Consider the following 132,339-nt stretch of genomic DNA (forward strand, 5'->3'; position numbering starts at 1 on the left):
AGATATGCTTTAGGGTCTGGAAAAATTCAGTCCATGTAGAGTTCTCTATGTGGTAGAATCATTAGTGATTTTTATTCTTTTTTGTTGTTCTAATTTTTTTTCTAATAAACATGGGAAGAAGCAAGGGTTACATACAAAATCTGTATGAAGGGTTTCTGCCCTTTATATCTTCCTCAACCAGAATAGTTCAACTTTTCTGTTTTATTTTTTAACTTTCATAGTAAGATGTTAACAAAAGACTCCTTGGCAAAAACAAACAGAACTTTTAAAATCACTTGTACACTAAACATGTCACTTAATTCTCAAAAACAACCCAGCAAGGGTGATCAATCATTTCTTAAAATTCTACTTGAGTGATAAGGGTATGGAAAGCAACAACTATTGACTGACTGAGCCTCCTTTATACAGCTGGTTAGCTTTCTATCTGGGCCTAGAATTCAAAGTCAGAAGTAATTACGGTGTAAATTGTTTGGGAGCTCAAGGTGGTCGTTTCTTGTGGTTACCAAAGTGTGAGCCCAAAATTAGATTTTTAATATTCATTCACCACACTCATATCTTTCCCTGATCCTGCTGGACTCACCAATACCAAATTACCCCAGCTGAGGATTAATCGTTCCAACCCCGATGCTTCGGTGATCATTTTTCTAAATTAAACACTGGGATTTGTAATCTAGCAAAAGAGCTTTTATTGAAACGCGTGAATTAATTTACAGAGAAAATCTTCCAGAGACATAAAAGTTAAAATCCAATAAAGGAATGACCTTTGTTATGAAAAAAAAAATCAGGTCTTTTCTGGAAAATCTGGGACATTGAGTCATTAGGCGTAATGTGCTTCCCCCTGGGGACATAGGTCACTTTCAATATTTGCCAAAGCATTAGATCATTTCTAAGCTTTAATAACTGAGCTGTTTCAATGTATTTTGGTAAAAGTTTAAAACCTCCCTGGCCCCATTTTATCAAACATATACCTTTGACAATATAACATCTCTTCCTTAGGGTATCAGTGAGAGAATAACCATCTACTTAATTTTTATTGTGCCTGTAGTAGAGCTCTGGAAGAGGATTTGGAGCAATAGGAGGAATTTGTAACCCGAATAGGAAAGGGCTTAATTATTCAACTGACTAAAAGTGTGTCAATCTCTGCTTCTCAAATAAACTGAAAATCAGGGGTAAACTTTAGATCAAAAACAGAACTCAGAGATCAAATAAGAAGACAGGTATAAAAAAGAGTTGAAACAAATTTGTTGTGGAAAAATCAGAAAATACAGATACTTAAAAAAAAGAATAAAAACTACCTGAAATTCTACTAGCCAGGGATAAGAATTATTAAAATTTTACAATATATCCTTCCACACCTTATATGCATATATGCATATGTACAATAAAAAGCTATACATTCTGTTTTATAACCTGCTTTTTAAAATTCATCAATATATCATAAACATGTTTTTATGTCAAATGAGAAGATAAAATGTCATGTTAGTTACTACACAGAATTTTATTAACTTGTCAAAATTGATATAGAAAATATTTGGTTTGTTTCTGAATTTTGACATTTAATGAACATTAAAATGATAGACTTTTTAAATATGATTTTATTTATTTATTTTTAGATAGAGGGGAAGGAAGGGAGAAAGAGAGGGAGAGAAACGTGAATGTGTGGTTGCCTCTAGCACTCCCTGCACCGTGGAACCTGGCCTGCAACCCAGGACGTGCCCTGACTGGGAATCGGACCAGCGACCCTCTGCTTCGCAGTCTGGCGCTCAAGTCCACTGAGAGACACCAGCCAATGCAAAATGATAGACATTCTTATAATCAAAATCTTTGGAATTCTTTGTTTATCCCTGAAGACAAACTCTGGGAAGTGGAATTGTAAGGTGTATTTGTTCAAATTCTTTGGCTACAAGCCACAGAAACCCAACTAGAACTAGCTTAAGGAAAAAGGGCTTTATTGACTTACATTCATTCAAGAATTTAAAAAAAATGATTAGAGCTTTCTTTCAGCTTTCGGCTTAGAGGAGGTGAAGGTGCAACTTTCTTTGGTGATCCTGAATCGGGGTTCATCCGACACCAGCCGCCTTCACCATGCCTCCGAAGTCCACCCCAGCGAGATCAAGTCCTGTACCTGACATGCACCAGCAGGGAAGTCGGTGCCACGTCTGCCCGGGCTCCAAGATGGACCCTCTGGGTCTGTCTCCAAAAACGGTTGGTGACGACATCGCCAAAACAACCAGTGATTGGAAGGGCCTGAGGATTACAGTGCAACTGACCATACAGAACAGACAGACCCAGACTGGGGACTACCTTCTGACTCTGCCCTGAGCATCAAAGCCTTCAAAGAACAACCAGGAAACATAAGGAAGCAAAAAAACATTGAGCACAGTGGAAATAATCACTTTTGATGAGATCGTTAACATGACCTGACAGATGCGGCACCTATCTTTAGCTAGAGAACCTTCTGGAACCATTAAAGAGATCCTGCGGACTGCCCAGTCTATGGGCTGCAAAGTTGTTGGCTGCCACCCTCATGACATCATGAATGACATCAGCAGTGGCGAAGCGGGATGCTCGGCCAGTGAAGAAGTATGAAGAAAAATATTTCAATTAAAGGTCATTTGACAACCACAAAATTTAAAAAATAAAAATGATTAAAGATTTTACACGTTGACAACTATAAAGATATGTTTATTTCCAAGGTTGAACCACAGATATACTCAAAGTTATGCTTGTTTGTTTTTTTACATTTCCCACCGCAAATAGTTCCCCTTTTATACACTCTGATCAATACTCAGCTAAACGATTAAAGGGAACCGTCTGCAGATTCCCAGAGTACTCTCTGTGGGCCACAATCTCTCTGGTGTGCTGCCTTGTCCTTCCATGACCCCGCCTCCATCATCTCAACTTGGGGACATTATGAGGTTCTTCCTGGGTTCCCCTTTTGCTGTACAATATGGAAACTATCTCCTGACAGTAAGATGGAGTAATGAAGTAGTTTCGGTTTGTATTCTCTCTCTCAGGAATCCTACTGTTCTGTCTGATGTCCAGTGTCTAAATATAACTGTGTGCTTTTTTAATTGTTTCGGGAGGGAGGGTAAATGTGGCCCCTGTCATTACATTTTGGTACAAAATGAAGTCTCTGTTTCAACAATTATTTTGGGAGTGTCTATCATGTGCCAAGCACTTGGGATCCCTGTTTTTGTAGAGCCCTTGACCAAACTACAGAAAGGTTAGAAGTTGAATGGTTCCAGGGACAGCAGGATTCAGGGATATAAATGCTACCAGATTTCAAGGTCTCTGTGTCTCCCTGGAAATTGATCTTAGACAAAGGGAGGCACCTCCCTCAAGGTTATGCCTCTTCCCTGGGAGCAATCTGCATCCAAATCCAGATCAATGAATGATACCAGGGCCTCCCCTCTTGCCTTGATTCAAAACACATGGGAGGGGGCCATCTCAGCCTTATGAGTGGAACCCATGGGATCTGTTGAGGAGTCTGAGGAACTTGAGAAGGTCTGGCTCTTGACAGATCTGAAGAAAAGGGTTGAATTTATTTTTAAATTCTGAATAGATAAGGAAGAAATGGAGAAAAGTAAATATGAAGTGAAATCACAAGACTGTTTCAGTTAAGAAAGACCAACCCCCTGGCCCTGGGGCCTCTCTCTAGGACTGCAGGTCTTCATCAAATGCTTGAGTGCAGGGAGGGTTTTTTTTGTGAAAGCAGTGAAGAGACCGAGCTTCACTCCTGGGCTGGCCTAGGATGATGGAATGGAACTGTAGACCACAGGTCTACTTAGGTGTTAAGAGACATAGTCTGAAGCAGGAAGTTCTAGAACTTTCCAGTAACAGTGATAGGGCTATAAACTCTAAAGGTTATCAGGTTTAACTAGTGAATATCTGGATGCATCTGTCAGCAGCAAATAATTTATATTTTATTCTCCAAACATTTGAGGCACTAACAGTAAAATTAATAAATGCCCCCCAAAAGTCATAGCACAATAAAATAAAGGTAAAATGGTCTGGGAATACCAAGGTCCTGAACAACTAATTGGTATATTAAAAAACATAGATTTTTATGTCATTGCTGAGCTTTGTAATGTGTAGAAAAACTGAGGGAAGAATTAGATGGGCCTAAAGTTACAATAAAGAAATGAGACAGCAAGAAAAAATGAAACATTTTCTAAGGAAAATTTAAGAAATACATTATGTCAACAATAAAAATAAATAAATTATGTTCACCCATCTATAATAACAGATAAAAATAATCAAAATTCTAGGCTCCAATAAAAACATTTCCAAAAGTGGTCCCTTATGTTGTATTAATTAGAAAATAAACCAACAAACAAAAAAAACACCCTCCTCTCCTTAACTATCCATGTAAAAAGTACTTCTGCAAATGACTTTACAAATATTGATTGCAAATCCTACCAGAAGACAGACAAATGAATTACATAATTATTGAAGAGCCATTTCTAACCTGTTACTGGGACTTTTTGATGGTGTGACCAACCTGAGGCTTAAAAGCACAAATCTGAACTGAAAATAAATTAAGAGAGCCATCTACTGGCAGTTAATTGAAATCAGTTTTATTCATTTGATTTCTATGCCAAAGATACTTCCATAATATTACTGTGATCAACTTTCTGGATAAATGTAATCTGACCAACCTTCATGCTATATTTTGTATGAAAGAAGACCTCTTGAACTGCAGATGACCATGTTTAGGAATTGTTCTTTGAAATTTGGCCAACTTGACTACTACACTAAGAATGATGATGACAAGATGTACGATGTTTAGTAAAGTAAACATAATAGGAGCAGACAGTATATGTTCAGCACTGGTTCATGTACTTACACTAATTTTTTGTAGTCTTCACAATGAGACTGAAAGGTAGGCACTATTATTATTCTTATTTTGCAGATGAGCCCAGAGAAATTAGACATTTTGCCCCAAAGTCAGGCAACTAATTTGTCAGAACTTGGATTCTGACTCAAGTAATTTGACTGCAGAGTCTATACTCTTAACCATTACCAGAAAAAAAAAAAATCTATTGAATTCATATTATGTAATCAGCATTGTTATAGCTTATAGAGATACTAAGACAAATTTGAGAAAGTTACAGTTAGTTAGGATGAAAATGCACACATAGATACATTTTAGTATTAATAATGTGCTAAGTTAATTAACACATACAAAGGGTGCTGTGAGGCCACCATGGAGAGGCACTTAGTTCAGCCTAATGAGGAAAGACGGGTATAGTGTCTTAGCTTGTTCGCCTAGTCATAACACCTCCAACCACACTAAAATATAATTGCCTGTTTACTTTTCTAGATTGCAAGTCAGGGGCTATGCCTGCTTGCTCACTCCCCCAACTCCTGTCCTCATCCCATATTGGACATTAATAATTATTTTTTTAATGAATAAATGTAATTCACTATTGAGAAAAAAATCTGAGATACAGTGATGAGAGATCAGCTTGGGGGCATTGCCAAGCCAGGCCCAGAGAGCTTGACATGCTATATTAAGGAGCTATTCTGTTGAACTTTTCTAATATTCCTACATGATCTCACATTTTCCATGGATTCAGAACTCACACAACTTTCGATTTTTCTCCAGAACTGTAGTAAAGTAATTCCAAATGCCTGCTTGGAGTGTCTAATTGGGATATCCTGGAGGTACCTAAGACTTAAGATGTTAACATATTCAAAGGGAATTCATTTTCTTCTCCATCACCAAATCTGTTCTTTTACCTGGTTTTGTTTATTAAAAAAAATTGAGATATAATTTACATATTATTAAATTCACTCGTTTGAAGTGTACAATACAGTGTTTTAGTATATTTACTAAATATATAATATATGTACAAAATAAGTAGTACAGTAATATTTGTTAAATAAAAATTTGGAAACAACTTAAATAGTTTATACAGGGGAATAGCTAAGTAAGTTATAACATGTCAATGGAATACAAGGCAATCAACTAAAGAAGCAGAGTTATTAACTGGAAAATGTCCAAAGCAAATTACCGAATCAAAATAAGCTATAATGTTTTATTATGTTTGTCATAAAGTACATTATATATGTATGCACATTTGCTATACATAGGGCATACACATATGCTATATATATATGTATATATATGAAGGATGTATACACAAATATTAACAAAAGTTTACCACTTGGTAACCAGTTTATGATTTTTAGTTTAGATTTTCCTTGGGATTTTCTGGTTTTGATTTTTGCATTGAGTAGAATAGCAATTTTTCTGATCTATTTTCAAGTGTATTAATTCTACTTTCAACTGTCTAGTCCACTCTTTAAGCTTGTCATTGAGTTTTTATTTAATTGATTACATTTTTTATTTCCATTTTATTGTTTTTTGTTATAGCCTTTCTTGATGGTGTGAAATAATATCTCATTATAGTTTTGATTTGCATTTCCATAATGACTAATGATGTGAACATATTTTCATGGGCTTATTGATCACTGGAATATCTTTTTTGAAAAGTATCTATTTCTATTTTATATATTTATTTATTATACTTTATTGATTACACTATTATAATTGGTCTAATTTTTTCCCCTTTCCTCCCCTCCACCCAGCAGCCCCCACCCCCTCAGGCAATCCCCACACCTTTGTTCCTGTCCTTGGGTCATGCATGTAAGTTCTTCGGCTTCTCCATTTCCTATACTCTACTTAAATCCCCATGACTATTCGATAACTACTAATTTGTTTCTTAATCCCAACACCTTTTCATCTATTCCCCCAATATTGCCTCTCATCTGGCAGCTATCAAACCATCCTGTGTATCTATGATTCTGTTTCCATTCTTCATGTTCATGTATTTATTTTTTTTAGGTTCAATTGTTGATATATATGTACTTAGTACTATTTTATTGTTCATAGTTTTGATCTTCTTTTTCTTAAATAAGTCCCTTTAACATTTCATATAATAATGGTTTGGTGATGATGAACTCCATTAGCTTTTTCTTGTCTGAGAAGCTCTTTATCTGCCCTTCCACTCTAAATGATAGCTTGGCTGGATAGAGTAATCTAGGTTGTAGGTCCCTGCTTTTCATCACTTTGAATTTTTCTTCCCAATCCCTCTAGTCTGCAAAGTTTCTTTTGAGAAATCAGCTGACAGTTTTATGGGAACTCCCCTGAAGGCAACTACCTGCTTTCCTCTTGCTACTGTTAAGATTCTCTATCTTTAACGTTTGGCATTTTAATTATGATGTGTCTGCGTGTGGTCCTCTTTGCATCCATCTTGTTTGGGGTTCTCTGTGCTTCCTGGTCTTGCATGTTTATTTCCTTCACCAAATTAAGGAAGATTTCTTTCATTATTTTTTCAAATAGATTTCCAATTTCTTGCTCTTCCTCTTCTCTTTCTGGGATTCTTATGATGCAAATGTTGTTACACGTGAATTTGTCCCAGAGGCTCCTTATACTATCCTCATTTTTGGGGGGATTCTTTTTTCTTCTTGCTGTTCTGATTGGTTGTTTTTTGCTTCCTTATATTCCAAATCATTGATTTGATTCTCAGTTTCATCCACTCTACTGTTGATTCCCTGTAAGTTGTTCTTTATTTCAATTAGTGCATCCTTCATTTCCGACTGGATCTTTTTTATGCTCTTGAGTTCCTCGCTAAGTTCCTTGAGCATCCTTATAATAGTGTTTTGAACTCTGCATCTGAAAGATTGCTTATTTCCATTTTGTTTAGTTGTTTCTCTAGAGTTTTGTTCTGTTCTTTCATTCGGGCCATATTTGTCTCCTCATTTGGGCAGCCTCCCTGTGTTTGTTCCTATGTATTAGGTAGAGCTGCTATAACTCGCTTTCTTAGTAGTGTGGCCTAATGTAGTAGGTGTCCTGTAGGGTCCAGTGGCACAGCAACCCCAATCACCCAAGCTGGGTACTTGAGTCGTGCCCTCTGTGTGGGCTGAGTACACCCTCTTCTTATAGTTGAGACTTGATTGCTGTTGGAAGGTCAATGGGAGGGATTTACCTAGGCCAGTCAGCTGCAAGGACTTTGACCACTGACCACCAACCTCTGCCCTCTGCGGAGCATCAGCTGTGTAGAAGTGTAATCCACAGAGCAGGCTTACTTCAGCAGGGCTCTGGTGCCCACTTTTGTTCTGTGTGGGGCCGCTTGGCCAAAGCTATAAAGCAATTTGCAGCAGTTGCTTCTTGTGCTGGTCTTGGAGGTGCCCTAGAGGGGACAGGCTGTGAAGGAAGGCCAGCTGCTATTTGGCCTGGGGCCCTTTAGCAAGGTATGGTGACTCACTAAGGCCAGCTGCTGCTTGTTTGAGAGGATTTAGAAAGATCAGAAGCATGAGCCAACGCAAGTCATTCGTATGGAAAAGGCACTGTTTGCTACTTGGGTGGGCCCATAAGTTGGTGGAGCAGAGTCTCAGGGAATCACCAGGGAGGGCTCAGAAGAGGAGCAATGGCCTCTGCCATCAGTTCTGTCTGGGAGAAAACCGTCCCCCAGCTCTTGCAGTGATGCCAGACACTTCAGTTCCTCCCTGTATGCCACTGGTGCCCTTCAGGCTGCTGCCTTCAGGCTGGTGCTGGAGCTCAGGAGTGAGCCTGATAAGTCCATGTGCAGACCCTTTAAGAGGAACTGCCTGGGGATCCAGAAGTTTCTTCCCTTGACTCAATCTCCAAAGATTTTTACACGAGAAGCCACAGGGATTTATCTTCTTGGCATTGGAATCCCGGGCTGGCGGGCCTGGTGTAGGACTGGGACCCCTCACTCCCAAGACATTCCTCCTGATTTTTATCTACCACATGTGGGTGTGGGACCAACCGGTTCCACGTCTCTGTGTCTCCACCCTCCTACACAGTCTGGATGGGTGTTGTTTCATTAATTCCATGGTTGTAGGACCTCTATTTGACTCGATTTCTGCCAGATCTGAGTGGTGGTTGTTGTATAGTTTAGTTGAAATTTTGATGTGGTGTGTGAGGAGGTGAGCCATGTTTACCTAAGCTGCCATCTTGGAGCCACAGTTCTACCTTTTTTATTTCTAGAAGTTCTGTTTGGTCTTCAAATCTATCTGCCTTTTTAAAACAATATGATTTTTCTCCTTTCTTTTATTTTTAAAAATCACTTAAAACACTCTTATTTCATAGGCCCTATCAAATAATACATTTCCAAATATTCATGGGTTTCTAAGTACTTGTGTTTTCTATTTCACTCATGATAAATTGTTCTGTGTTTTTTTTTAACTGGATTGTGATCACATCTTAAACAGAATAGGAATTTTGTGTTGGCCTCATGTTAGGGTATAAGTGTTTCAGGAAAGTGTGATAATTGCAGTCGATTCCCATTATCTGCAGATTCCATATTTGCAAATTTGCCTACTTGCTATAATTTGTTTATGATCCCAAAATCCACAGTCATGGCCCTTTCTCTGTCATTGGTGGACATACTCGTGCATGGAACTGTGAAAAGTAGGAGTTCCCTGCCCACATTCCCAGCTGAGGTCAAAAAAGGTGACACTTTGCCTTCTTGTTTCAGCTCTCACATGGTAAACAAGTGTCCCTTTCATGGTATGTTTATTGCTATGTTTTCATTTTTCACATTCTTGGGCTTTTTGTTGGCTCTTTTGTTCTCTGAAATGGCCTGCAAGCTGGTGTTAAAGTGCTGTACCTAGTGCTACTAAGTGCTACAGGCTGTGATGTGCCTTACAGAGAAAATACCTGTGTTAAAAAAGCTTCATTCAAGGCATAAGTTATAGTATGTTGACCACGGGTTCAATGTTAATAAATCAATAATACATATCATATAATGTCTTTAAACCGAGATACACATAATACAAGGTTATATAGACAATGAAATGGTAAAGTCATATTAATGCAGAGTAAGTGGTATGTGGGGGGAGGGACAGGGTAGGTAGTTTCAGTGTTACTGTCCAAGCTGCGGGGTGGAAGGAGATGTTTCGGTTCTTTGATTCACTTTATATCAATTACTCAACTTGAAGATCCCTACCATGCATGGAGTCTAACTCCAGGCCTCAAATGACAAAATCCGAAATCTGTAAAATCCACCTCAACCTGTTTTTATTTTCTACCAACATTCCCGAATAAGATAGCAAGATAGCTACATTTACCTCTGGCTTGCCTTCCTTCCTTCCTTCTTCCTCTCTCTTTTTCTTCCTTTCTTCCTTCCTTCCTTCCTTCCTTCCTTCCTTCCTTCCTTCCTTCCTTCCTTCCTTTCTCCCTCCCTCCCTCCCTCTCTCTCTCTCTCTTTCCTTCTTTCTTTCTTTCTTTCTTCCTTTCTTTCTTCCTTCCTTCCTTCCTTCCTTCCTTCCTTCCTTCCTTCCTTCCTTCCTTCCTTCCTTCCTTCCTTCCTTCCTTCCTTTTCTTTCTCTCTTTCTTTCTTTCTTTCTTTCTTTCTTTCTTTCTTTCTTTCTTTCTTTCTTTTTCTTAAAAAGAGGGAGAGAAACATCAATGTGTGGTTGCCTCTCAAGTGCCCCCACCCTGGCCCACAACCCAGGCATGTGCCCTGAATGGGAACTGAACCTGTGACACTTTGGTTCACATGTCAGCACTCAATCCACTGAGCCACACCAGCCAGGGCTCTTTCTTTCACTTTTCACTCAATATATGTTTTCCATATACTTTGTATTGAGAGAGTTTGGAGCTTTTCTTGTTCAAAATATTACCTTTGTTACATTTTTTTCAATTATAGTTGATATTCAATAGGGTTTTATATCAGTTTCAGGTGTACACCTCTGTTACTTTTATAACTAGGAAAACAAATCTTTAAGAATCCCTATATACCCTTGATCACCCAGCTGAGGAGAGATTTGCAATAAATACTTTAAGTACTATAGTTTGCAAAATAGAATATAAACATTGTTACGTAAGGAATATAAAGTAGAAGGAGAGCCTGGGGATTTAGATTTAGACAATTTTAGATGCAAATTCTACTTCTCTCCCTTATACCTATGGGATCCTGAGAAAATCAGTGAACTTCCCTCTGTTTCGCTCAGCTCTACAGTGAGGACAGATGACATATAGAGCTGAGACTAGAATATATCAGGTATTCGCTAAGATGTAATTGACTAAGAGTTTAAAGCAATAGCTTTCAAAACGTGGTCTGCAGACTTCTGGGGTTTCCAAGACCTTTTCAAGAAGTCTGCAATCAATACTTTTTAAAATAATAATTCCAACACTATCTGTCTTTTTCATTACGTTGACATTTGCACTGAAGTACTGGGACTTAATAAACATGATCTTTGTCAGCTTTTGTGTTCTGGAGAGAAATAAAGAATAAATAACAAGAGGAATTTTCTTCCGGGTACCCTTTTATTTTAAAATATATGCATCTGATGTTTTTATAATTTTATTTAAAGTTTTGTGATATCAAGTTTTAATATTAATATCAACTTAATATTAAGTGAGTAGCCTTTTTCTAAACCTTCCTCCAATTGCAAGTTTGAGATTTTGCTTTTAGGTCAAGTGACAAACTGCCACTATTAAGCCTCTTTTCCTCTTCCTCCAAGATTGCTGAATTCTTGAGTCTCCAAACACCCAAAATAGTTAATTTTTTATTGTGCAAGAGAGAAAGCAAGAGAGCAAGACAGACTGACTGACTGACAGGAAGAGAGAGAGAGAGAGAGAGAGAGAGGAGAGAGAGAGAGGAGAGAGAGAGAGAGAGAGAGAGAGAGAGAGAGAGAGAGAGAGAGAGAGAGACTATTTTTAGGTTCAGGAGAATCTGAAATTGGGCCAGGCCGAAATTTAGACTAACAGATGCAATGTTTATGAGCAGTATTTAACTTGCTGTCTTTCCTTGGAAAGACTGTAGGGCAGAACAAGAGAATGGTTTAAACAAGAGAATGGTTTAAAAAAAGGTTTAGAAATAGTTCATAATAACATGGAAATGTGCTTTATGTTTTAATGGCAAGTGAAAAGATCTGGATTAACAATTATGCTGGTAAAATAATCACAACCTTGTCAAACAGACAAATAAAAGTACACTTAGAAAAAGGTATCAAAACATACAGATCAAATGTGACAATGGCTGCCTTTAGGTAGTTTGAACCATTGTTTTGTTTTGTTTTTTCTTACTGCTTTTCTCCCTTGACTACATCAGTTCTGCCACCAGCCAAGTAAGACGAACCACTGTTTTATGTCCCTGTGCCTTAGAGGCCACGCATAAACATACCCACATAAATGATACTAAAAACACAACAGTATCTTTCTCAATTCTCAACCTGACTCTCAGCACTCATCCAGTGCAACCCCTCTCCCTAAACATCTGTTCTCGTGACTAACACTGTTCAGGCCCCAGGGAAATGCTTTTCCACATTCCTTGCCCCACAAAAGGCAACTGTGTTCAAATGCCGTAATGCTGGTGGCAACATCAAAGATAAACACTGCTTCAGGGCCTGGAGAGGATTTGAGTGGAAAATGTTTGGATGGGAGAAAAGACTTTATCAAATCTGTTTTCTCACTATTTATGTATGCATTGGATTCTTACGTAGCAAAGAATCACTTTGCAGTACAGCTAGGCATTCACTGTCTTGCTTTCATTCTTATTCCAATTTGTGGTTGCAAGATACTTACTAATTAGCATGGTATTTGCAGCCATTGTGTGTGGTGACTGTGGTAGATATTTCTAAAACGGCCTCCAACGATTCCCACCTATTTGAATGTATGCCCTTGTGTAATCATCTCCCCTCGAGTGTGAGCTAGACTTAGCGAATTGTTTCTAATAAGTGCAGTACGGCAAAAGGAATGGGATGTTAATTTCATGACTGGATTTTAAGACTGACTTCCTTCTTGCTAGCAGACTTTCTCTATTGCTTTCTTGGCTTACTTGCTCGGAGGAAAGAAGCTTGCTATTGTTGAACAGGCCCATGGGGCAAAGAACTGAGAGTGGCTATGGCCAAGAGCCAGGAAGAAACTAAGGCCCCTCAGTCCAACAACCTACAGAGAACTGAATCCTGCCAACAACCACTGGATGAACTTGAAAGCACATTGTTCCCCAGTCTTGCCTTCAGATGCCATGCCCAACCAACACCTTGGTGGCAGCCTTGTCCGAGACCAGGAGACAGACAACCCAACTATGTCAATGCCCAGATTCCTGACCCACAAAAACTGTAAGGTCAAAAATGTTGCTTTTTAAAACCACTACAAGCTGGGTAGTTTGTTATACAAAATACATAATACAGTGGCCGAGAAACGTTTTGCAATTTTAAATATTATACTCTTTAATGTATAAAATCCAGGTCTAAACATACAAAAATATTAGTTATTATAAAAATGTGATTAGTGATGTTGAACATCTATTCATGTACTTATTGGCCATCTGTATGTATCCTTTGGAGAGATGTCTATTCAAGTCCTTTGTCCATCTTTTCCTTGGGTTGTTGTCTTTCTGTTATTGAGCTCTAAGTTCATTATATGTTCTGAGTAGCAGACCCTTTGCAGGTATATAATTTGCAAATATTTTTCCCATTCTGTAGATTGTCCTTTCATTTCCTTCATCATGTCCTTTGATGCATAAAAGTTTTTAATTTTGAAGTTCAATTTATCTATGTTTTCTTTTTTGCCTATATTTTTGGTGTCCTATCTGAGAAGCCATTGCCAAGTCTAGGGCATGGAGATTTACTTATATGGTTTCTTCTAAGAGTTTATCATTTAAAATTTTATATTTAAATCTTTGGTACCTTTTTAGTTAATTTTTGAATACAGTATGAGGTAGGAATCCAATTTTATTTTTTTGCGTGTTGAAGAGACTTTTTTTTTTTTTGCCATTAGTTGGTCTTGGCATGCACTGCTTTTTTTCTAGTTTTCTTTTTATTGTGGGAAAATACACATAACATAAAACTTACTATTTTAACTGTACAGTTTTAAAGCATTTGGTACATTCATACTGTTGTGCAACAATTACCACCACCCATCTCCAGAACTTATTTCATCTAACAAAACTGAAACTCTGTTCCTATCAGAAGGTAACTCCCCATTCCTCTGTACCCAGCCCCCGGGCAACCCCCATTCTGCAGTGTGTCTCTGTGAATGTGACTACTCTAGGGACCTCATGTAAGTGGAATCATATAGTATTTGTCTTTTTGTGACTGGCTTATTTCACCCAAGACATATCCTTGAGATTCACCCATGATGTAGCATGTGTCAGAATTTCTTATTTTTTAAAGGCTGATGATATTCCATTGTATCAATAGACCATATTTTGCATAACTTTTCATCTGTGGATGACACTTGGGCTTCTTCCACCTTTTAGCTATTGCGAATAATGCTGCTTATGACTTGGGTGTACAGCACTCACTGTTTTTTACTTTGGAGAAAAACTTTTCCCAGCAGCTCCCCAGCAGATTTGCCCGTACATCTTACTGCTTAGAATTATGTCACATGTTCATGCCTAAACCAAGAAAGTGGCCACAAGAAAGGTTGGGGAGCTCTGTTGGCTAGAGCACTGTCCCCGTATGTCAAGGTTTCAGGTCTGATCCCCGGTCAGGGCACATACAAGAATCAGCCAATGAATGCATAAATAAGAGGAACAACAAATCGTTGTTTCTCTCTCTCAAATTAATAAATAAAAAATTATTAGAAAAAGGAAGTAGCCACAATGTTTGATTTGGAGTCTAAACTTTAGATAAATCATGATTTATGTCTTAAAAGGGCTTGGGAAAATATCCCTCCCCTGAAGCTCCTGGCTTTGAGGAGGAGGGTGCCTTCCATTACAAGGGAAGAATGTGAGTGTTGTACGCAAGTCAGTTACCCTCTCTGCTGTCAAGACTAGTGAGAGCTACGCACACACAGGGTTAGGGTCAACCACAGATTTACATGATTTCTGTTTTGAAACCTTGAGGCTAGCGAATACTATCTCATACTCCTGTCATCTTTCATCATCTTTCTTTTTGTATTCTCACCTGTGCTTCCCTTCCCATGGCTCAATCTCCCACTGCTTTTCTCCTGCAAAATAGTTCCATACTTTCTGATGCTCTTATTTTCTACATCCTTATTCTCCTTACAGAATTCTTGCTTTAATTCCTGGTCTTAAGGAATACTGACTCTTCTCTGAAGATTCTATCCCCCTGTAACTTTCTTGAATTCTTGCTTTTGTTTTTTTGTTGGTCTCATTTATTCATGAACACCGCACCCAGAAATGAGTTCAGCTTTCTCTTCATTATTTAGTGTCATATAATTCAGTAGTCCTTTGCTTTAATGTAAAAATCCTGTTCCCTAAAGAATTTCATGACATGTGCATACTCATTCTCCGCCTTACCTCATCTCTGTCACATTTTGGCTGGCTGGTTACTAGCTCAGATTCTCATCCACTTAGTTCACAATCTTGTCTGTGCCCGTGGTTTCAACTGTCACCTAAGACTGATGACACCTCACACTAAACAGGCAGCTCAAATCTTCTTTTAAAGCACCAAATCTAATTGCCTCCTGGTCATTGCTATCTGACAGCTCCAAAGCTTTCCCAAGTCAACTGAACGTGGAAAGTTGAGAAACAGGAACCTGGGAATGTCTCTTCATTCCTTCTCTCCCTCATATCTTCATTCTATTATCCTAATATTTCTGTCCATTTTTCTCTTTCCTTATCACTATTTCAGATATCTTTTTTTAAAATCTGAAATATAAAAACAATCTCCCAGCTGGTCTTTCCAGTCAAAGCCATTCTCCATACTACTGCAACCAGCAGCCTAAAATGCAATCTAAGTATGTCATTTCTTCAGTAGTTCCTTTTATAACTAGGTGAAAGTCCAAGATTCTTATCGTAGTATGCAAGGCCCCTCTATGAAATGGCTTCAGTCTGTCTTTCCAGCCTTGTATCGTACCACTCCCCCACTCTCCTGCTCTAGCTGTAATGAACTTGTGGGTCATCCTCAACTGGTTGAACTTCCTTCTTCTGAAGCTAGTTAATAATTATTTTTGTCATTTAAGTGATCTCAGTATTTCCTCCTCTAGGATCCCTCAATTTGAGAGTAACTGACACTCCTTTTTGTCATAATGCTTTGTCCATACTTCTGTCATAACATTTATCTGAATTCTCTTCACATTGCCAGGATTTAGCACAGTGCTCAGTGTTTAATAAACAGTAGCTGTGAATCGATCCTGGGCTGCATTTCAAGGTTAAGGTTTACTTTGTAGCACCTGTGAAGTGGGACTATGAACGGAAAAGAGGATAGAATAACATTGCACTTACGAGGGAAGCTGAGTCCACTGAAGAGGCTTTCAGAATTATGGGGACCCTATGCATGTTTGTAGGTCAGGTAAAGGGGGCAGTGGAGAGAGAGAGGTGGAAGATACAGGTGAGGTGACAGACATAAAGTTACTTGGAAAGGAGGAAAGGTTTCACCAAATTTTGCCTAAAATAATTTTTTATACTTTCAAAGTCTACAAAGTATTCACCTCATCAAGGCTGAGTTCAGTTCATTTTATCTCAAAATAATATCCTTGATCACACATTCACTGTACACATTTACGTATTAAACAGAACCTTCACTTTCCCCTAAGTCTGGGAGGGGATGGATAAGAAGTATACTAGGTGGAAGTCAAGGATTAAAAGTTCACAAACAAAAACCTGAAGCTCTATCACACTTTATGCTTCTAGAGTGGCCAACATGCTTTCAAAGTATACCCATGGGCTATGACGACATTTTAGAAAAGGCTTGATGTTTGAAATAAATGTGTTACATAGATGTATATACATAGCAGTAAATTGCTGTCTTTATTTTTATTTATTTTTTAAAATATATTTTGATTATGCTATTACAGTTGTCCCATTTCCCCCCCTTTATTCCCTTCCACCCTGCGCACCCCCCTCCCACCCGCATTCCCCCCCTTTATTTAGTTCATGTCCATGGCTCATACATATAAGTTCTTTGGCTTCTACATTTCCTATACTATTCTTCACCTCCCCCTGTCTATCTTCTACCTACCATTTATGCTACTTTTTCTCTGTACCTTTTCCCCCTCCCTCCCCACCCACTTCCCTGCTGCTAACCTTCCATGTGATCTCCATTTCTGTGATTCTGTTCCTGTTCTAGTTGTTTGCTTAGTTTGTTTTTGTTTTTGTTTTACATTCGGTTGTTAATAACTGTGAGTTTGTTGTCATTTTACTGTTCGTATTTTTAATCTTCTTTTTCTTAGATAAATCCCTTTAACATTTCATATAATAAGGGCTTGGTGATGATGAACTCCTTTAACTTGACCTTATCTGAGAAGCCCTTTATCTGCCCTTCCATTCTAAATGATAGCTTTGCTGGATGGAGTAGTCCTGGATGTAGGGCACACGCCTAGGTTGCAGGTTCCATCCTCATTCTGGGCATATATGGGAGGCAACCTATTGATGTTGCTCATTCACATCAATGTTTCTCTCCCTCTCTCTAAAAAAACCAAAAGTTCATGTTACAATACTTTATTTTCCATTCTAATAAAGCTCATATCGGCTTTTCACTTCCCTTGAAATCTTCCCTAATTATCACAACGGTGCTTCAGAAAGACCGCAGTGCTTCGGCGGAGTGCTTTGCCCCAGCAGCACTCATGGAATATTTGGTGAACTGAAATGAACATCTTGTCCAATTTTACCTCTTGCGTGATTGGCAATTGGCTGAATTGGAAAGCCAAAGACACATTCAGAGGAGAGAATACTGCTAAGCACCGCAGCTGCAAGAATCTCTTCTAAAAACCTAAATTCTGTTACATAAATTACGTATTCTTTATACTCTCTTCCACTTTCATTCATCCAATTGAGCACTGAAACTGCTTTAGAAATATGGGCATCAAATATTTAGCATATTTTTAAAGCTTTCTTAATAATATCCCTAATAAATGGATGCAATTATGTATTTACTACAAACACTTATGAATAGCAGATAACCTAATTATAGTTTATCATTACTTCTGAATCATTCCAAAGGAAATGTTTTCTCTCTGTGTATTGTTGTTTTGGTGCATGAGTATGGAAAGCAGCAGACTGTTTTCCATGATCATAGATTTTAAATATTTACTTGCTAGTGCTGCATAATTTAGCACACGGGAGTGGAAAAGCAGTTTGTATGGTAGCTGATGCCATGTCAGTGTCAGCGAATGTAATTTCCCTCTGTGACTTACATGTGAAGTTGTAAAAATGAAAACTGTTCTAGTCTGTTTTCTTACCAATTAACATTTATTTTGCTATAAATCCATAGAACACCAGTGTTTGTGGTACACACACTTTTATTTTGTATAATGATTATGTAGTTTATTATGACAATCCAAGCGTTGTTTCTCATGGCCTGTTAATGCACAATATCAAAAATGAAACATATTCATTCTCCTAATCCAAGTGTTAATGAAAGTAACAAAAAGGTAGCCGCACAGCTTGTTTGATTCATGTTATCAGCCCTAAGAAATCTAAACAGAGTTCTGTGTTTTAAAATATGAAACCACAAGCTATATCTAATCAGGCAAGAAGGCAGTAATTTTGTTTGCTCAATCTAATAAATTTGTGATTTTGGCACATTCTTTGAGTGATCAGTTACTTGGTTGTCCTACTACATAAAAGAAAATAAATATTCTAGTTCCCTGTTTTTGTGAGAATAATGAAAAATTATTTCAAACCATTTTACACATTAAAAATTAAAAAACATTTCAAATTTAATTTTGAACTTTTGAACTCTGCATCCTGAAAAGTTTTCTTCCCCATGTGGTTTCATAGTCAGGTAGTACAGCCTGTTAATTTTTTTGCTTTTAACTCTTACTACAATTTTCCACGCAACTCAGGAGCATATCTGTCCTGTTCCAACAGGATCTTGCAGTACTACTACAAAATGACATGATTACACTGTGCAATAATTTAGTATTTCTCTGAACATCCCATATGAATGAGCAGAAAAATTTTCATTTCATAAAATGCCCTTGCAGACTGTCGTGTGTTTAAACCCTTGAAAATTAGCTGAAAATAAAAAACGAGTACACACATTCCATGACATTTTAAAAAGTATTTACCTATAGTCCCAACTATAGTTTCATTTCGAGTACCTTCGCAATAGGTGAAGGAAGGAATACTACTATTTTTACCAAACCGGTGCTCGGCAGGAAGGTCTACATTAGTCTGAGGGGTTTAATGGGTCCTCTGAAATTGCACTTGGCGTCTCCAGGCATCAGGAACAGAGTGAAGAATGAGGGGTGCAGTGCACACTGGATCTTGTAGTTCCTGCGACAGAGAGGGGGTGGTGTTGGATGGCATGGTGGGAGTTGAAGTCCAATTGTTCAACAGGAACTCGGGGCAGGTCGACTGTGGTTTGTCTATTGGAAACACTGTTTACAGATAGATACTTTCCTTTGGTTCTGTGCTTGCTTTGTTGGCAATCTTAGCGGCTGGGGTGGCCAGGGGAACAAGGAACGGATGGAGTCAGCGGAGCAGGAATTCGTGGGCGGCTGTTATTGCTGCGGCCAATCGAAGCAAGCTAGTGCTCCGGAAGTGGCTGATCTACTGGGTTTTATAAGAAGGCTGTCCCTTTTACTACGGTGGCCGGGGATCTGGAGGTGGCTGTGGCCGGGGAGCTGAGGTTGGAGCGTCTGCGTGTGTGCAGGCTGTTTCTGCGGCGGCTTGCGCTAGAGCTGCAACGTTTCCCGGGTTGGTGGCTCCTGCATATTTTTGACACTTCTCCCGTTCTGTTTCGGTGAGGGGATCGACTTGAGGCTAGGGGAGTCAGGAAAAGGTTGGGAGTTAGTGTGTTGGTTCCCTAATGACCGGGTTTCTTGGGGTTCTTGGGGGGTGCCCTGCCCTCAGTGGAGACCCTGTGGCCAGCAGTTTGAACTCTGAGGGTTTTGGTTCCTCCTTCACTTCTTTCTAGTGTCATTTGTCTTCTGACTTGCCCTTTCTGGGCTCAGAGCTAACCGTAAGCCTTCCTGTGGGCAGCTGTTCCTCCTCCTCCTCCTGTGGCTCTCCTTAGGCGTCCCAGGCACGACCTCTTGTTTCCTGCGCTATCCATCCATTTAACTCCTTTCCCAAGTCTTCCTACTGAAGAAGACAAAAGGGGGAAAAAAAACCCCCCTCGCCCCGCCCCCTGCCCAAACCAGATTCCTGAGATCGCAGTTTTCTCATTCCTAACTTTCTCCTCTATTTGGCCTATGTTACTGCTTCAGACCTTTAATGCTTTTCCATCTAGACTAACTTTCAGGCGCTTCATTTGCTTCTTGCTTCACCCTCAACTTTTCCACCTCCATCCACACGCAAGGGCTTTTTAGGTTTAGCTTTTTACATTCTTAAGATTGGTAAAGAGGAAAGACATGAGTGGTCAACTCAGCATGTCTACTTACCGGGTTTATATTTCGTAAGGGTTTTTTGGCTTAGTTTTGTATTGATTATTTTCCCACATGGAGTCACTTTTTACCCTATAAGTTAGAGGTGAGTATGTGGCCTCACATCTATTTGTATTAATTAGATAGGATTTTTTTTTTTTCATTTGCAGACCTGGAACATACATCCCCTGTGGAATTTTGCAATGGTTTTGTGACAGTTGATATCATATAGACTAAAAAGAATACTCTTTCCTCCTTGGTTGCTAGTGATCTGTAATTATTGGGTTGGCCAAAAAGTTTGTGACTTTTTTTCCCATGAAATAGAAGACACACTTTTCATTTTCACCAATAGCTTTATTGATTTGGATATTTTGAGTATGTCGGCTATCTCCCACAATAGGCTTCTAGTGGGTGGAGGCCAGGGGTGCTGCTAAATATTTTCCAGTGCATAAGACAGCCCCACAGCAAAAAATTATTTAGCCAGAATTTCGGTAGTACCAAGAAACTTTGCAAACCACTTTTGACACATTCATCAGTCACGGCACCTTCTCCGTACACTGCACAAATCTTTTTTTGCATTTCAGTTGTGTTTTCACTTTTCTTGAAGTAATAAAGCATGATATGCTGAAAATGTTGCATATTTTCTTCCATCTTCAATATTTAAAAAAATCACCAATTTTGATGTTTTTTTTTAAATGCATGCTGATATGATAGCTGTCACAATACAATTTAAAAAAATTGTTTCCAATGAAATTTAAGACATCTAAGCAGTACTAGTGCCATCACACAGAAAAAACTAAATGGACTTGTTGGCCAACATAATAGATTATGAGTCACTGAAAGTACCCAGAGGGATTGGGAAAGTGTTGAATGGTAAAGACTGTATATGGTCCAATTTACACGTCAATAAAGCTTCTTCCCTGGACAAGGAAGTGTTTGTAATTAGCCCAATAATCTGTTGCTATGTTGAATTTTCAGTTCATTTGCTGTAAAATTTTGGGAATAGTTTGAAGTTAAAAAGTAGCCAGTATACAGAATTTTGTAGTTTAGTAAAAAGTTAAAAAAACTCCATTTAACTGATGTTCTTTTCCTGTAAAATGAATGCAAATACATTAAATATTTGTTGGTTGAAGTTGTTTTTGAGGTATTTCTGTATATTTTGACATCTGGTGAAACAGCATTGTATATTATTCACTGATGTTTTGTAGACAAATTATTATAGTTCCTGGCCTTTTGGAGACCATGTAACCCAAATAAGTTTGCAGCTTTTCTATTCTGATTACTGCACTATAGAAATTCTAATAATGAAATTATTGTTTTTCTTTAAGCAGTAAAATATAATCTATATGTGTTAATAAAATATAAATATTAACACCTGTATTCTGTCAAATTAGGATTATTTCTAATTAATCAGAAATTGTTTTAGCCATGTAATATTTGGGGCTAAGTATAAATATTTCATAATTAATTCATTCATGGAATTCTTTTTTTTTTAATCCTCACCTGAGGACATGCTTATTGATTTTTGAAAGGGAAGAAGGGAGGGAGACAGAGGTATAGAGAAACATCAATTGGTTGCCTCTTGTATACACACTGACTGGGGACAGAACACACAACCTAGGCATGTGCCTTTACCCGGACTCAAACCTGTAACCAACTGAGCCACACTGGCCAGGGCCACTCCTGGAATTCTATAGTGAATAACTGGTAAGAGGCTTAGTGTTATGCAAACTTTTTATATTTTTCCTGAGATTTTATCATTCAGTAGGCATTTATTGAGTACTTTTTACTATTTAACTATTAACACAAAATCATCAAAATGTTTATTGAGAGCACCTCTTGTCTTCAGTCTGCACTAGGTGCTATTAAAGCATTATTGCATTTAATCGTTATAACAATTCAGTGAACTACTGAATGTTATTTACACTTAGCAGAGGAAGAAACTGAAGCTCAAAGAGTTTGAGTTATTTAGTCTAGTTCTTTACTTTCTCCACGGTGAAGACTGGTTCACACAGTTTTAAATACTTGTTCTCTACTCTGGAATATAGAAAGAGCGTTAATTCAATAAATAGTTGGTGAGCAGCTGTTACATACCCAGATACTCTTCTCGGTGCTGGAGATAAAACAGTGAACAAAACAGATAAAAGCCCTGCTGTTAGGGAGCTTATACTCTGACAGAATGTGTGAGATGTAAACCTTCATCTCAAGCCTTCAAGAAGCAGAAAATAAATACAGCCCATACCCATTTCGATTTTATGTGATTTAGAATGTTAAAGTTGAAAAGAGGTTAACTAGGGGAGATTTCATGAAGGAGATGAGATTTGATCTGGAACTTAAGTAGCGAGTAGGGTTTCGGTAGGTAGAAATTGGAAGGAAAGTAATTCCAGCTAGAAGCATAGAATGAACAAAATTCTGAAGTGTAGTGGAGCGGAGATAGAAGGAGGGACAGGTAACTGGACTGCTTTGTATTTTCCGTTTGTTGCACATAGAAGGTGCAGTGTTGAATTCGAAACAAATTTTTAAACGAATGACGCTAGAACAAGAGCTCAGCTATGAGGCGATGAGGAATTAGGTAAGGTATATTCAGTGTAAATGTGGTAGGAATGGAAGAAAAGGATGGATTTGACAGCTCGTGGGTGAAGGAACCACTAGGCTCTGTTAATTATTGGGTGCTTGGAGTAGGATGGTGGCCAAAGGAGAAGGGAGGCTAGGTTACCAGGTTTCAACTGAGTACTGTAGATTTTCCTATTTGATCAAATCATGAGATTTTAAAAATAATTCCAAGATACATCACTATTTTATGAGCTCCTATGGAAAAAATATTGTCAATTAAAGATTGTCAACGCTAAGATGTATGCAATTTCAGAGTTACAATGTAAAATGATGAAATAAGGTACTCCTTATGATGGTTAGTTTTTGGACTATTTTGGACCAGTTTTTTTGATTTTTTATACATAAATTTGTGACCTTTGACATGCATTCAGTCATTTAGCATTTATTTATTAACTAGGCACTCTTCTAGGCCACAGTGATATAATGTCAGTAAATACAATTTCTACCCACATAGACCTTCTGGTGTAGCAGGGGAGGCAGACATAAATCAAATATTCCATCAAAGAAATTTAAAGTTGCATCTATTGTAAGTGCTATGGAAAAGAACTTGGTATAATACAGAAGAAAAACTGATTACAGAGGGGATGAGAGCGTGGATGGGAGCAGCCAGATGACAGCTAATATAATACCTAAGACAAAGTGGTGGTGAAGATACATAGAAATGGATGGATTTTAGAGATGTTTAGGAGGTAGAACTGGGTTGATAGACCGTTTATAAGAAAGGAGGGGGAGGGAAGGGCCATCGCCACCACTAGCTTTTTGGCTTATGTAACTGGATGGGTTGTGGTATAATTCACTAAGATAGAGAACGTTGTAAGATGACCAGGTTTGGCGGGACAGGCTTTGTTTGTTAATGTTTTCTTTTTATTGTGGCATCAGTATTCGAGGTTAATTTCTTATTATTCTTTTCCCTTTAGGTCATTGTTTCAATTAAGTATATCTGAGGAATGGTGTACCTGAAATAAGTTCAGTTTTTTTTTTTTTTTTCTTGAGTGAGCAGGGATAAAGTTCTAGGTGAAAGCATTTAGAAATATGTTGGTATTTGTTTTGAATTTTGTATGTAACATTCAACCATATATATGAATAGTTAACTGAGTAACAGTTATATATCACGTTTATTTTCACTTGAGACTTGGCAGTAAATTCAGCATCTAGTTAAAGTTTAACTTTATTCAGTTGGTGCATATGTAAATATAAATGTGTACTGGGGAAAAAAGACATGCTTTTAAATTTTCTTCGGAATGTCCCCTTTGTATAATTTTTGACAGACATTGAATCAATACCATCAGTTTATTATTTAAAATTTACATTTCCTAGTAATGCAGTGGAGTGTGCAGAGCAAAGAGCATGGGCTTTGGAGTGGGACTGCCTGGGCTGAGGGCGTGTTTTGCTCTTTACTAGCAGTGCGGCCTTGCAGAAGTTATTTTGTTGTTTTAAGCCTTTTTTTAATCTATAAAACGAGGATGATAATAGTACGTGTCTTACAGAGTTGTTGTGAGGATTAAATGAGATGATACATATTCATAAGTTAACAAAACTTCTGGTGCAGAGTTTGTGTTTATTAGTATTATTAGAGTGAAATGGTGATCTGAGATCACCATTTCTGTGACAATGTTTTAATTGTACAGTTCCTTATAGCTAATAGATCTCAATTGGAAAAAAGTCGATTTGAAGAAAATATATAAGATGCTTTGCTTATTCACAATCATACTGGAAGAGTCATCATATGTCATCTTTCACAGATTCTTATCAGAGGTTATGTTTAATCTACCGCTATTATGGGAAATTCATGTTAGATTGGTTTGTTTATTACTTCGTATTTAAGATTATTGCTTTTATTTTTAACTAGCCTTTCTGAACTTTGTATTGTACTTGCTTTTCTATCTCATGGATAGAGTGAAGAAGTAGTTAGGATTTATCAAGGCTCATCAGCTGCTCTGAAGTCAGCTTTATTTCCACTCTTCCACTTTCCCTCACCTTCCTTTCATTTGTTTCAGACCTATATGAAGTTGAGGGAGGAGTACAACAATATTGTAAATGCCTCCGATTTACTGGTAGTTAACAATATGCCTCACTTTCTCTCTTTAGATATGTACATACACACAAACACACTTGCACTCTTTTTCTTCTTGCCCAACCATTTGAAAGTAAGGTGGAAGCATCGTGACACTTCACTCCTAACTACGTCATCATGCATCTCCTACGAACTAGGTAGGACACTCACCTCCATAACTATCATGTCATTAGCATACCCAAATAATTTAACCTTGGTATGATAATATTATCTAATGTACTGGCCATATTCAAAATTCAAATCCCCCTAAATGTTCTAGTAATGTCCTTATAGCTTAAAAGAAAATTGAATCTGATCAGAGATTATGAATTGTATTTAGTTGTCATGTCTGTTTTCTGTTATGTAGAACAATCTCCACCTTTCTTTTTCCTCCTTTCTCCTTTTCTTTTTTTTGGTCTTTTAAGGTGTTGACTTTTATATATATTATATAAATATATATATATATATAATATATGTTTGTTTATTTATTTGTTTTTAGAGAGAGGGGAAGGGAGGGAGAAAGGGAGAGAAACGTTGATGTGAGAGAAACATGGAGAGTCAGTTGCTTCTCGCACACCCCTGAACAGGAACCTGGCCTGCAAACTAGGCATGTGCCCTGACTGGGAATCGAACCAGTGACACTTCAGTGTGTGGGACGATGCCCAGCCCACTGAGCCAACACCAGCCAGGGCAAGATTGACATTTTAAAGAGTCCAGGACAGTTGTTTTGTAGAATGCCTCTCAAAATGAATTTGTGTGATTGTTTCCTCAGTTTCAGATTAAATAGTATTTTTTTTCAAGACTGTTAATTACATGGGAGATATTGTAAACTTTCCATAGCCTCACATCAGGAGTAGTATAAGGATGGTTTGTCCCATTATTGGTGACGTTAAATTCCATCACTTGGGCTAGCCAGATTTGTATATTTAAAACGTATCTTTTTCCTTTGTACTTAATAGTTAATCTACAAGGGTGATACTTTGAGATCATTGTACATTTTGTTTTCCAACAATTTATTTTTCTATTTAGTGGTTTTAGTAGCTGTTGATGGGCCTTGCCTGAGTCAAGCATTGCATTGGTGGTTGCCAAATAGGCGTTTTCCAATTCTCTCAATCCTTCTATGTTTGCTAGCTGTCTTCTTGAAAGAAGAGGTATTTCTCCTTTCTTTTTTTATTTTGGTATCACTATGTACATAAGGATTCTTTTAAAAATTTTATCTAATGTGTTATAACCTGTTATAACAATTCTTCTTGATGATTGAATTGTCTCTCATTTGGTTAGTCCCTTCAACCTGGTTCCCCTGGCCTTTATATGTCCACATTGGTGTCTGAGCACATTCTCAGTTTTTATACAATGAGATGTTCCAGGCTCACCTTGTATACTCCCTGCTTGAGACCTAGAACCAACCATTTTACCATGGAGCCCTCGTTCAGTTTAGTGGGAAGGGGTACTTAGAAACCAGAACTTGGGCAGTGACTGTACAGGTAAGCCTTGAGCAATGCAGGGGTTAAGGGTGCTGACCTCTGTGCAGTTGAAAATGCACGTATAACTTTTGACTTCCCCAAAACTTAACCGCTTGTAGCTTACTGTTGACTAGAAGCCCTAATGAAAACATAAACAGTCAATGAACAAATATTTTGTGTGTTATATGTATTATATACTCACAATAAACTAGAGAAAATGTTATTAAGAAAATCATAACAAAAAGCACATTTAAAATATTCATTGAAAAACTTCATGTACAAGTGGACCAATGCAGTTCAAACCCGTGTTGTTTAAGGGCCACTGTTCTCATGGCTCCTGGAGTATTGTTGTTTCCAGGCCTTGCAAATGGGGGGACACACATGCACACACTGAATTTTGAAGCAGTCATGAGTTTATGGGGTACCGTCAGTTCAAATTCAAAACCACAGAGTTCATCTTCACCTTCTCTTAGTTCATGTTGTGTTTCCCTTTTTTTACAGGGAGAGTTCTGATTCTCAACCACATCTTATTTTCACTCATCTAATCTGCCCTACAACACACATACGTTAGTTTTGGAATTACTCTGCTGAAACTGCCTCCACTAACAGATTTACCAAGTAAAGATTTCTTTGCCATTTTATGTCCTTCGAATACATCCCACTAAATATGTGTAGTCAAAGTAGGTGTTCAAAGTTATTTGAACTGTATTTTTCTACGTAATTATGTATGTCATCAACATAAAATGTTATTTGAGAATATTATGCTACCTGATATAAGTCAGTCAAAAAAAGCTAAGAACCATGTGATTTCCCACATGTGGGATATAAAACTGAAACTCATAGGCACAGACAACAGTACGGTGGGTACCGGGGGGTGGGGGAGTGGGGGGTGGGTAGTGAAGGTTAAAGGGGCCGAGTGTGTGGTGACTGTGGGAGGTGGGCACACAGTGTGGTACACAGACGATGTCGTAGAGGTGCACACTTGCAACTTGTATGATCTTGTTAACCAATGACTCCCCAGTACATTTCATTGAGGATAAATAAATAAAATATAGTTAAGTTCCTACTAAACTACTTTTTAATAGACTTTTTATAAAATCAGTTATCTGTAAAACTCCTAAAGTAGGCACACTGTGTTAAAACTTTTATCATATATGTAGTTATAGGGAGCTCCAGATAGAGAGTACGCAGTTGTTATCTTTGTAAGGCTTTAAACTCGTAGCTCTGTTCTCACACTGATAGAATATTATTTAACATTACAAATGATTAGAAAAAATGACATCAACCAATGCCATCTGAAAGCCAAAACAATTGTGTTTGTGAACATTTTAAACAATGCTCTTCTTTTGACTGATGATACAATTCAAGCATTAATCTTTAACAATAGACATAATTGTTTAGGGTACTTTAACTCATTCCTAAGAAATGTGGCTAGTGTTTTTCTGTATTTACACCCAGAATAGAATGATTTATGTTATTTGTAAGCCTTATTCTTTGTATTTGGAGCATGCCAGCTGTGTTACTCCGTAACACATACAGTCACACATATTTTTCATGTGTAAATATTTTCATTGGGGAGGGGAAGTATTTCTCTTACAAATTGTAACACTTTATTTCTATTGTGAGACATAAGCACATAGAGTCTGGAGTTCTGGTTAGTTACAAGCATCTTCTTATTAGAATGGAAGGTTAATGAGCACACGGGAGCTGGGTTTCATAATTCATTGTATCTCTCATAGTGCCTTACTCAAGTAACCAAATACTTGAATAAATAAATGTGATTTTTTTATATTTAAATGACATGTAATTACTAGTCTCAATAAAATGGACATACGTTTTTCTTGGCAAAAGTAGTTAATGGAATGGGACTTGGAAAAGAGCTTATCATATTTACTTGTTACAGACCTCAAAACTCATTGCGTCTCACACTGAATTCCCCATCTTCTCCTTAACCTTCTCCTCTTGGGTTCTCTGTTTCTGTTAATGGCAACATTATCCTCCTAGCCATCAGACCTGAAATCTCTGTATGTGGACATATAAATATTCAGATATTTGTATAATGTTGCTAGTTCTACCATCTCAGCTCGTTGCTTATATCTCCTTATTTCTTATCCCCTTACCAAAACTCTGATTAAGACCCTCATTACCACTCATGTAACAGTTGTCTGACTAAGTGAAGGAGTTGAGAATATTAATATGGAAAAGAGACAGTGAAGATGGGGTGGAGTAGGAGGTGTGTCTTTAAATATCGGTTAGGCTATCAACTAGAACAGGGATTAGGTTAGAGGGCACAACCAGGACCAGTTAATGGAAATTAAAGGACACCTTTTGGTTCCATGTCTTTCAAGCAAGTGTGGTTATTTAAAATTAACCAATATCATGTAGATATATGGATACTCTAGAACAGTGACATTAATAGAGAACAAATAGTTTCAAGTAGTATCAAGCTTGTAAACTTATAGCTATATTTTCAGCTCAGTATAAAGCTCTTTAAGTACTGAGCTCCCTGTTCTGGAATTGTTCACACCGAGGCTGGGTGAACACTCAAGTGTGTTTGTAAAGCAGATCTAACCTACTATATTAAATGTGAAACCTGATTAGTGATTAGTGTGTCTGAACCAGACAGCAGATCAGGTTCCTGGGGATGGGAGTAATATTTTTTCTATCTTTCAAATTTACACATTTTCTTTTGCTGCTCCTCAGGAAGCCCAAGCACTGTAGGTTAGGAGCATTTACTGATAGATTGAATATATAGTGTGGGAAATACTTTGTAAGCTCCCTTTCAATTCTGAGATTCTGACATCCTTCAATTCTCGTAAAGTTTAAGTGATTTGACTCAATGTTACTTTTTATATGTAGACTGCATATTTAATAATTTTCAAAGTTGCATTTTAAAATATGGAGGTTGCAAACATTCATAGTTACCTTGGACTCATCAGAGGTTTACCACGGTCCTGACATAATTAAAATAGTTTATCAAACTATAGTAGATATTATGTCCCTGTTAGAGGTAACACTTAAGACAAGAAATGCTTAAGGCAGCCCAGATATCATTAACAATTCTTACCGTAGTCTTCAAGTGAGTGGTTGAAGTCTTTTAAACTCTATCCCGTGTAGTTGGTTACGAGGACGACTTTACAGCCTGTGAGCGTATAATGCCCAGTGCTGCACCAGTGCTGAGTTTTGCCTGCTGGGACTTGGTCCAAGTCATGTGCGAGGATAAACGACTGTCTGCTCAGTGTGTAGTTAGTTTCTTCCACACATGTTTTTACTTTTTCAGTGTAAGAGGACACATAAATAGTACATTTGATTTACGTCATCATTGTAAATTAGCTGTGCAGTGAGTGTTTCTAAGTGGAGGATGTGATCCTGAGGAGGTCTAACAATGTTTATAAGATGTTCCCTCGAGGTAAAACTACCTTATTAGTCCTTTCGTTAGCAGCTCTTTATTCTTTTTATCATATCAGGTTTCCGAACATGTGTGTCCTGACTTATGTTGCTGTTCCTTTTCTTAGTCTTTTTGTCTTTATCTCTTACTAATTCTTAGCTCTGGAAGGGGACAGTCCAAATAAATGCAGTGTTACAGTGTCCTCCTTTTCTTTGTATTACCACTTAAAAAAATAACCATGCTTGATTTATACACTGAACACAAAACCCAGTGCCTGAGGATGGATGACGGGCAAGTACAGGTAAAGAGAGGGAAAAGAAATGGATACAGTATTTGATGTTTCTGTCAACAAAGAACTGAGATGGGGAGACGAAGTAAGAGCAGAGATGACAGATCAGCAAGTTGAAAGACATTGAAGGTCAGACAAGGGGTTGATAATTTGTTACTAAAAATGCAAGCAGGTAGAAAAGTTTGCAGTAGATGAAAAACTTAGAGCGGATCTCACAGTTCATTATATTTTATTGTGTAGCTAAAAGTACATCAAAAATTCTAAGTCAATATCTGTACTTCATCTTGCTGCAGAATTATTTGGGGAAGATGCTCAAGCATTGCACATGCTGGAAGTCTGCAGTGTTTTTATTTTTCATACTGTGTTACTGAGATGTGTTCTGTAGAATCCCCCCTTTAAGTTCTGTCTGCCAGGCGCTTTTACTTGGCTTTAATTGTCAGTGGATAAAATATTCTATCTACTGCCATATGGGAGAGGCTGATTACCTTCATCTGCCCTTCAAGGACATCGATTTGAGTACCCATTTACATTTATCAGTTTATAATTTATTGACTGTCTAATGCGTGGTTCTGGTTAGAAAAGTGACTCTCTAAAAATGACATCTGGGTCTCAATCGGTGATTTTCATACCACATGTGGTAGCTCTGCCTCCCAAAAGGGCTCTGCTTAGTTTTCACTCTGCTTTTCACCTCTTTTACAATAAAGTTTAGTAATAAGCCTCATCTGGTAGCTTTATCTGTGTTTACTGAGATCAAATAAAAGAGTTTTCTCCTTTTTAATGCTATCGTCTTTTAATTAAAAATGGATTTGTCCCAATGTAATAGCAAACAGAAATGTGGAAATGGTGGATGGAATGATTTGTTCTAGTATGCATTAGTGAAGAAAATTTACTCGAAAAATTTACTAATTTTCCTAAAGTTTTAAGAAATAAACTATAAACCCACTCTAAAAAGTGTTTGGAAATTGTGAAGAATGTTATTTTGATGATTTTCCAGGCTGAGGCCCTGACAGCACTACATAAAATAAACAACAATTTTGGCATATGAGTTTGATCACTGGGCCAGTCACACCGAGTATTTTAGGTGCCTTAGGAGATTAAAGTATGCTGGATAATGCGTAAATTATCACTTCACTTTATACTTGATAAGCAGTGAATTTTAACTTGTTTTTTATTTTTAAAACCATCGTAAAAGCTTTGGGAAAGGGACATTGTGGGTGAGGGTGGTTTAGAATGTTGCATTGAGACTCCTACAGTTCAGTGTGGTTTCTTCATTTGTGTTTTTTGTTCATTTGTGGTTACACTAAATACTGTTTGTCTTGCCTCTCCTTGGCTTATCTCACACAAATGTAAATAAGATTTTAATGGACTGAATAGACTCAAGTATTCATTTATTCTTTTTCCTCTGTGCAAATCTTACCACACTTATTTTTAGGAGAAACAACAGTTACGAATTAAGAGCTGTCTGCCATTTTATTCATTCAAAGTTGCCCTGGGGAGTTACACTGAGGAAGTTAAAGTTTCCTACATGACTAAACAGCTGAATGCAATGTCTTTAAGAACCACAAGAATCAAATTGTTTATCTTAAAAAGGAAAAAGCCCTTTGTCTCAGCATTTTTATCTTTCTTAAGTTGTTTAGGCATTTTGTAATAGACTGTCCTCACTGCAAATTTGTTAGTCAAGCAGTTTTTGTTGTTTTGTTAGAATTTAATATAACCTGGACACATTTGTAATTTTATGTACTTAATTTTTCATTTGAGTAATTTATTTTTGAATAATGTTATTTTAAGAGGCTTAATGTAAGCAATTTAAATAATAAAGAAAGTAGAAATGGTGCTTCATCTCAGAGATTCCACTTTCAACAGTATGGATGTCTAGACATTGCTTTATGCATGTATTTATGTGGGGGGGGCAGAGGTATGTACATACGAAATACATATGCATTTGGACGCATAAATCGTACTCCTGCTGTTCTTTTTCTCTGTGCCCTGGTACCTCTTTTTAAACATCATTGGTAAACTTCTTTATTTTTAGAGCAATTTTAGATTCACAGCAAAATGGAAAGTATACAGAGTTCCCACATACCTCCTGCCTTCCAATGTACACAACTTCCTCCACCGCCCACATCACTGTCAGCAAATGGTTCATTTGTTACAGTCAGGGAACCTACAATGACACGTTCTCCCCCAAAGGCCATAGTTTACATTAGGGTTCACTTTTGATGCTGTACGTTTTACGGGTTTGGATAAATGTCCGACATGTATCCACAATTACAGTATCATACACAGTTTCACTATTCTAAAACTCCTGTGTTCTGCCCACTCATCCTCTTCCCATACTCCGATCCCCTGCCCTGCCCCCTGTCAAACCCTGCAACCACTGATCATTTTACTGTTTCCATGATTTTGCTTTTTCCAGATTATCATACAGTTGGAATCATACAGTATGTAGCTTTTTAAAATTGGCTTCTTTCACTTAGAATTATGCGTTTGGCTTTTCTTGATATCTTTTCATGGCTTGATAATTCCTTTTTAGTGCTGAATAATATTCCATTGTGTGGATATACCACACTTTATCCATTCACCTACTGAAGTACATGTGACTGTTTCCAGGTTTTTGCAGTGTGAATAAAACTGCTATAAACATCTGTATGCAGGTTTTTGGGTAGATGTAAGTTTTCATTTCATTTGGGTAAATTCCAAGAGCACAACTGCTAGATCATATCATGAGTATGTTTAGTTTTGTAAGAAGCTGCCAAACTGTCTTACAAAGTAGCTGTACCTCAAATTGCAAATAATATCTACCAGCAGTGAGAGAGAGTCTGCAAGCTTGTCAGCATTTGGTGTTGTCAGTGGTTTGGACTTCGGCCATTCTAATAGCTCGTAGTGGTATCTCACTATTGCTTGACGTCCCTGCTTCCATGTTGTGGAGCATATAGTCATATGCTTACTTGGTATCCGTGTATCTTCTTTGGTGAGGTTGTTGGCTCATTTTTAAATTGGGTTGTTGGGTTTTTTATTTTTGAGTTTTAAAAGTTCTTTGTATATTTTGGGAAACTGTCCTTTATTATTAAATGTGCCTTGTGCGAAAGTTTTCTCCCAGCCTGTAGCTTGTCTTCATTTTCTTGACGTTGTCTTTCTCAGAGCAGAAGTTTTTAATTTTAATGTAGCCCAGCTTGTCAAGTGTTTCTTTCAGGGAGTTGCGTTTGGTGTGGAATCTACGCAGTCATTGCTGTGTTCAAGATCATTTAGGTCTCCTGGGACTTTGTGCTTCACGTTTAGGAATATAATCCATTTGGTGTTAATTTGTGTGAAGAGTGTGTGATCCGTGTCTAGATTAATTTTTTTTGCATGTGGATGCCCTATTTTTCCAGCATCATTTGTTGAAAAGACTATGCTTTATTATACTGCCTTCACTCTTCTGTCACAGACCGGTCGATTATATTTATGTGGGTCTGTTTCTGTGCTGTCTTCTATTCCATTGATCTGTTTACCTGTTGTTTTGCTGAAACCACATTGTTGTGATTACCATAGTTTCATAGGAAGCCCTGAGGTTAGGTAGGGTCAGTGTTCCGCCTTTGCTCTTCCCCTTCCCCTGTTGGCTATTCCGGGTCTTTCCCCTCTGTGTGTAAATTTTACGATCAGTTTGTCAATATCCACAAAATAAGTAGCTGGGACTTCACTGAGATTGTATTGAATCTTCAGATTAAGTTGGGAAGAACATCTTGACAATATTGAGTCTTCCTATCCATGAATGTAGGGTATCTTTTTATTTTAGTTCTTTGTTGATCTCTCTCAGAGTTTTGTAGTCCTCCTCATACAGATCATATACATATTATTTTTTTTCAAAGAACCAGATTTTGGTTTTGTTGATTTTCTCTATTGATTCCATTCTTTTGGTCCTAGTTTTTATTGTTATTTTTTTCCTGCTTACTTTAGATTTAATTTACTCTTCTTTTTCTAGTTTCCTGAGGTGGACGTTTAGATTATTGATTCTAAGCCTTTTTTTTTTTTCTCTAATACATACATTCAAAGCTATAAATTTCCCTGCAAGGCTACTTTTGTTGCATCCCACACATTTTGATGTTAGATTTTCATTTCCATTTAGTTCAAAATACTTTAAAATTTCTCTTGAGATTTGTATGATTTAGAGTATGTTGTTTAATCTCAAAATGTTTAGGGATTTTCCAGCTATCTTTTCATTTCTGACTTTTAGTTTAGTTTCATTGTGGTAAGAGCAGACAGTGTATGATTTCTAATTTCTGCTCTTTAATTTGCTTAGGGGTGTTTTATGGCCCAGAATGTGGTCTATGTTGGTGAATATTCTCTGTGAAATTGAGGAAAATGTGTGATCTGTCCCTGGGTGAGGAGTGTGTAGATGCCAATTACACCCAGTTGATCGGTGGCGCTGTTGAGTTCAACTATGTCTTCACCGACTTTCTGCCTGCCGCGTGTGCCCATTTCTGATGGAGGGGTGTTAGTCTCCAACTATCATAGTGGATTTAGGTATTTCTTCTCGCAGTTTTATCGATGTGGCCTCATATATTTTGATGTTCCCTGGATAGATTTTTATGGTGATAAATATATGTAGATGTACATATGTTCCTATGTAGATGTACATAGGAACCTGGCTGGGTGTATCTTTGGCATATCCCTGTTTCTCACCTTCCACATCCATTTTATCCCCAAGACTTAACTGAATTTTTGACGTGTTTCCTCATGTCTGTATCTCTCCATCTCCACTGCTCCAGTCCAAGCTACAATCAGTTTTCTTACTCTTGCACCATCTATTCTTGTCCCTCTTCAGTTTATTCTCTCTGCTGCTTCATAGAATCTGATTCTGATATTTCTGTTTGAAACCAGTTGCTCTTAGGATAAAGAACAAAATTCTTAACATGGTCTACAGTGCTCTGTGTCCTCTGACCCCCGTCTGGCCCTGTAGTTACATCTGGTGCCACTTTTTTGGACATTCTGGGCTCCAGTCACATCGGTTTTTACATTCTTCCAGTGGACCATGCTTTCTCCTGCCTCAACTGTAGTGTATAATTAGTTACTTTTAATATTGGGTTGGCCAAAAAGCCTGTTACATTTTTTCCATACTACAATGGTTCTGGTAGGGCTTAGTTGTCTTGAACTTCATTTGAAACAATTTTGTTAGATTGTATTGTGATAGCTATCATATCAGCGTGCATTAAAAAAAAAACTTACCAAAACTGGTTAATTTTTGTGCAACCAACCATTTTAATACTGTAGATGGAAGAAGATACGCAATATTCTTAGCTTATTATACTTCATTATTTCAAGAAAGGTAAAATGCAACTGAAATGCAAAGAAAAAGATTTGTGCAGTGTATGGAAGTGCTGTGACTGAGCGAATGTGCCAAGAATGGTTTGTGAAGTTTCTTGGTACTATTGAAATTTTGGCCAAATAATTCTTTGCTGTCGGGCTCTCTTAGGCATTGGAAGATGTTTAGCAGCATCCCTGGCTTCTACCCACTAGAAACCAATAGTGGGAGATAGCTGACATGCTCAAAATATCCAAATCAATAAAGTTATTAGTGAAAATATGTCTTTTATTTTACAGAAAAAAACACATGTACTTTTTGGCCAACCCAATACATACTGTAAAATGGAATGTCTATTGTTAGGGAAGGGGATGCATCAGTACTTTTGAGTAGATATTTGTAACCCTGAAATGGTGATGTTCCGTGCAGCATTCTTTTCTTGAAAAGTAAACTGTCTGTGAATTATTGCATATAAGCTCAAGCATCTTCAGTTATAATTTATTCTTCTTTCAGATTATATCACACATCTCTGTTTTCCCTCAAGTTAGTTATAAGACAAACAGTTATGAGCTACATTTATTCTTATTTCAAAGTAAGAAAACATTTTCTGTTGTAAATTCAAGCCATTCCGCTTAAATGCTGCAGTATTAGGAACTACCTCAATTTAAACATTAAAACAAAATATTTAGGCTTTATATTAAAGTAGTGACTTAAACCATATGAGTGGAAGCCTCCATTCTGAAGATCTTCATCATTTGAAATAAGACTTGAAATCAACCTTCTCTAATTACAAATAAAACAAACCTTGAATAGTCTCACAAGTGCCAAAGTTGAGCTTTGTTACTGTTTTTAATTATGAATACCTGAGGGAGGTTATTGTTCAGTTGTTTTTAATTGATTTGGGTGGCGGGAGAGAGAGATTGACTTGGTGGTGCTCCGCTTAGTCACGTGCTCGCTGGCCGATTCTTGCGCTTGCCCAGACCAGGGTCCCACCTGCCTCCTTGGCTGTCAGGACGACACCCTAACCCGGTGGTCTGCTCGCCTGTTGGCTCGTTTTGTGTGAAAATGTACACTTTTTATATTTGGTAGTAGATGGTCTGCTTATTTAAAATACTTATCGAATATATTATAGTCTCTTCTGTAGAATGAGAAATTGGTTTGCTCATTTCAAGTGCAAATTTTATTTAATCACTTAAAGAACTTTAGCAGGTATTGTACCATTTCATATGGACTTGTTTTTCTTTAATTTTTTCCTTTCAGTCAGTATAAAAGATTAAACTCTACAGAAGAATGCAATCGAGTGATGGCTTTTTCTTTAGAATTTGAATATGGAGGCCACAGGAACAGAGGAAGTTGACAAGCTAAAAACTAAATTTATATCTGCTTGGAACAACATGAAATATAGTAAGTATTGTGATTTTAAAATTGTATAAATCCAAAGCCATACATGAAGATGTGTATCATCCTGCTTATTAAGTCACTGACAGTTGCTTAAGTTTACATAAATGAAATATTTATGTAAAGACTAGAGATAAGAATATATCTCCTGAGAAACAGCCAAATACCATCATAAACAATGCTTAGAAACTCAAGCAAATTATGTGGTCTTTTTAAAAAAAATACATATTCCAAACAGAATTTATTCAGGAGATGGTAATACCTCCATTTTTAGACTAAATTTCAGACAACCTCATGTATGACTAGGAAGCAAGCAAAATAGGCCCCTGCACGCTCCGAGAAGTACCCTCAGATCCTCATTTTAAGCCTAGTTACTCTTGGTTTGCAAACAAATCCAGTAAGGATCATGTAGTGGTTTTTTTTTTTTATCACTTTTTATTTATTTATAATTTAAATTTTTTTCCTTATAGCTGACTTTCAACATTATATTATTTTCAGGTGTACAGCATAGTGGTTATATAACTTATCACCCAGCTGGCACATAACATAGCTATGACAATATTATTGACTGTGTTCTTTATGCTGTACTTTACGTCCGTGTGACTGTTTTGTAACTGCCAATTTGTACTTCCTAATGCCTTTACCTTTCACCCAGTCTCCCAACCCCCTGCCATCTGGCAACAGGTCATGTGGTAGTTTTGAAGCCCATTTCAGAGTAGAAACAAGAGATAAAGAAACCTCAAGAATGGAGAAATAGCAGAACTAGTTTCAACAGCAGGAAGTTCATATCCATAATATAAAAATGATCAAATTTAGTAAAATTCCTTGGTATTGCAAATTCAGGTAAAACATGTTGGCAGTTGACTCTTGGTTCACTGGAAGTCATTGCCAGCTAGTTATTTAGACAGTTATAATTTCATAATAATAGCATGACATTGCATTTTGAAAATTATGAACATTAATTTTTAAAGTTGAGATGCAATTTATGTACTATGCAATGCTGTCTTTTAAGGTATATGAGCTGGTGGTTTTTAGTATATTCATAAGGTTTTGCAACCATCATCACTATCTAATTCTAGAATACATTTTTTCCTTTTTATTAAATTTATTGGGGTATAACATTGGTTAACAAAGTTATACAGGTTGCCCGTGTACAATTCTACCACACATCATCAGTACACTGTGTCGTGCATTTACCACCCCAAGTCGAATCTCCATCCATCACTATTTTCCTCCCTATACCACCTCTGCCGCCCCCTGCTCCCCAGAACATTTATATCATCCCACAAAGCAACCCCATGCTCATTAGCAGCCACTCCCTGCTCCTCCCCAGCTACTTGCAGCCACTGTCAACCACCAGTCTATTTTCTCTCTCTCTGGATTTCCCTGTCTGGACATGAAACAACTTGTGGTTTTTTGTGTCTGACTCTTTTCACTTAACATAATGTTTTCAACGTTCGCCCATGTTGTAGCATGTGTATATCCGTGCTTCATTTTTTTACATGGCTGAATAGTATTTCTTTGTATAGTTACACATTCTCTTTACTCAGTCATCAGTTGATGGATTTTCAGATTGTTTCTACTTTTGGCTAATATTAATAGTGCTGCTATGAACATTGCATACAAGTTTTTGTGTGAATATATGTTTCCAGTTGTCTTGGGTATATATCTGGGTGTAGAGTTGCTGGATCACGTTAACTCCAAGTTTAACTTCTGAGGAACTGCCAGACTGTTTTCCAAAGTGGCTGCACCATTTTACATTCCCACCCTCAATGTTTGAGGGCTTGAATTACTCCACATCCTCACCAACACTTGTTATTGTCCATCTTTTTTGGTTGCTTGTGTTTTTGATGTCTTATTTAAGAAATTGCTGCTTAAATCACAATCATGAAGATGTATGCCTATGTTTATTTTGAAGAGTTTTATCATTTTAGTTCTCATATTTAGGCCTTTGATTCATTTTGAGTTCAATTTTACAGTAATATGAGGTACAGGTCCACCTTCATTTAAAAATTTTTATTATTATTTATCTTTTAATCCTCACCCAAGGATTTGTTTTACTGGTTTTAGAGAGGGAGAGGAAGGGGAGGTGGAGAGAAATAGAGAGAGAAACAGTGATGAGAGAGAAACATCCATCCATTGCCTTCCATACACACCCCGACTAGGGATTGAACCTGCAGCCTAGATATGTGCTGTCACCCAGAATCAAACCTGCAACATTTTGGTGTGTGGGACGATGCTCCAGCCAACTGAGCCACCTGGCCAGGGATAACTTGACTTCCTTTTTAAAATATAAATAAGTAAATCATGCCTATGCTTTTTGACTTGTTTGCATCTTTTAAAGCCTTATTTGTGATTTTCAAATCAGTGACTTAATGGACTATTGATTTTCTGGTAACATTCTTTTTATGTAGATAGTCTCCGAAGATGGTCCTCAGTGAATCACATCTGTGTTGTCTCGTTTTCTAAGTGAATCTGGGCTGGCTTGTGCCGTACATTAGCTGATAGAATGAGATAGAGTTGTATTCATTCTAGGCCTAGTCCTTGCAAGGCACCTTGTACTTGCTCTGTTTCGGAGCTCTGATCTGTCACATAACTGATTTAGATGCCCTGCAGGAGAAACCATGTGGAAAGGCCACAGGAAGAAGAAAGGCCCTGGGACTGTGTAAGAGAGACGACTCTGTCTCAGCCGAGCTTCTCCATCTGCTTTTCACTACATTAAAAACTCTGAGCAAGACCAGCAGGAGAGCTGCTCAGATGAGCCCTGCCAACCCACAGAACTCCCACATAAGACTAAGAGTTTTTACTTCAAGTGACTAAGCTTTGGAGTCATTTGTTAAATAGGAACAGATAACCGAAACACGGCCTTAGTTCATCTCTTAAATGTTTTTTGTAATTCAGGGAAGGTTAACATAAAGTAAAATGAACAAATCTTAAACATACAATTTGGAAAGTGTGACACATATATACTCCTGTGAAACTAACAGTCTAATCAATATATTTCAACTTTCTTTCACCCCATAAAGTTTTCCTCCTCTTCCTTCTGGTCAGTACTCACCCCTCATAGACAATCACTGCTCTGGGTCAGTTTATTGAATGGCTCGTTTTCCAGACTTACTTGGTTTTCTTAACTTACTCAGTTTTATTTAATTAGTTTCATTTAGAAATCATAACAACATTTAGTTTGTCTCTGTCCCACCTCTGTGCTGCTATAGATTGAGATTTAGAGGTAAAAAGCAGAAGAGATTGAGGAACAGAAGAATGCCAATGACAATGTTCTTTTCAATACATGTAGGAATGTATTCACGGCTCTTTCCTGTTTATGCCCAGACTGAGTTATCCCATGCCTCCATGGATTTTATCTTTTATCTTTCCCTGTCTCTGCACCCTAGTTTTCTGGTTCAGTGTCAAGAAGCTGAGGCAGAGATAGTGGTACATTTCTTTCTTTCTCTCTCTTTTTTTTTTTAAAGATTTTATTTATTTCTTCTTACAGAGGGGAAGGGAGGGAGAAAGAGAGGGAGAGAAACATCAATGTGTGGTTGCCTCTCATGTACCCCCAACCGGACAGAGACCTGGCCTGCAGCCCAGGCATGTACCCCGACTGGGAATTGAACCAGTGACCCTTCGGTTTGCAAGCCAGCACTCAATCCACTGAGCCACACCAGCCAAGGCTAGTGGTACATTTGTTATAATCTTTTATAAATCTAAAATGAAAACTGGCCAACTATAAGTAAATAATTAAAACAGAACATTCTGTAAATTGAGATGAGGATGTCTGGAAGCTTTATATACGACTTTCAGAGATCCTCATTTGGCCAACGCGATGGGGTTATAATAGATTTCCCCAGGACACTTTAGAGGTACACTTTTATCATAAACACAACTGTACTGCCTGATCTTTCTTCTAAATAACTTCCTTAGAATATTCAAATAGTTTAAATCTTTTAATTAACTAAGATGGAAGGAAATATAAGACATGGGTAACACTTGTTGCCTTTGGGAAAACAGGTTGGTATCAAGGAAACTGAAGTAGAATTTGTGCATTTAAATTTTATACTGTAAGAACATCGTTACCTGTTTAAAAGTAAATTAAAATTCAAGTTTTTTTCCTCTCATTTTTTTAAGTGGATAGAATATGGTTAAACTACTTAACTGTATTTTAAAGTAGCATAAATGGCCTCTATTTTCAGTTCATTGCTGAAATATTTTGCTACTCTTGCAAAAAATTGCACATCTGTAGCTGAGAATTGCTTATTTGAAATTAAATAAAAGAAAATGTTGCTAGCCTTTTAGTGTTTAATCCTTTAATTGCAAAAGAGTTTTTCTCTTTTCTTGTTTAGGTTGGGTGTTGAAAACAAAGACATATTTTAGTAGAAATTCCCCTGTATTATTGCTCGGAAAATGTTACCATTTTAAATGTGAAGGTAAGTGCTAGATTTGTAACTCATTTAAAAATCTTTGTAGAAATTCATTGTGTAACTGTTTTCACAATTTTTTTTCTAGGTTAATCTATTTTTGGCACATTTGTTTTTACTTTAATTTTTAAAAATTGTGGTAAAGTACACATAACATAAAATTTACCAGCTGAGTCATTTTTAAGTGTAAGCTCAGTGGTGTTAATGCATTCTTCAGGTGGTGATGCCGTCGCCACCACTCATCGCCAGCACCTTTCATCTTGTAAAACCGAAACTCTGTTCCCGTTACACAGTGACTCTCAGTCCTCCTTTACCTCCGCCCCTAACAACCGCCATTCTACTTATAGGCCTGTGCTTTGGCACACTTCTTTTAAGAACCTATATTTTAGATAAGACATGATATATTGTCTATGGTTTGGGTTCTTGTGAACTACTTGAGGATGTGGATCATGCCATCTTTTGTTGTATTCCTCACAGTTTTGGACTTACTGTATGAGTGCTAGGTAGATATTATTTAAATTGGTAGCTTCATATTCTTTATCAGGTTCTCTGATAACTTTCAAGCAGTACCTTAGTTAACCTAAAAATGATAGATTTTCACGTGTTAAGGATGCTCCACTTTCTGAAGTTACTGACTTTATTTGTTGTTTCTGAAGGTCCTTATATGCCCATTCTTCAATGATGATCATATGTTGTCTTTTAATAATTTATGCCACTTGTCGATAGCCTGCTCCACTTCAGGCGTCATGGCAGGCCCTTTGGGAAATGTCTTTACTTCTCACCGCAAGCCTGCAAGGGAGATTCAGGTATCCCTGTTTTATGGGAGTGGAAGCTTAGAGAAGTTAAATAATTTGTCCAGAGTCACACAGGTATTAAATGGCAGAGCTGAAACATAAGCCAAGACTACGTCTCACTTTACTTATTTTTTAATTTTTAATTAAAATAGTTGACATACAACACTGTGTTAGTTTCAGATATAAAATATAGTGATTTGACATTCTTTATGATGTGATCCCCACAGTAAGTCTACTAACCATCTGTCACCACACAAAGTTATGACAATAATATTGACTATTGTTCTGACCAGAGGTTTGTACCCCTTACTCCCCTTCTAGCCAGAGGTTTGTACCCGTCCCTCTACTCTCCTCCCCTCTGGCAATCATCAGTTTGTTCTCCGTATATATGAGTCTGTTTCTGTTTTGTTTTATTTGTTCATTTTTTTTTAAAGATTATATATGTTTTTGGAAGAATACCTTGAACAGATCTTTGTAGTGGGCAACTGGGTGGTGGGGTCCTCAACTCAAGAGACAAAAAGTAAATAATATAGGAGATATGAATGAGACAAATAGAAGATTGTTTTGTTTTGAGTTAGGAGTGGGGATATAAGGAAGGAGAAGGATGTGGGAAGGAGGGAGAAATGAGAGAGAGGCAGAAAGATGATGTTAGACTGTGTGTCCATGGCGAAGGTTCCTCGTTGACACACCTTGATCTTCAGTAAAGTCAGTTCATGAAATGCTTGAGGTAAAAGGAGTTCTTTTGGAAAGGGGACGAATTTGTCATCTGGAATGAAAAAGACAACTCATCATTGCATGAGCTAGAAGTAGGGGGGAATGTGAAAGCTTCGGCTATGGAGAATTAGCAGAAATCTTGGGGCTTGCTTTGGATTTCTAAATGTTACAGAATTTTAGGTTCAAGCAAGTTTTCTAAGTTTTCAGAGAGATGGGGGTGGGTTACCCAGCTGGCTTCTTAACTACAATGATTACTCCTATTGAAAAACAAAATTCCAGGTTTCATTTAATTATTTTCAGTGATCACGTATCAAGTACATGCTGGCTGGGACATTGGTCTTGCCCAGGCGGAGCACATGGTAATCATAACTAAACGTATGCTGTAGAAAGATAACTGAGGGCTGTGCAGAAGAACAATTGGAAGTCAGTTAACAAGTGAGCTATGATGACTCTGATACAGGGCAGTGGGAATGGAAAGGAGAAGATGGAATTAAGATATTTTAAAGTAGAGCCAGTAGCATCTGAGAATTGATTGGATTTGGGATCTTGAGAGGCAGAGAGGAGATAAATTTAAAGACTGCTATCTTGGATGATGGGTAATGTTAGTAACCAAATGTGGTATCCTAGAGGAAGCATGGGTTTTGGAGGCATGTGTAGTGTTTGAAGAAGCCTGTTTAGAAATGAAGCAGGCTGTTCAGAATTGATTTGTTACTTATTTTCAAAGAAGTGACATTTGAGGCCAGTGGATAAGGTCATGTTGCTGGAAAGTATAGGTGGACAGTGTGCATCTTTAAGGATATACTTGTGCTTTGGTGAATGAAACTGAGACACATTAGGCAGTGTAAAGGACAAAATCCACAATAGCATATTATCATAAAGACCGAAGGAAAGAGATTTTTAGGAAGAAAGGGTTGGACAAAGTGCCTAATCCTCAAAAGAGGTTGAGCAGGAAATAGCCTGAGAAGAGGCTAGGATTTGTGAGTGTGAAATGCTCATGACTTTGAGAGAACAGTTTCGTTAGAGTGGTAGGGATAGAAAAGTAAAATTAACAGCGGCTAGCCTACATTTACTGAGAGTGGTCTGTGTTAGGCACCAAAGCCAAACTGTACTTTTTTAAAGCATTAGTGGTTATGATGTTGGGGTAGAGAGGAGTTTTTTATGTAGAACATAAAAACACAGCCTATCCAGGAAAATATGGATCAATTTGACCAAATAAAAATTTAAAATACCTACATGACAAAAGGCACCATGAACAAAGTCTACAAGGAAGTCAGAGAGAGAAGGTCTTTGCACGTGCTCCCTCTCATTCTCCGCCATCATCGGCCTGTGTGTGTGTGTGCAGGAGGATCTCCTTATCCATCTGCCACCTCTCCAGCTACATCTCAGACCAAAGATTAGTCTCCAAAATGATAAAGAACTACAGATTACTATGTAAAATACAAACAACCCAAGGAAAAAATGAGCCAAGAGAATGAACAGGTACTTTTTAAGTAGAAACTTAAATAGCAAACATAAGAAAATGCTCACCGTAGTAATAAAGGGAGTGAAAATTAAAATGAGGTAAAGATACTATTTCTTAGTCATCAGATTTGCAAGCTTTTAAATTTATCTCACTACCTTTTCTGAGCTACAAACTCTTCTCCTTATATTATGTAATTTTCTCTCCCAATGTACAATATAATGCTAGGCATTATATGAAGGTTTGTAGTATGTAAATCCAAATAGTCCTCCCAGGTAGTATTGTCTTGACCACCTATCAAACTTAAAAACTTTTTTTTTCAGGGTACCTGTGATAGAAACTAAGGATTTTACCTTATTTTAAGTAAGCCTCATTTTTCCACAGATACCCTGCCCCCATCTGGCCATGGGGATTTTCTAGATTTTCTTTCAGATGGCTCAGGACATGATGGGTCCAGAGGTCATTAAGGAAAAACTGTAATTTGGGGTTATCTCTAGTATATCAGTTCTATTTAGGAACCAAACTGTTTTAACACGGACAGAGATAAGGCTCTCTCCTTCCCAATTTGGGGCTGAAGGACATCCATAGACAGCCTAGCCTAGGAACAAAAATAGTACATGGAAAAAAGGGAAATAAAAACTTTTCAAGAAGTAAAGCGTGTAGCCCAGAGGCTAGAAAATAATAAAAGCTTGTTTTCTGACCTGAAGCCAGCCCGGGGTTGGAGCTCTGCCTGGGGCTCTCCGTGTAGGACAGAAGGAAGGGCATGAGAATAATACAGCAAGGGGTCCTGCTGTATGTGCTCTTGCTTCCTGTGCTGGCCGCCATCTCTGCTGTTTTCAGGATCTGTGTTGCTCCAGAACTTGCCAAGATTATGGCCAAATGTTGTGGAACTAAGATCCCAGAATTTGGAATTTTTTGAAATATGGTTTTTGACGTTTACTAAAAAGTGACAAGTAGAAAGCAGTAAGGTATTTAGAAGTGTATTACTTAATTTTAAAAAATTTGGACATTTCTAGGTTTTGCTCTATTACTGATTTTTAATTTAATTCCACTGTAGTCAGAGAACATACTTTCAGTCTTTAATCTCTTTGAAGTTATTGAGACTTGCTTTATGGTCTAAATATAGTATAACTTGGTAGATGTTCTTTGCATTCTTGAAGAAAATATATCTTCTATTGTTGAGTGTTATATAGGGATTACTAGTCAAGTTAATTGATGTTCTGTTCAAGTCTTCTCTATCCTTACTCTTAATCCTACTTGTTCTACCAATTATTGTGAGAGATAATGAAATCTTTGACTATAATTGTGGATTTGTCTATTTCTCCTTGCAATTCTACCAGTTCTTGCTTCATTGATTTTTAAAAATATTTTTATATATTTATTTTTTTAGAGAGAGAGGAAGGGAGGGAGAAAGAGAGGGAGAGAAACTTCAATCAATTGTCTCTTACACGCCCCCAGTGGGGGACCTGGCCTGCAACCCAGGCATGTCCCCTGGCTGGGAATTGAACTGGCATCCTTTTGGTTTGAAGGCCGGTACTCAATCCTCTGATCCACACCAGCCAGGGGCTGCTTCATTGTTTTTGAAGCTCTGTTATTGGGTACATAAACATAGAATTTTTATGGTCTGTTAATTAATAGATCCCTTTGTAATGATAAAAAATTGTGGTGATATTCTTTGGTCTTAAATCTGTGTGTGATATTAATGATATATAGCTTCCTTTTGCTTAGGGTTACATGGCATATATTTTTAAATTCTTTACACTTTATTTGTATCTTTATATTTAAATTGTGTTTTTTTTGTTTTATAGAAAGTAGATAGTTGGATTTTGCATTTTTATCCAGTCTGACAATCTCTGCCTTTTAAACTATTGTTTAGACTATTCACATTTATTGTGATTGTTAATGTGCTTATGTTGAAATCTATCATCCAACTATTTGCTTTCTATTTGTTACATCTGCTCTTTGTTTTCTTTTCCTCTTTTTCTGACTTCTTTCAGATTGAGAATTTGTTGATTCCATTTTATCTCTTTGTTGGCTTATTAGCTATAACTTTTCTTTTATATGTAGGTTTCTGGTATACAATTCTACAATACATCGTTTGTATACAACTTTTTATTGCGTTATTTTAGTGGTTACTTTAAGGTTTTAGTATCCATCTTTGACTTATCACAGCTTATCTGTAAGTGATACTATACCAGTTCACACAGAGTATGAGAACCTTGTACAGCATACACAGTGTTCTCCACTTCCCCTGCCCCCGTTTGGATGCTGCTGGTGTCACACATGGTACTTATTTGTATGTTAGACACCCCACAATACATTGCTCTCATTTTTGTTTAAATAGTCAAATGTCCTTTAAAGAGATTAAGTATAAAGAAAAAAATTATGTATTTGCTTAAGCAGTTATCACTTCTGTGTTCTGCATTCCTTTGTGTGAATCCACATCTCCATGTGTTACTACTTTCCTTCTGCCGGAAGGACTTCCTTTCACATTTCTTACAGTGCAGGTGATGTATTTTACTAGTTTGTTTGACTTTGAAAAAGTCAATATTTTACTTTCATTTTTGAAAGATATTTTTGCTAGGTATAGAATTCTGGGTCAATGGTTTTTTTTTTTTTTTTTCTTTCAGTAGCTTTGAGAATGTTGCCCCATTATCATCTTGCCTGTTTTATTTACAATGAGAAATCTGATGTCACACTTATCTTTCTATGTACATAATGTCCTTTTTTTTTCTTTCTTTCTTGATTGCTTTAAAAATTTTTTTATCACTAGTTTGGACCAATTTGATTATGTAGTGCATTAGTGTAGTTTTATTCATTTTTCTTGTGCTTTGGTTTTGTTGAACTTCTTGAACCTTTTGGTTTATAGGTTTCATCAAATTTGAAAGCTTTTTAGACATGTTGTCTTAAAATACCTTTTCTGTTTCTCCCTCTATTCTCTCTCCTGGGTCTCCAATTACACCTACAGGGTGGGGAAAAAGTAGGTTTACAGTTGGTCATATGAAAAATAATACAATAAATAATAATATAAAAATAAACTTCATATACTCACAATTGTAAACCTACTCTTGCCCACACCTGTGTGTGTGTATGTACATATATATATATGTGTGTGTGTGTGTGTGTGTATATATATATATAATTACATTTAATATATCTATGAAACTAAAACCTGAGTTGGAAAAATTCTGTCCACAATGAAATTAGCTTGAAAACTTGTTCGTTAAGACTGGTATGATGCATTTTCCCCCTATTTGGGGATAGGAAGGAGAAGTGAATTTTTATACAAAAGTAATGCAGGACAAAAGTTTACGGTGGAGTAAATCTGACAAAATACAATTAAATTTAAATGTAGATACACTCTAATGTCGGTAGGGGATGAGCTTTTACTTCTTCCAAGAATAACTTCCAAAGTAGTATGCATTGTTTCAGGCCTATCTCCCTCTCTCTCTCTCTCCACCTCCTCTCTCTCCCCCTCCCTCTTTTCTAACCTTATCTGAGAAATGCTTATTGATTTTTGAGAGAGGGGAAGAAAAGGAGAGAGACAGGGAGAGAGACATTGTTCAGGCACCTCTTATATATGCCCCGACCAGGACTGAACCCACAACCCAGGCATGTGCCCCAACCGGGAATCGAACCCGTGACCTTTCAGTTCACAGAATGGCGCTACAACCAACTAAGCCACGCCAGCCAGATCAGGCCTTTATCTCATAAAAATATACTTTTTTTCCTAGAAACATTCAATAAAAGTGCCTCTCCATTATGTTCAACAATGTCTTATCAACCGAAATTCAGCAAATGAAGATAAATACTTTTTTCTGGGATTTCTTCTTTGCTAACTGACTTTCTGTTTATCTATCTACTCTAAGATTAAAATGGAAGTTAAAAATTCACATTTAGGTCCCTGAAATTAATATATAACTGACACCAGTTTATTAACCTGATCACTGAAAAGGCGAGTCAAATGACTGAAATTATGTATGACTAGAATGCTTTTAGCAGAACGGGGTCTGTCACTCACCCCTTGGCACCCCAGTTGTACTCACCACTGGACTGTGGTTCTCAGGTTAGGCTGCTGACTGTGTATCATCTAGAAATATTGTTGAGCATGAGCTATACTTTTTAGTAAGGCTCCCAGGAGATACATGAAGGGGAAGGGAAATAGAAGAAAATGTCACAGTAAGTTAAATCTATAAAAGTGTAGTTTTTCCTTAGTTAAAATGTCAATTGATTAAGCATTATAATTTTTCTTATGTTCCGTGAACTGCTTGAGTGTGATATCATATTAGATACTCTAACTTCCATAGGTGAGATCTGAGGAGTGGGTTATAGAATGCTGTCCTTGATATAGTACCTATAATCAAACCTGGCAGGCACCTGTTATAAATCTCCTTTATCATAATGTAAAAAGTTTAGAATAAGATTTCAGTGTTTTATTTTCTTAAGCAATAAAAAGCAGCTGAGATCTTCTATTTCTACTATTCATTTACTATAATAAAATGTAATGCCTTATATAATATTGAAGGAAGAGCATTTTATTGTGATGAATGAAAGCCAGTGATAAATACTTGTTCAGGAGACAGTGTGACCAAACAGATGTGTTTGAGTCAGAGGAGTGATTTGTGCCAGGGCTGCCCATTCACTGACAAGGGGTGGGTGGGGTGGGCGAAAGGTCTCTCTGGGTCTCAGTATCCTCATCTGGAGAATAAAAGAGTTTTGTTGTAAGATTCTCTCATATCCAAAAAACAAATAACACATCTTCAACACTTTAACTCTCATTGCATGTTTAAATAAGATTAGCATTTCATTACTCAAGGGAGAACCTCAGAGAATACTTTCTATTTATTTCTAAATGTTATTAATTTTGTTCTTTACGTTATTTGACACTCATCGCCACCCAGTCTCATTCACGCTGCTCTCTCTGCCTATAGAACCTTTGTCTGTACCTTCCTCTTTGTCTTAGCAAGCTTAACTCTGGCCCCCAAGCCCTAATTTACCTCCAGGATATCTTTGCCAGCAGCCATGTTACAAAGCTTGTCCCTTTTTGTACAGTCACATGGCTGAGTTACCACTTGTTACAAGGTATCAGTTGCTCACAGGGTATCCCCCTCATAAAAAGTAAGATTCTCCAGTGAAGGGAGGGCTCTCACTTCTCTCCTACTTCCAGCTGCTGAGCACAGCAGCTGGGACAAAGTAGGTGTTCAGTGAGTGTTTGACAGATTTTTAAAAATAACTTAGAACTGGAAGATAAATCTCACTACAGAGATTTATTTGGTACAGAGACAAGTTCAAATTTATCTGCAGTCATACTGGCATGATGATAGTCTTTTGAGATCCCTTAGAGCAGTAATTTTCAATTGCTGTGCTGCAAGAATTTTTAAAACATGCACTACCGGACTATTTAGTCAGGGGCATAGACCATTTTTTCCTTAGATTGTCAAATAAAAAAATGACAACAGTGGACACAGTAATTGTCATCCAGTATGAATTCCCTGTCTTGAACCATGAACATACAGGCCATATAATAGAGTTGCATCTCATTGGTCTCATCACATAATATGATTGTGTCTAATTGGTTAATTCTTATACCAGAAATGTTAATATATAGCTATATATTATATATTGATATATTATATCATGTTAATATATAGCTATAGGCACATGATTTTTTCAAAAAGTCACTTTGGACCAAAAAGTGTCGGTATTGTGATTACTATTATTATGTATTTTTGTAAATCAATAAAAATTATACCTATTTTTTTGGTAGGTCACAGAATTTTCGGTAGGTCACAGAATTTTATGTTTGCCATGAGATGAAAACAGTTGAAAATTGCTGCTGTAGAGAATACACTATCTTTAACCACGTTAGCAATATCCATTTATTTTTGAAGTATTCATTGATTTGTAAAGAGCCCAACAATATAGCAATATCAAATATTGAAATAGCTTAAACTGTGTTAGGACAATTCTCTTCCTTAAATAAGGCCAATAACTACCATATTTTGCCATATATAATGTGTTCCTATGTATAATGTGCACCCACGTTTGTGGCCCAAACTTCTAGGAAAAAAAAAACCTTTCATTTTAATTTTTTAATTAATTAATTAATATTTAGATACTCGTTTTTTTTGTATTATAAAGGAATTCTGGCATTTATTTTTGAACATACTATGGTACAAGAAATTTTATGTAACAAATAATGATAAAACACAAGAACAGATACGACGTATTTCATGTACTCCCATGTATATAATGTGCACCCTTATTTTTCCCTCAAAGTTTGGGCAAAAAAGTGTTCATTATACATGGCAAAATATGGTAATCCCAGTCACTGTAAGTAATTGAAAGAAGCAGTGGCGATTTTTGAATATCAGAAAACACCAATAATTTTAATATGCTTGGTTTTGTTGTACTGTTTTTACTGTTTACTTATTGATTTTAGAGAGGGAGAGAGGAAGGGAGAGAGAACAGACATCCATGTGTTGTTCCATCGCTTGCTTCCTTTATGCGCCTTGACCCAAGATTGAACCCGCAACCTTCGTGTAGCAGGACAACACTCTAACCAATTGAGCCACCTGGCCAGGTTGGTTTTGTTGTATTTTTAAAAGTAATTCAGATGAGCCTTCCTTCTTTATATTAATGTAAATTATTTTTCATCATGCTGTCACACTTTCCTGTCAATAGCTGCCCCCAAATACACAAACAATGGAGAGGGAGAAAATTTACTTGATGCCTTTAAAAATACATAGCATTTAAAATATTGCCAGTAGCCAGTAATCAGATATACCTGTGTATTTACACAGGGGTGGATGAGAGTAGGGTTATAGTTGTGAATACATGCAACAGTTTATTTTTGTATTATTATTTACTTTTGTATTACATATTTTTCCATATGAACAACTGTAAACCTACTTTTGCCTACCCCTGTATAAAACATTGTTTTGCATTTTTTAGATATTTTACTGCAAAGGCACTTACTAAACAAAAGTTCTAGAGGGTATATTTTTGAAAAGTGTTACTATTTGGAGGAATAAATTCTCCTTTGTTAGAAATGTTTTAACTGTACCTAAAACTGTGATATGTTCTTTAAGCTATGTCGTAAACATGCAATTTAATTTGGGGATCTCAAAAAACAAGTACAGAATAAAAATGAAAATTCAGTCAAATACTTTTATCCTAAACGGAAATTATATTTTTTATTTGTAACACAAGGAAAGTACTCAGTGTAATAATTACAAAAGCACAGCATGAGTAGTGAGTGCCAGGACAGCCTGGCACTTCCATAGTGTCCCTGCTGCTGTAAATGGGATCTGCGTGTCCAGGAGGAAGTGACGGACACCAGGAAGTCCACAGAAAGCAGGTAGTTTCAATGCCCAAGGTGCCCTGTGTATGTGGGCAGGGACATACCACAAAGCGCAATGGACAGGCCTTCCGATGCCACATCTCAGCGTCCAGTGGAACTGAAAGCGCTTCGCCTCTCAGGACAGGAATGCTTCGTCTCCGGGTCCCTGGAAGGTGGGAGTGTAGAAGTGACCCTTACAATGAATAATCAAAGCCCCTGTCTACCGTTCCCAACTCCCAACCCCTCAGAAGGTCACACGGAGAAATATATGCAGCGTGTTTACAGAATAGAGCGGGTTTGTAGAAAGAATTGCTCTCAGATGCACTTTCTCTGCTCCCTAAAAAGCTTAGCAAAGTATTGAATCTATGGGAAGAAGAAATTATGCATTACACGAGCATTTCAATTGTCACTCTATCAGGGGAAGGGACAGTAGAAATACACGTTCTCACTTGATGCCTCAGTCAACACTTTGGTCAGGTTTTGTAAGAGACCCGTCCTGGGACGTGACAACAACAAAGTGGTGGAGCGATCAGGTGATGAATGTTGTTCCTGAGTTAAAATTTGCTTAAGAGAACAAACTTCAGTACACTCGAATTTGTCTTTTCACTGCAGTGTCTTATGTATCACCAAAAGAGTAACTACTGTAAAATTAAAATTAGGGCTTACCAAAAAAATAAATAAATAAGACTTTTTTTCTAGTCCTAGCACTAATGAACAAATGCTAAGTACAGACAGTTGCAATTCTACTCGAAAGGTCAAATGTGGGCAGGTCATGCTAAGCCCCAGACATACCTATTGAGCTTGTAGCCAGGCGGGCATTGGCTCAAGTGACCGCCCTCCAGTGGGAGATGGGCAGCTATAGGGAACGATTAGCAAGAGCATGGAACAAGAACTATGGACAACCAGAAAACCAGCTAGTTCCAAAGTTGCCCAGTTCATGCGCATTGGAAGATTTTGATACAATTAAAAGTTTACTTGGCCAATATATAGATGGCAAATCACAAAAGTCATATCTGATGCAAATGGGTATTTCTGAGAAGTCTCTAATGAACAGTGCTGTGATTTTGCTTTTTGAAGATGTAATAACGTTCTGACTTCTGGCCAAGATGGAGGCATAGATATACACTTTGCTTCCTCGTACAACCAAAAGAAGGACAACAACAAATTTAAAAACAAAAAACATCTAGAATTGCCAGGAAAATCGAACTGTATGGAAGTCTGACAACCAAGGAGTTAAAGAAGAGACATCCATCCAGATTGGTAGAAGGGACGGAGATGGGCAGCCAGGGTGGAGAGGAAGTGCGGCAAGGCTGTAGACAGGGCAGGCAAGGTGGCAGCTGGCCGACTGGGCGGTCTGACATTCACATGTGGATAAGCCGGGAGGAACAAATGTGGAGCCAGACAGGCCACGCAATCCAGGGTTCCAGCGTGGGGAACTAAAGCCTCAAAACCTCTGGCTGTAAAAGTCTGTGGGGGTTGAGGCAGCAGGAGAAACTCCCAGCCTCATAGGAGAGTTCGTTGGAGAGACCTACTGGGGTCTTAGAACATGCTCAAACCTACCCACCTGGGAATCAGCAGCAGAAGGGCCCAATTCGCCTGTGCATAGCTGGGGAAGTTACTGAAAGCTGGCCAAGAGCCAAGCAAGCTGTGTTGTTTCCTCTTGGATCCCTCCCCCACATACAGTGCCACAGTGCAGTGAAGGGGGTTGCCCTGCCCTGGCAAATAGCTAAGACTCTGCCACTTACTATGTAACAGGTGTGCTGAGACAGAAATGTGGCCCAAATGAAAGAACAGATCAACCCTCCAAAAATAGAACTAAGCAATGAAGAGATAGCCAACCTATCAGATGTACAGTTCAAAACACTGGTAATCAGGATACTCACAGAAATGATTGAGGATGGACACAAAATAGAGGAAGAAGAGAAGGCTATGCAAAATGAAATAAAAGTATACAGGGAACCAATATTGAAGGGAAGGAAACCAAGACTCAAATCGACAGTTTGGATCTGAGAAAGAAATACACATTCTGGAACAGAATGAAGAAAGAAGAATTTTTAAAAATAAGGAGAGGCTTAGGAACCTCTGGGACAACTTTAAATGTTCCAACATCCAAATCATAGGGGTGCCAGAAGGAGAAGAGGAAGAGCAAGAAATTGAAAACTTATTTGAAAAAATAATGAAGGAAAACTTCCTCAATTTGGTGAAGGAAATAGAATGCCAGGAAGTCCAGGAAGCTCAGAGAGTCCCAAAGAAGTTGGACCCAAGGAAGCACACACCAAGGCACATCATAATTACCTTACCCAAGATTAAAGATGAGGAGAGAATTTTAAAAGCAGCAAGAGAAAAGGAGACAGTTACCTACAAAGGAGTGCGCATCAGACTTTCAGCTGATTTCTCAAGAGAAACCTTGCAGGCAAGAAGGGGCTGGAAAAAAGTATTCCAAGTCATGAGAGGCAAGGACCTACATCCAAGATTACTCTATCCAGCAAAGCTATCATTTAGAATGGAAGGGCAGATAAAGTGCTTCCCAGATAAGGTCAAGTTAAAGGAGTTCATCATCACCAAGCCCTTATTATATGAAATGTTAAAGGGACTTATTTAAGAAAAAGAAGGTCAAAACTATGAACTGTAAAATGACAACAAACTCACAACTATCAACAGCCGAACCTAAAAAACAGAAAAAAACTAAGCAAACAACTAGAACAGGAACAGAACCACAGAAATGGAGATCACATGGAGGGGAGGGGGTACAATGGGGAAAAAGGTATAGGGAATAAGAAGCATAATTAGTAGACACAAAATAGACAGGGGGAGGTTAAGAATAGTATGGGAAATGGAGAAGCCAAAGAACTTATATGCATGACCCATGTCCATGAACTAAGGGGTGGGGGGATGGTGGTGAGAGGGGGTTGTAGGGTAGAGGGGGATAAAGGGGAGAAAAAAATGGGACAACTGTAATAGCATAATCAATAAAATATACTTAAAAAGATGTAATATGTTCTATGAAAAAGTTATCTCACTTTATATTTTTAAAGATTTTATTTATTTATTTTTAGAGGGGAAGGGAGGGAGGACGAGAGGGAAACATCAATGTGTGGTTGCTTCTCGCGTGCCCGCTACTGGGGACCTGGCCTGCAATCCAGGCATATTCCCTAGACTGGGAATCGAACCGGTGACCCTTTGATTCGCAGGCCAGCACTCAATACACTGAGCCACACTAGCCAGGGCTCACTTTAAAACTGACCTCTTTAGAAGAGGGAAATAGAAAGCACTGTCCCTGTGACACTGTCATCCTATCACCAAGGCCAAGGGACAAGCTGGGCTCCACACTGTGCTTCCTGCCCAGGGGCTGCAGAGGCTTCTCAAGCCCTTAGCCCAGAGAGGTCAGCGGAGTCAGGGTTCAGACTGGCTTCCTCCTGCATCTGCTCTGCAGTTCGGTACGGGGAGAAGATGGATCCACGTTTAAACTTCAGTCCCTTAGGTGGAATTTAGGATGTATATTGTTTTCTTCTTTTCTTTCCCAGTGAGCACTGCAGTAATGCTTGTTGCGCCCTGATGGTAAAACAGAGCTCGGGGTTTACATTGGCCTGACAAAGAAATCCTGCCGATCCAAGTCAGCTCACAGCATCACCTCGACTCATCTTCATGGGCTGCTGTGATATGTCATAAATAATACATTTCATTTATAGGCTGTGGCGAACTTTCTCTTTTGGGTTAGGACAGAACAGTGCACTTGGTTATGTTACCAAAGTAGCCTACCTTTAAAAGTCTGTGTGATCTCTCCGAGCGCAGTGAATACGCTCCGGTGATCACAGCACTTCCACAAAGCAGACAGGAGGGAGTGCACCTGTGGTTGGACACGGTGGCATGTGCGGCATTCCCTTGGATTCACGGCTGAGGCTGAGGCTGGGGTTCTCCCTCAGTGAGCCAGAGCACTGCACTCAGAACCCGCGCTCGTCCTTGACTGCCATGCTGCTTCCACCGAAGACTTTCCAATGGCGTTAAAGTATCTTTGCAGCTTTAAATGAGGTTAAATTAGCTAGGCATCCCAAAGTGGGAAGTATTTTTAGAGCACTGTGGAGACAAGAGTGGTAGAGAACAGTCTGGCATCTACCGAAAGCCATTCCGGCGCCCTCTGCGTCCCTGCTTTCCATGCGTGCGTTGATGTGACTGGCAGTTCACAGGGCCAGAACGGTAGTGGGAAGGAAGTTCTAGCATAAGTATCAGCCCAGATATAACAGTCACAGATATGCATTCAAAATGGGGTATTTTCAGGAAACAGGGCCTACTGGCTGGGGTCATGGGGCTCCCAGCTTGGTCTCATAACTGGTCTTCTAGAAAGAACCAAGGACATGTATTAAAGGTCGGTCTCATCACAGGCAGGGTTGTTCATGTTCTTTAGAACTTTCCTTACCAGTTTTTCTGGGTCTTTCAAGGATCTCTGTATTTCCTTCAGAGATTTCTTTATCTTCTTGTTATCCTGTCTTAATTCTTGGACTTCATCCTTCATCAAATATAATGAACAAAAATTTGTAAGAGCCAAAATAATGCTTTGTTTAAAAAATACCCATAAACTTACCATTATTATTAGTTGCTTTGCTTTTACTTTTAGAAGAAAGCTCTAACAGTGTATAGTTTATGTCCTGGTTTGTTACTGATAAGTGAGCTCTACCCCACGGGAGCATATTTACTGCTTAATGGATACATAATGGCAAGTCAGGTGTCATTTTTATACTTCACTTAGCCACTCCCCTATTGGGGTTTAGGTACTTATGAAGTTCTATTCTTACACTACTGTAAAGAAAATCTTTATGTATATACTGTTTCTTAACAAAATTTTGAATCGCTGTAGGAAAGATCTTCAAAAGGAGATGACTAAACAAAAGGGTTAGGTCATTTTCATGGCGCGATATGTAATACTAAGTTGCTTTCTAAGGAAAGGTGGGATCATAATAGTGCATAATGCTATCAGTCATACCAGCTCTAACTTCTACCCCAGCCTTGCATACTTGAGAAACAATTTCGTAGTGGCGTCCCATCAGGAACCTCATGTGTCTGTAATTTGAATTTGATTACACAGTTTGAACGCAGTTAAAAGTGAGTGCTATTTCTACTTCGGTGACTTGCCTATCATTTGTATATATTGCACATATTGTACCCACTAGAAACCTAATGTTCTCAAACATTAGGCTTTCATAAAATTTTTGTTCATAGTCTACAATAATTTTATGTATAACTTGCACTTTTTGCTAATGACAAATACTTCATCGCTCTTATAGAGTGGATTTAAGCAGCATAAGTCAAAAACATTGATTTCAACACATTGTTTTCAGTACATTCCAATTAAATAGAAATGTCAACAGTTTCTAGGCCAACAGCTGGGCACCTGTTTACTTAAGGCTTCCTGCATTTACTGAACTGCTTGCTCTACCGTTCCTATACTGTATGTTGCATTTACAGTACATTGTAGTAGTTTTATAGCCCATAACACAAAATTTAGAGCCCAACCACTACCATATACACTAGGGATTTTATCTCTCTGAGTCTACTTCCCACACAGTCAGGTAATTCCTATGCAACGGCCTTGAGCTGGCCGCCTCGTCAGACAGCACAAAGTACACTCCCGTGTCCCCCTGTCTATGGCTCCTTGAACCTGCTTTCTGCTCTGTTAGCTTCCGACAGTCCTAACTCTGGCTTCCAAACCACTTCGGTAGCTGCTTCGGCCTTGGTTCTGAGCCTTGCCTTGTTTTATTCCTCAATCCATGTTTTAGTGACTGTGACTAAGGGGTGACATTTATGTAGTGAAGCACACGTTTCTTTATGTGTTTCTAAAAAGTACTTGGCTCAGTGTCCATGTCTAGTTACAGTTTACTTCAGTTTTACTTCACATTATACAATGTTACTGTTTTAACCCTGAAGTTTACTTACTTTAATACACTAAAAGAAAACGGGAGTGAGAAAAAAGGTAGTATCCTCAAAGCTGATCACATGATGCCTCATTGTGTAAGTTCTATTCCTGTGTGCTGTGTGTCTGGACTTTACATTTCTGCTCTATCAAGTTTCATTTTTCAAGTTCGAACAGCTTGGTTTATACCACTCATAGACTGTCTTCTCACATGTAAAACATGTAATTCCTTACCTACCTAATTCAAAACATTTTGAGGATGAAATGAAATGCAAGACCAATCTTTATACTATACGTAAAGCACCACAAAATGACAAACAGAACTTTCACAAATTAACTCAAAAGCAGAATCTGAACACTTAGCATTGTATTGGAAATAATACGAAATGTCCATTTATTACCAATTCCCAAACATCATCTTGAGTAAATATGTGTTTTGGCTCCAGTAAAGGAAAAGGATAATAATTACACAATTAGCAAAAAGTTCTACCAGTGCAATTAAAAAAAAAAAAAAGCAAATACACATTTCTCTCTTTTTAGAATTAACATCATTTCTCTGCATGTAATCCTTCGATGGTTTTCCACTGCATCTAGACTAAAATTCTTATTTTTTTCATCTAGGGCCACGAGGCATGTAAGGTCTTAATCCACCCTATTCCTTCCGACATCCCTTTCACTCTGCTGCAGCATCCCTGTGTCCTTCTGTCCTTTGCCTTCATTCACCGTATTTTTCGGAGGGAGTCTGCTTGGAAGCCTTTCCTGCCAGATCCTCACGAGGCTCCCGCTCATTTCTAGGACTGCTCAGTGTTACCTGGAGAAGCTGTCTGTAGCCAACCTGACTTTCTTGATTGTTCACGTGTTGTCTGCCCCCAGGCTCCTCTAGAATGGAAGGCCCTGAGTTAAGGTAGGGGCTTTGTCTTGTATAGCACGAGTTTGTCCTGCATCTGGAATGGTGCCCAATAAACCTCTAACTGTTTTAGAGGTTTAGACCCCAGATCAGTTAAGATTCTTCCAATTTTCCTATATCTTTTAAGATTCCATCTAACGATATCTTTTGATTTGTCATCTAAGATCAGCATTGCTTTCAGATCTTAGAGTAGTTATTCCAAATTAAAGACACGAGAACCACAAAAGCTTAGAAGAGGAGTTGCAATGTCCAGTGAGAAACCAATGGTAAGTTGGATTTGCGATAAGAATGTTTAATGTTAAAATATTTTAACTACAAAATGACATCCTGATTGGGTTCTAAGAAAGTATACCACCTGAATTCTACAGGGAGCTGCAATGCATCCATTTTTATCTGTGTCCCCAGAATAAAGCATTATCATGGGATTGTGTACAGTTTCACTGTAAAAGAAGGCCGACCATAAAGGGCGGGTAAATGAGTGATGCTCCAACCGTTTGACGGTGCACCGAGCGGTTTTAGAGTCATGCTCAGCGCTCCGCGCAGTCGCGTGCAAATAAGTCCTGGGGCGCTCTCTAAATGTCAAGCGCAGCTTCAGAAGTTTTATGTCATTACCTCCCTTTATAACAAAACATTACAAAGCGGCCATAAAGAGTGGCCTCCTTTTTGTAAAATAAACATAATGTTTTCTTTATATGCATACAAAAATTCAGGAAGAATCAACACCAAAATATTAATAAGAGTTCTGGATATTCTGAGCATAACTGGATGACTTTTCTGTATTTTCTAAATCTTTTCCATCAAATGGTTATTAATATTGTCACCAGAAAAGAGGGTTTAAGATAGCTAATGGAAACAGGAAAGATCTGTTGCTCAGAGATTTTTGTACATAATATTGGCAGGTCCTTCCCTACTCATTCCTCAGGGGGAGCAGGGGAAAGGGGTTACTTGAGAGAGCACCTTTAGCCAGAGAAGTAGGAAGGCTCCTGCGGTCACAACGTAAAAGGCTGTGTGAAACGCTGACGAGCGATAATAAAATTGGATAACAGGACGTTACTGTCTTCATCACGTCACTGATGCTGCCATCAGTTATATTAGATGTATTGACAAAGGCAAGGTAGTAGAAAACTTCTTTTTAGTTTATCTGAAATCTATACTAGGTTCTAAGGAATAGCTTTTTGAAATGACTTAAAAGAAATGTACTCTTTCAGAAGAACAAGGCAGAGCGTCATTCATACATGATTTTGTGTAACCAAATAATTCAATTCTCCATTGTGGAAAAGCTGAAATGTTTTACATGTAAAATAAAGACATTATTTACATCCGAATAATGTAAAGACGTTACTTACATCTGAAATAAAGACATTAAAAGCAAACTTTCAATGTGCTTGTACTTTACATTTTAGTATTATGGCCTTGTTTCTATGGAAACTTGATAATAGGCAAATGCTGAAATAGAGATTTCTCCTACCACTTTATTGAATGCGCCCCCCAAATTAAAAACAAATTGAAATGAAATTTTTACTATCATGTTGAACATAAAAAGTTAAATTCTGTAATCACAAACTCTTATTTATTAATTAACTATTCTGATTTAACACTTTTTATCATGGTCTTGGGCTTAATCCTTGTTACCTTAACTACTTTTGTACCAGCCTGTCCTGAAGCTCCTCTGTCCAGGGCATTCTCACCTTCAATTTAGAGTCGCCAGAACAAACTCTTTAAAGTATGTCAACTTGTTTACCTGGTAAATTCATGCTATTTCATTTCTTCTACTTTTCTTCTTACAGATTATAATGAATTTATAGACATAGAATTGAGAGGTAGGTGTTGCTTCTGAGTTGTGTAAAGTAATTTTGAATGGAAATAATAAAAACTGGAGTAAGTTAAGATAGGCCTACTTTATGGAAAAATTATAAAATATGATTTGCATTCTAAAGAGTTTTTCCAGCACCACAAGAACTGGATTTGGCATCTCTGTCACCTCCATGTCAGCCTCTTCTGTTCAGTGGCTGTGTTACACAGTCATTTCGGATTGCTCAATCTCATTTTTTGGTTTTTTTCCATCAGCAATGGAAGGAGAATATACATGGGACCTATTTGCAGTTAGAAGGGCCCAATGAGATATACATGAAAGTGAGTTGTACATCTTAAAAGAATTATATAAAGGTTCCATTTTGGTTTCTAACACTATTATTTACACATTGGTTTGTAAAATCACTCAGAGGCTTACCACACAGGATCAAGCAGAGCAGAAGTTTTTACAGATTATTTGCTTTTTGCCTAAAGGCACACTTAATTAATTCACATAATTTATTCATTTTTTTCAAAATACTTCAATGTTCTGAAAAAAGAGTACGTCCCAGTTACGGAGCCACATCTACAATCTTGTTGAATCTGCAGACTTAATTAATCTAACTTTTAATGAAATTAAGAGCTTAACCAAAGTTTAAATAGAATAAAGGCTACAAGACCTCCATGAAATAATGAAATAATCTCTGGCATTTAAATGAAACAAATGAGGCTTTAACATATTTATGATAGAATGTTTTCTACTCCAAAGAACACAGTCTTCGTTAGCCACTTTGCTGCCCAGAATTATTTTCATCAAACATTTCCTCTTTCCTTCTCTCTCCCCAGCTCCACCCGCCCCGCGGCCATTTGGACTTCAGAACCTTTACCTCAGCATTCTTGAAGTCAGCAGGGTCCCATTGGCAGGAGGGGAGGTGGGGGGGCAGCCATGGAGGCAAACATTCTTGTGCAGGATCTGGCATCTTAACACCCAGAACTTTCTGTTACAAATTAAAACCTGAATTTGTTTTTTTCCTCTTTTGAAACTTTTGACCAACAGTCTCATGAACCAAAGCACCTCTGTTTTAGAATAAGCAATGTAAAGGGGAAGTCTGTTAAGTCACTGAAGTGAGATTATAGATATGTTACCATAAAAATAGAAATTTTAAAGTAATCAAGACTCTATGGGTTCTCCTTTGGGTAAACAAACAAACAAAAAAAACCCCTATTTTCTGCAATGCTGGCAGTAACAGTTCACATCGTTTAGTTATTTTATGTGTTCTTTCCCACACTTTTCTTTCCTTCTGTGTTCAAATTATAGTTGGAAGGAATAAGGCAGCTTCTATGCATGAAACTGAAAACAGCTAACCTGGTTCCTTCACTTAGGTACCACGTGGATAGGTAAGAATGGATAGATAAAAATGGATACTCTAATGTTGGGGGCATTAAAGTTTTCATAGAGAAAGGAAGGATATATACCCCAAAATCTTCATAAAGTCTCATGAGACATTAAATAGAACTATAAACAGAAATGGCAGAGGACTGGAGGGTCTCAGGCAGGTTTGGAAAATGAAAATAAAGGAGAAAGAACTGGGCTTTTAGGTAGTAAAGAGAGGAAGAAACTGGCTAGACACGATGGGGAAAACATAAGGGGCGGGGATGCCAGACCTAGCCAGCATTGGTTCCTGGTGTCCAGCCCTGGGAAAGCTGGTCCAGGCAAGAAGGAGCCTGAGGTGGTGTCTCCCTCCCAGGGGACAACAGAGGTAAGAGGTACACGTGAGAGCTGCCGCTACTTACCTTACCTTCTGGCACCTCTAGGTCATTGATGTGCTTGCTGCAGGTGTTCTTGCTTTCTGGTTTCTTGGGAAGCGCACTGGGCGTTTGTTAAAGCAAGCCAACCAGTTTTGTTAGCAGCTCAGTTTCAGCGGGTCTGACAGCTGACTTGTTTGATGTAATTCCCATCAAGCTTAGTTATACCCTAATTGTTGACTGTTTTTGCAACTAAATGCTCCTCCTCTCTGCTTTCCAGAAAGTGTTAATTTTCACTTGCATTTTGACCACAGCAACCCCTGGGGCCTTGGTCCTTCTATGACGGTGTGTCTAAAATGAAATTCAAGGACATGTCACCCTTCCACTTCCTCATCGGCAAAATTGACCAAACTCCCAGGTTGGAAGTGCAGGGATTCACCAATTTGCATTTCTCGCCCCTGTTTCTCTCTTCCATGGCAGGAGTTTCCATATTTTCCTTTTTTTCACAAACAACAATGCACAGTTTTTCTCACACACAATTGAGAACCACAAAGTGGGGTACCTCTACTCTGATTTGATAAAGATGGTGATAAGGATGGTTGACATTTGGCAAGCATTTACTATGCCCCAGTCTTGTTTCAAGTGGGATATTCATTTAACCATCCAAAACAATCCTCATTTTGTAGATTTTGTATTTATAATGCACAGTGAGAACTTTCCCTACTGTGTCTGATAAATGTTGTCCAGGTTCCATTACCAAGAATGTGTTATCCGAAATGCCTGCTTAGTGTTTAAGGATGGAACACCACGCTTGGTTTTAAGTATGTATGGGGTGTTATGACAGGACATAGCAGTAGTGGTGGTCAGACGAATGGAAATGGGGTAGGAACACAACATTATACATGTGAAATAAACTAGGTAATTTAATAAAGTAAAAACATGTATTGCCACTAGAGTATATTAGGAGTCATTGAATCCATGGGTATAGGAGTGATTGCTTTGAGAAAATACAGGATGGGGCAAAAGTAGGTTTACAGTTATGAGTACATGAAAAGAAAGTGCATTGTATTATTGCACTTGTATTATTATTTATTAATTATTGTGTTATTTTCCATACAAACCACTGTAAACCTACATTTGCCCACCCCTGTATATTAGCATGGATCAAATTGTGCTCAGTTCACTGAAGCTCTTTTATTTAAAAAAATTTCTTTTCTTCCCTCTGTTTTATGTTGGACAGTTCCTATTACTATGTCCTCAAGTTCACCAATCTTTCATTCTCCTCCTCAGCAGTGTCTAATCTGCCATGAATCCTGGTCAGTGTATTTTTCCTCTTGGCGAGTGCAGTTTGTGTGTCTGCGGAAGTTCCATTGTTTAAATCTTCCTTGTCTCTACTTATCTTTTTGAACGTATGTTAAATAGTTGTAGAAACTTTTAATGTCCTTGTTTGTTAATTTTAGCATTTGTGTCTGTTCCGAGTCAGTTTTGATTGATTATTCTCATTTTGGCTAGTGTTTTCTGGCCTCTTTGCATGCTCAGTAATTCTTAATTGATTGCCAGACACTATGCGATTCACCTTGTTTGGCGGTGGATGTTTTTGTGTTCCTCTGACTGTTGTGTTGTGCGCACGTGCCACACTTTATGTTCCCACTTTACTCTTGGTGGACATTTGGATAGTTTTCAATTTTGGGCACAAGAGTCTGGATGGTGATTATTCTAGAACGTGCTTTGGTGGACAAATGTGTGTGGATTTTGTTCGGGACATAGACCGAGGAATGTAACGGCTGGGTCATAGGGTAGGCATATATTCAGCCTCAGTATACACTACTGTTTTACAAAGTAGTTTTTCCAGTTTATATTCCTTCAGGTGTGTATGAGAATTCTGTGTGCTCTTACCTCACCAACCCTTGATATTTTCCCCTTCTGATTAGAGCTGTGTTTTATTTTGCATTTCCCTGATCACTGATGCAATTGAGTATATTTTCATAATTATTTTTCCATTTGAATATGTCTTCTGCTGGTTATCTGTCTTGTTCTAACTGATTACTAGGTTTTCTTTATATGTTCTAGATATGAGTCCTTTTGATGTATCTATAGGAAATGTCTTCTCCTGTTCTGTTACTTTTTTACCCCTTTAATGTTCTCTTTTGAAGAACATAGTTCTTAATTATAACATAGCCTAGTTAATTTTTTGTATCCTTAAAATGGTTAGTGCTTTTTGTGTTCTGTTTAATAAATTTTTGCCTACTTTAGGACATAAAGATGTCTTCTCTATTATTTTGAATATGTAATTCTTTGTTTCTTCTCTCTGGTTGTTAAGGTCACCTCTTTCTCTTTGGTGTATATTTCATTTTATTCTACTTGGAATTCATATCTTAAAATCTGAAGAAATTTCAACCACTTCTAATTATAGCTGCTCCCCATTCTTCTTATTCCCTTCTCCTGTATCTCTAATAAATCTTTCTGTTAGATTTTTTCTCCATGCCTCTGAAATCTTTGGTCCTATTTTCTATTACTTTGTCTTTCAGTACTGTGTTCTGAGTAATTTCTTTAGTTCTTACTTCTGGTTTCTTAATTGTCTCCTCAGCTCTGTGTAATTTTTCTGTTTAATCCCACACTGAATTCCTGTTTTTAGTTATAGTTTTCGTTTCCAGTAGTTCCATTTGGTTTCCTTTCCTACGTACCTGGTTAGTTTGAATAGTCTCTTTTCTGTTATTTGCCCAACTTTCAATTCCCTTCTCTTTTTTAAGCATATGCTTACTTAATTTATCCCACATCTGCTAAATAGCTGTACTCTTGAGGTTTAGTTCTGTAATTTGCTTAACTTCTTATTATTTCTCATATTAGCTTGCCTAATTGTGATTTCTGATTTTGATAGTCAGCCTTGACTAAGCCCTCAATACTACTAGCAAATCTCTTCTATTTCCTTTATCAGCTTTCTTTTCCATTCTTTGTAGTGGTTTTTTCAGATATTCCCATTCTTCATAAAGCCTTCAAGTGTCTTCTGTCACACAAAAAAACAAAGCAAAACAAAACAAAAAAAACCCCACCTTTCTCCTTTGATTCCATTTATCTTATGTTCATCTTACAAATGTTTATTGCACGTCTGTAGACTCAGCTCTGTGGTAAGTGCTGAAGATTCAGGGAAGCACACGATGAACATATTCCTTCTCCTCTAGTGTACTGGAAATCTGGAGGGAAATTTGGAGATTTAAAAAACATTATACAGTTATGTCCCGCATAATGACGTTTCAGTCAATGACAGGCCACATATACATGGTGGTTCCATAGGATGAAAATGGAGCTGAAGCATTCCTGTTGCATAGCGACATCATAGCCATAGTAACGGCGTAGCGCAGTGCATCGCTCGTGTGTCTCTGGTGGTGATGTGGTAAACCAATCTGGTGCGCTGCCAGTTGTATTAAAATACAGCAATGCAATTATGTACAGGACATAATACTTGATAACGATAGTAAATGACTATATTCCTGGGTTACGTATTTACTATACTAAACTTTTAATTATTTTAGAGGGTACTCTTTCTACTTATGAAAAAAGTTGGCTGTAAAACAGTATGCCGTATGAAGCTGCCAGAAGCCTCATACATCTTGTGTTAACTGTATCTCTTGATGACACCATTTTCTCTTATGCTTGATTTAACCTTGTAGGTTTGTACAGTGACATGCTGTGCAGGTTTGCAGCCTAGGAGCAATAGGCCGTACCATTCAGCCTAGGCGTGTCCTGGGCTGTAGCACCTAGGTTTAAGTAAGTGCACTCTGTGATGTTTGTACAACTACAGAATCACCTAGCAATGCATTTCTAAGAATGTATTCCTGTCAGGCAGTAGATACAGTCAATTAGGGTTGTGACAAAGCAGAGTCCGTCAGATGGTGGAATACTAGGAGCGGTATTATAGTGGAAAGTCAACCGGACAACCGTTCATTTAGTATGAGCAGTTTCCCAGTAATATTTAGGGCAAGTATTAAAAGGAGTCTAGATCTTAAGAGGATAAGGAATAAATTACTTCTAGTTGGGAGATCAGGAACTATTGTGTTTGGCAAGCCACAGGGTGAGGTGTGAGAGTAGGCACTATTGTATAAAGTTTTAAACAAGTTTGAATGTCTCTAAAGTGGAAATTTTGGACATATTTTTAGTGCCATGTTCAATTTCCAGGCATTTTTACTTTTAATTAACTTTAAACTCTAACATTGATGATATTAATTGATAATGGGGGTCGGCATTCATTCTCTTCACTATTATTGAAACTATATGCTACAACTTAGCTCCATTAATCTGAATATATATTCATATACAAATATACATGTATGCACATATACATAATGTTTAGGTGATGGTGGTTTTTCAGCACGGCTTGAAGAGGTATGGGCGTGTGAAGGGTGAGGAATAAAAGCGTGGTGAAACTACCTGAACATCTTCTCCAAGGGTATCAGACATTGAACTCTTCAGAACTGAGAGTTGCAAGCAGATTTGTCTACCTCCCGTCCACCCACCCAAACCAACCAGCATTCATTAGGGTCTGCCTGTGCTACTGGGCATTGTGCTGCATGCGGAGGTTGTAAAGATTATCAAGACCCTCTCTCTGGGAATAACCAAGGAGTGTTAGTTCATTTTTAGCACTAGTGTTTTATAGATTGTTGGGCAAACTGGACCGTAGTTTTCACAAAGAAATTGTATTAGAGGCAATCAGTTTGAAAAAGCCTTTAAAAAGGATATATGTGGGTTGCAGCAATTTTAAAAAAATTATATTTCCATATAAAGGATAACTATATATTTAATAATGTTATATTTTTGTTCCTTAGCTTGTTGGTTTTGATGTCATAATTTGACTCAAATATTCAAGACACTGAATACAGTGGCCCATTTTATTTGATTTTAACAACTAGTTTAAACACATTTTTACTTATTGGCAATCATGATCTGTTTATTGCAGATCTTATTTTCGAGAGCACTGATATCTATATCCTGAGTCAAATGAGGCAAGAAGAAAAGATATTTTTATATTATCCCCTCATAAAAGGATCGATTATATTCGAACTATAGGATACTGTTATTAACAACAGTATTACTGATAATATATTAGTGCCAGAGTGTACAAAACATTCAGCATGCTTTCTTATTTAATTTTCATAACAGTCTGATTAGGCTGAATGCAATTTATTTCCATTTAATTAGAAAAGAAGGTTAGAAAAATTGTGGCATACTCTGTATCATATGGACAGTAATTGAATATAATACCATTATTGATGTCTCAACATATATTTAGACTGTAGTTTATATTTTTATTTTGTAGATGAAAATAAACTGTTACCTGCAAGATCAGGATGTACTATAGAAGATCATGTAATTGCGGGAAATGTAGAAGAATTTCGTAAAGATTTTATTTCCAGAATATGGCTGACCTACAGGGAAGAATTTCCTCAAATAGAAGGGTCAACTTTGACAACAGACTGTGGTTGGGGCTGCACATTAAGAACTGGCCAGATGCTGTTGGCTCAAGGACTCATACTGCACTTTCTTGGTAGAGGTAAATCAAATCTCTGGTTTTTTGTTTGTTTGTTTTTTTAATTTGAACTCTAGCTCACAAACTGTATAAAACTCCCTGAGATTACCTTCTTTACTCCCTAATGTCTTCTAACACTGCAACTAACCTAAAGATTCAATATTAAATCTTTATTGAATTGAGCCAGTTATGACTTAAACTGTCATGATTCTCCTTTTAAAAATACAGGTTAAACATACCCATTATTCTTGGCTGCCACCCTTGTTTGGGGTTATTATTTATTTCTCTTTGCTTGAACTCTGGGTTATATCTCCAGTGCAGTAAATCCTGGGCAGGTCAGTAGCAGTGACTTTGAGTGGATAGTTAATATTGTTACATTATTTAAATTGTAACAAATTTTATACTTTATTTTCTTTCTATATATTAATAATGCTTTAAAATTATTTTTCTTTGTAAATATGATTGTAATCAGTTCAACTGATTAAGCATGTTCTTAATAAGATCATCATACTTAGTCCTTTAGGCTCTCAAAAATGTCAGATACCTAACTTACATATATCATTTTTTTCTAGTGTGCTACTTTCCTTACCATTTCTATTAGTCAATTTTTATAATGGGTACATTTGTAGGAGAATTTTAGTTTCTATTTCAGGCTATCATATCTGGTGACTAAGTGCTATTATTTTTTGTGTGTGTTTTTCTGAATGTGTGGCAAATATCTAGTGACCTTTCTATAGGGATTATTGATGAGATCATATAGCAGATGTTTATTCAAAAGTGGTGTAGATAATGCAAGGAGAAGAGTTTTAAAACTCTTTCTGGGGTGATTGATTTGTAGGCTTGTGCAGTTAGGGGAAGAATTGGAATGTACGATATTATGCCCATTATTATACCCATATTATATAATCAATATATGCATGTATAATGCGCATCCTTATTTTTCCCTCAAAAATTTGGGCAAAAAAGTGCTTATTATACACTGCAAAATATGGGGTATTTCATAGTCCTGACTAGGTCTCTGAATCTGACTTATTTTGTTAACTTAGAATTACGTGTATGTGTGGGGACTGTCTTGTTATTTAAAACATTTAACTTGTGGAAGTAGTTAACTTTTTTCAGATCTTTAATGACTTCATTTATTATAACTTTTCATTTACTAGAGTATTGATATTATGCCTTAAACAGTGTTATTCTGAAAGGATTATATGAGAAAAAACCATTTTGAAAAAATTTTTTAAATTTTCATGATCAGACTTCTATTTTAACATATAATCAAAACAAAATCTGCTTTCTGAAGTTACTCTCATGAATACTCTGAATGTTAGTGAATATGTTTATTGTGCCTTTGGGTGGTCAAGACTGTCTGTCTGATAAGAAGTACTGGTAGTGGAATACAAAAGCATGCCTTCCATCTCAGCTGTCACAGAAAAGGAAAAAAAGCATATTCCACAGTTGTCTATGTGGACCTGGGTTTGCTGTTTTTCTCTCTTTATTGTTTTTTGGTCTTTAATTTGTTGGCATTTTTGTGTTTTTATGTAATATATTCCCATTTTAGAAATTATAGAAACTATAGAAGAGTCCAGAAAATAATATTACTACTCAAAAGTAAAAATTATCGATATATTGTCATATTTTCTCTGCTCATATCTTCATTTGCTTTTTAAAGCAGCTTTATTGAGATATAATTTTTATGTCATAAACTCATCCATTAGTGAACAATTCAATGGTTTTTAGTATATTTACAAACTTCTGCTGCCATCACCATAATCTAATTTTAGGGCATTTTCATGATTCCTCAAAGAAACCTCGTACCCATTAGTAATTACTCCCAATACACTCCTCTTCCATATGCAATCATTGATCTCCTTTCTGTCTCTCTATACATTTGCCTCTTTCTGAGTGTACTCTTTTAGTTTAGTAGTAACCCACCTGAGTTTAAAAGCTACATACTTATTTTAGTAGAATTGTTGAAGTCTAACTATTTAAAAGATCTGAACACCTTGCTTTGGAACTACTATAGCTTGGACCTGGCCTGATGCTTTGAACATTGAAAATTCAGACTCTGAATCATGGACTTCCCACACTGTAAAAAAATTTACTGCATCATTTGAAGCATCGCTGTCAGGGGAAAGAGAATTCAAAACTCCAACAATTTCTCTGAAGGAAACAATTGGGAGGTACCCAGATGATCGTGAAATGCAAAATGAAGTTTATCACAGGAAAATCATCTCTTGGTTTGGTGATTCCCCCGTGGCTCTCTTTGGCTTACATCAGCTAATAGAGTATGGAAAGAAGTCTGGGAAAAAAGCTGGAGATTGGTACGGACCAGCTGTGGTTGCTCACATTTTAAGGTAAGATGTTTTACAATCTTTTATCTTACGGCAGAGGTCCTCAGACTCAGAGATACTTATTTTTGCAGCATATATATGTAATTGGAACTTTTAGAGTCTGTTTGAGAATATTCATAATGGAGATTTATTTGCAACATTTTGCAACTCTAGTTTCATGTAATTTATCTACTGACAAAGTTTTCTTCTTTCGCTCACAGGTATAGATGTCTAAGGCCTCTTTCTAACCAGGTTTTCATTAGACTACCTTATTGAATTGTTCTAAAAACTAACAACTCTTTCAACTTTGGAACATCTATAATATTACAGTTTTTTTAAAAAAATAGTATACCCTGGGGGCTGTAATGTACTAATAGCATAATGAAATGTCAAGAACTAAAATTGATGTTTTTAGCATTTCTTTGCACACATCAAATTCTTGTGAATTGTAAATGTATGGGACTATTAATATTATATTATAGTATTATAATATTAGCAAAAGTAAAGAATCTGTGGCATTCAGGATAGTTAGAAAAAAGTTGGAGTGAAATTTCATCTTTTTGTGTGGCATTTATTTGGATACTATTTGTTTTTTTTTTTAATTGTCTTATTTGTTGTGTGTCCCTTTATTATTATAAACTGATTCATTAATATGTCATCAAGTATAGTATGTTGTGGTAAATTTATTCTATTTAGAATCATACATAAGTTTGAAATTATTACCAATTTTTTCCATACTATATGAAATTGCTTTTATATTTTATAGTCCAGATGCTTACAATTGAAAAAATATTTGCATAATGTTATTAAACGTGTTGTTAATAATAATGCCAAGCTCAGCTTGGTATGACATTTATAAAAGCACAGCATAAAGGCACGGTTTCTGCTCTTCGAGAGTATGTTCTGTACCCCAGGGGTGAGAAGACTTTTTCCGTAAAAGGCCTCATAAGGGCTCTATTGCCCATTTTTTTTCTTTTTTCTTTCTTTCTTTTTAAAAGCAAGCCTTTAAATTGTAAACACCATTCTTACCAAAACAATGGGCCCCAGGTCATCCTTGGCCTTTGGGCCATAGATCGCTGACCCTTCTTCTCTACTAACACATACAAACATGCACAATGAAGCATATGTTAGAAAAGTATGAAGATACAGTTAAATAAAAATACTTATTTCTACAACTTGTGTAATTTCCTCTTACAAGATATTGTGATTTTTTTCATGCCATGTGAGAACATTATACTCACTTAGAAATATTTTTCAATTTGCAGTTTTACTTACAGAATTCTAAGACAGATTTTTGAACAAAGGGAAAAAACGCCATGCTATTGTTTAAAGAAAAGAAACAGACTTTCTTAATTAAGTGTACCAGAGGACAGTCAAAAAGTAATTCACTGCTAGTCAGTAATGAAGTTAATATGAAGCAAACCTTGAAGCGTAGTGTAATGTCATTGGTTAGCAAATGTTTAGTGTAGCCAAGTGAGGGGTGGGGTGGGGGTGGGGCAGGGGTTACAGCTGTGTATCCAATATTTTGTATGTACTTTGTAATTTATGTTTTAATGTTCTTTAGGTAATTTACTATAATACTCAACTTTGAAAAAATTGACCTGACTTTTTATACCATTTAGATGATAGTTTTGAACACAGACACTATAGGTTAAATGGGAATGTCAGGAAAATGATGGCTTTCTTTCCTCTTAAGTTAAATCTTTAGTTACCAACTGGAAATAACAGTTAGGATTTTAAAGGATGATGCTTGTTATTTCTTAGAAAAGCAGTTGAAGAAGCCAGACACCCTGATTTACAAGGAATAACTATTTATGTTGCACAAGATTGTACAGGTAAGGAATGTATATAATTTTAATTTTCCTGTTTATTTGGTTACACTTTTTCATATGTGTGTAGCTTGTCCCAATTATATTCTAAACGATTATGAAGGTAGGGACCATGGTATATTTTTGTTCCCATGTAACAGACCCTACACATAATAGGCACTTATTAAATATTTCTTAATATACTATGAATTCTTAGTTGCAGTATTAAAATAAGCTCTTAAATAAAATTCCAACATTTAAAATGATTACTTTTAAAAAAGAATTTATTTATTTATCTTTAGAGAGAAGGGAAGGGAAGGGAGGGAGAAAGAGAGGGAAAGAAACATCATCGATCAGTTGCTTCTCACACACCCCCAGCTGGGGACCTGGCCCATAACCCAGGCATGCGCCCTGACTGGGAATCAATCCTGCAATCTTTTGGCTCCCAGGCTGGCACTCAATCCATTGAGCCACACCAGCCAGGGCTAAAATGGCTATTTAAAAAAGCTAGATGAGAACATTTAACATAGGTACGTCCTTGGGCTGCAGGTGTGCCTGGTGCCATCTCATTGGAGGATTTTTTCTAAGGACGGAAAGTTCTTCTCTTGGATGTGTTTTGCAGTAGTGCTTCAGTACATCTTCTGATAGTGGTGCAGCTCTTGTCCAGAACTGTGCCTTGTTTTATTGTTTTGGGTACTCTGTTTAATGACCAGTATCTGTAGTAATGTGAAACTTTGTGGGGGATTAAATAGACTTTAATTTCTTAATAAAATAAAGGCACTTAATAAAAGCGCCTTTAAATAAGCCATCTCATGCTGTTAAGTTAATTTTTTTATAGAAATGCCCATAACAGGATAAAATATGGGAATGTCTTGGGAAAGTTAAATATACTTCAGTCATACTTAACACAAAGATATTTACAGAATGCATTATTTTATAAAGGTTACCCTGATAACTAACTGGTGTTTACAGTGTGGAAAGAATGGTAATCAAATCCACATGCATTTTGTTTGGTCTTTTGTTAAGGTTAATTGGATTTTTAAGAAAGGCTGATAACCATATGAGAACGAAAATTGTAAATTTTCAGATGACTTGATTTTTGCGGGTCCTATATTTGTTTTTCAGGTAGGAAGTCTTGCAAATAAAATTTGATGTGTAAAGAGTGCTAATTAGGTCAAAGGATGTGCTTAAACAATTAACCATTAAATAACTCTGTGAATTTGGCCTTTATGCTTTTATTGCTAAAAATCAGCCTTGGTCTTTAAATGTTACATATTGTTAATTAAATGACACAAAGTTCTTCATTAAATAAGTGGTTTGTTTAATGAAGTAGTTCTTGAAATCTTTAACACTGATGTTTAAGAACCCTAAAGGAAGACATTATATTAGTGTAGTGTACTTTGATAAATTGTAGGGTTAGGAATTAGGTGAAGCCAGATTCTATCGATAATTTCCCCCCCTGCCTTCATTAGTATTTTTAAAGTTTCCATTTTCTGTTCATTTCCTTTTCTTATTCTGTATTCTCTTTCCTGGCTTCTCTTTCCAGGACTTTAAGTAATTAGGGCTCTCCACTCCACACTAGGACTCTTGAAACTACATTGTCAGGGCTGCTTGTGCTAATATGAGGTAACTTGTATTTTTCTTCTGCCCCTCAAATATCTTCTAGATGTTTTACAAACACTTCAAATTCAGCATGTTTGAAACTAAACTTGTTATTTCTCTCTACGCCACTCCTTTCTTTCTATTTTTCCTTCACTAACAGTATCATGCCCACATGCATGCATGCACTTATTCTTGACTCTCCTGGTGGCTTTTATCTAGCCAGTCAACCAAAGCTTACCAAGTGTACTTTAAAAAGTGCTTCTGAAATCTGTTCTGTCTTCTGTACTCTCATTGATTTAAATCAGACTCGTAGCTGAAAGTTGGACTCTAACTTGATTTCCCTGTCTACCTCTTCTCTTTTTGTTCTACCTGATCTACAGGAATTGATCATATTCCTTAATTTTAAAAACCTGTGACTATCCATTAACTCGAGTCTCAAGTTGTTTTAGCATATAAAGCACACACAGTCCTTTCTAATTTGTCCCAACCTGCATTTCTAGCATGACCTCCCAACACTGTTTTCCATATTGATACAGCAAAGCACTATCAACGTTCAGGCCATTCCTTGGACATACTGTTACATATCTTTTTTCTTGCCTTTGCACATATTGCCTCTGCTTAGAACGTGCCTTATTAAAATGCCTCTTCTTTTGGAACACGAAGTTTACACCTCAGGTAAAGCCTTTCCCTTCTTCCATTTGGAAGAATTAGTTTATTTTTCTGTGCTTTGTGACATTTTGGAAATACCTCTATTAAATGGTGCACTTGAAACCACTTGTAATATCACCTTATGATTATCAGTTTCTCCCTGTAGATCAATGTTGAGGTAGCAGGGGTCAGGGAAAGGCATCAGAATCATTTGTTTGGGAATCACTGCTATAGTGAACCTGGTATGGAATTGGACTATTCATAGGGGAAAAACACCAAAACCATTGATCCAGACACTCTGCAGTCTGGCCCTCCCACCCCCCAGCCTAGAACCTCAGTAAATGTGTGTTGAATGAAGATGAAGGCTAAGAGGCCTTTGGTAAGGGAGAAATTGTTGTGTATGCCAATAGAAATATTATTACTTTGTATTACTTGTGACAATATTGTTTCTGGAGGAAGTAGACCTCTCTGAAGGGAAAATTTATTTGATTGGAATGTGTATTCAGAAAAGTCAAAGATAAAAGATAGTTATGTGTTTACTGCCTTAGAAAAGTGACAGAATTTAAAGGTCTGTAATCAGAAGCCATTACTGAGTAGTTTGGAGATGATAGAATTGAAACAAATAAGAACTATTGTGGTATTTTTGTAGCTTTGGTTTAGACCAGTGATTTTTAGCCGGTGTGCCACAAGGCTTTTTAAAATATGCAATACCTGACTATTTAGTCAGGAGCACTGACCTCTTTCCCCTTAGATTGTCAAATAAAAAACTGACAACAGCCAACACAACAATAGCTGTCCAGTGTGAATAAATCAAAATTGTACTTATTTTGTTTGTCAGATTAGCAAAAAATACATTTTTGGGTGTGCTGCAGAATTTTAGTAATTAGTTTGTATGTGCCATAGGATGAAAAAGGTTGAAAATTGCTGGTTTAGATGGACTATGGGAAATGGGGAAGCTTGTGTACAGAAAATCTGATAACTCATAGTCTAAATTTGGAATTTAAAGGGAAGAACTGGGGCACAAGAGGCAGAGTTTTTTAATCAGTTAGCTGGAAGTGCAGAAGAGTTTGGTTAAACAGACAGGGAGTATGGGTGTAAAGTAAGTTTTGAATAAAATTTATGTTGACCAAAAAATATAAAGTTTAGCTTGTATTTCCTTCCACCTAATTCCCTCATTTTCTCTTGCATATTCCACTTAGGATCTCCCATCCATCATCCTACCAAAACTGCCCTCATAAATTAATCTCGCCCAATCCAGTGATCACGTCTCAGTCTTCACCTGTCAGTCTTCAGTCACACAGTCTGTCAGTAGCAGCTGACACAGCCACCACTTCCTCCTTTTCTTTGTAACATTTCGTTTGCTTGGTTTGCAGAACACTGCTCTTCAGTTTCCTTCTGGCTCCTGGTCCACTTGGCTCCTTTGCTGGTTTTTCCTTATCTCCCTCATCTCTGGAATTGTCGGTGCTTTGTGCCCAGCCTGTAGACTTCATCCCTTTGTCTGTGTGCACGGATTTGCTTCATCCCGTCTCGTGGCTTTACAGTGCCAGCTGTATGCTGGCAGTCCCCAAATTTGTAGGTCCATCCTGGTCCCCTCCCCAGTCCAGGCTGTTATGTCCATAACTGCCTACTCATCCTTCCCACTTGCGTGCCTAATAGATACCTCAGACTAGCATGTCCATAACTGAGTTCCCAATCCTCCCTCTTCTATTTTTCCCTCCTACAGTCTTCTGTGTTTTTGTAGATGGCAGCTTTCTTCATCTGTTTGGTTATATCAAAACCCTTCAAATCACCTATGATTCCCCCTTTTTTTGTTTTGCCTCTCACTCTGTACATTTAATGTATGAGGGCGTTCTTTATCTTCAAACTCATCACTTTCCACTGCCTCCACGTGACCATCCCATGACCATTCCCTGTCTTTACAATTATTGCTTTTGTTCAAGCCATCATCACCTCCTGCTGAATTACTACAGGGGCTTTCTAGCTGTTCTCTGTGCTTCAGCCCTCGCCCCTACAGTCTTAGCAAGATATGAACTAGACTGGTAAAGTGTAAGTCAGATCAGAACATTCCTTTCCTAAAAAAAACTTTTCAGTGTCTTCCCAACTCACTTAAAGCAAAAACTGGAGTCTTGACAATGTCCTTTAAGAGTTTACACAATCTCTCTTCTTTCTCTCCCAAAATGTAACTTTATCTCCCAACCTTATTTCTGCTTCTGTACCCCTGGCTCACTTCCCTTCAGATCTGCTGGCCTCTTGTTCTTGGAATATGCTTGGGCCCTAAGACATTTGTGCTTGGTGATCTTTCTACCTGGAATGCTCTTCTTCCAGGTATCTGTATTGCTTGGTTTCTTACTTTAAGTCTTGACTTAAATGTTAGTTTCTCATAAGAGTTTGCCTACCACCTGATTTTAAATTGTTCCCACCACCATCACTTCCTATCCATCTTGTTCCCTTTGTTTTCTCTGAAGCACCCACCACCATCTGACACATACTATATTTTATTTATTTATCGCCCATTCCCCCATGTTAGAGTATATGCTCTCTGAGGGCAGGGATGTTTCTCCATTTTGCTCATTGCTGAAGCCCCAGGGCCACATAGTAAGACACTCAGTAAGTACTGAATGCAGGAACGACATAGGTATGTTTAACTGTTGAGACCTTGATAATGATGTCAGAGATCAGATGACCAGTGTGGGGGAAATTAGGGTAAAAATGTTTCTGAAAACATTAATATGTATTCATTATGTCTTTTTCAGTTTATAGTTCAGATGTAATTGATAAGCAGCGTGCTTCCATGACCTCTGATAACACAGATGGCAAAGCTGTTATTATTCTAGTACCTGTTCGACTTGGAGGGGAAAGAACCAATACCGACTACTTAGAGTTTATAAAGGTAGGACATGAGAGTTCAGTTTTTTTTTTTTTCTTTAAGGCAACGAAAGCTCATATGAAAAATACAGAAGATTTGCAGTCTTTTTTCTATCAAATGGGTAGTGAGAATTTTGTAGTTGTAGATTATAAAGTTTGACATTAGAGATTTTAAATATCAGCATTACAGTGTCAGATGTGATTTGAAGGGTGCGGTGTTCTATGACGACAAGCATAGCCTTTTCGTCTTCGTGGCTAATGCAGGAGACACAGATGCAGCAAATATCATAATCTACACCATGTCTGCTGTTCCCATCACCATTATTTGTGATTTTTAAAAGAATGTACCTTTTTTTATTCATAAAACCCCACATTATACTATATCAAATAATTATCAAAACAAACTGACTTTTCTATTGTGGCTTCATTATCTGCTAATTTGTTTCCTGTGTCACCAAAGAGTCAGTAAAAGTTAGGATGATTATTTGTAGGTAGAAATGATGAAGATAGTGTGGGGGGAAGGTTCCAGCTTTGTTTTTTTCATATTAGTCAGTTCAAAATTTACTCTATTTCGGAACACATAATTCTTTTTTTCCTAAATAACCTAATTATATTAGCTCGTTTGGGGCACTAAGCTATTCAGTTATCATAAAACTTTAAAATACTTAGTTTTTTTGTTAATATTACAGTATCTATGTTATTTTCATAGTTTTAATAAAATTTCTCATTTTATCAAGTGCAGAGATGGAAATTCCTTTTTGAATGGAGTGTTACGGGATATAGTAATCTTGAAATAAAGTCTAGATTTGTGTTTTATGATTCAGTAACAATTCTTTTCCCCACATGAGGCATTAATCTCATATCGTGGTTCCTATGTATATGGTAGAAAATACCTCCTCAGGCTAGATTGTACTGATTATAAAAATCGAGAGCAGTTCTTTTCAATACGTAGTATATGGAAGTCTTCTAGCTGGTGTATTAACTTTTCCTAATAGTTACTAAAATTTTGTAGGCACACTTGTTATCACTACTACCAATAATATAATATAGTCATATGAATCCTTTAGATGAAAATGGGGTTTTGATTTCTAATGTGTGGGTTCTTTAGTGGAGTTATTGGTAGAATGTGCCAAGTTATGAACCATTTCACCTGGAGAATCCATTGAGGGTTTTGAGACTTTGGGCATCTTGTCATGTCTCAGTAGGTTCTAACCAACTGAACTGCGTTCCCTCGCCTTTTTCTACCACCTTGAGAAGGTTAGAAACTGAGCCAGTCTTGGAACTGACTCCTTTAGCTGAGACCTCGTTACCGGTGGAGCAGGCTGCAGGTGGCTTCAAGGCTCGGCCTCTCCGGCTGAGGGCTTTGCTCTTCGGTGGTGTTGACAGCGTCCCAAGCAGCAGCACTGCCTAATGCTCTTGAGTGATTCACTGGAGCCTGAACTACAGAGAAACGAGCCACGGTTAGCAGAGCGGAGTTAACAGATATCTGTTAATGTTCATATTTGTATAAAATTTTCAATACATATTTATCTCACTTTGCCCTCACAATACCTTCGTACTGGATTGACTTTATAAACCAGAAAAGACAGAAGTTAAGTGATATGGTCAAGTTCAGATAGCAAATTGGTAACAGAGACTAGAACTTTGGTTGTTTTTCATATTTTTCCTTAAAATATGGACTTTTTAAATGTATTGCTATTTTGAGCTTTTACTAATTAATTTATATTATAGTCCACTAAAATGAGAGAGCAGTGACTATTGAAACACTTTACTTTTTCAATTATCAGGTAAAAATGGCTGAAATGGCCCAGTGAAGTAGATTATGTGCTGGGTGTTTTGCTTGGTCAGAGGGGGTGGTTGGGTCAAAAGCCAAGATTGAGAGCATGTAAAGAGGCCTTTTTCACTTTGGAGGGGAAAAAACAGGGTGTCTAATAGCAGCCCTGAAAGAAAAATAATCTTCCTCTTCCACTTCTCCTTTCTCTTCTTCCTCTACCTCCACCTTCATCTCTGGCCCCCGCTCCATCTGCTTTCTCCTCCTTCTTCATCTGCAGTTGCATTTTTTTCCTGCCACACCATTGTATATTGTGCTCTCAAAAATTCTCCATTCTGTTGTATTATTCAAATGTATTGATCGAGGTAATTGCCCAGTACTCCAGAGATGGTACCTTCCCCTCTACCGTTCTGTGAGGAGAGACTCGCTGTGGTGCTTTATCAGCCCTCACCACGGGCAGATTATTTATTTATTTATTTTTAAGAGACAGGCAATGAGGAAAATCCAATATGTTCTCTTTCTTCAGCAAGACAAATTAGAACTTTCCTTTTTTGACTGATCACTTCAGTCTTATTTATTGCTTCATGGATACAGCTCAATAAATTCTCACCACTAGATAACTGTGAAGAAGTTTTTTTAGGAACTGAAAAGTGTTTCAAGTTTCCAAAAATACAGCCTCTTACATGTAATGGCGTTCTGGCTCCTAACCTGCTTCTCAGTGTTTACGGCTAAATCTGCTCTTGTCTTTTGTAAAGGAAATAATGTCAAGAGCCAACATCTGTCCTCCATTACTTGGGCTCCTTCTTCTAAGGAGAACCAGTAATGATTCTTGCTAGATATTTTTCCCTTTCTCTTTCTCGACTGTGAGAGACTTAGAACTTCCAGTGGTTCTAAGCATGGTTTTCCAGTGGTTTTCTCGTGGTTCATAAGCGTTGTATTTCAGCTGATCAGACTGTCTCAAGTTCAAGTAAGACACACTCTCATTGAGTTAAGGGTCTTTATTTAGGGGGAAAGCAGTAGGCTCATTAATGATAAATATTATTATTAGTGGAGCTTTTTTGATATAATTTCATCTTATTTTTTAGTTGGCTCTAAAATGTTAACCTAATATACCTTCTCTGTTTTATGTTTTCAGTTGCAGTTCTCCTTTCCAAAAAAACCCCTCTATATTTTCACAAGACTAGAAGGGTTATTTATAATAGTGAGAACCTGAAAATAATTTAAATAGTCACAATCAGGTTTTAAAGCACATTTTGTTACCTTCATGAAATAGAATGCTTTGCAGTCGTTAAATATAATGTAGGTCTATATTTATTGGTAGGAAATAATATTATGACATAACGAATGACAAAGGTTACAACAGTATACATTGTATGGTGCCACGTGCATAAAACTGCATTCATAAATCTGTGTGTGAAGATGAGCGGTACAGATGGGTGTCAAGGAGACTTCCCCCAAATGTTAATTAGGATGAGCTCTGAGTGTCCGGGTTTTGGGAAACTTTTACCATATGTGTTTTTATTACAGTGAACACATTATTTTTTAATAAAATAAGCTTTAAAAAACACTATGGTTTGATTACTTATTAAAGGGAAAAAGCATTTGTTTATATATATATATATTTTTATATCTTCTAGATTTCAAAACATCTCATTTATGAGAAGGAAAGTTTAACTATTGTTCAAGACTTTGTGTTTTTAAAAATAACGTACGCTTTATCACTATGGTGTTCTCTAACATAATATATGCTAAAATTAATGTAGGAACTACTGACAAGACATTAATGGACCCCACTGGACTATTTTTAAGGGTATTGGGCCCAGCTTAAATTGAGTTTTGCTTAGAATAGATGCTGAGGGGCATACTTAATAATTTATTGAGGTATCTCTGATATTTTACGATTAGTAAAATAAATCGTCTTTAAATACAATAGTAATTACTATTTTCCTTGTATTAAAATGTTTCATCAGTCTTTATATTTATTCCAAATGAAGTAAAATTAAAAAATTTGTCAGGTAAATGCCATTGATTAGAAAATGGTTTTTAGTTTGGGATCCTAAGATTCAAGGTTCAATGAAAAGAGTCTAAGAAATATTTTAGCATTTCAAAAAGTCTGGTGAAAATACTACATTGATCACAATAAGGCTGCACCAGCAACTGGAAGGCCAGGTGTTTCTGGCTTTGGCGGGAAATTCTATTGTCTTTATGTGGTAACATTGTCTATCTCTATATTTTCACCCAGTAGTTGTTTAATGTTGTTCAGTGACATGCTGGTCAGAATATTTCATTTAGTCATGTTAACGTTGAGTGATTTAAAGAAAAGGGAAGATAGTTTTGTAGAGGGATTTCAGAACATGGGGACAAATGTAATGAAAATAAAACCAGTGGTAAAAAACTTAGGAACTACTAATATTGGTAATACAAATTTGGTTGTTTGGAATAATTACCATTTGTCTCTTGACCCTAAATCTGAATTAGTTTCTTTTGGCAGGGTATTTTAAGCCTTGAATATTGTGTGGGAATTATTGGTGGCAAACCGAAACAGTCATATTACTTTGCTGGATTTCAAGGTTAGTGATTTAGTAAAGTATATTTCTTCATTGTGTGTGTGTGTATTTTTTTTTTAAGTCAGTAAGTTAATATGGGATCATCTGGAAGCAGGATGATTAACAGAGCAAAATGAGTACCTTATAAATTCATCAGTCCTACCATAGCCACTCATTTGTCACTTGGTCCACAACATAATTGGATTCTGTAAAATGTATGTTTAATTTCTGTTATTGCATAAACAAGGCATAATTTATTGGTTTCACTAAACTTCAGAAGACATTGCTTTCACATCCTGGCAGTTACTATTTACATATTTACTTTTGACTGGGTGTAGTGGTGCCAGCTGATGATAAAATGACAAGCAGTATGCTCTTGCTGTCAGGTTAAAGTAGCGCAATACATTTTTCATGGGCAAACTGTAGAGTATAATTGTGTGTTTGTGAAAGTAATTTTATCACCCAAAATTAAATGACAATCTCATCACTTTATAAAAATCCTGCTTATACAAGCATATTTGATTATGCAAAAGTTAATCTGTCCTGTGCAAACCTACGTTTTAGTCAATGAATATCAGTCTGGCAAACTGTTACTCCCAGATTTTTTTCAGCTATTCTACATAGAAATTGGATTGTAAGCAGTGTAATAATAAGGTGTTTTTTGAATTACTTGTCTTCTGTTTTGTCCTTGTAGATGACAGTTTGATTTACATGGATCCTCATTACTGCCAGTCTTTTGTAGATGTCAGCATAAAGGATTTCCCTCTTGAGGTACTATGGATTAAGAGCTGTGTTGTTTTTTAACCATATGAAGAAAACTGTAATTATTGAGAGATGTGCTAGGCAGCTAAGCTTTTATGGTATTATAATTACAGGTTACTAGTCAATACTTTACTGATTTATAAAACCATAACCCACACTATGATCAAAGGTTAAAAATTTTCTTGCTGGATTTTAATTTATGATATACTTTCCCATTTATCTTTGTCTCTTAACTGGTTAGGTGCCCTAGTCCCACCAGAGTAATTGAGCATGGTTCCAAGTAATTTTGTAGATATACAGCTAAACAGTACTAAAGAATAAAAATGTTAGGGTGTTAGAAAGGAGGAAGGAAGGAGGGAAGGAAGGAAGGAAAAAGGAAAGAAGATGATGGAGTAGAGTTAGACTGACAAGGTGACTTAAGGAGGCTATCTGCTAAATTATTTTGCTGCAAGCCTAATAATGAAATCTTAGCCTCTAGGTAAGAAGTTTTTAAGAGTTTAGTTGAGTTTCAAATTTTTGTTTTAGCATTGATTTCGTAACAACTTCTTCTCCTTTATGTCAGTCATTTTGTGATCCAGTGTTTAATTCAGAAAATTTGAGAATCCATAAATGAGAAATGTAATTATTTCATTGTTTTGGGTCTTGTTTTCTCAGTTGATGCCTTTCCAGACTTTTAAACTAATTTTAATCATGAGTGTCCTGGTTCACTAATTCTCAAGGACTTGACAAGTTAGAATTGTGGTTTAATACCTCGTTTTAGTATTGGCTTGCTAGCTAATAGTAATACCTAAAAGTATTTAAGGAGTAGATTATGAAAACAGATCAACTAACTGCAAGATGAACATATAGTTTAGAAAGATAAAACAGTCTAGCGCCCTTTGTAAACTGGTACCTCAACTAAGTTCCAACATCTTACGGGCAAAGATCAGGATTGCTTTCTACTTTCTCTTTCATAGCATCTTGCATGTAAACCTTAGCAAGCATTCCTAGTTGACTGATGGATGCTGGGGGAGGCACTGGAGAATTACGCTGTGTGAACCACATTGTGATTCCTGCTGCTGCCTGTGGTCTTACGGGGCTGATTCCTGTGTGTCTAAGCTACATTTCTAGTGTATGTGTGCCAAGATGACTCCTTAAAAAGTGGTTACTTGAGGTTCAGATGGAAACTTGTTCATAGTGTTCGTGTTATCTAAAATGGGCAAATTAAGAGAGTATTGGGGTTTATTATTGGGCCAGTAGAGAGAGACTAGTCACCTGGTATTTTGAGAGACTCTGCAGAGCTGCCCGGTGAAGGAACATCCTGGATGTGTGTACACAACTAGCATCGGGAAAGCTGCAGCTCATTATTTTGAGATTGTAGCAACACTTCACAGGTGAGGTAATAAAAGCTTGAAGTAGGGTGATAGTGAGGATGAATAGTGAGTAGAATTTGGTGAAATTGGGTAGCCTCGTAAATACACGGAAGCGTTTGTTCCTTATACATTGGGACGCCAAGAGTATCTAACCTGTCTGTGTCATTCCCCTGCACAGTCTTTCATTTTCCTCAATTCAGGGATTTATCTTAGATGTTTTATTGCATAGCATCATTTATTTTCCTGTGAGAATGTAATACACAAATTATAGCGAGTGGTCTACTTTGTTCAGAAATAGAATTTTACTGTTTTCTTTTAATCATATTTTAAGCTTCACGTGCTCCAAGTGGAGACACTTTAAATACCCTATACTGCTAACCATCCTTGCCGTGCTCTGTTGGTTGTGTGTTTATATGCTGTGAAATTTTGCAGTTGATTGATGTAATAAATTATATGCATGTTCTAAATCACCCTTATACCTCAATTATTAAAATTATTTTTGAAAACAACTTCTTTTTGATAAATACTTCTTTTGGTCAATACTTGGAGAAATTAAAACCTTAGATTTTTAATTTAATTCTAAGTAAATCATTGCTATAAATAATTTAAGGCAGTGCCCTGAATTCTGATTATGAAAGTTTGAGAAAGTAGTATCCTATCAGAGTATGTGAAATTGAAGGAGAGATGTAGCAGATTATACATATTTCATTGTTCTTATGGTGTGGAATTCCTAGAGTTCTAGAGTTGGACTTCTAAAAATTTGAAACCAAATCAGACCAAGTTATTGCTTCCTTTTTAGGTTATCATTTATTGAGCTCTTTCTATAAACAAGGCACTGTCCTAAGCACTTTATAAAAGATATTATTGTTGTTGTTGTTGTTGTTATTTTAAAGCATTTATTTATTTATTTTTAGAGATGGGGGAAGGGAGGGAGAAAAAGAGGAAGAGAAACATTGGTGTGAGAGAGCAACGTTGACCCATTGCTTCTTGTATGTCCCCAACTAGGGACCTGGCTTGCAACCCAGACATGTGCCATGACTGGGAATCCAACTGGCGACCTTTCAGTTCTCAGGCTGGTGCTCAATCCACTGAGCCACACCAGCCAGGATTATTATTATTATTTTTTTTATCCTCACTGAGGACATGCTTACTGATGTAGAGAGAGGGGAAAGGGGGATGAGAAACATCTATGTGAGACAGAAACATCCATCGTTTGCCTCTTATACATGCCTCGATGGGGGACCAAACCCACAACCTAGGCATGTGCCCTGATAAGGAATCGAACCCGAGACCTTTTGGTTTACAGGACTGTACTCCCACCAACTGAGCAGCAGTGGCCAGGGCACGTCCTAAGCACTTTAATTAGAGACCTTTGTTGAACTCTTATTCTAACCTGTAGCTCCAAATACTTTGATTAAATATGTTTGTGTTAAATTTGAATTCTTGTGACACTTTCCTTATTGTTTGTATATTTAGGTAATAGAATCCACTATTCCAATTAATAAGCCTAGAACAATGCCTGGCATTTAGTAGGTGCCTAATAAATTATTTGTTGAGGCAACGAATAAATAATGTATTGAAAAAATTAAATAAATGAGAATAGACTCACTGTGGCCAGTTTTTTCAGAAACATACTTCATTGCCACCGAATTGTGTCTAGTGAACACTCCCTAAAATGTGTGTGCTATTCTTACCAGTGGTCAGAATTTTAAAAATCAAAAAGGGAGTAAGTGCATAGTTCAAAGAATTATCACCAAGTAAACATAGCCTTGTAATACCACTTGGGAAAATATTTAAAAATCTAACTTGTTCTGCAATAAACAAATGATTCTGAATTATAAATTAATGTTGGTTTGACTTCAGAATCTTCTGGGTGAACAACAGAGTATCATTTTAAGTTTAAATGATATAAAATGCCTCTCTGTAATATGAGTCCTCATTACCATGTAGTATAGCCTATAGCAATTTCAGTTTTCAGTGATCACAGATTTATATCAGTATTTTTGTGAATAATTGTAGTTTTTTGCAGATATCAAAACAACCATGATTAACAGGTTAGTGTTACTATCTATGATTATTGAAACAGTACTGAGAAATAGCCCTGAGCTTATTCTGGTTTAGTCCTATTGGTTCTTGAATAAAAACCTTAATCATTCTTTAGTATTACCTAAGATGACCTTGTACATGAGTTAAAAATATTTTTTGGACCTTGTACAAACTTTGGTCCTTCTTCCTTATCTTCAAGTAGCAAAAACCAAATAAATCTTGCTTACTGGCTTTGGAAGGAGTTAGGCAAATGATGATTTTTAGATACCTTATATGTAGAATAACTTCTTGTAAATAAGACCTAGAACTTTCTGTACCTTGTATGCCAATATACTCCTGTATATTGTTAACTAACAAACTTAGGTCTTCTGTTCCTTTCCAGATCTGTTTTTAGCATCTCCTTATAAATAAAACACATGAAACAACATTAGAGAAAGTCCAACTAAGACAATACTTGTGTTGACTAGTGCCCTGGAGATTCCAGGTTAGCTAGGTTGAATCTCACTCTATAAAGTAAGTGTTAGCTGAGCATTTTGTAAAGGCCCTGGTCTGGAAAACACGTTTGTTTCGTCTGTATCTATCTCCGTGATGTTGTATTTGAATCTTACATATGATTGAACTATCCATAAGGGAAAAAAAGCAGCTTGAATATGCACTTAGCCTGTCCTCTGATGATAACATGGGGTACTAATTGGATCACTAGGATGAAGTGGGAGAGAAGAGTGACTTTGATTCACCAGGAACATAGCAAATAGGAAAGCCCGTATTTTCCCACATTTTGGTAGATGGTCTCAAGGTAAATCCCTTAGTTTTAGGCATTGAATGTAGGGAAATTTTAATTTTATGAGTTCCAATTCAACATAGATTATTTCTTGTCTGAGCTTGTTCTGTAATTCAAATATATGAAATATACAACAAAGAATTTCCATACCTGTCTGCCATCTGCCCGGTTTTCTTCCTCTCCCTTAAGCTTAATTTTTGTATATCCTTACAAAATTTATTTATGTACATATAAACATATATGAGCATATATTTTTATGGTCCTCCTGTTGTCCATAAACATCTTTTTCAATACATACAAAAAAGATTTAGTAGCATTAGTGATTTTTAAGGGCAAAGCGTTTAAGAAGTTCTTTTTTTTTTTAATCTTTAAAACCAAGTACCAGAATGTGGTGGTGAACAAAAAGATTGGAGTGATTAGCCCTATATTCTACCCCTTTCCTGCTTTTCTGTTCTCTAAAGATCCAGACTCTATCTACTAAGAGCCACATCCCATCAGCCAGGGCAGAGAGGCTAGAGCACCCTTCCCAGCCCATTGACATCTGTGGCACTGTGACCACTTGAGAAAAGTGAACTAATAGGACAGGAGGATTGCTAAGGGGGAGGCAAGGCCATAACAGAACAGTTTTTACTTGTGTCCTGTATGGGCATAAAGAATTAAAGCCAAGAAGAAGAGTGGATTGGGAGAATATGAAGTTATGTACTAATTGTGTCCCTTGCTAAAACTCTTAAGTTGACCTCTTTTCATATCACTATGGAACATTTTTAAAAACTAAATTCATTGGAGTGACCTTGATTAATAAGATGATGTAGGTTTCCAGTGTATAATTATTCTATGACATATCACCTGTATGTTGTACTGTGTGGCCAACACTATGGAACATATACATAATCTATGTATTTGTTAAAAAGTCTTAATATCCTTATTAAAAAGGTTTATAAACATTACAAACTCTAACAAAACAGACTTAATTGCACTCTCATAGAAAGGGCTAGCTTGATTCTAAACCTTGTGTTAGCTTACTCATGCCCTTTTCAGGGGCACATTTTTCTTTCTTTGTGCAAGTGTTAGAAATGCACATCCCTTTGACACTCCCTTCTGCAGAAGGGCACTAATGTCACAGAAGGTAGAAACTGGACCTGCATGTACACAGTATCTGGCTGTCATATCTTAGGGCTTTGGAGAGTAGGAAGGACTGTCTGCATTGGCGAGACTTAAAACCCCATTTGAAAATCACGTTTAAGTTTTGAGAAAAACTAGGTAGCAAATTTTAAATTAGCAGTTGTCTAGTATGTACGTTAAGTCCGTAAAATAAAAGTAAATAAATCCTAAAGAACTTTCAAAATTACAGACATTCCACTGCCCTTCTCCCAAAAAGATGTCGTTTCGGAAGATGGACCCGAGCTGCACAATAGGGTTTTACTGTCGCAACGTTCAGGACTTCCAGAGAGCTTCGGAAGAGATCACCAAGGTACTTTTATTTAAAATGTTATAATATTGGTAAGTGACCTGATTTTTATTTGGGATAGACTGTGAAAAGACAAAAAGTCTGTAAGTTGCGATACTTTTATAAAACTGCCCCTTGAATGTTAATGTTGTTAGAAATATTGAACCAGAAAATAAAACTATGGGTATTCCTAGCCTTTTTGGTGCTGATGAAACCAGCTCTCTAGTGAACAGTCGAGAGTATTGATCGAACCACTAGGTGGCACTGTTGAAATACAAATCCATTGGCAAATGGATTAGGGTGTATGTGCAAGCAATTAGGTTCTATTTTATTTGAAGAGGATTTTAAAAGGACAATACCTTAGGGGGTAGAAAAAATTAATGAAGTATTTGATCAAGCCAAATTGTGCATTATTTCTTGTTAGTCCAAGTGCTTCTTTGATTTTTTTTAAAAAAGAGAAATGGTATTTTTGGATTTCTCAGAACTGCTTTATTAAATGAGCTGTGTTGTTACCTTCCAATAAGCTTGTCTAATCTGATCTATTCGACTTACAGGATCTTTGAAGTAGGTTTATTTAACTCCTTCTCATTACCTTTAAACTTCTGTATTTTTCTGGTCCTTGAATACAATACTGCTAAATATTAATAGAGCCTCAAGGATTGTCTATCTTTAGTACTTTACAAAATAAAAAGATTACTTATTGGGGAAATAGGCATAACTGGATATGTCTCTTTATTAGTATCAATAGCTATAACTTATCATTTTATGGGTAAGTACAACCAATACTAGAATCACTTTGGGGAATTCTTGAGCTGAAATATAATAGTACCTTATTACTGCTTTACTTAAAGTTAATGTTTTTTTTTTTTTTTTTTAGTAAAATAAACATAGTGGGTTGAATAAAAATAAAATGAAAACACCAAATAAAAGGTTTCATATAAGCTAGGTTTACGTTACCTGACCTGCCCTGTAAAAGGGGAAATTTAACAAAGTGATGACAGAACTGTGGCTGAGGAGGGAGAAAATGAGGCGTGTGAGGGCCTTTCCTTATTCCTCTTTTCCCACAGCAGTCGCCTTTTCATCTCTTTTCACCCTGGAAGGCCAGTTGAACATAACCAAACACGCACTCTACCTTTTCTGCTCTTTTATTACTTAAATTGGTAATATTTGTATGTTTTGGTCGGTCAGTTCTCGGTCTGTATGAAGTGTAGTCTGTGCGCTACAACACACAAGCCCAGCGGAGCTGTAACATGCGTTGGTACAGACGGACAGACCCCATTGAAGAGCTCTGCTTCTCTTTCCTATTAATTGGCTTTCTGTCTAGGTTAAAACAAGTCAGCGTAGAACAGTAAAGCAGTCTACTCATAGAATAGAAACAAGCCAAATTATTGTTACCAAGTTGAAAAGCAAGAATCACAAATGAGTTATATGTTATTTTCTCATTAAAAACAGGTGGTTTTTGTGGTTTTTATACTGATAGCTATAAGGATTTTTATACTGCAAAAAAACGTAGAAATCGTTGCTCTTGATGCATCAGGGTAATATACAACATCGAGGCAAAGAGAAGCCATATTGGAGTATCATTTGGAAGTACTGAGAATTTTGCTAGAGGCAGTTAACTTGGCTTTAGCAGTGGTGCTGTTCTTAGGGTAATAGCTTTTGTAGTGGTATCAAAATCTCACTTTGTCACTTAATAACTGGTTTATTCACTTTTATTTGGAAGGTCCTGAGTTAAGCAGTTTTCCTTCTTGAAAATGGAATTTGGCATTTTTAGTTAAATAGTTATTTTATTCACTTTACAAATAAAAACAAAATTATTTTTTCTGGGTAGGATGTATTTTGTTTTCTAATTTTGAAAATGATACTAGCTAGTCTAGATTATAATGTTTAATTTGTAATGCTATGTGCTTTTTAGCTACATGATTTTTAAAAGGTTATAAAAGTTGTTAGATTAATTTTATGTTTCTCAGAGCTCAGTTCAGCAAGTATCTGGGTAACTGTTATATTGAAAGTATAAAATGACCAAGACATAATCCCTACTATTGAGCAAGGTCTAAGACTTCTGCCCTCAAGTAGCATTTACAGTTGAAGAGGGGGATCGGCATACATCACACTGAATATTATAAGCATCCATACAGAAGAAGAAATAAATTGGTAGGGGAAGGTGGGATTTTGAATTGGGTGTGATGTTTCAATCAAGTTGAAGTTCTTTATTGTGATGGTTTAAGCTTAATTTCTATTGGCTTAGGGAGAAGGAAGGATGCTCCAAGCAGAGAAAAGAAGAGGAAAGGTATTGGAAAAGGAAAATGTAGAGCTTGTCAAGAGAATGGCAAATAGTCCAATTTGGTAGGTGCCAAGGATGCGTACAGGGCAGGACTGTCTGCCAGCTGCTGAATCTCTAGGGGTGTGGCTGGGAGTCTCCATTTCTCATATCCTCCCAAGCAGTCTTGCACACAAAATCCAAGAACCACTGGTGTAAGGCCTTGCAACCAAAAGTAATACTTGATGATTTTAGGTAGCACTGGAACAAATATTTTAATACTAGGATAAATATTTTAGTACTTATATATTTATTTATATTCATATTAGAAAATTATAACCAGAATATCAAACATGTGATTTCCTACTTATTATTGATTTTTACAAGGTTATTGAAATGATGGAAAGGAAAATATTAATTATGATAAAGATGGGATACTTATCAAAAGTGATGAAAAAGGTACATAAATGTCCAAAGCTTGGGAAACACGGCCAGAGGGAACAGTGACAGACGGGGGTGGAAAAGGAGGTGGGAATATTTGAGTCCCAAAAGCCATACTGAAGAAGTTTGTACTTTGCAATATGTTGATTTTATTAATTTCAAACATACAGAAATGCAGAGAATAACATAATAATACCCATGTGCTGCCGTTGAGCTTAAGAAAAAAAAATCACATGTAATAATTGAAGTGTGTTGCCCATCCCCAATCCTATTCCCATCCTTTCTTCCCTGTCGTAACAGCTGTCCTAAGTACGTACATAATACTGAGCTTCATGTAACCATAAATAACATACATTGTTTGGAATGTTATATAACTTTGCATTAATAATATGTTTATGTGAAAATGTATATATGCTGCTATAGCTAACATTTTCATTTAATAGTGACCTAGAGATTATCTGTTTCTGTACATGTTGGTCTAGGTTATTTATTTAAACTGCTGAGTAATGAGTAGTACATTCTACGATATACTACTTTTTATTTAAACTTTCTTTCATTGATGGTCATCTAGCTGATTTTATTTTCTAATTACAAATAATGCGTATAAGGATATTCTTTTCTTTTTAAGATTTTATTTATTTTTTAGTCAAAAGGGAAGGGAGGGAGAAAGGAAGAGAAATGTATGGTTGCCTCTTGTGCATCCCCTACTGGGGACCTGGTGCGCAACCCAGGCATGTGCCCTGACTGGGAATTGAACCCATAATCCTTTGGTTCCCAGGCCAGTGCACAATCCACTGAGCCACACCAGCCAGGGCTACAAGGATATTCCGGTACATATCTGTGCATGTGGAACACTTTAATTAGGATTATATTAGATACACTAGATGCGTTAGAGTGGAATTGCGGGGTCTTAGGGTATATATATTTTTAGGTTTGCCAGAATTGTCAAATGCTCTCCAAAGTGATCATATCAAACAGTATAATGTTTCACATCCTTTCAACACTTGGTATTGTCAGACTTTTAAAGTTTTAACAAATCTTATGGATATAAATAGTACCTCTTTGTAGTTTTAATTTTTATTTCCCTGTTTGCTAGTGAGACTACACATCTTATCAAGGTTTATTGTCCCATTTGGTCCCTCTTTTGAGAATTTCTTGTTCATTTTCTTTATTTTTCTTTAGGGCTATTTTTTAAAATTGTTGTTCAATTACAGTTGTCCCTATTTTTCTCCCATTACTCTCCCCTGTCCTACCCACCCCCCATATCCCACATTCAACCCTCCTCCCCGCCCCCTCCCCCATTGTCTTCCATGGGTCCTTTATATATGTTCCTTGACTTGCCCTTTCCCCTACTTTCCCCCATTACCTTCCGCCTCCTTCACCTCTGGTTACTGTCAGTTTGTTCTTTATTTCCATGTCTCTGGTTCTATTTTGCTAACTTGTTTGTTTTGTTGATTAGATTCCACTTACAGGTGAGATCCAATGATACTTGTTCTTCACCGCTTGGCGTATTTCACGTAGCACAGTCAGATCAAATTTATAATTCTGGACACTACCCCTTGGTGGCTTCATGTGTTGCAGATATATTCTCCTAGGCTGCTATTTTAATTTGTTAATGGTATCTTTAATTTTAATCAAATTAGTAAAACTTTTTCTTTATGGTTTTTAAATTTTGTATCAGAGAAATCTTTAATAACCAATGACCTACATTCTTCTACATTTCTTCCTAAAGTTTTATATTTAGAACCTGTATATGTCTTAAGGTGTAAGTATCCATTTTTCAACATTGTCACCGCATCATTTATTAAGAAGTCCCACCTTGCTTCATTGGTTTGTAATGCCTTCTTCAAACACCTAGACGAGGACAGAGCCGTGTGATTGGAGAGGAAGGAACTGTTTTGAGAGAGTGTATGAAAGCAGAATCAGTAAGACCCAACAGCCACTTGGACTTTGGGGCCAGTGAAAGGGAGAGTTCAAACACAAGTCTGTTTTACGTCTTGGTATATAGGAGAAAAAATGAATAGTTCATTAATGTGATCATTTCTTTAGTCAACAAATATTTGAGTGCTCTTACCCCAACCACTCCGCCGAACCTCCTTTTCAGGGTCACTTGACCCTACATTGCTAAGTCTGTTTGGTCGTGTCTTAGTCTTCATCTTACACATGCTAACATTAGCATCGAGATAGCTGAGCACCCACTGGTCTTCCAAACGTTGTCTTCATTTGCCTTCCAGGACCCAAACTGTTGTGGTTTACTTCATTCTTTACCAAGTAGTGCTTCTCAAGTCTCCTTTGCCTGCTCTTTTCTACAGCCTCTTATGCTGGAGCACCCCGGTGCTTAGTCTGTAGTTCTCATGTCTTCTTCATCTTGGTGCTCTATTTACTCGTATAGCTTTAAGTATCAAAAATAAGTCAGCTAAAACCAAGATCATATCATTAGCCCAAACCTCTCTTCCAAATCTTAGATTATATATGCCTAGCTTCTGTGTATCATCTCTTGCATGTGTGATGTGTAGATTCCTTTTAAGCCTGTTCCACTCATAGTTTTCTTTCTCATTTGAAGGGAGATTTATCATTCTGTTTGCTCAGGCCAAAGCCTTGGAGTTATCCTTACTTTCCAGCTTTCATGTCCCATAACCAATTATAGGTCCAAAGTATATCTAGAAGCAGATCACTTTGCATCCCTCCGCTATTGCTGCCCCCGTCTGAGCCCTGCTGTTACTGCAGCAGCCTCCGGATTAGTTTCCAGCCCCTCCGTCCCACCTATTCTCAGTTCAGCAGCCTGGATAACCCTTTTGACTTGTAAGTCGGATCATCCACTCCTTTCCTCAAAACCCTGCATTGATGGCCAGTTCACTTAAAAGTAGAAAGGTCCTTACATATTCTCCAAGGCCCTAGATGATCAGTGTCTCCACGTCCTTCCCCCTTGCCTCAAACTCTGGTCCCCGTTTGTCTCTTTTTCATTGTGCTTTAGGCTGGCTGGCCTCTTTGCAGATCCTCTAACTCATAGGCAGGCTCCTATCTCAGAGCGTTTGCACAAGAATGAAATGCTTTTCCCTCAGACACAAGTGTGGCTGATGTCTTCACCTCCTTTAAGTCTTGGCTTAAACATGTCTCCTTCTTAATGAGGCCTAATCTGACCACTTTGTTTAAAAATGCAGTCTTCCCCCACCATTTCCTCTTACTTAGATGTTGTAATGCTGACATTTTCCAACTAAGAAAAATGAGACAGACTTGTCTCGGAGTAACTTGTCCGAGATCACACAGTTGTTAAGAATCAGCCAGGTTTTAACCGGGACTGTCTAAGTTCCGTGGTCCATGTTTGCAACCCTTACCCTATACTAGACAGATCTGTGGGACTTTGCACAAAGGAGTACTCACTCAGTGTGGATCAGGATACTTACATTGGAACTTGGGCTGCAACTCGAAGGACGGGTCAAGTTCCTACAACCAGAAAGCAAGGATGGAGGACAGCTGGATGGTGGAAACAGCACGGGCAGAAACACTAGTGTAGAGTGTCATGGGGTGTTTATGATAGAAGTTTTGAGGTAGAATGTTTAAGGGAACAAGGCAACTTAGATCGCTTGGTGAGGTGGTGGACAAGGGCCTGTGTCATTCGGCTCTGTGTCCCACTCTCCTTTTCCTCTGCCCCGAACCATGCCGCTGTCTTTCAACACGCTAAGTGTGCTGGCGTCCTCGGCCTTTGTGCTGGCTGAGTTTCTTCTTCGCCTGGAGTGCTCTTCCCCTAAAACTTTATGTCTAACTCATTGTCATTCCGATTTAAGCTTGGCCTTTTCTGACCACACAACCTACAGAAACCTTTCAGTCCTTCCTCACCACATTACCCTCTTTTATTTTTAGTGTGGTTCTTTCTGACTGGTGTGCAAGCACCCTTAGTTACCTGTTTAATATCCGCCTCTCCTTTTTGCTAAGAGAATCCTGATTTTATTTGGGGTAACAGTGTGTCCACCCAGATACTCAGTTTTCTTGGTCTGCCTTGTATGTAGACACAGTTTGCCTAGTGATATAGAAGTGGCTGTGGGCTGGACATTTCTGGGAAAGCTTTTGCTCTTCTGATGAAATAATTAGTAGCTATGGATGCAATGCTGTCACTCCCTATCCACCCCCCCCCCACACACATTGAATGCACACTCAACACCTGGCATTTCAGCAGCCCTCTGTGATCACGAGGGAAAGGCCAAGAGAATTCTAGAAAGTGTTTGACATCAATTAACTAAAGTAGCAATGCCAGACTTTTTGTTATGTGATAAAAACAATTCCTTTTACTTAAAGCCATTTTTGTTTTTTTTAATTTTGTTTTTGCCACTTGCAACAAAAACCATTCCTGATTAATGTCCATTATGTTACCAATGACAGAAATAGGGAAGGGAGTTAATTTTGGAAGGAAGAAATGACAATTTATTTTGGTATGATCACTTGGAGTTGATACTGCAACACGCCTCCACTTACCATAGTGCTTATACTAGAACCAGACTGCTTAGGATCAAACCCTGGCTCTGTCATTTACTAGCTGTGTGAACTTGCACGAGTCACTTAACCCCTCGGTATTTCAGTTTCCTCATCTGTGAAACATGGCTGTTAACAAAGGCTAATAGTAAAATGGTTGACACTGAGAGTAGGCAATGCTTTTAAGAGTGAGGATAGAATATACAGAGTAGTTAGAGGATAAATAATTGATTAATATGTACATTTTGGAATGCAGGAGTAAGTGGAGTCAATGAAGAAGATAGAGAAGAAACAGTGTAGAAAATAGGAGAAACAGGAAAGGGAAATATTACAGAAATCAAGGGAAGTAAAGAAAGAAATGCTCAGATGTGTTGGTTGCTGTTGAAATATCAAGAGACTGGTTGTTACTAAATAACTTTTATTATCTTTTTTTTATGGTATTTCAGTTGATAAATACCCCATGTCATACAGATAGTCTAATTTGGGATTTTTTTCATATGGATTTTTCTATTTACTGTGGAGGGACTTTAAGGTTTTGACAGTGTATCCTTTCTTATAATATGAAAAAGAAAACTGAAGTTTTCACTTTTGGTATAAGTTTTCAGAATCAAATTTTCAAATCAACAGTTATTTTTTATTAAAAAAAAAAGAAGCCTGAAAAAAGATTCTTAATATGGTGCTTAGAGCCATGAAGAACATTCGAAAGACATGCCGATAAGCCATTGAGGTCTAATATTCCAATAATTTGTCATCAATTTATTTCTTTTGGTTGTTGCTGCCGTTGTTGAGTCATCTTGGGGAATTAATTTAAATCCTTTGGGTCTCAATTTTCCCACTTTTATTTGTCCTAAAATTATTTTTCCCTCCATATCATGTTTATATGCTGATGTTATCACTTACCTTACTGCTCAACTCAGTTGCCCTTCAATATATGTATTTTTAGTAGACTTTGTGTTTAGAGCAGTTTTAGGTTCATAGCAAAATCGAGTGGAAAACCCAGAAAGTTTTCCCGTGCTCCCTTCTCTCGCTGTCAGTGTCCCCACCGGAACACTGATGAACCTGCACTGACATGTCATCAGCACCCAAAGTTGACAGCTTACATTAGGACTCACTCTTTGTCTTGTATATTCCATGGGTTTTGACCAATGTGTAAGCACACGTATCCACCATTATAGTATCATACAGGGTAGTTTCCTGGCCCCCAAAGTTCTTTGTCTCCACCAATTTATCTCTCCCTCCGTACTAACCCCTGGCAGTCACTCTTTTTTACTGTCTCCATACTTGTGCCTTTTCCAGGCACAAGTCTTATCATTGGAATCATATCTTATGCAGCCTTTTCAGATTTGCTTCTTTCATTTAGTAGTATGCTCTGAAGGTTCCTCCATCTCTTTTTATGGCTTGGTAGCTCATTTCTTTTTTAGTGCTAAGTAGTAATCCATTGTCTGGGTAACCGCAGTTTACCTGTTCACTTACTGAAGGGCGTCTTTGTTGTTCGCGTTGGCAATAATGAAGGAGGCTGCTGCGAACAGCCATGTGCAAGTTTTTGTACGGACGTAAGTTTGCAACTCAGATGAGTAAATTGTAAATATATATTTCATTTGGTGATCTTTAAAAATATTTCGAGCACAAAAAAGCTAGAAAAATGATAATTCTCAAAGCTTAAATCAATAAAATATGCATTAGGAGGCCTTACCTTGCAAGTGAATTTGCAAAAAGTAAGTGAATTTTTTAATTAAAGGCTAAAGGGTTCCTTTCTGACATTTTGCTCTGGGGTACAGATTTGAATCTTAGTTGATGAGCAACTAATAAACCTAAATGACTTCGTTCATAATCTCGAAAGCAAAGATGAAGAGATGATAATGTTAGCTCTGCTGTGTTGATTCGAAGATGATAGGATGATAACTGCTCGGTAGATACTGGGTTTTTATAAGCGACGCTAAATGAATATAAAATGACAACAGTTTTGGACTATCGTCCAGCCATCGGCTGTGAGTGACACTGACTGATCCGATGCCCTCTCTCTTTTATTTTTCATTTTGCTCTTCTTCTCCTTTTTTTTTGGTAGGATGTAAATAAAATAAATTTGAGCAATATATAACTTAGGAGCACAGAATGAGTTATAGGATCTGATTTTCATCACATCTAGTTTTTTAAGTACTTCATTGTTTTTAAATGGTTTCTTTTTATTCAGTTAAAATGTATTTTATATTAACTCTCCTGTTGAAATATTTTTAATTTAACATTATATCTGTATGCCAGGGATACATATTTAGCCATGTTTCAAGAGAATTTGTAAATGCAATATTTAAGAATTTGATTATCCTTTAGTTGAATATTGACATTTGATAAAATTTGGTTTTTACCCCAGAAATTATCCTTTAAGAAGAAATTATATTTATTTGATTGTGATGAATGATGTACAGGGTAGGCAAAAGTAGGTTTACAGTTGTGAGTACATGAAACATAGAGTTTATTCTTGTATCATTATTTATTTATTGGGTTATTTTTCATATGTAGAACTGTGAACCTCCTTTTGCCCACACTTGTTTAAGTACTTGGGGTATTCTTTCCAGCATTCTCTGTAACTCTCATAAACTTTACAAAATCCTTCTTGTAGTTTCTGTTTACTTATAGAAACATGGAATTTTATCAAAACATCCTTCGTCAGAAATTTAAATGTATTTATTTTAATGAAAATTTGCTTACTTTTTTAACAGAAAGATTTAAAATAGTTTACAATGGGTTGTTGGCTTGTCAATGAATACCAAATTGACAGAGGTTCTGTAGGTTGCCAGTGTCCCCGCAAAATTCCAGGTGTTGCTTTTTTCACTTCTGAATTATCTAATGTGACTCTAGAAGGCAATGTGTAAAGTGTGGACTACTACTACATATGTATAATAAGATTACTAGATTTTAGCTTGACTAGATTTTTGCAGAAATATTTTTTCAAATATAGTGATCCTTAGAAAGACCAAACTTAATTTTTGGAAATAACTTTTTATTATTGCTTTTGGTCATCTTAAAAATTCTCTGAGGCAAGGAGATTGGCTATCCGTTGCCGTGTTTTATAGATGGTGCTCAGGTAGAGGGATTCATTAAAGACAACATCAAGGTAAGTTGTAGAACTGAGATTAGAGTACATCTTCCTACGCGGTTAGTGCTTCTTTCTCTGGTACCAAGCAATCTTTTACAACATTTTACTATAGTCAGTTATACCATTTTGTTCTATTGTCTGCTACTACTAAAAGGATATAAATATTAACTCTTTACAGTAAGCCTTCAAACTAGTGTGACCAGAAGACTTACTTTGGGGGTGGAGTGGGGGGATGGTACTTAGTTTTTAATGGCTAGTCCTAATGGAGAAGCAGGTATTTAGCTATAAATAAACTGCATGATGCTGATCAATCCTGTCTTTTAGCCAGAATATTAAAAGAATAGCACTGAATAAATGTAAATGAGAAGCCAATGAGAGATTCAGGGCTAAAACATTAGATTTTGTCATGTGGTCCTACTGTGTACTGTTGGATAAAGGGTTCTTCTGTACTTTCTGTTACAGATGCTGAAAATTTCCTCTAAAGAGAAATACCCCTTATTTACTTTTGTAAATGGTCATTCCAGAGACTATGATTTTACATCGACTACAACCAATAAAGAAGACCTTTTCTCAGAGGATGAAAAGAAAAGATTAAAAAGATTCAGCACAGAAGAGTTTGTTTTGCTTTAAAAGATAAGCACATTTGTGCTTGACGAGAAGAACTTGAAGGGGGAAAATGAAGAGAAACAAGTATACATTAAACTGATTTATTTTTACAAATGTCTTAATTTTATATGTTCTTTTAAAAAAGAACATTTGGAAATATACAAGTTTTAAGATATTTTTCTGAAAGAGAGATGATCTAATGAATCTTGATTTCTAATAAATAACAAGGGATTATGGCTGCATTCCTATTTCACTAAGATCTTCTCATTACACCACCTTAACGGCAAGCCTTCCAGTCTTTGAGTTCTTCCACCGAGGCCACTAGTCCCCTGAAGGTTTTGTGATACAGGCCCCGAAACTGGGATTACCAAATAGTTTCAAAAGCTTCAGTTTATTCTAATGACCGAAGACCGGAGAATGACTCTTCTGTGCTGCCTGATGTTAACACAACCAAGGGATACTTCTGGATGCATCTTGATATATGAAATAGTGATTGCTAGCTGTTACATGCATACAATTATATCAGCAGACTTGTGAATTTAGGTAATATTTAGCAATATGATTTATAATGGCTTATCATTTTTCTTGCTGTTTAGCTTTCTCTGAGGAGTGAATATAAAGTATTGGTTTTTCCCACAAATTTCAAGTTTTTGTTACTAACAATAGTGGCATCCAATCAGATCAGATAAAGGCGATTTTAAGATAGAAATGGTATTTGTTTCTTATCTTAAAAATTAAATATTATGGGAATTGTATTTACTGCCCAGTTCTAAAGTCTAAAGATAAGTACCAAGAAAGATGCCAACAGATGCTCCTCTATGTGATTTTTGTTGTTTGTGTAAATCAGCGTCGTGGTGTTCAGAAGCTGAGGCCATCAATAAAGTAATCTGCCTTAAGTGTGTTACGTGTTACTTAAAGGTAAATTTGTGATATAAGAGTACAAGAGTTATTATTGAGCCAGGATTATAAAAGAAATACTTTAATAAAGATTTGAGAACATAAAATGCCTTTGTTTTGGTTTTAATGGGATTATTTTAATCCTTTCATTTGAAAAAATCATTGTCTCCAGTGAATTCTCTTTATGTGTAATGAAGGCAAATACTATTGTTGCTCTGAAAGGAAAATAGTAACTTATTTTATGGAGTTTCCATGTTTAATGTGAAAAGGTGACTTATATAGACAGGAAATTGTGCATCATTTAAAGTCATTGACCTGTTCCATCAGAAAGCCAATTAGGTTTAGAGTTGCATGCAGAATGCAAACAAAGGGTGGGCAGCTTGCTTTATTGTGCCTGGTGAGACAGATTGCTTTGGCATTTCCCAGTGAGGATAGTTTATTGAATCGAAATAAATAGTCTGAAATCTAAAATTTTTATTTTCTCTAGATAAGATTTGGACAAAATAAGTCCAGTACAAATTTTCCTAGACGGTCAAAGCAGTACGGGAACAAGAAGCCAGTGGTATGCCCAATTTCATGTAAATTATTGCAATCTGTTGTTCCTACGTACCTGCAGAATTCACAGGGTTCTACAAGCACCTTGAGTAAGAGGGCCCATACCTTCCAGTGAATCAGAACTAATTGTAAGTGATTTCTTACAAGAACTCTGTAAAAGCTTAAAGTTATATGCTGAGAACGTTCTGTTCTCAGAATATTTGGGGATCATTTTTAAGTAGAATATTGGCATGAGATAAAATTTTTCCTGGACAGAGTAGATGTGAGAGGAGGCAGAAACTTCCTTTCCATTGAATGATGTTGAAAATACTCGGCCCTGGCTGGTGTGGCTCAGTGGATTGAGTGCCGGCCTGTGAACCAAAGCGTCGCTGGTTTGATTCCCAGTCAGGGCACATGCCTGGGTTGTGGGCTAGGTCCCTAGTAGGGGGCACGTGAGAGGCAACCACACATTGATATTTCTCTCCCTCTCTTTTTTCCCCCTTTCCCCTCTCTCTAAAAATAAATAAATACAATCTTTAAAAAAATAGAATATCGTATAGACAAACAAATAAATCTTACCACTCAATTCCATGACTGAGAATTAATGTTTAGAATTAGAAATTATTATTAAAAATATTTAATAATACATATGAATGAATGAATGCATGCATTCATGAAAATTGAGAAATAGGCTGATGGATTTATCTTTCCTGTTAATTCAACTTCAGCTGAGGACCAGAAAGTTGTGATAATCTTTAATTGGAGAGGCAGCAACAAAACCATGTATTATAATTAGAATAGACACACTGCATATTCTGGTTTCAAATTTTATTTTGAACACAGATTTCATTTCAAGTTCTGACAGTAAATTCAGTCAATAAAGCTTATGGATAATTTTTTCAGCTTGGAATGAAGGAAAGTAAAAGGGGAAAAGATTATTAGATGGGTGTTCTGCTAGAATTATGATGGGAGGATCCTCCTTTTGGACATCAATATTAAGATACTAGATTTTCCATTAACATTTTAGAAATGAATTTTTAAAATGCTTGATGGGACTTTTGATGGTGAAGGTTTCTTTTCTCTCTTCTTCCTAAGACTTGACACTTTGAATCCCCTTTTGTCAATGTATTAACCCCCCAGCAGGCAAACCAGAGACTCATCATTTGCTGAATGAATGAATGAAAAGATCCTTTATAGTATAAGTATATCCAAAAGAATTTCCCTGAGGTATCAGTTTTTTTCTGTTTTTACATTAAACTAACCCCATTAAATCTGTATTAGTGAGAAGATAATTTTAGCGGTTTAAAATTTTAGGTCCTTTTTGTATTCTGCTAACGTTAGGATTTAACATTGTCCAAGGACAAACATATCTAAAAGTATTTTATGTTACATATGTTAATTCTATCTTGTTTTTAGAAGAATTAAAGCAACAACACGGCAAAAATGACTTATCTGTATAATATATTTAATTTTACATCAGAAATCTCTACTTTTTCAGAGCTCTCTAGTCACTTCTATTATTTAATGCCGGAAAGCACTGTATTTTTGTCAGACCATACTAATCCACTTTTATTTTTCTTTTATCTGCTAATTTCTTTGCTACTAGGACCAAGCTTCCCTTTCATAGTTTATCAGAGATCACCTTTGTAGCTTACATTGTGTATCTAAGTCTTTTTGACTTACAGCCATAAAAACATAAAGGATTCTCCAAAAACAGGAAAAAACAAGAGGAAGAATGGATAATGAAATATCTTAAGATATCAAATAACAACGATATGAATTTCTATTGAAACAGACATTAGGAGGAAACTGAGAATTTAAAATAGTTGTAAAATAGAAGCAAGATACCTAGAATATATTGATAGAGGCAATTTCTTGGAAAGGATAAGGGATTATTATTTCCTATAAAAAGAAGAGCACATGTCTTTTAAAAATTTTTAGGAGAATATTTATCAGGTGATAAATATTTATTATAGCCCCAGTCTTGTCAATCAACCACAATTCAATAGGACTCTATTCAGTTGTGCTTTTAGACCAAGTATCTTGAGATACTGAACTGAAAATGTGAAACATCAGGCCAGGAAAAATTGGAGACATCCTATTGATTCTAATATATAAATTTTATATCATTTTATAGTTTGTATCTTAAATCAGTTTAGAAATCTTAAGCATTTTTGTGTGCTTTTCATGGGTATATAAAGACTTTTTTCTTGCCTATAAACTTTGAAAAATATTGTATTTAGAGTCAGTATTGCAGACACATTTTTGAATTAGCATTTTTCTTTCTCTTTTACAGTCCTCCTCGACAGTTGGTGGCAAGCAATGGCCCAAAACATTCACAGCTACAGTTATAAAATTTCACTTATTCTCCCACAATAAGAAAAATATGTTAAAAGTGGAGAATATATGTTTGTTATTAGGTAGGAAATTACTGTGCTACCCTCCAACCAATTCTCCAGAAATTTAGAAAGTCAGTCTTTTCCTGTTCTAAGTCAGCAGTCCAGGTACTGATGTCAACTAAGAGTGAATCATAAAAAAATTCTGCAGAGAATAATTTTTCATTTAAATTATTGAAAATTAAACTGCGAATTATAAATATAATACATGTTGTATTTTATACTAAGATAATGTAAACTAAGAAGAATTAGGAATTCATGAGTTATTTTGTAAGCAGGAAGGGTAAACAGAGGAAGTTAGAAATTCAGTACAAGTCTCATAGCAAAAGGATGAGAGGACTATTGACAATGTCTCGAGTGTGTAGGCAAATCATCCTAGTAAACTAACACAGGTAAAAATACATGAATTAAAGAGCCTTGTAGGTCAGATTTATTTATTTAAAAATCAGTTTTATTTTGTAATTACAGTTAATTACATTATTGTAATAGTTTCAGGTGTCCACCTCAGGGATGAGACATTGCATAGTGCACTGATTGGTCATCCCGACAAGTCTCGTGCCCATCTGACACCGTACGTAGTTATCGGAATATTGTTGGCTACGTTCCCTACGTTGTACTTTACATCCCCATGGCTATTCTGCAACAACCAGTTTGTACTTCTTAGTCCCAGGCTGGGATGATTTAAAATTTGATGTAGGCATTGGAAGAAAGTAAATTCTGACCGAAACTAGAAAGTGGACATGGGGCTGCCCGTTTGCACGGTGCCAGGGAGCACAACTTTTAGTGTACGTTATGTGAATGGCACCCCCTGGAGTTGTGTGATTCGGCATCTCTGTGGCTAATATTTGCGTACAGTGCCACTTGCCTAGTATTGTTCTGATTGATGCACCTGTATTAAATTATAGTGTATGAATCTAAGATGAGGAATTGGATTTGAGATTAAGGAGACAATTCATATATGTCCTGGGACTTGGATGATCCCATAATGGAACAAGTCAGGAGAGGCTATGGTCAGCACTCTAGTAAGTAATCAAAAATTTTTAATGGGGAGATTATATATATACATGTATATATATAATCTCCCCATTAAAACTTCATATACATATATTCATATGTGTATGTGTACATGGTGTGTGTATATGAATTCCAAAATATTTCAGATAGTACAGAAAAAAATCCATCCCACATTTCTACTACCTCAACATAGTATTTTCAGTTGTCTATTTGGTCTTGTGTACATGTTCACGTTTTTTAAGCATGTTTAATAGGTTGAATTTTGATTATGATTTTTTAAATTTACCTATTTTATTTAATGGAGAAGGCCACCACTGAATCTTTTACAGTTTGATTTGTATATTGACGTGGTCTGAAACCTCTGACTTTCATAGCAGTTTTTTCTGTGTCTTATGACGGGTTGCTAATCCTGACTCACTGTGCTTGGCCAGTTTTGTGGCTGCCAGCCCATGTCTGTACCTAGAGAGACTCTTATTTTTGTATGTAATATGTTCCTGTAAACACTTAAAACAGTTGAATGAAGGAACTGAACAATATATGTTTTCAAACAATGTCCCAGAGAGTGTAAAATGTTATAGAATATTTTTAAAATTATAAAATTATTTTTAATCATATGGGCTTGACATGATCTTGGATGATACAGTTCCAGCGTTTCATAGGTGTCTTTAGTTTTGTTCTTTTGTAGTCAAACATATAGTTGATTGACTATAAGTCCATTGAGCATTTTTTTGAGGCTAATGATTATTCCTGTCTTTAAACTAATTATACTGAATTTATGAAATGTACATTTCTTGTCATGAGTTTTAGCACTTTAATTTTTCCATTTTCATGTCATGTTTACAAAATAAGGGGAAATGGAGTGTAAAATCCAATAGTGTATAACCTGCTATTCAAAGACTGTGATACTGGCTGGCAGGCAACATCAGCTCAGAGCTCGAAGTGTTCGTCAGCTGATGTTCAAAAGTCCCAACTTCATAATATTTAAGGTGATTTAGGAAAATCAAATTATATATGAAAGTCTGTCTTTTTGATTTTAGCCATCCTACATGGTGTGAAGGAGTAGCTGGTGTTTTTTGTTTTAAGTAACAGCATTATTGAGTTGTAATTCATCCTTTTAAAGCATACAGTTCATTTCAGCCCTGGCCAGGCAGCTCAGTTGGTTAGAGCGTCATCCTAATATGCTTAGGTTGCAGGTTTGTTCCCCCATCAGGGCACATACAAGAATCAACCAATGAATGCATGACTAAGTGGACCAACAAACTGATGTTTCTCTCTGTCTGTCTCTAAAAGTCAATGAAAAATTTATTAAAAAATGTATGGTTCAGTGGTTTTTCATCTTTTCAGAGCTGTGCAATGATCACCAATATCAAATTCCAGAACATATTCATTACTCCAAAAAAAAAAAGACCCAGTACCTGTTAACTAATCTACTTTCCATTTGCATGGATGTGCCCATTCCAGGTATTTCATGCAAATGGAATCATACAATATGTGGCCTTTCGTGTCTGATTCTTTTCACTTAGCATAATGTTTTCAAGATTTGTAGCATATATCATCAGCACTTTATTCTTTTTGTGACTAATATTCTAGTAGATGGACATCCCGCATATTGTTTATTCATCGGCTGATAGACGTCTGGGTTGTTCCCACTTTTTGGCTATTACGAATAATTCCATAATAAACATTGTTTTCATTTCTGCTGTGTATGTACCTAGCAGCAGATTCGCCGGGCAGGTGGTAGCAGTATGTTCAGCTATGTAAGGAACTGCCACACTGTATCGCATAGTGGCCGCACCATTTTCCAGTCCTGCCAGCAGTGTATGGGGTACAGTTTTATGCTGCCTGACCAACACTTGGTACTGTCTTTTTTATTTTAGTCATGTAGTGTGTGTAAAGTGATAATCGATTGTGGTTTTGATTTGAATTGTCCCAGTGACTAAAGACATTGAGCATCGTTTCACGTGCTTGTTGGTCGTGTGTGTCCTCTTTGGAGAAGTATGTATTCAAATTCTCTTATTTTAAATTGGGTTGTCTATATTAGTGGGTTGTGAGAGTTCTTTGCATATTCAGGATACAAGTTCTTTACCAGATATATGATATGCAAACATTTTTCCCATTCTGTAGTTTGCCTTTTGCTTTCTTGATGGTGTTATCTGAAATACAAATGGTTTTAATTTTTATGAAGTCTAGTTTTATCTACTTTCTATTTTTCTTTGGTTGCTTGTGCTTTTGGTATTGTATTTAAGAAGCCATTGCTTGATCTAAGGTCTGCAAAATTTATACCTATACTTTATTCTAAGAGTTTTACAGTTTTAGCTCTCTCTTTTAGGTTTTTTTGATATCCACTTTGATTTGATTTTTGTATATAGTGTGAGATAGGTGTCCAAATTCCTTCTTTTGCATGTCGATATCCAGTTGTCCCAGCACCATTTGTTGAAAAGACTATTCTTTTCCCGTTCAATGGTCTTGGCCTTCTTGTCAAAAATCAATTGACCATAAAGATAAAGATTTATTTCTGGTCACTCAATTCTCTTCCATTTGTGTGTCTATTCTTATGCCATTACCATACTATCTTGATTACTATAGATTTGTAGTTTGGGAAGTGTGAGTCATCCATCCAACTTTGTTCTTTTTCAAGATATTTTTGGCAATTCTGAATCCATATGCTTCTATATGAATCAGCCTATGAATTTCTGCAAAATTTTTCTTTGTTTTTTGTCTTTATGTAAATTTTTTTTCAGATGTTTCTTTCTAATGAATTTCCTAAGTTCTGAAATGGTCAACAGACCATAGAAAGACATTTCTTTAGGCTCCTGCTTAAAAACCAACAGCTTCAGCAAACTGCTGGCTTTGATTTGGGGCCAATTAGTCTTTATTTTTAAAACAAAGTGTTATTGAATTTTTATATAGTGTAAAATTGGCACCAAACACCAAAGATACATCTTTGGAAAGGAATAAAACATGTAAAACATAGGTCTTATAGCAATGGTCATAGTGTATAAGAACATATCAAATTATAGTATATTATTACATTATACCACAGCATCAGCTAGAACAAGTACTTCCAGAGTAAGACTGCACATATTCACTTAATGTTAGTTTGGAAACCATTATGAATTCTTACATTTAGGGAAAAACAAGTATTTCTCTGTCAAACTCCAGTGTCACACAGTGGAGACGGCATTCATGGACTGGCTACACTGTAGTCAGACTGGCTCTGCTCAAATAGTGAGTTCAGCACTTACGAGCTACATGGCCTTCAGTAAGTAACTTAACCTCATCTATAAAGTACAGATAAAGTGCTTGCCAGACCAGGTAAAGCTAAAGGAGTTCATCATCACCAAGCCCTTATTACAGAAAATGTAAAACGGACTTATTTAAGAAAAAGAAAATCAAAACTATGAACATTAAAAAGGCAACAAATTTACAACGACCAACTGAGTCTTTAAAAAAAACAACAAAGCAACCAACCAGCACAGGAACAGAATCATAGATCTAGAGATCATTTGGAGGGTTATCAGCTGGGAGGACAAAGAGTTAGAATGGGGGAAAAGGTACAGGGATTAAAAAGCATAAATGGTAGCTACAAAATAGACAGGGGGATATTAAGAATGGTATAGGAAATGGAGAAGCCAAAGAACTTGTATGCATGACCCATGGACATGAACTAAGGAGGGAGATTGGTACTAATTACAACTATCACATATTGAGTTAACATTGAGTTTAATTGTCACCAAAATCTTGGGAAAATATGTATTTTTATTGTTTCCATTTTACAGATGAAGAAACGGAGGGTCAGATACAGAGTTAGCACAGTTGATAATTTGCACATCTGGGATCGAAGCCCCTCCTGATTCCAAAGCCTGTGCTAGTTTGCCATGCACCATACAGGTGGTTCTGAGGGTGCTAGCAAGAACAGCACCTGGAGTGGCGGAGGACCGAGCTGCATGGGCATGAAAGCCAGGAAAGTGTGGAAGCGATGTCTTTGACTTAATGTGGCCAGAATTTTCGAAAACCAGTCTCAAAACACAGGCAGTTTGGTTAGTAGACTGGAGAGGCGATGGCACAGATTTACCTCTATTTTACTGGCATGGAGAATGAGGTTCTCAGTTTCAGGAACTTCTAGGTAGATGGGATGTTTAAGACGCTCCTTTTCTCTCTTCCCTTTGCATAGTACATCCTGCCCACACCGAGGTGAAGAGTGTGATCTTAGTGGCCGTATGAGATGATACTTTGAGCCTTCTCTTCTTTGCTTGGCCTTCAGACCCCCATTTTCCAGAGACCACAAATGAGAAAGACCTTTTGTTGCTGTTCAATAGGGGAGAAACTCCCAGCACTATAAAACAGACTGAGGACTTTGAAAAATATAGCAAGTTCATGTCTGCTAATATGTGAAGTTATTTGGCCTCCCTAGTGTAACTAGTGATTTGTTGTTTTCATGCTAATACAAATTCTTGTATTAATAGGAGCATGGCCCTGGGTTTCTTCATCCGCCTGGGAAAAAATTACTTGTTTGATGGTCAACAAAGAACAGAAGAATTGATTCACTGTCCTCATTTTAAAAAAAGATGGTATGAAGCAATAGTGGAATAATTTTAATTGTAACCTTCTAACACTTGCATCAGTAAGATCATTTGTGTTCTGTTTTTAGGAAATGGGGTATTAAAGAGTACATAGTGCATTAGAAATGCAAAACATGACCGCATGTTCTCAGGATTTTGTCAGTGCCACATGAAAGAGCGCTTGTACTGGGATGCTCAGCTCTGAGGGTATTCTCTGTTCAGTGTGTATTTACAGAGATGTATGAATATTTGATTAATGAGTCATGGTCTCTGAAGAAATTTAATAACTGTATTGCTGTACAAAGCCAGGCCCTTCACTGTTAACACAGCTGCCAGTAGTGTCATTAACACTGCAGCCCCTCCTGAGTCTGATATATTCTATGGCGTGAATTCCTTTCTCGGAAAGGGGTCTCTGAGAGACATCAGTCAGTGATCTGTTTTGAACTTGACTCAATTGATAGGCTCTGATTTGTCAAGATTTTTCCAATGAAAACAAGCAGTGATATAAAAACTTAAAAAAATAAACGACCTTTTAAAATGTTACTTTCCCCAGAAATTAGTTGAAAAACTATTGGTAAATTGATCATCCTCTTCAAGATTTTCTGTTAGGGACTCAGTAATAATTTTTGTCTTGCTTATCGTATATGAAATATCCACAAGAAGAAATGTGAAACATATTTATGATTTAGACTCACATCTGTTTGAATGCTACACTCTAAATTCATTAGTAAATATAATTTAATCTTCAAGAATAATTGAAGGCTAATTTATCCCTTCATCTTTTTTTTTGTTTTGTTTTTAATATCTATGGAGAAATCAATTCTAACTTTTAAAGTTAGGTAGGAATTTTAGTAATGTTACCTTGTTTAAGTGCTTGAGTAACGGAGAAATGTCAGAAAAAGATAAATTTAGTGCAGCAGCTTTTGCTGGAAGCTGTAACTGCAGGTTAGAATTATCCATGCTATGCAGAATTTCCTGCAACGCTTCTCCTTAGGGCCACAATGCATTACAGCAGACGTATAATGAAGCTGCAATAAAATCTCTGGTAATTAAGGGGGATTTGACAGTAATTGCAACAGTGAATCAACTTAATTATTACCTGCTTCAAAGAGAGCTAACCTGATGTTATAATCTAACCTTTTCTACTTTTAAAATGGGAGATTAAACAAGTATATGTAGCATTTAAGGATTAAATCTGTTGAGGTAGAATTGTATTAATATACTTCTAATAATGCATTTTATGCGCATGTACACATCAAGTTTTCAAGAAGAACTAGGACTTGGCTCGCTGTGATCCACCGAAGCTATTTGGTCTGCTCTGGAAATTGAACCAGACCTGCATTTCTGATTCAAGTCAGCTTCTCAAGATGCACGACACACGTAGACCTTGACTGTGGTTTACCTGACTTCCACAGCGTGAAGAAGGGTACTTCCTTCATAGGGTACAGCGTGGATATTAGCATGTAAAGAAAAAGACATGCCAAGATTATTATCACTGTTTATATTTAATTAGACTAGGTCTTTAGTACCTTAAAATCTCATCGAAAGCTGCAAGCAAGTTGATAGGAAGGTGAAGATTTAGACTCATCTGAAGGCTTTCCTATACTTGGTGTATCCAACCCTGGGTACAAAGAAGAAGACACCCAAGCTTTAGCCCACTTGTGTCTTTGGTAATGCTTCTTATAAACTCTCCTTGCATTTCCTATCGCCCACTATTGTCCTTGTCACCAGAGTGGGAGAGGACAAACAAGGAAGTCTCAGTGTGGTTTTGCTGTGAGTTCATGTCATACGCCGTGAGTTACCAGGAACCTAGACCATGTGGTGCCAGGTTCCTCATTCGTGGCTTGGTCCCCTCTCAGGCAGATGTCCCCAACTCTCCTTTCTGCTTTTAAGTTTTATACTTGTGTCTTCATTGGCTTTAGCTTTACCAATAAGCATATTACCAGTAGCTCTCTGTAATTATAGAAGGCTTGGCTGTAGTAGTTTTGTTTCAGTGTGAATCTTTTTGCATGGTTTTGTGTTTGCCCTATGTAGAGACTCTTTCACAGGGGATGGTCGATGAAGCATAGATTTGGTACAGTTTGGGGATGGAACCACCTCAACCAGTGTTTGCCCCACTGAAACAATGTTCATATGAAAGTGAACCCAAACTGATTCTCCAGCAGGGCAGCAGGACCCCTGGGCATATCATTGACCTTACGATCTATTCTGGTATGTTGCAGATTCAGCCCGAATCCTCTGAGGGAAGGTTGAGGACACACATTATATACCTTATTTTCTGAGGTTGCTTCATAGCACTAACCAAATTCTCTCTCAGTATAGGAAGCCAGCAAGTATGGTCAATAATTTAATGGTGATTAGGGAAATTAAGCAATGTGAGTTCTAATTTTGATTGGGTCACTGATGGGCCTGGGGTAAAATTCTCTAGACCCTCTTTCTGTTTCGTTCCTCTACCAGACCGAATTACAACTACTCCCCCGAAATTCTACATAACCCCGGTCACTGGGTTGTCTGTGAGAAAACTTGCGGCAAAGCGGAAGCTCACCGAAGCAGTGGCCTTTGTAAAGGCCGTCAGCACACCTCCCAGGAGCACCCGCCTTGTGCTCAGGGTTCTGCTATTCCCCACAGGGGCCCTGCTTCCCTCAGGTCGTGCTCAGGACTTTACCAGGGATCCGTACTCTGTGTAGGGTTTATCCCTCTGGTTTTTGTTTTTTAAATGGTTCATTCTTTGTTTGTGATGGAGAGAGGAGGTTAAAAGCCATGGAACAGTGATTTCTACTTGATAAACAGTGTAACAAGGCCACGGGAAGAGTTGGAGCCAGTGGCCAGAGTAATAATAATCTGTCACTTCCACAGCCTGCCTATCTGCTTGAGGTAGGTGAACAGACCAGGCCAGGTTCCTGCTCTCATGGAGCTCACATTTAATTGTCACTTCCCTTTACTGACTGCTTACTCTTCTAGGCACTTGATGTGCATTATCTCATTTTTATGCTATAAACACAATTATGTGCTTTGTAGGGAAGAAAGTTGAGACTCAGAGGGATTAGTCAAATTGCCCAAGGCTACCCAGCTGGTATTCTACTGCACATCTATTGGATTCCATACCTGGTTGAAACTACTTAATTTTGGAATTGTCTGTGGAATCAATGAACCCTGTGGTTCCTTTCCTAGACATTATAAGTGAAAACTAACTTTTCATACTTACCATACGAAATATTTATCATATTTTACTATAATAATGCAATGACCTAGATAGAGAGCCTTAAGGGTTTTTTTTTTTTCTTCTTGGAATTAGACTCCTGTGACACGTTTGATATCCTGTGTCTTACTAAACCCAGAAGTGAGCGAGGTTTCCTGAAGACCCCCTGAAATACAGAAGTTTTCAGTGTCGCATTTACAGTGTTAGACATAACTTAGGAACCAGTGAGTTTTGAAGCTATTACCTTCCATGCTAACGCTGTTACCCCCTCTCAGATCTTTGCCACAAGCTAAGTATGTACTAACTTCTTAGGAACTTTATGAAGAATGGGTATCCATTTAGAGACCTGCATGGTAAAGACAAATTGTCATATTTCTTGTTCTTATAAAATGATGGAGTAAAAAAAATTAGGATTATACTTTCTGAGAGAAAGTTAATTACACAATCACCTCAATTATTCAGGGGCAGAATATTAGATTAAGGATATATGCATTCCTGCCTTTGGCAACAGAGAAGGGCTTTTAGTTGGCACTAATGCGATCACAATAAGGGATTAAGAGTGAGCTGGCATCACTTGAAAAACGACATGGACATATATCTTTGAAAGGTGTCAACATTTTAAGGGACCTTAAAGATTATACAGTCCATTGTCTTTATTTTTACAGATGAGGAAACTGAGGCCCAAAAAGATAAAATTACCTGCCCAGGTTACACGTCTATTCAGATTTAAGTAAATTGGGTCATTCAGTTGACTTTTAAAACTAGAACCTTGGAAAGGGATGGAGTTCCTGGTATAGAAGCTGCCTTTCCTTTGGTGTCCAATTTGAGCATTGATGTAGACTTGGGACAATCCCTGAAACTAAAGAGAGAAAATAGGAAACAAATTGCAGAGGCAATAAGTCTGAGGTCCCTTTTGAAAATAATTCTACCTCTGCCGTCCCACTTCAAATCTTGACCTTCTGTTTTATTGCTGGGCCACCTCTGCAAGTGGCATGGGAAAATAGGTTTTGATTGCCAATTGGCATCACTTCAAAAGGAGGATAGGATATGAGAAGAAAAAAAATGGAGATTTTTTATGACAAAATCTGTTTCTGTTATCTATTGCCATGTAATATATTACCTGACAGAGTCATGACTGACTTAACCTAATGCGGATTTGTTATTCCTGATGATTCAGTGGGTTGGCTGAGCTCAGCTACAAGGTTCTTCTGCTCCACATGGTGAAGCTGCAGTCGCTCATGCAGCACTCTCAGCTGGGCGTGTGCCCAGGCCTGGGACATCCGAGAGGGTCTCTTCTTCCAAGACCACTCCCCAGGGGCATTCCCATCATTGCGTAGTCTAACTCAAAATTCTTTTACAGCATGGCAGCTGACTCCTAAGAGAGCATGAGAGCAGTCACTGGAGGTATTCTCATGGCTGGGGCTGGGATCTTGCCCAGTCACTTCCACTAAATTCTATTGGACAAAATTGCTCATAAGACCAGCCCAGATTCATAGGTAGAATCTCTTTACTGATGGGAGAAATGGCAAAAAAAAATTTGTGAACATCTTTAATCCACTACAATCTCAAATTTTTAGAATCTAATTTTTGTTTATTTTGATCTTGTATCTCAACCTTCTTGCCACTTTAGTGTTCACACAAAATATTCAACAAATGCCGGTATTTCCTTAGCCTATGCAATAGCCTGTATTTTTCCTTAGTTTTCGCCAAACAAAGAAATTCACAGACATTTCTGGGAATTTATCTGAAGAAATCCAAACACTAATTCAAAAGAACATAAGCATGTTCATTGCAGCATTATTTACAATCTCCAAAATAAGGAAGCATCCTGAGTGTCCATCAGTAGATGAGTGGATAAAAAAACTATGGAATGATCAATGGAATACTACTCGGCTGTAAAAAAGAGAAGACAGTCTTACCCTCTGCAACAGCATGGATGGACCAGGAGAACATTACGCTACATGAAATAAGCCAGTCAGAGAAAGACAAATACCATATGATTTCACTCATATGTGGCATCTAATGAACAAACTGAACTAACAAGGAAAATGGGGACAGACTCATAGAGAGCGTGCTGACAGTTCTGGGCAGTGGGGGGGACGTTAGGGGGCAGAGGGACTGAGCAAAAATGAAAAAGGACTCATGGACATGGACAGCCGTGTGGTGATTGCAGGGGGGAGGAGGGTATAAGGGAAAAATAAACGGTCATGGAAAAAACAAAAAATAAATTTGAAAAAAAATTCACACATACATGACTCAGGAAAATACTAAGATTATGACTTTATGAAATCCTAGACTTGAGATTATAAAAAGATTTCTAATTACCTGTATTAGAGCTGGGGTAGATTTTTTTTAGCCCCTTCTACGTTTTTTAGGGGTATAAAAATAAGGCCTCAAGTCCCAGGAAATTTAAATTTTGGAATAAAGAGAAATATGAACATGTGAGGGTGAGCCAGAGAGAATTTTGGCTGGAAATTTAGATGTGTAATTTGTTTCAGCAAGAATACCCAATCCATTTTCCCATTGGCTGCCTAATTCTCATTTCTCTAATAGAGTCTGACTTTAGAGAATCATCTTCCCTGACCACGTACCCTTCTGCCAGACCAACAGAAAGTGCCAAACTGCCTCGGCAGGGATGGCCAATTTGATGTGGAGACATTGTAAAAATAGGAATGAGCGATCAGCTTTGATTTCCCTAAACTTTATTTTGTAAATACGCACAAAGGCACCACACAAGCACTCGGGTCTGCTTTTCTGCTGAAAACGCGGTGGCTGCACAGCCAGCAGGGCCCCTTACCCGACGCGTTCAGACAATGGTGGGCATGGGCATCGTGGAGTGGGTGCTGTGAAGACAGCAGTGTGATTTCGACTCCCTTTTCCCTGAAGGTAGCAGCGAAATCACCAAGAGGCAGCCTATTCCTTCTCAAATGAGATACAGCAGTTTATCATGTCAGACCACGCCAGGCAGGGTTAAGGCTATCGGGCTTCTGGCTGTCAGGAGCAGGATTTCATCTTGGGGCCCCTCAGGCCATATGGAGAGAGCCTAAAAAGTTCATTCTGCCTTTTCCATTGTCTGGCATTCTGTCTCCTTCCCCCATCCCAGGGTCCTCTTGACCAACCTTATAGCCCAAAGCCAACTCAAGTCTGTACAATAAGGATCATAAGATTTTGCTCTTATCCATTAAAAGAAGCCTCCCAATTGTATCCAAATCCATTTGGTAAAAAGAAATATAAATGAATGGATTGCTTTAACTTATAAGTTTTAATATGCTTCTTCAAACTTAGGAAGCAATCTCGAACATTTAGAACAGTTCTGTGAAAAGAATTTGAAATTATTTTTGCCTAATAGAGACGCTATCTATGGAGGCAGGATCATGAGAGAAAAAAAATATACATATGTAATTCTTTTGTGGATCTAAAATATTAAGATTCTGTTCACAGCTGCTATTAGAGTTCATTGCCACCTATTTCAGATTTTTCACACAGTAATTGTTTCATTATAAAAATCTTATTGTGTCTATTTTCTGAATTGCTACGTTGTCTATAAATATTTAGTGATAATTCATGATTGGGTTGTATTTACCCCTGTAGTTATGTATTACAAATGAAACGACAGCATCTGCTGAAATTAAAAGTGGCCACGTTTTCACTGGAGCTTAATTAAATGCCAAAATTTATCTACATTAACAACAAAGTAGTGAAATTTATTGATCAATTCACATGATATAAGTTGACAAATGGCTTAAGCAATTTCCATAATTTTCTACACGTGTTAAAATGTGTAATGAAAAAGAACACTATATTAACATTAAATGAGAAATGAAAGGGAGGTTTTGTACTGGGGCCAGTGCCCTGGAGCCGTGTGCTTTGTTTTCCGGGCCCTGTCCGGGCGTGCTGTTGGGGCTGTGTACAGATGGGTCTCTGACAGTCCTACAGCTGTTCTCCTAATTGTCCATTAAGTGTTCTATTGATTCTCTGATTCAAAGTACATGTCTTTCAGCTCAAGCTATCGTGTGAAGTGGCAGACACATTCCTTGTAGAATGACAGAGCTGCTTGAAACCTAAAAATGTGGTCTGCCAGTTTCAATTGAGGATCCTGCTTTCAAAGGAGAAGGCTTGGTTAAAGGCGCTTTGTAATAGCTGGTTAGGTTTTATTTTCTAAACTTTTAGCATCAATCAATTAAAGCAGCAGCAGCACGACGAGTTTTAATTCCTGGTTAAGCATGTGCAGATTGCACCTGGCTGATTCAGAGCAGGGCGCGGGGACCAGTCTCGGGAATAGAAGATCGGCCGTGTTGAGCTGTATGCAGACTTTTCCCCCTGTGCACCTGACATGCGCAAAGTCATTTTCATTTGACTTGCAAGTTCACTTTTAGCATTTTTTTTTTAAATTGAGATCATCTGCAATTCCAGATTATGCCAGTCAGAAGCCTGTGTAAAATCATCTCTCTTTAATCTGGAAAGTGAAAGATAAGATGCATATCTGTTGCGAGGACCATAAATCTTCAGAGAAACAAATAACCATAGATACAACTGTAAAAGTTATTTAGTTCTCCGCTGAAAGAGGTTTATTAATCTAAAATTTCCGGTCCATTGTGTCCTGGCTTGGTTAGCTCTCTGTATCTCATTTTGTGCAATTGTAGCTCAAGCAAAGAGCTGATCGCTTCAGTTTGAACTTTACCCGTCGTGTGGTTCTGTTGTAATCGTAAGTGCAAGGAGTAAAACAAAAGCCTTTATGAAACAAGTCCAAAATGATGATTTAGGTCACCCCAATGTATTTGTTTTCTTTTCTTAATGAGGTAACATAACCTAATGTTTTCACCATTTAGTTTTATCTCTTAATTACTTTGTAATAGAACATTTCAGTAGAAAACAGTCTTATTATCTAGTAATCTTTCAACTATAAATGAAATGAATAAGTAATGTTTGTTGCCTCCTGTGCATCAATTTAATTAGCAGCTATCCCCACGGCCCTCATCACAGAGGAGGTTCTCTGGTGTGGTTTTAGCTATTAAATAAGTTTTTAGATCCATCTAGATTTTCAAAGGGAAAGAAGACTATCTATCAAACACACATATTTAATTGTGTTTAATGTATTCAATATCCATATTTAAACGAAAACTATAGATTATATTAAGGAAAGTCACTTTAAGATGGACTAAAAACGGCTCTGTTTCTCACAATTAGCTGTTCATTCATTCATTCTTTTTTTTTCTTTTAAATCTCTTCTTTGTATCTTCTCACAATAGACCCTTTTGAAGAATACTCCCCTTTCTTTTCTCTCAGCATTGTTGGGTAAAGGAGCATGGCCACTAAACTAGAGTTCCTTTTGTCAGGAGCAAGTGATTTGTACCCTGATGCTGGGTCTGGAGTGGGACTCCTTGCTCTGGCCCTCCCAGCCTCCCCGCTGCAGCCTCCCAGGTAGGAAGTGAGCTGCTTTAATCCATTTGCTTTTAAAAATATTTGTTTGGAAATTAATAAAATATGTGAATGAATGGAATACATGGTATGTATTACAGAATCTGATCTGAATGTAGGACTTTATATATTTTTTTGGAATATGGAAACTTCAACCGCAATGTCCTCTTACCCAAGGATGATAAATCCTCCCGATCTGCTTTTTCTTGGGAAACAAGTGAAAAATCTATTTCTAACATAGTAATGGAGTATATATTGATATCTGCAAAACATTATGTGAATCTACTTAGACGCCAGCACTTTCAATTATACTGTTAGCCAGTTTTTTAAAAAGATTTTTAGAAGCTTTCAACTGTAGACTTTTGTCTTGTTGAATGAACTTCAGCTACACTAAATTTTAAGTAAATTTGTGATGACTGAGCAATATACATTGGCTGAGCTAGAATCCAATAACCCACAGGACAAATTAATTTTCAACAAAAAGGGCAGAAACCTCAAGTGCCATGAGTATATGGAGTCTCATTCTATCTCTCTGGAGCCATTTTTGCAAATCACTACAGCTATTCATAATCTAAATCAGTCTCCTTTAGCAGCAGAAAGATCTTTTTTCATGACAAAACAGAAGATGACATTCATTAGTGCCTAACTTGCATAAGCTACCTTAAATTTATTGGTGCTCTTCTACTTATCTGAGTAAGAATTCCTTTGTCTACCGCTATAGGAAAATTCCAGTTGTACTACTTAAAAATATAAATTGTCACTTTTATCAGAACTTTTGGCAGTTTACTTTATTTTAGAAGTAAAACTGTGGTTAAGGTTTTAAGGCTTCCAGTGGGTGTTGTTTCAATCATATTTAATAGGTGCCTAGGATAGTAACAGGATTACATACAAGCTTCTCTGCTGTACAGAAAGAAATCTGCGTTTTCATCCGTGTACTGCTGGGGGGGTTTGTGGAGAAGCCACCCTCTGTGGCGGTGGATGCGGCCAAATGCGCTGTATTTCCTGCCAGCTGTGGGCAGACCTAACACCACTCGGTCTGTTTGCTTATATATTCAAGGGCTCTGTGTGATTTCAAAAGGGGCAAAATGCTTATCAGACATCATTTTGAAATGTTCCATAAGCTGTTGTAAACCTTTCTACCTCAAAAAAGAGCCTATTCAGAAGGAAACTTAGTCTTATTAATTATGTTCATAATCTTCTGATTAGAACTTTCCTTTTGTTGGACAAATTTTCCTTTCCAGTTTGTAAGAACCAGCCTTGGATCCATCTGGAAACATTAAGCTGTTGCTACATCATTAGGACCATATTTTTGCTTTTTGTCTTCTATCCCCACACATGCTGGTTAAAAAAAACAATAAAGATAAACTGAATATACATACATTCTGCAATAATAATATTTGTCCGTGTTTGTTTTTATTCCCGACAGCCAGAGGCCTGGTCTGGTGAGGCACTGAGGAGAATTACCTAGGAAGACTTTTTTGGCAGGGCAAAATGGCACCATGGCACAACTGTGTAGAGCAGGTGGAGGATGTGGGGGTGACCTTGATGGAACCCAACTTGGCTATGGTAGTATAAGGAGCCAGATCCTGAAAGACTCTTCCACTAAAACTTCTGCTGTTGTGTGTCTGCCTAGCATCTCTAATGCCTGAGCTCCCATTTCTCTCTGCCGCTTGTCATCACTTGTCTGAGATGGCAACACTGGGGCGGGCCTTGGACAGGACCTGGAAGGAAGGAAGAATTGAATAGTACCACAAGTGGCCCATGGATTGGAAGGAGCCTTGTACTCTGATTACAGTAAGAATAAATAAACAGTTAATTTAACTGTGGGAATTGTGGGAAATTTGGCATCAAAGGGAGATGAAAAAAGAAAGCTACTGGTACTTTCTAACTATATATTTGCATGGGGATTTTAGAGTACTGATTAGCATAATCTCAGATGTATCCAGGCTTGGCAAAGATGGCCTAGTGGTCAACATACTGTATTCAACGTAGTGAGTCAACACGTAGAATAAAAGTTAAGTGACACCCACAATTATATTAAATGTAAAGTTTATTATAAATTTCTCATTATCTCCTAAAATGTATATGTGATAAATCCATGGGAGCAGAACTGAGTTTGGCCACTAGATCTAGTAAACAGGGCAGCAGCCAGGGCATGAACGTCAGAAGAATGAATTTTCTGGGTGAGGTCTTAGCAGTTTAAATCGTAATTGATACCTGGAGGTTCTTACCAACTCGTATCAGCTGCCCAAAGCCTTGTAGGTTAGAAACTAGGTAATGCTTCCTCAAAGGTAGAACTGATTTTAAAAATGATATAAAACACTCAGTTGCAATTGCCTTTCCCCAGATATATTCAAAGATATCCCTGATCCTTGCTAATGGTTTATTCAGGCTTGTTCACCATCTGATGGGTTCCAGAATATGGCCTCTCAGTTTTATACAGAGTAGTTCTTTACTCTCCCAAATAAGTCATATTCCGGTCCAATCTGAGCTGTTGAGTGAGTATGCCATCATCTCAGGGAGACGTGGGCACAGTACACTTTCCATCTCCTCAACAGTAACAAAGAAACTACCATGTTCTTTGAACACCAAACAGGTACTGCTTGGCAGCGGAACACATACTATCATTATTTTTCCAGCAGATGAACTGCCACACTGAATCTGCGTACAACGTATCTGTCCAGGAAAAATAAATGAAGACAGTTGTTCTCGTAAACCTGACTGGTTCATGTTAGGTCAATCATTGAGACCTAACCAATCGAACTAATCAGGCTCGTCATGGCTATGAACTAAGCATCCAGAAAGTTTCCTTAAAGGTGGACTTTGAGAGTCAACCAATGTCTTTTTTCCTGAGTTGGAAAAAAAGATCTAGAACAAATGAAGTCAAGGAGCAGGCTCAGAAATAGAGCTTCAGTGCTATAAGTTAAAAGTAATGGTCCAGGGTCTTTTCTTTACCAATTTTGTCAACTTCCCATGGAATATCTCTCTCGTGTTTTTCCTGTCTCCCCAGGCAGGTTGTGCTCCAGAACTACACTACCTGCATTCAAATACCAACATTACCCCTTTCTGGCCACGTGACCTCCGGCTCGTTACCTAACCTTCCTGTGCGTAAGTTTCCACCTTTGGAATAATAATAATTCCTATCATATAGAGCTGTTGGGAGTCTCAAATGAAGCAATACTATTGGTGTCCGCCTACTTCTCTTGTGTCCGTGTTATTAAATGCAATGATCATTCTTAGTGTTCTTTATATTTGGCCCATCAGCACTACTCAACACACTTCATCACTTTCTCTTCCTGGAAACACTCTTTACTTGGTTGGCAAGATACTTTACTGTCCTGGTTTTTCTCCTCCTTCACTGCTTTTCCTGAGGTTCTCATCTCTCTAATCTTTAAATGCTGGTGTGCACTAGAGCTCAGTCCTTAATCTTTTTCTCTTCTGTTCTGTGTTTATGCTCCTTTATGATTTTCTGCAGGTTCATGACTTAAAACGTCATCTATATGGTGGCCACTCCCTAATTTATAACTTCAGTGTGACTCTCTCCCCTTAACTAACTGCTTTACACCTTCAGTTGGATATCTCAGATTTAACACAAAATTAAAGCCTTGACCTCCCCACTCCACTTTAACTCCCCGCAAAGCTGTCTCTTGCACAGTCTTCTGTCTCAATACATGGCAGTTCTGTCCAGTTGCTCAGGCTAAAAGCCTTGACATCACCTCTCTCTCTTTCTCATGCCTTGTATCAATTCCATCAATAAAGCCTGCCAGCTCTGTCTAAATATGTATCTAGAAACCAACGTCTTCTCAAGTCTCCGCTGCCACCACCCTGTTCCAAGCCTCTGTCGTTTCTCACTCGGATTATTGCAATACCTTCTGCCCCTCGGTCCTTGCCTGCTGCAGTCTATTTGCAGTGCAGCAAACGGTGATGTTTTAAAATTTACCTCAAACCCTCAGATGGTTTCCCATGTCACTCAGCGCAGAACGCAAAGTTCTCACAATGGCTCACAAGGCCCTTCCCATTCTGGTCCCTGGTTACCCTGCTGACCTCATCTCCTCCAACTCTGCCCATCGCTCAGTCTTCCTCAGCCACCCTGGCCTCCTTGTTCCTTAAACGTGCCAGGCAAGTTGCTGCCCTAGGTGGTCGTACTTTGTACCTTGGGCCTCTGCCTGGAACTCCCTTTCCCAGGATATTCTCATGGCTTGTCACCTTGCGTCTTCCAGGTATTTGCATACACATCACCTTCTCACTGATGTTTTCTCTGACCCCATCACACCCAGTTCTTCTGATCCCCACTCTCTGGCTTACATTTCTTCGCCACATGCAGCAGCACCTGGCATTCCACACGCGTTGTTTGCGTGTCGTTACCTTCCCCTAGAAAATGTGAACTCGCAGATGGCAGGGCTTCGTGTGTTTCTTTGCTGTTAGATTTCTAGCACCCGCACCAGTGCCTGTAACGTATTAAACCTCAATAAATACCTGTACAATGAGTAAGTGAAGTGCTTAGAGTAGTTCCTGGCACATAGTGAGGACCCAATGAATGTAAGCTCTATTTTATTCCAGGGATAAACTTGTCGTTGTGCATAGTGGAGGAAAACTCTAAGCAAAGAGTCTCCTTATGCATATTAATAACCCTGTAACTCTATATAGTAAACCTTTATTATTTCGCTTTAGACTCAAAATATCCCTTTTGGACAACCACAGTGCTTAGTACCATGCCTTGTACACCCGCAGTAAATGTTGAATAAAACAAGTATGTAGTTCAGCTTCTGAACTGAGACTTCCCCTTTCAGAATGTCAGCAGTAGAAATCCACTTTTCTTTGGGACCAGCTCCCCGGTAAAGCGTTTCAAGACAAAAGCAGCAAGCGTGGTGGAAATTTATAGGGTAATATTTCCCCTTCTTCCATTCTCAGTCTTTGTTCTTGGCTCTGGGTCCTTTTTATTTAACTTAAAGTTATTGGGCAATTTTAAAAGTTCGACTTCGTTTTCCACGTAGAACGTGGTGGTGTTCATGTGCGCTGTAGGACAACGTTCGGTGTCATAGCGAATGATGGGCCTGTTCGTGCAGATGCCCGTGTCAGCTCGGTTTAATGAGTACAGAGATCTGCCGTGTGCTCGCACTGTGCTAAGTGCGAGGGGGTTGCAGGTGGGCATTATTTGGTTCAGTCTTGGCGGAGACTAAATATTTCTTATCTTGTCATATTTTATTCTTACCCTCTCAATCCTCTCCAGCCAGCTGATTTTTAGAATCTGTGTGGAAGACTTTACTGTGTATCTTTTTAATTGACAGTTTGTCCTACGGCTGCAGCTGATGTGACCCCGCACTTGGCCCCCGAGCCTCTGCTGTTGTCGCCACCACCCTGCTAGCACTGCTGGCCAAACGGGCTGACTTGGGTGTGTCTTTGGGGTTTGTCACTCCTCTGCCACTGCTCACTTCCACACCGTTGCTGACATTGTCATTCATTTTGCTTCCAGTCATCCACCCATTCCTCTCTGTACTCAGATGGGGAAGCCCTCTACCCTGTAGAAGTTTTAAAATTATATGCCACAGTGGAAGGCCTTACTGTGTGTGTATGTGTGTGTGTGTGTGTTTTAACACCCTGCTCAGTGTTACAGACCCTGTTTACTTTATCCTACTCTTAGATTTTTTATGGGCTTCCTAACTCTTCGCAGGATTCCTTCAAGGCTGGGACAGAAGACGACAGAAGTTGTAAGTCACGCGAGCACTGTTGAGGGTGTGGCATATAGTCGGTTCTCGGTGCCCAGAGTGTCACACCCCAAGTCATCACATCCCACCAGCCCTCCACCAAGGGTCCCAGCTACCTAAGATGGGTCCTGCCTCTGTTCTCTCGTTTCAGAGTTCTGGATGAGGAGCTGAAGGACAATTCTTTGTCCCCTAGAGTCAGGCCGGTGTCTTTGTCCCGGAAGCAAAAAATCAGCTCTAAACTCTATGCTGTTTTTGGAGTCTTGCCTCTTCACACAAGCAGACTCTATGTTGGGGCTATAATATTCCTGAACTGAGAAGCAGATTTCCAGAAATCTCATTGCTCCTGTCTATGATACTTATCACATCTCTTATCGGATGCTTCACCCACCTAAAACACTTGCATTTGAAGGTTTCTCTGTTGAGATCCAGCCCCAGTCTGCAGAACCCTTCTCACCTTGGCAGCTGTGACTTAGCCTCCCTTAGTGTAGCTTCTCTCCTTTACAAAATGAGGAGAACGATATACTTTCCTTCCTCAAAGGGTTTGTTTCAAGGGTACAGTGAAATACTATATGTAGAATAATTTCATACATTCTAAAAAACTGTGCGGGTATTATTATTTACTAGAATCCCCCATGGTCCAACTCAGCTCTAAGGGTCTCACTCAGGCAGCTAGAAAAAGACATGAGCGATGGAAGGAAGAATGTTAGCCCCTTGGGGGCTACCAGACTGTCAGAGGGCGAGAAGAACCCTTATTTTGACAATGAAAAATCAGACCACAGAGGACAGGGGACTCACCCTGAGATCTGCTCGTGTCAGAAGACCTGCCAAGATGTACCAGTCCCAAAGATGGAGAAGACAAGTTTGCCGGCCAGACATCCAAAAACATGTCCTGCCCCTCCCTGGGTCAGGGAAACCATCGATCTTTCCACCAGGTGGATGGTTTGTTAACCTCTTTCCGTACCTTGAGAGCAATGGCAGCTTCCTCTGGCTCACAGGCTTCTCGAAGACCCACCTGTGTCCTTTTATTGAATGGATTTCCCAAGCAAACACAACCGTTTTGTTTGTCTCTCAGCCGCTCTGCTGCGCAGGCAATGAGGGCTCCACTCTTGATCAGCCAGGGACTCTGATATATAGCACAGGGACTGCAGGGCATCTGAGTTGTAACAAGAACAAGATGAGCTTGTGGCCTCGGGCTTCTAGCCTGCTCCTCAACCCACACTTCAAAGAAAGTTATTACATGAGAGTTGGACTAAATCAAACCAAACTGCAATGTTTGCGTACTGTGGCCCATTTTCAGATCTCGTTGTCTCTCACCACGAGTCCCTCAGAAACCCAGTTGGGAGCAGAACAAAGCGACCCAGTGATAATTTAGTTGTTGGTCTTTAAAAATGAGCCCAACTGATTTATTTTGAAATTTCAGTTAAGCATGATGTCAAGAAAATCTCTCTGGCTATTTGTCACCTTTTTTCCTCTTGCATAGTCCGAGTAGGCAGAATAAAATTAGAAACTGGCTATTCACATGCTGCTAGGTTTTGTTTCAGGCTGATATTGTTACTAGAATACCAGATCGTTAAGGTGTTTTGATGACAATTTTCTGCCAGAAGAACACTCATCATAGCAAGGAAGGCCTTTATTATGTCATTTTCTTTCTTTATTAGCAATGTTACACAGGTGCTGCGGGTAGAGGTGTAATAGATGATCGAAAGATGTATATTTCACGTTGGCTAGACTGACTACTCCCATTTTTCCAAATCACCACGACCTGAAAGCATGAAAAATTGCATTTTTTTTTAGCTTTGAACAATGGATACAAGATCCATAGGGTTTTTGAACCATCAGAGAAATAAAGCTTATATTCATTGTTGTCTAGAGTTAAGTATTTTTTGTAGAACGATTTAGAGAACTTTATATGTTAAATATGGCAACTGTCATTTAATCTAGTAATTGAACCATGAAAACCTGTCTCTCTGAGCCATTCTTTATACATTTATTGTGTGTGAAAGTGAAGCTTTTAGAAAATCCTGCATTTCCAACCGTGAATCTTTGCAGTGTCTCAGAATCATGAAGGGTTAGGACTGGGGGAGATCGCCGCGCTGTCTGAAGAAGGAAACTGAGACCCCAAGGATGGGGGACTCACCTGAGGTCACACAGCCAGTCACTCACAGCCACGGCTCTCAGGTCAGGCTCCTTCGCTCGCATCCATACGCACCACTTCTCAGGAATGACAGACAGAAGAACCAAAGTCAAAGAATTTGTGTGAATAGAGACAAAAGTGAACTGTTTGTCGCAAACCCAAAGGCCATTAGGTAAAAAAACAACAGTTATCAAACCAAGCTACCAGGGCCGAATGAGAGGCCGCGAAGCCCAGGGAAAACCTGTGATCTGGGTCTGAAGAGAAGAGGAGAGAGGGATGCTTTTGGCTTCTGTGGTCCAAACACATCTCTGGTGCAGGAATGGAAGTTTTGCATAACCTGTTCGTATTTCTATTTATTGCCCCAATATTTGTGTCTCATCCTTAGGTATCAGAATGGAGCCTCCAGTTGCTTTGCTTTGGAAAAATTCAAGACTGAGTTGCTGCTGTAGGGTTTCTTACCCTCTGTCCTGCTCAGCATGCCGCCCCTTCCCGTGGAGGTGCTGCCCCCACTGGCCTTCTGAGGAGGAAGGCTCCACTCAGTCCGTCACCACGTCTGCATCCTCAGCCCCGGAAGATACAGAGCTTATCACACACTCGTGGCTGTCGGGGAGGTCATAATTATTTTCAGATGTTTCAGGGGATATTAGCATCTTGAAATTATTTACAAATTTTCATGTCTATGGGAATGTCTTTGAAAAGAGTTAAGAACTATCTGGTTATCAGAGGGTTCCATGACTCAGAAAAGGTTAAGATTAACTGGTCCAGTTGGAGAGACAAGACTAATTTACCGAATCAGCCAACTAAGAATTGTGTAAAACACATTTATGAGATCATGGTGGGTCGGTGTGAGACATCTCCCAGAATGAGGTGGGATTTTTAGGTGTGTCTCGAAGGGTAGAAGATGTCTGGATGGGCAGCACAGAGAGGGCGAGTGTGCCTGGCTGGGAGAATATGGTGGACTGGAAACCGAAATTTGTCCAACAGAATACCTATTACACATTAGGCACCTTACTACCTCTGATCTCATTTAATCTCACCACAAGTAAGGGAGGTGAGGATTATCTTCTCCATGTCACAGGTGAAAACAGATTCAGGAAGCTGAGATGACTTGTACACCATTAGGAGATTGGCAAAGCCAGATGTAAACCAGGTTGTTTTGACCTCAAAACCTTTGTTCTCGCCCCACCCTGCCACTGCTTTGTGGTAGCTGGAGCATAAACAAACTATGACAAAGGAGGGAGCAGGGCACGTGGAGATGAGAGGGGTATCCACGGCTCTTGCTGAAAAGCATGGCTCATACGGTGACAGCAGAGCCAGATCCTATCAGCCTAGGTAGGGTAATCACAACTTTACTGAGCACTTACTATGTGCCAGTCATGATGCCAAACTCTTTATCTATTTTAATTCTCAGAATAACCTTGTGAAGGGGGTACTGTCATCATTCTCATTTTGCACTTGGGGAACCTGAGATTATAAGTAATCTGTCGAGGTTCACACAGATACTGGATGGTTGAACTGAAATGAGCTAAATTCAAATCTGATCTGTTTGACTCCCCAGTCTGCATTCTTGAAACATGCTAGAAAATTAATGTTTTGTGAGTGTTCACAGTATGCCGGGCACCGTGCTGTGTGCTATACACACACATTACCTCATTTAATGTCACAGAAAACCTATGGAGGAGATGTAATCTTTATGTCCTCTATTTTACAGATGAGAAGCCAATGCACAGGTTAACTGAATGAAGGAAGGTTTAGTAACTAGTCCAAGGTCACACCATTTGGCAGGACAGGAATCTAACTTAGGTCCTCTAGTTCTGGAACCTGGACTGGAACTCCCATGGTCTACTGTTTCCCCAAACCAGGGACTCTGGGAGTAAAGGACTAAGACACTTCTTTCAACTATTCCCTCTTCTCCCACTGTATTTCTTATGTTCTCCATTTTGTTCACGCTTTTGTAGTGGCTCCCCTATTACTTCAGATCCTGTATACTTTGGACCAAAATCACTATTCAAAGAAAGCCTGGGGTAAACGTTTTGTAATGTTATGAATGGAGATAATGTGATTAAGACTTCATGTATTCATCAAATATTTACTGAGCCCCTCCAAATGACTTGGTCAAGGTGCTGGGAATATAAAGATACCAAAAAAAGTACTTATCTTCAAGGATTGCACAGTCTTTTGAGATGATAGACACATAAACTAACAATTGAAGTGTGGTGTGGCCCTGGTTGGTGTGGCTCAGTTAGTTGGCCGTCATCCCGAAAAGTGAAAGGTCATCGGTTCAACTCCCAAGTCAGGGCACGTGCCTAGGTTGCAAGTTTGGTCCCTGGTTAGGGCCTTACAAGAGGCAACCAATCGATGTTTCTCTCTCACATCAATGTTTCTCTTTCTCTTTCTATCCTTTCCCCTCTCTCTAAAATTAAAAAAAAAAGTGATGTAATTACTGATGTGACAGAGGTAGAGACAGAGTATAATATCAGGACACAGAGAAGGGGCACCTGACTATCAAGGAGGAGGACATCAGTGGGAGTTGGGGAAAATGCCCCAAAGGAAGTGACACTTCAGTTAACTGATTCTGAGCTCAGATTTTCTTGTGTGTTACCTAATAAGGTGTCTATGGCGTTTTGAAGCTGTTAGTTCAAGATGGTCAACACCATGTCACGTAACCGCATTTTCTTTCTTAAACGCACATACGCATACAGTCTCTCACACTAGTTTTGCTCTCTCATTGCACAACTGCTTTCTTAAACTTAAAAAGTCAACACAAAGACAGCCGTTTGTGAAGACATTCGCAGCTCGCAGGGCTTTTGCTGGCAACGTTACGTGTGCTGTCCTTAGGAGAAGTTTTGAATGCGTCCCATATCTGCCTAAAGCAGTCAGCTTGGATGAGGAGGCACTGAGTCAAGGGTATCTCTCATCACAAGTGACTTCAGCTAAGATATATTTTCAAAGCCTTTCCATATTTCTCCATTATTTTAGATTTTAAAAAGTCAGCTTTATTATAGTAAAGATTTACATGTGATAAAATTCAATTTTAAGTGTGCAGTTGGATGAGTTTTGACAAAGGTATACAATTGTGTGCTTACCATTACATTCAAGACAAAGAATATTTTGAAAGCCTGAGAAATTTCTCTGGAGCTCCTTTGCAGTCACTGGATTTGGGCATGGTAGTGAGAGCGGCAGTGAGCAACTGTTAATCGGCTGGAGAGCGTGGCCAGTAAGGGACCGATATTTATTGAGCACTTTCTAGATGTCCTACCCAAGTATATGCATAGATTATTTACACTCCTACTGGCCCCTGGGGGTTATTATCTCCATTCTAAAGAAGAGGAAACGAGAGAATTTAAATAACTTGCCCAAGGTCATTCATTGAATCTAGAAGTGGTAGAGCCAGGATTCCACGCAAGTGATGTTTCTCACCTTACCTTCTTACTGCTAATATGTAGAAGAAAAGATATAAAGAAATATGGGAAGTCAAACACAAAAGACCAGACAGTCTAATTCTATTTTTATGAAATTCTAGAAAAGGCAAAACTAGTGATCGCAAGCAGGTGATTGGTTCCCGGGGATGGGGCGTGAGGGAGCTTTGCCAGGTGATGGAAATATTCTACATCTTGATTGTAATGGCAATTATGCCACCATATACATTTGCACAAGCTCATCAAAATGTATACTGAAAATTGATTTTTATTACAGGCTGATTATGCTTCAATAAAGCCAATTTTTAAAATAAATCTGAAAAGAAAATATAGGAAGGCCTTGGAAATATCCCTTTGTTTAAAAGTCACAGCAACATTGTCACTGTTAAAAAGGTAACTGGTCATAGCGAATACTACAATAAAAACACAGAAATATTTTCTATGTAACTTGGTGCTAAAATTTTAAAAATCTGACAAAAACAAATGAGTGCTCACTATAACTTTGAAATTAAATTAGCAAACTATTTTCTTACACTAAATGAACAATTTAATGCACACATTTCTGAATTCCTTGCAAACGTCCGGTGAAATGAGGTCTGATTAAGCATGATCCAAAAAGAGCTTGCAAGTAGGACTGTTTACTAACATTTCAATTTCTATGCCTCATTTATTAGACTTGGAATAAAAAGGTGAGAGGGCTGTTTGGGATTGTCTTTAACCTTGATGATATTTCCACTGAAGCAGCATAATGGCTCTTAATTGCTTAAGTGAAGAGAACGTGTTGATGTGTCCTTCTTTGGGCTAAGAGCTCAGAGCCTAAACCATTATGCTAATTCAAGCATTATACACACCAAAGTATTTATGGGACTGACACAAGTGATGTTGCAGGTAAAGGGCTGTGAAATGGTCTGTAAACAGAGAGAATTGATTTGAGGCCCAAAAGCAGTGCTGTTAAAAGTCACAGCCATTGAACAGCCAACCCTACGATTTCCATCCACATTGTCAAACTGGGTCAGACAGTGTCAGCAGGGCTGCCATTAGAGATCAGATGGGTGGTTTAATAATATGTAAACCACCCACGTAAACAGGTAATTCTCATGGTGGAGGTCCATACCCGTCTGTGTGTGCGTATGGGGGAATTTTCACTGCGGAAACTTCACAGTGCCATATTTAGTCAAATGTTAATGCATCGGTTGTTTTTTTTCCTTTGGCAAAAGAAAAACTTCCAGCAGGTACAAGTTAGACATGAGAGTAACAATGCAACATAAAGACATCCAGGGAGAATGACTCTGCAGTTATGTAAGAAGGGAAAATCAGATCCTTGCACTTGACCTTCTGGGCTTCCAACACCATTTGTTTTTTATGTGTCTCTTTCTATAATAGGACAGTACATTTTTTGAGCCAACCTGAAAATAATTACGTAAGGCTCCTTGTCACCTGCATTACTAGCATGCCTCACTTCACATTAAAATATATGTAATCGATTTCTTTAAAAACTAGGTTCTATTTAGATGGTCTCCCAAATTACAACTGGTTGGCTTAGTTCCCTCTTGGCTTTAAATCTGTAATACCAGAGTTACCAATTGCTCAGTCTGACTTTAGAAGACTGTGATGGAAAATTTTCTTCCATCCCAGCTTAAAGGCAGAGGAAAAGACCATGGTTCCATTCTCCTTTCCAAAACAAAACAACACAAAATAAAAATCTGTAAACATAATAAGAGGAGCAGAGGATGATGATGAAGACTATGGTCTTGGAGGTTGAACCCCCACTCTGCCACGGACTAACTCTGGGCAAGTTGTACAGCCTCCCTGTGCCTCAGTGGCTTCCTCTGTAAAATGGGGCATTTGCCTCACAGAATTGCTGTGGAGGTAAGTTTGTACAAGGTGCCTGGCACTGGGTAAGCATTCAGAATGATAAATAGGACTGATATGTACTTGGCCTCATAAACTTTGATTTTATGCCTGATATAATTTACATTTAAGTATAGTTTTTTCCATTCTCGGGGTTCACAGGGATTATTAACATTCTAGGGAGTTTATTGGATATGGATGGTATTTAAAAAACTAAACAGCTCACTGTTCACTCCTTTTTTTTTTTTTAACCCCAATGAAGGTTTTCTGACACAGGGTTCTGTTGTACCACAGGAGGCATTGGATTTGAATATCAGTGCTGCTCGCCGCAGTGGCACTCGCCATGAATGGAGTAACAGCGACACCGTCCTAATTCACACGACTCAGTTAAACTCCAAAAGGCCCCCTTTTGGGGACAAGAACCTGTAGGAGGCTTTTCCTCTTATTAGATTGACATCTTACGTAAATTTGCTGCCTTTCCAAGCCAAGCTTTTAGTTTAGAGGTCTGCTTTATATTGATTAATAGGTTTAAGTAAAACATCTTTTTTCTAGGTATACACTTGCTCAGGAAAATTTGATGACCTTCAGAATCATGAATGATTGTATTTAAATTGACATAATATGGAATCGAGACATGGTTTAACCATATGATTTTACCATCCTTTTAACTGTCTTCCTTTAGAGTGGGCATTAATGAAAAGAAAAGATTTTGATGTAATTTTAATCAGTTAGCTGGTTAGTTCTAGGTGTGAAATGTATTATGGTATTTTCTAAGAGCTAAGCATGTGGGATCATATCAGGGGTTATACAGTTTGTGATTACTAAAAATGTTCTTTTTAAAAATTTTCAATATGCTATTAATGCATATTTTAGGAAGTGTTTTTAAATGCATAAATTATATCCCTTAGTTGTAGACAAATTTTTAGAAAAATTTCTGTCACAATATTTTTAGACCAGAAATTTCTTTGAACCTTTGAACACACACAAATTTGTTTCAGGGATGAGGTTATTAACTCTGGGGAGAAAACCGAATATTTGGACCAGAGATGATCTCTGGAGGTTATTTTCTTCGATCCTTCTCATAGTCGGGGCTATCTATGCCCAATAATTCTGGACCAATAGGAATCTAGTTCATTTATAAAGTATCTAAAAGATATTGTAGCCTCACATAGAAACCCATTCAGAGATTCTATAATATAGGCCAGCAGTTCTTCAATCAAGTTTAAACCTGGGCCCAAAGAACAGCTTTACAGATTGCACCCCTCCTGTCCTCTAGGCAAAGTCAGAGAGGTGTACAAACAGCAGGAGCCAGTTCTCTGGTCCCCTTAGGCCACAGAGTAAAAACCTTTAAGTCTATCAGGGATGACAAATAGATTTCAGCATGCGTGTCAATTCTGATGGATGAGTGGTAGTGCCTGGGGCAAGGTGTTTGAGGACTTGAGGCTCTGTCCTGGATCAGCGGGAAGTCGTGCCATGATCTATTAGCAATGCCTGCCATGGTGCGGGGTGGAAGATAGAAACATGAGCAGCATCTTTGCCAAGATTTGCCATTCCAAACTTCCCTGTTACCCATTTTTCCCTGTTGAAGGTACTTTAAGGTTAGAGAATCAGTACCAGTCTAGTTAATACAAAGCAGATCTTTTCTTTTACCTGCATTACATTTTAAGATTTTCGTATAGATTTGGAGAATATCCTGGGAGACCTTTTTTCTCCTGAAAAATAAGAATTTTTTCTGAGAGCCTGAAACTTTTACTTCCCTGAACAAATATATGGATCACCCACTGTGTGCTAGATGTGCTGGGCATGTATGGGTAAGCATTTATGGATCATTTTGTTTGTTCAAAATACCTTCACTAAATAAGTTAAAACATACAAAACCCTCCTAAAATACTCAGAAATGTTTTATGCTCGATTAATCTGAATTATCCTCCTTCCTTCATTTATTCATTTATTTTTTTCTTAATAGGATTTTATTTATTTATTTTTAGACAAAAGAGAAGGCAGGGAGAAAAAGAGGGAGAGAAACATCAATGTGTGGTTGCCTCTCACGCACCCCCTACTGGGGAGCTGGTCATCAACCCAGGCATGTGCCCTGACTGGGTATTGAATGAGCGACCCTTTGGTTTGCAGACCGACGACGCTCAATCCACTGAGCCACACCAGCCAGGGCTATTTATATATTTTTATATGCAGGCTTTAGCTAACCACGTTTGGGCTCTCAGTGTCCTTGCATCCCTCCTATGAAAGAAGATACAGGAACACCTGACTTGGGAGTTGAAAGATCTGGTCTCTCTTCCTGGTTCCACCACTAACAAGCAATGGGACCTTGGGCAATTCCCCACCTTGGCCTATGCCTCCCTTTCTATCTGTAAAGGGGAATGCAGCTGACCCCCTGGAATACTGCGAGTCTGGTCATGTGGCAAACGGAAGCACCTGAAGCAAAAAAACATTTGATGCCAGTGCTTTCTGTAACATCAGCATGGAGCTTTGGGTACCATTCAGAATGGAACAAAGGACAAACACAGGGACAGAGAAAGAGAGCCCACCAAATATGATCTGAAATATTGGAACTCTATATTTTTAAGTCTTGCAAATATGGGGGAAGGTGGGGAGACAAGGCTTTGGCCCCTGTCTGTATATATTAAAAGTAAAATAGGTCTAAATTCTAATGTGGCTTCTGGTACTTACAAATTCTTTAGGAAGTTACCTCTTATAAACCTGTGTTTCTTTATTCTGTCTGGCACTTAACAAATTTTGGGGGAAGTCACTTTACCTCTTATAAACCTCGGTCTTCTTACCTATACAATGGGAACAATAATAGCACTACCTCAGAAGGTTGTATATTGGATTAAGTAATGATGTAAAAAACTGAGTACACTGTCTGGGATATAATAAGATTTAATTATTTTAGTTATTATTTATGCTTGGCATAACACATAGGAATATGATGTTCTGTGTTTTTATGGTTATAATAGTTTCTTACATCTGGTAATGATAACCAAGTGCTATGACATAGCTTCCCAACACTGTGCACAGACAGAATTTTGG

General features: G+C 37.7%; 1 protein-coding gene and 1 pseudogene across 4 annotated transcripts; one reads left to right on the forward strand and one right to left on the reverse strand.

The window, feature by feature from the left end:
• Window positions 1–19,300: 19,300 nt before the first annotated feature.
• Window positions 19,301–99,166, forward strand: ATG4C (autophagy related 4C cysteine peptidase). Of its 4 annotated transcripts, none has more exons than XM_045199465.3 (12): window positions 19,301–19,638; window positions 36,608–36,751; window positions 41,086–41,169; window positions 60,069–60,101; window positions 67,130–67,363; window positions 69,360–69,690; window positions 71,431–71,501; window positions 76,478–76,614; window positions 80,852–80,930; window positions 81,601–81,677; window positions 87,199–87,318; window positions 98,019–99,166. In XM_045199465.3, exons 2-12 carry the CDS (start codon window positions 36,676–36,678, stop codon window positions 98,184–98,186), a joined length of 1,410 nt encoding a protein of 469 aa, XP_045055400.1. In that variant the 5' UTR covers window positions 19,301–19,638; window positions 36,608–36,675; the 3' UTR covers window positions 98,187–99,166. The 4 variants fall into 4 exon arrangements, with proteins under 4 accessions (XP_045055400.1, XP_045055399.1, XP_045055401.1 ...); XM_045199464.3 differs by having other exon boundaries at window positions 19,304–19,592; XM_045199466.3 differs by lacking the exon at window positions 60,069–60,101 and having other exon boundaries at window positions 19,305–19,638.
• Window positions 99,167–105,742: 6,576 nt separating this feature from the next.
• On the reverse strand, window positions 105,743–105,868 carry LOC112309424 (small nucleolar RNA SNORA2/SNORA34 family; annotated as a pseudogene).
• Between the last annotated feature and the right edge of the window lie 26,471 nt (window positions 105,869–132,339).

The sequence above is a fragment of the Desmodus rotundus genome, chromosome 3 (genome assembly GCF_022682495.2).
Source record: "Desmodus rotundus isolate HL8 chromosome 3, HLdesRot8A.1, whole genome shotgun sequence".
Classification (NCBI taxonomy): Eukaryota; Metazoa; Chordata; class Mammalia; order Chiroptera; family Phyllostomidae; genus Desmodus; species Desmodus rotundus.

Coding starts and splice junctions, on each gene's coding strand:
- ATG4C (XM_045199465.3), top strand. CDS start 36,676: ATGGAGGCCACAGGAACAGAGGAAGTTGACAAGCTAAAAACTAAATTT. Junction 60,102..67,129: donor TATAGACATAGAATTGAGAG/GTAGGTGTTGCT, acceptor TTTATTTTGTAG/ATGAAAATAAACTGTTACCT. Junction 69,691..71,430: donor GTGGTTGCTCACATTTTAAG/GTAAGATGTTTT, acceptor GTTATTTCTTAG/AAAAGCAGTTGAAGAAGCCA.